Source organism: Hemitrygon akajei, chromosome 27, assembly GCF_048418815.1.
Source record: "Hemitrygon akajei chromosome 27, sHemAka1.3, whole genome shotgun sequence".
In the NCBI taxonomy this organism is placed as follows: domain Eukaryota; kingdom Metazoa; phylum Chordata; class Chondrichthyes; order Myliobatiformes; family Dasyatidae; genus Hemitrygon; species Hemitrygon akajei.
In genome coordinates, this window is record NC_133150.1 from 942,136 (window position 1) to 1,075,706 (window position 133,571).

A 133,571-nucleotide genomic window follows, 5' to 3' on the forward strand; every position below is an offset into this window, starting at 1 on the left:
AAAATCGAGGTACACTACATCCACTGGATCTCCCCCGTCTAACTTCCTGGTTACATCCTCGAAAAACTCCAACAGATTAGTCAAGCATGATTTACCCTTGGTAAATTCATGCTGGCTCGGCCCAATCCTATCACTGCTATCTAGATATGCCACTATTTCATCCTTAATAATGGACTCTAGCATCTTTCCCACCACCGATGTCAGGCTGATAGTTCTCTGTTTTCTCCCTCCCTCCTTTCTTAAAAAGTGGGATAACATTAGCCATTCTCCAATCCTCAGGAACTGATCCTGAATCTAAGGAACATTGGAAAATGATTACCAATGCATCCGCAATTTCCAGGGCCACCTCCTTTAGTACCCTAGGGTGCAGACCATCTGAACCTGGGGATTTGTCAGCCTTCAGTCCCATCAGTCTTCTCACCACCGTTTCCTTCCTAATGTCAATCTGTTTCATTTCCTCTGTTACCCTATGTCCTTGGCCTATCCATACGTCTGGGAGATTGCTTGTGTCTTCCTTAGTGAAAACAGATCTAAAGTACTCATTAAATTCTTCTGCCATTTCTCTGTTTCCCATAACAATTTCACCCAATTCATTCTTCAAGGGCCCAACATTGTTCTTAACTATCTTCTTTCTCTTCACATACCTAAAAAAGCTTTTGCTATCTTCCTTTATATTCCTGGCTAGCTTGCATTCGTACCTCATTTTTTCTCCCTGTATTGTCTTTTTAGTTAAGTTCTGTTGTTCCTTAAAAACTTCCCAATCATCTGTCATCCCACTCACCTTAGCTCTGTCATATTTCCTTTTTTTTTTAATGCTATGCAATCTCTGACTTCCTTTGTCAACCACTGTGGCCCCTTTCCCCCCTTTGAATCCTTCCTTCTCTGGGGGATGAACTGATTTTGCACCTTGTGCATTATTCCCAAGAATAACTGCCATTGCTGTTCCACTGTCTTTTCTGCTAGGCTATCCGTCCAGTCAACTTTGGCCAGCTCCTCCCTCATGGCTCCATAGTTTCCCCTGTTCATCTGCAACACTGACACCTCCGAGCTGCCCTTATCCTTCTCAAATTGCAGATAAAAGCTTATCATATTGTGATCACTACCTCCTAATGGCTCCTTTACTGTGAGATCGCTTATCAAATCCTGTTCATTACATAACACTAAATCCAGAATAGTCTTGTCCCTGGTCGGCTCTCGTACAAGCTGTTACAAGAATGCATCCCGTAGGCACTCTACAAACTCCCTATCCTGTGGTCCAGCACCAACCTGATTCTCCCAGTTCACCTGCATGTTGAAATCCCCCATAACTACTGCGACATTACCTTTGCCACATATGACCTATGACATATGACCATAAGATATAGGAGCAGAAGTAGGCCATTCAGCCCATTCAATCTGCTCCGCTATTCAATCATGAGCTGATCCAATTCTTCCATCCCCACTCCCCTGTTTTTACCCCATACCCTTTGATGCCCTGGCTAATCAAGAACCTGTCTATCTATGCCTTAAATACCTATGTCTGGCCTCCACAGTTGCTTGTCAAAACAAATTCCACATATTTACCACCCTCTGACTAAAGTAATTTCTCTGCATCTAAGTTCTAAAAGGACATCCTTCAATCCTGAAGTCGTGCCCTCTTATCCTAGACTTTGCCATATCTAATCTGTTCAGGCCTTTTAACATTTGGAATGTTTCTATGCAATTCCCCCTCATTCTCCTGAACTCCAGGGAGTACAGCCCCAAGAGCTGCCAGACTTTCCTCATTGGTAACCCTTTCATTCCTGGAATCATTCTCGTCAATCTTCTCTGAACCCTCTCCAATATCAGTATATCCTTTCTAAAATATGGAGCCCAAAACTGCACACAATACTCCAAGTGTGGTCTCACGAGTGCCTTATAGAGCCTCAGCCTCACAACATCACATTCGCCTTCTTCACCACCAACTCAACCTCGAGGTTAACCTTTAGGGTATCCTGCACAAGGACTCCCAAGTCCCTTTGCATCTTTGCATTTTGATTTTTTTCCTATCTAAATAATAGTTTTCCCGTTTATTTCTTGCATCAAAGTGCATGACCATACACTCTCCAACATTGTATTTCATTTGCCACTTCTTTGCCCATTCCTCTAAACTATCGAAGTCTCTGCAGGCTCTCTGTTTCCACAAGACTACCTGGTCCTCCACCTATTTTGTACCATCGGCAAATTTAGCCACAAATCCATTAATACCGTAGTCCATCATAAAACACCAACCCCTGTAGAACTCCATTGGTAACCGGCAGCCAGACAGAAAAGGATCCCTTTATTCCCACTCTCTGTACTCTGTCAATCAGCCAATGCTCCACCCAAGCTGGTAACTTCCCTGTAATTCCACAGGCTCTTATCTTGCTAAGCAGCCTCATGTGCGGCACCTTGTCAAAGACCTTCGGAAAGTCTAAGTACACCACATCTATTGCATCTCCTTTGTCTACCCTGCTTGTAATGTCCTCAAAGAATTGCAGTAGTTTTGTCAGGCAGGATTTTCCTTTCAAGATACCATACTGGCTTTGGCCTATCTTGTCATGTGCCTCCGTACACTGTCATCTCTTTCCTCACACTCAATTCCAACAACTTCCCAACCACTGATGTCAGGTTAACAGGTCTATCCTTTCTGCTGCCTCCCACTCTTCTAAAACATCTGGGCCCTTCAAACAAATCATTCATTTGGATTGTGATAAGCTAAGTACTGATCTGTGCAGTATTGGATCAGTCATATTTCCAGCCTGAGAAAGTTTGGCTTATTTTTGTTCTTGTCTTCTACCAAGTTAGCAATTTTCAGTTCCTGTCAAGATATGATACTTAATTCTAGATGTTGAAACCTGATACACCAACATCCTCTGTGGAAATAGAAATTATTCTATTAGAGAAGACTTGTAGAAACCCTTCTGAATATTCTTAAACACTGCATTTACTAGTTCTCCCTTATCTATTCTACTGTCAGTATACTCCAGTCAAACATGATGTTCCCTTCATAATTCCATATTCCACCACTTTACTTATAACTGACCACAACATTTCGAAACACTCAGAAATTGCAATAAGTCCCATCAAACTATTGTCACGTAAAACTATAACAAGGCTTATTGAGAAAGTAAGGAGGTCGGTGACCACTGGTGTGCCTCAGGGATCTGTTCTGGGACTCCTACTCTTAGTGATTTTTATAAGTGACCTGAATAAGGAAGTGGAGGGATGGGTTAGTAAATTTGCTCATGACACAAAGTTTGGTGGTGTTGTGGATAGTTTGGAGGGCTGTCAGAGGTTACAGCGGGACATTGATAGGTTGAAAAACTGGGCTGAGAAGTGGCAGATGGAGTTCAACCCAGTTTAAGTGTGAGGTGGTTCATTTTGGTAGGTCAAATATGGTGGCAGAATATAGCATTAGGGGCAAAACTCTTGACAGTGTAGAGGATCTGTGGAATCTTGGGGTCTGAGTCCAAAGGACACTCAAAGCGTTGACTCTATGGTTAAGAAGGCATACGGTGCATTGTCCTTTGTCAATCATGGGATTGAGTTTAAGAGCCGAGAGGTCATGATGCAGCTATATAGGACCCTGGTCAGACCCCACTTGGAGTACAATGCTCAATTCTGGTCGCCTCACTACAGGAAGGACATGGAAACCATGGAGGAGATTTACAAGGATGTTACCTGGATTGGGGAGCATGCCTTATGAGAATAGGTTAAGTGAACTCAACCTTGGAGCGATGGAGGAAGTGAGGTGACCTGATAGAGGTGTACAAGGTAATGAGAGGCATTGATCATGTGGATGGTCACAGCCTTTTCCCCGGGCCAAAAATGGCTAGCACAAGAGGGCATAGTTTTAAGGTGCTTGGAAGTAGGTACAGGGGAGATGTCAGGGTTAAGTTTTTTTTAATGCAGAGAGTGGTGAGTGCATGGAATGGGCTGCTGGTGATAGCAGTGGAGGCGGAAACGATAGGGTCTTTTAAGGGACTCCTGGATGGATACATGAAAAATAGAGGGTTATGGGTAAGCCTAGGTAGTTCTAAGGTAACAACATGTTTGGCACAGCTTTGTGGCCCAAAGGACCTGTATTGTGCTATAGGTTATCTATGTTTCTATAAAAGATTATAACTGTTAAGAAAAACTATTAAATTCCCATATAAATGAACACATTTATATAATTACCAAAAATTCCACAAATTTAATTTATCAACAAATATATGATTAGCTTTGATTTTCCCTTTTATATTTGCATCCAAAGACTTTCCATTTGATACCCTGTGCTAGTTCAACACTGGCACAGATCTGCAGGTAGGTTGCCCAGAATTTCTGCAATTCTCATGGCAATTTGTCAACATGTTTTGCACTTCAGTCAGGTTTGATGGTCAAATATAAATCAAAGATTCTCTCACCACTTTTAATATTTGATGCAGCATCCCACTTGTACTTCATTGCTGGATTCATGGAATTCTGTTAATCTGTGTAATCAGTGACATTCTTTATGTAGCGATTGAAATTAATAGCAAGACAGGAAGCTAAATCAGCTTTATTATTATCTCAATCATAATAAGCATTCTTACAACAAGAAAATGTAAAGGATACTACCCTGAAAGTAGAAAATAAATAATTCTGGAACTACACAAGTGAGATAGTATTTGCAGAGGATTGCTAGCTTCACACCCCTGTACAGATTCTGCATGATCATAATGAGTAATTCCAACAACTTTCTGTTTTTATTTTTTTTCTGAACTGACTTCTCTTTTATCTAGTTCTGATATCCCATTTTGCTTCTGTAAAATGAAGTAAATTTTGGCAGGATTTCTCTCTCTATCTCAGGTACATCTGTCATCTGTTGATGACAAGTAATAACTGGAGATAGGTGTTATTTAGCATATTATTAATTGCAATTAGTATTTGAAAGGAATGTCTGTTAATGTCCATCAAATAAAGTATCCTGAAAAATAATCAGTGATGAAGATCATAGGTCAACTGTATGAACAATGTGTACATCAAATTGCAAGCAATGTATGATTTGGCAACATGCAAGAGCTGCTTCTGCTAACTCAGTTTTGCATTTATTTAATTGTGACCCTGAAGAATAGATGCAATCATTTATCTTTACATGATTTACCAACTAAACTGTGGAAGATTAATGTAAATATACTGCATAAAAACATGACTGTCAGATAAGTTTACATGGGCAGTTATTTTGGAATGAATAAAAATCAATATCATGGGCCATTCCCTAACTTGAAAGGGAGAGCTGATGCTGCTTCAGTTAATCTAACAATATACTAAACAAATTTCCAAAGCTTTAAACTTCTTCCTCCCTAATCCATGAAGATCCAAGATCCATGAAGATTTTTCATAGTGGTATATACTGGACACTGCACAGACGGAATTACATTAGCTTCACACTCGATTCTTCTGAAGGTCACAGTCCGAGTTAATCCATTGTTCCATATTAACTATCTCAGAAAAAAAGCGCTTGCAGTAAAACTCCAATTGTCCACCACACTCAGCCCTTTGATGGTGCCAGACTAACCAAATTTCTGAATGTCTATCATTAAGGATCAACACCATCCAGATCATGCCCTCTTCTGGTTGCAGAAAGTACAAAGGCTGAAGACCCACTTTCTGCAGTTCAAGAACAGCTTCTTGAAGTGTCCTGAAATACCCTCATCCTACCTCACTAAATGAACAATTGACAATCTCTTGTACTACCACTGATTTGTGTATGATTGTGTGAAACGAGACAGACAAAAAAAAAAACAGTTCTTTTCTTCACTGTCTTTGATAAATTGTACTCAGTGGCCACTTCATTAGGTATCTCCTGTACCTAATAAAGTGGCCACTGAATGTGTGTTCATGGTCTTGTGCTGCTATAGCCCATCCACTTCAAGGTTCAACGTATTGTGCATTGAAAGATGCTCTACTGCGACCAATATTGTAACGTGTGGTTATTTGAGTTTCTGTTGCCTTTCTGTCATCTTGAACCAGTTTGGCTCCTGTGACCTCTCTCATTAAGAAGGCATTTAAACCCACAGAACTGCTAATCACTGGGTAGATTTTTATTTTTCACACTATTTTCTCTAAACCCTCAAGCAGTGGGTCCCAATCTGGGGTCCACAGACTCCTTGCTTGGTGGTGTTGGTCCATGGCATTAGAAAAGTTGGGAACCCCTACTCGAGACTACTGTGCATGAAAATCACAGGAGATCAGCAGTATCTGAGATACTCAAATCAAATGATCAGATACCATCTCACCATCACTGTATGCTTTTCTGCATAGATTTGCTGGCATGATTGGCTCTTTAGATAATTGCAATAACAAGCAGGTAAATCAGCCACTGAGTGTATGATCTGTGTGTTGGGCTGCCATTGTAAATTTTTCATTGTACCATATCTTTAACTCCAAAAGTAAACTTGACTAAAGTAATAGCAGCATTTTTACAAGTTCAATTTTGTTAAGAAATTGCACTGTATTATAAATTTCCTGGTAAACCTGGTAACCAGGGACTGTAGGAAATGGAAACACACACAGTTCAAGCAGAATGTAGGAAACAGGATGAAAGTGAATTGAATGGAAACACAGTAACTAGACACCTAACAACAAAGGGAATCCGGCAAAAGTCACCCGGTCAGTCAGATGTCAAATCATCAGGACTCTTCACTCGTCAGATTATTGGAGTCTTAATGTAATTAAACTCATGTATGCTGGTTTCACACCAATCAATGCAAGCACAATTTTCAAACAGTAATTACTGAAGAACATGCATAATATGTTACAAGTTCACATCTTGTTTTGGACAACTTGATGTTGAATAACTCATGCTTATCCAATTTCATCAAATTAGGTAACAGGCGTATCACATACTGCCTATAATTCTTCTCACTTCTGGTGACTGGATTTAGCTGTAAATCTGGTGCGGTTAAATTGATTAAGTGGCGCAAGCTGGAAATTTCTATCAAAGATGGTACATTAAGGTACAAAAACCAAAAATTTACACTACTGTTGACGATCAGGCCCACAAACTTAACCAACTTCACCAACTTTCATACTTTTCAGGGTTTTGAAATAGATGAACATTTCTTAGATTCCAAATGGGAGATTACATCATTTCCAAATTGTTACACCTGTTGCAATCTGTCACAATAAGATCTGCCCAAGAAACAAAAAAGTACACTATTTGCTATCAGACCCACACACTTAGCTAACTTTAATACTTTCTGGATTTCAAATGCACATGAATATTTCTGATATTCTGAAGCATTAAAAGTACTATTTAAATTATTTGAGGGAATTAAAATATTTTTAAAATATTTCAAAATATGAAACAAAATTAAACGAAGCAATTAAAATCTTGAAATTATCAGGAATTTAAATGAACGTTGCATTTTCAACTTCCATTTAAATGAATGGAGTCACTGATCGCGATTTATTCCGTGCTATCTACCTGATCATTGCATCCACCAATGTCAGCTTGAGAAAATCCTGGGAAAAAGGTGCCTTCAAATTCAGTAACTTTCATGAGAAAAGCACATATACTGAGAAATAGTGAATCAGAATCAGGCTTAATATCAGCGGCAAATGTCGTGAAATACGTTAACTTTGCAGTATTAGCACAAAGCAAAACAAGATAAATATATTAAAAAAAACAAATAAATCTTGCAAAGTCACTGGTCAGATTTATCAAAATACCTACTGCCTAGTTCCCATCGCCACAATGGATCTTTACAAGTACACTTCTGTTTTGAATCTTAACCGAATGTAACACGGTTACATTCTTTCTGAATGTAACCGTGTTACATTCCTTTCTGTTAAAATAGAGATGATGCTGATGGATACCCGAAATAAACTTTAAACAAAAAAAAAATTGAGAGAAGAATTTTTATTGCAGGGGATTCTCTCCAAACACAAATTGGAACAAAGCAAAACACACCAATAAATACCAAGAAAGATTTATCACCTGTTCACTTAATGATAATTGACAACCTTATTGAGGTAAATGGGAACAATGACTACACCAGTTGTGGCTCATGTAACAGAAAGTCAACAGTGAACACAAAATATCAGCAAACAGCAAATGCAAGTGTAACCAGTGCAAGTGCTTAACGATAACTGATGTCTGGCAGCCTCTGCTAGTGCTGCCATGTCACACCTGAGTGACGTCAGTTGTTGGCGAAAAAAACATCGGTTTTCAGAGCTTTTTGGATCGGATAAGGGATTGTTGACCTGTAATAATAATAATAATACTTAATTAATCTTGAGTGGGAAATTCTTTCATTATAGCAGCAACATTTAAAAACACACAAGTGTGCAGACTTAACTAATAACAAAGGACTAAATAACAATATACGTCGCTGACCGCTTGGATGGTCTTGAACCGGTCATGGTAGCAGCACTGTCTGGGAATTGTGCGTGTAGCCAGGTCCTAGTTAAGCACAAAAACACTGCACTCCCAAAATTCTCTCTGGGTCTCAATCTGTGCATCAAGCTCATTCATCTTATTACCCAAGGACCCTACATCTCCCATGATGATTGCAGGGACAGAAAGTCTACATTACCTCCTCCCAGCCTCAACCTTTGCTCTGGCTCATTCTTCAGTTGATACCAACACTAATGCCTTTATTCTGCTCTCTCTGAACACCCTTCCCTTCTCCCTTATGGCCTTTCTTCCACCTTGTTTCTGAATACCTTTCCTCTCTCTCTCTTATGGTCTTTCATGCTCCTTCTCTCTAGATACCTTCTTCTCTCACTTATCATCTTTTGTCCTCCTTGACGGAGCCATTCACTGACAATGGCTGAGAAGTGAAGCACAAGACCACCGTGTGAACTCCCTGAGCACAGCTGAGAATAAACTTGGATGCTGGAGTAAAGACCTTTCCTTCCTTGATTGACGCTTTACTTACATTGAACAACCTGGGCATCTCCGTGCCGCTGAGTGGGAGGGAGAAGCTGGAGCAGCGACTCATCAGCGAGGTATGGCAGGTGCAGCGGAGGGGGAGAGGAGGGAGCTGTCGGAGACAAACATGAGAGCTTTCCTGACATAAGAAGAGGACGATTTCATTTTTTTCTTTCAAAGAATGAGGTATTATGAACGGTGTCTTCTTTGGACTGATTAATAATTTCTGGGTGTGAGTACTATTTAACTGTCTTTGTCAACATGTACAGCTATTTACCAGTGTAACTGATGTATTTTGATATACAATGCAGTTTCGTAACAAGTTAAATTTTGTTAAGCAGACAGAAAAGGAGAAAGAATTGCCAAGGGTGGGCAACAACTCAACCAGGGGGAAATGTTTTCTCTCTGGTTTGTAACTATGACAGAGAGCACTGTGTGCGTGTTCCCCAGAGAGAAGCAGATGTCATTACTCTCTGCCTAATTACTATCAGGGGCTAGTCTTGTTAAGAGAAAAAGCAGTCATAATAATTTGTTTCATCAGGAATTTTACAAGACTAACTCGGTGTTTGGAAGTCTTGTTTGGTTTTGTGGGTTATATTCTTTTGTAAATAGTTCTCTAGGCACTGGCAGGTCATCGCAAGTTTTTCAGTTATTATACTATAAAAATGCCGTGTTTGGTTGAAGGTGGGGGGGTGGTGATGTAGTAAGAGAGATATTGTATCATGGCCACTTTGAACATATTTAGTTATAATATTAATGGAATCAATCACCCCAATAAAAGGAAAAAAATATTGGCTCAGTTGAAAAAAAACTTAATTGCTCTATTAGAGCTACTATTACAAGAAACAAATTTAGGAGACATGGAACACAAAAAATTTAAGTGATTGAGTAGATCAGGTCTATTATTCATATTGCCCTAATAGTAGAAAGAGGAGTTACAATATTAATTAACAGATCCATTTATTTTGTGTTGGAAACAGGTTAAAGATTAGCTTTGAGCTCGATGAGAGGTGAAGAGTTTACTATCATGAGCATCTATGCACTGAATGAAGATAACCCCACCTTTTTCAAAGTAGCAGTTTTATTACTTGCCAGAGGAAGCTAGAGGTACTGTTACAGGTGGAGGAAGCTTTAATTGTATTCTTAATAGGAGTTTGGATAAATTGCCTGGGAATGGAGAACCCCTGAGCAGGAACTCTAAAGCAGTAAAAATTATGTTGGATGAGCTTGGGCTAGTTGATGGCTGGAGAGCATTGAACCCAGGTGCCAGGGATTTTGGTCATTTATCAAGAGCCCGTGGCTCATATTGAAGAATTGACCTTATTTCCTTCCCAAGGAAGAATCTATATCAGGTGAAGGAATGTGTTATTGAACCATTCCACTGTCAGATCGTGCTCCTGTTAGACTTGTTCTGAAAGTAGGCTCTGAGTGGCACTTCCAATATTGGAGGCTCAATCGATCCCTCCTATAATCAAAAAAAACAATGCATTGATGAATATTTTGTGACAAATGACAATGGAGAGGTTTCCCCCTCGATACTGTGGGAAGATGCAAAAGCTGTGATTAGGGGAAAATGTATTGATTTGGCTGTTCAAATGAAAAAATACAGAAACAAAAAAATATGATCAGTTACAAAATGAACTAAAAAGATTAGAACAAAGGCACAAATTAACACTGAACAAGGATGATTGGAAAAACCTACAAAAGTGTAGGGATGCTTTGAATGAGTTGCTCACATATAAAGCAGAAGGAGCACTTAGATACACAAATCAAGTGTTATGAGATGGGGAACTGGGCTAGCTGTCTGTTAGCATTTCAGTTGAGAAAGACAATTTAACAGAGTTGTACCAAAAATTAGACATCTTTTAACTTTCTCCAAGGTATTGAACCCAAACAATGTAGCAGAGACATTTAGGGCCTTCTATAAAGATCTCTATGATTCTTCGGATCCACCACAAAATAAAGGCAAGCTGGACGAAATTTTCAGAGATATCTGTATAAACAAACTTTCAGAAAGTGAGCCAGAGGCACCTGCTGTTACTCAAACAGGAATACAGGACCCGAGCTGGATGGTTTGTATGAGCTCCGGACAGACTCACAGTGCCAGTTTTAGTGAATTTGTCACAGGGGACATGGAATGGAACCAAGTGCAGGACGCAGACACTGAAGTACTAGGGGCAGGACAGGAATAACTATTGGATAGAACAAGATGGGGAGACCGTGGCGGGCAGAGGTAACGCTGGGGTTCAGGCTGGTGAGGCGGGATTCCAAAGTTCATGGCAAGACAGAGTCCTCCGCCAGGTAACGGCAATCTGGCCTGACCTACCTGACGGAGGCGAGGGGTAGGAAAGGGGCAGAGTCCTCCGGGCGGGTCACATAACTCCTTGGCAGGGCCGCCTCCCAGGCATGGACACAGAGGCCTGGGTAAGACGCGGGAAACCTGGGCAGGTGCGGGGTACCACCCGTCGGAAGCGAGGGGTAGGAAAAGGGGCAGAGTCCCCCGCCAGGCAAGGGCAATCTGGCCTGACCTGCCCGACAGGGGCAAGGGATAGGAAAAGGGGCAGAGTCCCCTGCCAGGCAACGGCAATCTGGCCTGACCTGCCCGACGGGGGCGAGGGGTAGGAAAGGGACTAGGGTCAGGGTGACTCCGAGACTGACTCACAGAACTCATTGATTAGTGGCGAGTACTCCAAGCCGGGGTGAACGGGAACGAAGACTGGGCGAACGGCGCCAGCAGGACAAACATGATGCACGGGTCGGAATAGGGAAGGCAGGGTGATCAGCGCAACACAGGACGACGAGGTCAAAACGAGATAGACAGTCGGACAGCGCGAGCAAGGCAAACCAGACGGAACCGCGGGTCCAGCGCCTACCAGGGAAGAAGAAGAAGAAGAAGAAGGAGGAGGAGGAGGAGGAGGAGGAGGAGGAGGAGGAGGAGGACGATGACGACGACCCACACTAGGCTCAGTCCCAGGACCCCTTATAAACACCTGCCAGCTGAATAGGCAACAGGTGTTCCTCCTTAAGCCAAGAGGATCCTAATTGTCTTAAGGGTGACGGGAGGAACGGCTGCAAGACCCGGAGTCCGCGGACTGGATCAAGACCCGGAATGCGGGCTCCGGACCGGACCATGATAGAATTATGCCGGGGTGGGACCTGTACAGGGTAATGTAATGGGCAACAAATGTCACATGTTGTTCTCATTTGTTTTGAGCTCTGACTCATCAGCTGCTGTCACCCAACCTCATACCTCTCCATCCAGCTATCATTACCCTCTGCCCTCAACCAGATCTACCTATTGCCTGCCAGACTTCGCTACAATCCTTCCCCTCTCCTCTTTGTACTATCTCGATTTCTCATCTAACGTCCTTATAGAGTGCAAGAGTCAAAGTACAGCACAGAAACAGACCCTTTGGCCCAACTAGTCCACGCTGAACCATTTAAACTGCCCACGCCCAGCAACCTGCACCAGGACCATTGCCCTCCATACCCTACATCCATGTACCTATCCAGACTTCCCTTAAATGTTGAAATGAAGCTTGTATGCACCATTTCTGTTGGCAGCTCATTCCACACTCTCACAACCAACTGAGTAAAGTTCCCTGATGTTCACCTTAAACATTTCACCTTTCACCCTTAACCCATGACCTCTAGTTGTAGTCCCACCCGACCTCAGTGGAAAAGGCCTGCTTACATTTATCCTATCTGTCCACTTCATAACCTCTATCAAATCTCCCCTCAATCTGCTATGCTTCAAAGAATAAAGTCCTAACCTATTCAATCTTTCTATATAATTCAGGTCCTCCAGTCCCGGGAACATCCTTTCCAATTTTCTCTGTACTATTACAACCTTGTTTACATCCTGCCTACAGGTAGGTGACTGAAAACGTACATCATACTCATGAATTTGTCTATTGGTTACGAGGCTGAGTGGCTAGCTTGACACTCAACCCAACATGGATGGAAAGCGAGCAAGGAGCTGGCCGGGTTCAAACCTGGGACCACCAGTCTTGAGGTCCGGTGTGGGTGTCACTACAGCACTGGCTGGGTCATAAGGTTGGTTAGATGTGACCTACCACCATGAAGCCATGCTGACTATCCCCAATAAGTTCATGTCAATACAAATACCAATATATCCAGTCCCTTAGAATAACTCCCATTAACTTTCCCACTTCTGATATTGGTTCACCGGCCTCCAATTTCATTGATTATGTTTAGAGCCTTTCTTAAACAGCGGAACAAAATTAGCTATCCTCCAATTCTCCAGTACCTCACCTGTCCCCAAGGATGATGTAAATATCTCAGCTAGAGCCTCCCACAGGGTCCGGGGGAAAACCTTGTTTGGCCCCAGGGATTTATCCAACTTAATTTGCCTCACTGCTGCAAACACCTCCTCCTCTGTAAACTGTATAGGGTTCATGAAATTGATGCCACTTTGCCTCAACTTCCATGGACTCTGTGTCTGTCTCCTGAGTCAATACAGATACAAAAAAAAATCATATAAGATCTCCTCCATCTTTTTTTTTGCCTCCACGAATGGATTACCAGTCTGATCTTCCAGAGGACCAATTTTGTCCCTTGCAATCATTTTGCTCTTAACATATCTGTAGAATTCCTTAGGATTCTCCTTCACTTTGTCCGCAAGTGCAAATTCATGCTTACTTTTAGCCCTCCTGATTTCTTTCTTAAGTGTTCTCTTGCATTTTGTATACTCCATAAGCTCATTTGTTCCTACCTGCCTATACCTACTATGCAGCTTTTTTTTTTCTCAACCAGGGTTCAATATCTCTTGAAACCAAGGTACCCAACACTTGGTATCTTTATCTTTTATTCTAACAGGCATATTCAAGTTTTGTTCTCTAAAAGTTTCACTTTGAAGGCCTCTTACTTCCCAAGAACATCTTTGCCAGAAAGCAGCCTGACCCAACCCTCAGATACCAGATCCTTTCCGATACCATCAAAATTAGCCTTTCTCCAATTTAGAATCTCAACTGACAGACCAGACATCTTTTTCCATATTTATTTTGAAACAAATGACATTAGTCTCTAGATGTAAAATGTACCCCTACACAAATTTCTGTCACCTGACCTGTCTCATTCCCTAATATCAGATCAAGTATCATCAGACACTCTCTCACTGGGAATTCTACGCACTGATGAAGGATACTTTCCTGAACACATTTGACAAACTCTATCCCGTCTTGTCCTTTTACATTATGGGAGTCCCAGTGAATATGTGGAAAGTTAAAATCACCTACTGTAGTGACGTTATGTTTCTTGCAACAGTCTGTGATCACTCTACAGATTTGTTCATGTAAGTCCCTCATATTGATTGGTGATCTGTAATATAGCCTCATGAAGACCATATGACCATAAGATGTAGGAGCAGAATTTGGTCATTCGGCCCATCAAGTGTGCTCTGCCATTTCATCAAGGCTGATCTATTTTTCTCTCAGGCCCAATCTCCTACCCATATCCTTCATTTCTGGACCAATCAAGAATCTATCATCCTCTGTTTAAATATACACAAAGATTTGACCTCCACAGCTGCCTGTGGCAACGAATTCCACAGATTCACCACTCTGTGGCTAAGGACATTCCTCCTCATCTCAGTTCAAAAGGATGCCCTATATTCTGAAGCTGTGTCCTCTCATACTGGACTCTCCAATCATAGGAAACATCCGCTCCACATCCACTCTTTCAAGGCCTGTCACTATCCAATTGGTTCAAACTGGTCACTCCTCATTTTTCAGAATTCCAGTGAATATAGGCACTGAGCCATCATATGCTCTTCATATGACAAGCCATTCAATGCTGAATTAATTTTTGTGAACCTCCTTCGAAACCCTGTCCGGTATCAGCAAAGCCTTGCAAAGATAAGGAGGCCAAAACTGCTTGCAATACTCCAAGTGAGGCCTCACCAATGCTTTATAAGGCTTCAGCATTACATCTTTGCTTTTATATTCCAGTTCTCTTGAAATGAATGCAAACATCACATTTGCCTTCCTCACTACTGATTCAACCTGCATATTAACCTTCAGGGAATTCTGCACAAGAACTCCCAAGTCGCTTTGAACCATAGAACTATAGAACATTACAGCACAGAAACAGGCGCTTTTGGCCCTTCTTGGCTGTGCTGAACCATTTTTCTGCCTAGTCCCACGGACCTGCACCTGGCCCATATCCCTCCATACACCTCTCATCAATGTACCTGTCCAAGTTTTTCTTAAATGTTAAAAGTGAGCCCGCATTTACCACTTCATCTGGCAACTCATTGCACAATCCCACCACTCTCTGTGTGAAGAAGCCCCCTCAATGTTCCCTTTAAACTTTTCCCCTTTCACTCTTAACCCATGTCCTCTTTTTTTTCTCCCCTAGCCTCAGTGGAAAAAGCCTGCTTGCATTCACTCTATCTACACCTATCATAATTTTATATACCTCTATCAAGTCTCCCCTTATTCTTCTATGCTCCAGGGAATAAAGTCCTAACCTATTCAACCTTTCTTGGTAACTCAGTTTCTCAAGTCCCTGCAACATCCTTGTAAACCTTCTCTGCACTCTTTCAACCTTATTAATATCCTTCCTGTAATTCGGTGACCAAAACTGCAAACAATACTCCAAATTCGGCCTCACCAATACAACCTCACCATAACATTCAAACTCTTTGATTTATAAAGGCCAATGTACCAAAAGCTCTCTTTACTCACCAGATATAATCATCTGGTCTGACACCAATAGAGAAGTGGTTATTGGTGAACTCACAGTCCCCTGGGAAGACAACATTGATGAAGCCCAAGAGCGCAAGTTAACCAAGTATGCAGAATTAAGATCAGAGGACAGAGACAGAGGGTGGAAGGTCTCATGCTATCCATTTGAAGTAGGGTGCCGTGGCTTTATTGCGTCCACTTTCCAGAAGTGGCTGCATGACCTTGGCTTTACTAGAAGAGAGATCAAGTCAACCAGCAGGGCTGTAGCTGAGGCAGCAGAGGCAGGATCAGCATGGGTCTGGCCCACCACCTTGAGGGAGTCTTGATCATAAGCGGGCCGAAACTCCTGAATACAGGTGGCAGATCAACTGATGATCCCACTGATGATAGCACAGGACAGTTAACATCTTAGTCCACGTGTATTTTCAATTCTTAATTCTAGCCTATCTACCTGTGATGCCAATTTCAGGGAATTTTGTATCTGTATTCCTAGATCCCTCTGTTCTACTGCACTACTCAGTGCCCTACCATTTACCTTGTATGTTATTTGCACCTCATATTTTTGAATTTTCTCTCACTTTAGAAAATATTCTACCCTTTTATTGCTCCTACTAAAATCCACGACCATACCATTCTCAACACTGTGTTCCATCTGCCTCTTCTTGGCGGATTCTCCTTATCTGTCTAAGTCCTTCTGTAGCCTCTCTACTTCCTCAAAACGACCTACCTCTCCATCTATCTTATTGCTATTTATTTATATTTGCATTTGCACAGTTTGTTGTCTTCTGCACACCAGTTGAACATCCTAGTTCTTTCTTTTTACAATATTTTTATTCAGAAGAAAAAAAGAAAAAATTTACAGAGTGCAACACATAGATACATCTCAACATAACTTGTGTACATTCATATATTGTAATAAAATTGATCAAAATGTTATAGCATAACACATAAAGGTATACCACTCTGTAATCAAAAATTTAAAGATAGGTCATACATCATAAAAGAAATTTTTTTATATATAAAAAAAGTCAACCCCCTACCAACTACCAAAGAAAAAAGCTGATGGATGACAATGGATAATTAGAAAAAAAAAACATACTCACTTAAGAAGAGAAGATAAAAATATACATAAAAGTCTGTGCACTGTTAAACTTCATAAATTGGAAAAATAATTTAGGAAAGGTCCCCAAATATCATAAAATGATTGTTTCAAATTTAAGACTGAGCGGCGGATCTTTTCTAAATTTAAATATGACATAATATCACGTAGCCATTGAAGATGTGTAGGAGGGGTAGACTCCTTTCATTTAAGCAAGATTGCTCTTCTTGCTAATAGAGAGGTAAAAACTAAAACCTGTAGGTTAGGAGTATTTAAAGTTATATCTTCATTTGCAATAATACCAAACAAGGCGGTAAGGGGATTTGGGTCAAACTGGACCCTAAAAAGTTGAGAGAAGGTATGAAATACTTCTCGCCAAAACTTTTCAATTGTAGGGCAAAACCAAAACACATGAATTAAAGAGGCATCAGCAGAGTTGCATTTATTACAAAGTGGAGAAACATTCGGGTAAAAACTGGAGAGCTTCTGTTTAGAAATGTAAGCTCTATGAACCACTTTAAATTGTAGAAGAGAATGATGAGCACAGAAAGATGATTTATTAACCCGTTTAAGAATTTTTTTCCGTCTATCATCAGAAATCTGACAACTTAGGTCATCCTCCCAAGCTTTTTTTATTTTATCTAAAAAGTCTTGTCTAGAATCAATCAACAAGTTATAGATACCATTAACAAAAGGTTTTAAATTTAAAAGATCGTCCAGTAAATTTTTATCAGGACCTATAGGAAAAGTAGTTAATTGGGAACATAAGAAATCTCTAATTTGAAGGTATCTGTAAAAATGTGATTTTGGGAGTGCAAATTTATTTGACAATTGGTCAAATGAAGCAAGAGATCCTGAGATAAACAAGTCCCAAAAACACTTAATACCTAATTCATGCCAATCTTTAAAGACTTTATCAGTCATGGAAGGAATAAAAAAATAATTAAGGAGAATGGGAGATGATAATGAAAAATTCGCTAAACCAAAAAATTTTCTAAATTGAGACCAGATCCTTAAAGTTTGCTTAACAATTATATTATCTGTTGTTTTATTTGCTGAAAAAGAAGAGTATGATCCAAGAAGAGAAACAATAGAGGAATTTTTTACAGAATTAACTTCTAAAGAGACCCATGATGGGCAATCTTTATGATAAATGTAATATGACCAAAAAGTAATATTCCTTATATTGGCAGCCCAATAGTAAAACCTAAAATTGGGTAGGGCTAATCCACCCATCTCTTTATTTCTTTGTAGGTACACTTTACTTAAACAAGCTTGTTCATTATTCCAAATACAAGATGTTAAATTGAATCTAAAGAATTAAAGTAGGTCTTAGGAATAAAAATAGGTAAGGCCTGAAAAAGATATAAAAATTTAGGAAGAACCTTCATTTTAATCGAATTAATTCGGCCAATTAGGGATAAAGAAAGAGGGGACCATTTATAAAGTGTCTTTTTCACATAATTCAATAAGGGGTTTAAGTTTTCTTTGAGTAAATTCTTGAAGTTTTTAGTAATTGTTACACCTAAGTATGTAAATTGACTTGTAACAACTTTGAACGGAAATTTGGCATTTGATGTTCAGCTTATATCCTGAAAAAGAACTAAACTGGGAGATTAAAGAAAGAACGAAAGGTAAAGAAGTTCCGGTGTTAGAGATAAAAAGTAAAATATCATCAGCATATAATGAAATTTTATGAGACATACCTTCCCTTAGTATACGAGAAATGTCCTTAGCTTCTCGAAGTGCTATTGCTAAGGGTTCTATAGCTAAAGCAAAAATTAAAGGACTAAGAGGACATCCTTGTCTAGTTCCCTGCTGTAATTTAAAGGGCTTAGAAATTTGGGAGTTATTAATAACCTGAGCGGTAGGAGACAAGTAGATTAATTTAACCCAACGAATAAAATTAGGCCCAAAATTAAACTTTTCTAAGGTTTATCTCTCAACAGCTGTCGTTCAATTGGGTAAGTCAGCAGAAGATTATACTTGGATTGGATTTCAATATGCTTATTATATATACTTGGATCTAGAGATAGGGCATACTTTTGATCAAGGTCTTTTAATATCGCTGCTAGGTCAGACCTTTCTTTGTCAGCTTTTTTCTTTATATAGGTAGAGTAAGAGATAATTTCTCCATGAATATATGCTTTAAAAGTATCCCAGACTATATTACCAGCAGTATCTCCTTTAAAATTTTCTTTAAAGAAAAAAGTAATATGGTTTTCCAAAAACTTTAGAAAATTTTTATCAGATAACAATGATAAGTTAAAACGCCAACTTTTATTTGGTACAGAGTAAACAGGTAATCTTAAAGCCAGAAGCACAGGTGCATGATCAGACAAAGCAATCTCCTTATAATCACAGGATCGTACCAGTGGAAGCAAGTTTCAATCTATAAAAAAAAATCAATCCGAGAGTATATATGATGAACCTAAGAGAAATATTCCTTTTCTTGGGGGTGTAAAAAACGCCACATGTCAAGAATACCACATTGAGATAAAAAAGATTTAAAAAGTAAGACTGATTTATTAGTGACAGGGGTTTTACTTGAAGAGCGGTCTAATATAGGGTCAAGCCAAAAATTAAAATCTCCACCCATCACTAAGGAATACCGATTCAAATCAGGCAGAAAAGAGAAAAGACGTTCAAAGAACAAGGAGTCATCTGTATTTGGAGCGTATACATTCGCAAATACGATTAGTTTATTCCCAAGACTACCCGAAACAATAACAAAGCCCCCATTTGTATCAGAAATTACATTATGTTGAATAAAGGATACATTCTGATCAAACAGGATAGAGACGCCTCTCGATCTAGATTGAGAGGGTGAGTGAAAATGTATACCCTTCCATCCTTTGAAAGAACGTGAAATATCATCTTTACGAATATAGATAGATAGATAGATAGATAGATAGATACTTTATTCATCCCCATGGGGAAATTCAACTTTTTTTCCAATGTCCCATACACTTGTTGTAGCAGAACTAATTAACTCAGTAAAAAAAAAATATGATATGCATCTAAATCACTATCTCAAAAAGCATTAATAATAGCTTTTAAAAAGTTCTTAAGTCCTGGCGGTTGAATTGTAATGCCTAATGGCATTGGGGAGTATTGACCTCTTCATCCTGTCTGAAGAGCATTGCATCGATAGTAACCTGTCGCTGAAACTGCTTCTCTGTCTCTGGATGGTGCTATGTAGAGGATGTTCAGAGTTTTCCATAATTGACCGTAGCCTACTCAGCGCCCTTCGCTCAGCTACCGATGTTAAACTCTCCAGTACTTTGCCCACGACAGAGCCCGCCTTCCTTACCAGCTTATTAAGACGTGAGGCGTCCCTCTTCTTAATGCTTCCTCCCCAACACGCCACCACAAAGAAGACCTTTCACATTAAAACTGAGTATATTAATAAAAGAATCCATCAAGTATCCTTTAGTAATGTATAAAAGGTAATCACAGACATGTAGATAGTGAATAAGTAAAACAGTGAAAACATCCAATCAGCTTTATAGAAGAACCCATTTCCCCCCTCCCTCCCCCCAAAGAGAGAAATCAGCCAAGGGAGGCTGAAGACTAATTCTAACGTTCCCAACCCAAAACTCCAGTGGCTCCAGAAAATATATATGTATAGCTGCGCTGAATAAACGATTGTAAATATACATATACAAAAAAAATCAAAGTAAATAAGTTTGCTAATTACGATAAAAAAAAACCATGGGAAAATATAAGTATTAGTCTCGGTAAAAAAGGAAAGACAGATAAGGAAACTCAAATATGGAAGATCAATAAGTAAAACAACATATACTCGTGGGTGCAAAAAAAAGTAAAGAAACAAATAGATAATTAAAAAGGGAAGCGGTTTAGATAGCTTCCTACATAACACTGAGAGAATATAACGTATTGTTTAAAAAGAGCTGCGAAAAACAGCAAAAGAGAAAATGGATGCAGTCTGCCTGCGTGTTTTGCATAGTTTGAAAGATAACAAAGCGCCAGTTACTTAGTCAAACAAATGATTAAGATTTTGTAAAACCAAAAAACCTTGTTATCAACAAAACGCCAATTACTTGATTGAACACCTGAAATTAAAACATTTAACATAAAACAACTCAAAGTTGAATTTAAGGATGGAGACTTTGTAAAAGTTTCTTAGCTTCTTCAGGCTTCGTAAACCAAGAAACCTTATTATCAGAAGTAGTAACCTTGAGTTTACACGGATCTCTTGAGAGAAAGGCGACAGCCAAGCTTAAAAAGATCAGACATGACCTCTTTAAAAGCCTGTCTAGCTCTTAGAACTTCCGGTGGATAATCTTGAACGATCCGAAACTGTTGATCACGGATTGTAATATATGTTTCTTCCTTGATTCATGAAGGATCTGTTCTTTAATCTGATAGTCATAAAAGTGAATGATAATAGAGCGAGGTTTGGCAGTATCCCAATTAGGCGGGGTAACTCGGTGAACGCGCTCAAATTTTGGTAGTTCCGATAATATATCAGGGAATAAATCTTTCAGCATTTGAGCACAAAAATCGATAGGTTAATTACCCTCCAGTTTTTCAGGAAGTCCAAGAATTCTGATATTGCACCTTCGGTTCCTGGTCTCCAAGTCTGTAAGTTTCTTCAGTAACGTGTCGTATTTTTTAAGTTGTTCCTTAGAAATTCTCTTGAAACCTTCGATATCCTTCTGCAACACCGGCAGAGATTCTTCGTGTAGCTTTATACGAATTTTGTGGTCATTCACAGTCTGCTGTATACTTCCAAGTTTCCGGTTAAGCGTTTTCAGTTCAGATTTAACCAGGTCGAAGGAATTCTCTAACAAATCAAACTTGGATTCCAAGTCATCCAGTTTATCCAATTTTTCGAGTTTCTCTGACATTTGTTGAATCATTTCAGTCAAAGTCTCTAAAATAGTCTCTTTTTTTGACAGCTTTCTCTGTCATGGTGCTCTCTCTGAGATAGGTTTAAACAGCAAAGTAAGCAAATAATTTCGGAGCACGTAGCTAGTGCAACCTACTCCATTACAGCCACCGGAAGTCCCCCATCTATCCACAACCTTCGCAACAAATCAATTCTCTCACCCAAAGCATTGACACATAACATAAAAAGAAGCAGTCTCAACACATATCCCTGTGGAACCCCACTAGTCAATGGCAGCCAAAAAGAAAAGTCTTCATTTTTCCCCTCTCTTTGCCTCCTGCCTGTCAGCCACTGCTTTATCCATGCTGGCATCTTTTCTGCAATTCCTTGGGCTCTTAACTTGTTAAGCAGCCTCATGTGGGTAACTTGCCAAAGGCCTTCTGAAAATCAACCAATTCTCTTTGTCTACCCTGCTTGTTATTACTTCAAATAATTCCAAAAGATTTTTCAGGCAAAATTTTCCTTTGAGGAAACCATGCTGACTACGGCCTACTTTAGCATGTGCTTCCAAGTACCCCAAAGCTGTATCCTTCACAATTGACTCCAATATCTTCCCAACCACTGAGGTCAAACTAACTGGGCAGTAATTTCCTTTCTACTGCCTGTTTCCCTTCTTGAAGAGTGGAGTAACATTTGTAATTTTCCCATCTTGTGGAACCATTCCAGAATCTATTGATTCTTGAAAGTTCATTACCAATGCCTCCACAATCTCTTCAGACAACTATTTCAGAGACTTGGGGTATACGTCATCCGGTCTAAATTTTTAACCTACCTTCAGACCTTTCAGTTTCTGAAGAAACTTCTCCCTAGTTATGACAACTTAGTGCACTTCTGACCCCTGAGAATCTGGAACTTCCAACATACCGCTAGTGTCTTCCACAGTGAAAACTGATGCAAAAGAATTATTCAGTTCATTTGCCATTTCCTTATCCCCCCCATTACTACCTCTCCAGCATCATTTTCCAGTGGCCCAATAGTCACTCTCGCCTCTCTTTTACACTTTATGTATCTGAAGAAACTTTTGGTATCCTCTTTAATATTATTGGCTAGTTAATTTTCATATTCTATCTTCACCTTCTTAATGACTTTTGTATTTGCCTTCTACTGGTTTTAAAAATATTCCAAATCTTCTCATTTCTCATGAGGGTTTGCTCTATTATATGCCGTCTTTTTGGCTCTCATGTTTGCTTTGAGCTCTCTTGTTAGCCATAGTTGTGTTATCTTGTCTTTAGAATACTTTGTCCTCTTTGGGATGTATATATTCTGTGCCTTTCGAATTGCTTCCATAAATTACAGCCATTGCTGCTCAGCCATCATCCCTGCCACTGTTCTTTTCCAATCAATTTTGGCCAACTCCTCTCTCATGCCGCTGTAATTCCTTTGAATCCAACATAATACTGAATTGTCTGAATATGGCTCCTCCTTCTCAAATTTCAGGATGAATTTGATCATATTATGATCACCGTTCCCTAAGGTTACTTTACCTTAAGCTCTCCACTCAATTCCCGTTCATTGCACAACACACAATACAGAACAGCTAATCTCCAGTGGGGTCAATCATGAGCTGCTCTGAAAAGCCATCTCATAGGCTTCCAAGAAATTCCCCTCTTTGAATCCAGCACCAACCTGATTTTCCCAATCTACATGCATATTCAGATCCCTCATGACTATTGTAACATTGCCTTTTTGGCATGCATTTTCTATCTCCCGTCATAATTTGCAGACCACATCCTTACCACTGCCTGGGGGACAGTATGCAACTCCAGTCAGTGTTTACTTGCTCTCACAGTTCCTCAGCTCTACCCACAACAATTCAACACCTTCCCAACCTATGTCACCTCTTTCTAATGATGTGATTTCATTTTTTACCAATAGAGCCACTCCACCCCCACTACCTCTCGATACAATGTGTCTCCTTGGACATTAAGCTCCCAGGTATAATCTTCTTACAGCCAGAACTCAGTGATACCCACAGCATCTTACATGCCAATCTGTTACTGTGCTACAAATTCATCTACCTTATTCCACATACTGTATGCACTCAAATATAATGCTTCCCATCCCTTTTCAATTTTGCCCATCTTTTACATTGCAACTCATCCTGTTGACTGAAATTTGGTCCTATCATCAGCCTCTCTCTTCAAGGAGTCTCACATTGCCTCAGTTTGTGAACCACCTACCTCAACTACTATCACTCCAGTTCCCATCTCCCTGCCAAAGTAGTTTAAACTCTCCCGAACAACACTGGCCAACCTGCCTGCAAGGATATTGGTCCCACTCCGGTTGAAGTGTAACATAATCCTTTTGTACGTTGTACCTTCCACAGAAATGATTCTAACGATCCATAAATCAGAACACTTGTCCCCTGCACCAGTTCCTCAGCCATGCATTCACCTGCCTAATCGTCCTGTTCTTATCCTTACTGGTGCGTGGCACAGGCAGCAATCCAGAAATTACTACCCTGAAAGTCCTGTTTATGAGCTTGCTTCCGAGCTCCCTAAAATCTCTCTTCAGGACCTCCTCACCTTGTTTACCTATGTCACTGATGCCAAAATATACCAAGACTTCTAGCTGCTCACCCTCATCCTTGAGAATGCTGTGGACCCAATCTGAAACATCCCTAATCCTGGCACCAGGAAGGCAATTGATGTGGTCATACATTTCTCATTTCTCAGTTCCATGGAATATTGAGCTGCCAGTCCTGCCCCTCCTGCAACCAAGTCTCAGTAATGGCTACAATATCATAATTCCATCTGTTGATCCATGTCCTGATCTTATCTGCCTTTCCTACAATACTCATTGCAATGAAATATACACAGCCCAGGACATTAATCACAGTATACTCAAACTTTTGATTCCTGACTGTGTCTTAGGACTTAACAACCTCCTCTATTCCCTGAGTACATACTGGCAATACACACAGCATTGTGGGCCAAATTTGTATATTGTGCTGTAGGTTTTCTATGTTTGTATTGGAACCATTAGGAACATGATCAACATTTAATCTTTCCAAATAGACAGTCAAAATAAAGGCTACAAAAACACGACCGACACAGAAACAGAAAATAGTGGAAATATTCAACAGGTCAGGCACTGCCTGTAAAGACAATAAAAGAATCAGTTCCAGAACATTCCAAAAGTTTATGAAAATTTATCTACCTGAGCATTAACTCTGCTTCTCTCCCGTAGATACTGTCTGACCCCTGCTATACACTTCCACGATTTTACTGTTTTGTTTTAAAGTGCTTCAACACTTAAAGATTAGCTTTATTTGTCACTTACACTTGGAAGCATAGTGAACTATGTCATTTGTGTCAAATCAAATCAGCGAGGGTCCTGCTGGTGGCAGCCCATAAGTGTCAGCATGCTTCGGCCTCAACATAGCATGGCCACAACTTACTAACCCTCACCATACATTTTAGAAATGTGGACAGAAAGTGGAGCACCCAGAGAAAACCCAGACAGTCACGGGGACAATGTGGTAGGAATAGAATACCATTAATATTCACTGATGCTGTAAATCTGGTTCCGTAACTGCTTATTAAATTTTACATTTCCAACATCTGCATTCTTATGCTTTTCTAAAGTACTTCAGGTGCTGGAAAGCTAAAATGAAAAATGCCGAAGCATTCAGCAGGTTGGTAAACTAAAAGGAAGTGTTAATGATTCAGGTCGATGATCCTGGCGGCCCTGTTTAGTGATTCCACTGACACGGATTCTTTATTTCAATTGCCATTCCTAGCTTATTCTCAACACTATTACTACAGTTTTATAACTCTAGAGACATTATAACTCTATGTGGAATACAATTTAGCATAAACCCCATTTCTCAGAAACTAGATTACAAGCTTGTTCATGTGCATGAAAAGTTGCCTATTTTAGCAAACCAGATAGAAACATTTGTTACATTGCAGGAATGACTCCGGGAAGAGTTTCTCTACTATCATAATGGTCTTTCTGTAGAAGCAATGTTTGGGTTATGGTGAGAGATAACGGGTACTTTGGATGGTGACCTGTCTAATGAAGGGAGTGTTTCTTTGTGTTGTGTACCTGACATCCGGGTGAGCTGGGTTTTTTGTTCAGCATGAGATGAAGGGAGAAGATGCCAGAGAGAAGAGGTTGTAGGACTTGACCTGAAGCAGGGTCACGATCGGACGAAGCCCGGGGAGATTGAAGGAGGATCGGCAAAGGGGAAACCATAAGCTCCAACTTGTGCACATTAGACTGTTTCATTAAAATGAGCCCTTTTTTTCTGCTTTTTCTTTATTAACCCTTTAGTCAAATTAATTATAAAGCTAAATTGTTTAATTGTATGCGGTGTACTCTGTTATTTCGTGGTACTTATTTGTAACAGGGTAACAAATCATGCAGCATCCACACAAACAGGGGGTTTCACACGTTTGGCGGGGCCAGAGACTGTCTTCCCTAGACTTGCGCAGCCGACAGAACCAGTGTTTCACATGTCAACAATTCATTGCACGTTACCAACAGTTTACATACAAAAAGCAAAACTAAGGCTTCATCATGTAAACATCACACATAATACATTTGAGTTTAAAAAGGTTATGAAGACACACAGATCAGTTGAGGTCTCTCCCATGACAAATTGATTCCAAAGTTAACCCTGCCTATTCTCCAATACAATGTATTTAGTTCCAGGTGGCTGAGCATTAACATAGCATATTTACTGCAGACCAACTCTGAATTTTGTCAAAATAAGGCTTTATTTGTAGTCAAAAAGGTACACAACTGAAGATGTGTCATAATGGTAGTAACATCATCTAGTGGTCATCTTTAAGAACTACTTCCACCCAAGTCAAGTGCAGTGCAGAAACTTTAGGGATTGTAACATCCTGTCCTATTAATCAAACTGAATATCTGGAATAAACCAGTGACCGCTGCGAAAGGGTAGCTGACATCCAGGGAAATACCTGGTGACGGCCCGGAGAGACTGCTGACAGGAGGGAACAGATCCCATCGGGTTGGCATGGGCTAGCTACTCGAGCCAGCAGGATCCATCGCTAGATAGCGTATTAGATCCACCCATTTATTCCTACGAAAACTTCAAGACAAAGAATACCCCTTGAGTCTGCGAGAGCGGGGCACAAAGTGACTCACTGACAGACTACACAGTAACAGACCTAGGAATGGAAATGACGACAAAACAGACAACTAGCACAACATTTGACAGAGCAGCAGTGCCGGTAGGACACAAACTACAATGCTGCATCTGTGGCTGGACAAAGGTAACATCAGTGAAAGGTCTTAAGATCCACCAGGGCAGGAAAAAGTGCCTGAGGGAGCTCGGCGAGGGGCCTCGCATTGACCATTACCTTCTAAGAGGTAGATTAAATCAGTCAAGTGAAGCTGAGTGACAGGACAAACACCACAGTCCACAGGGTATCAGCACCCCTGGCGAAGCTCAGCCAAGCACAGATCCACCAATGGACAGGAGTCCAGAGCCCAACCAGCCACAGCCAACAGCAGAAAGGAAGATGGAAGGATGGAAGCCCCAAATCTTGTGGCCAAAGCCTGCCAGAAGAATGAGTGGGAGATCATCAACACATACCTAGTCCATCTTCTAGAAGGACTGAAGGGAAGTGTGGAAAGAAAACTGGAGAAGTGGGGAGACACCATATACAGCTATGGGGTAGAGAAATTTGGAGTGAAAAACCAGAGGACACAAAGGGAACCTTCAGTCCAACCTAAATCTAGGAGACAGCAGGAAATCGAAAGACAGGTGAAAGAAAGGAGGCAGCTGAGGAAACAGTGGAGGAAGTCCATAGAAGGGGTAAGGAAAGGACTCACAGTATTACAAGCAGAAATAAAACAGCACTTGACAAATCTGCAAAGAGCAGAATGCTTGAGGAAACAACACAAGAGGAAATTATAGACAACAGCAAGCTTCTACAGAGACCCTTACACATTTGTCAAAAGCCTCTTTGGCAAGAAGAGTGGGGTCCTTAGAGTACCTGTGAGGGAACTGGAGGAGCACCTAAGGAAGACCCACTCTGACAACCAGAGGCATGAGCCAGTCACCATTCTGAATGACATGCCACCAATCCACCCAACTAAGCACCAGATGGACATAAGGCCCACTACATGGAAGGAAGTGGAAAGTAAAGTTAAATGAGCAAGATCAGCATCAGTTCCAGGGCCCAATGGCATCCCTTACACCCCCAACGTCCTGAAATACCTCTGGAATCTAATGAAGATGGCATGGGGGAAAGGAGTTATACCTAAGGCATGGCGAAGGGCAGGAGGGATACTAATTCCTAAAGAGAAGAATTCCTCAACTATCAGTCAGTTCCATCACATAAGTCTCCTGAATGTGGAAGGAAAGATCTTCTTTGGTGTCGTGGCTCAAAGACTCCCAGCCTTTTTGCAGAGCAACCACTTTGTCGACACATCAGTGCAGAAAGCAGGAATACATGATTTCCCAGGATGTCTGGAACACGCAACTGTAGTTTGGCACCAGGCACAAACTGCCAAGAAAGAAAAGAAAGACCTGCATGTGGTCTTCCTAGACCTTGCCATTGCTTTTGGGTCGGTGCCTCACGAGACTCTGTGGGCAGCTTTCAACTTTTTCCAGGTTCCACAGGGCATCATAAAGCTGGTCAAAGCCTACTTCCAGGATCTGCAGTTCTGTGTCACAACACAAGATAACAGCACCACATGGCACCACCTTGAGATAGGTATAATGGCAGGCTGTACTGTCTCTCCTCTGGCATTTACCATGGCAATTGAGCTCATTATCCAAGCATCACAATGTGTGGTCAGAGGGAAACACTTGAAGAATGGGCTGCGTCTTCCTCCGATCAGGGCGTACATTGATGACATGACTACAATAACAACAACACAAGCATGCCTGCTGGATAAACTCCAGTGAAGCATCAAATGGGCATGAATGGAGATCAAACCCAGTAAGTCTCGCAGTATCTCAATTGTCAAAGGCCAGCTCACTGACACAAGGTTTTGTATCAACGCTGAGCCAATACCAACTGTCCTGGAGAAGCCCATCAATAGCCTTGGACATTGGTGCAATGCAGACCTCAGAGACACCGAGCAGGTGGAACAACTAAGGCAGGATACAATCAGTGGCCTCAAGCTAATCAACAACATGGCTCTCCCAGGGAGGTTGAAGCTTTGGTGCTTTCAGTTTGGACTGCTGCCCTGACTTATGTGGCCAATTACCATCCATGAGGTCACTATGTCTCATGCAAATCAGCTGGAGAGGCTGGTGAACTCACATGTGAGGAGGTGGCTTGGGCTACTGAGATGCCTTAGCAGCATAGGACTTTACGGGAATGGAGCCCTTTCTCTGCCAATTTCTAGCCTGGTGGAGGAATATAAATGTGCCAAAGCAAGGCTGAAAATGACACTCAAAAAATCTCAGGACCCAATCGTAAGAGGCGTTGCTCCTGCTCTAGCAGCAGGGAAGAAATGGACCCCAGCCACAGCAGTACTGGACGCAGAAGCCACTCTCTGACACCGGGACATAATGGGCTATGTCCAACAGGGCAGAGGAGGCTTTTGCCTTGGAGTGATGAAACCTACCTGGCAAAAGGCTAGAACACCAGCACCTGGTGGTGGAGGAGGTGCGCCACCAAGAAGCAGCCAGATGCGCCAAAGCAACATCCCAACCCAAGCAAGGCTGCTGGATGAGGTGGGAGGGTGTTGAGAGCAGGAAAATCACATAGAGTGAGCTGTGGAGCATGGAGTCAAACAGATTGAGCTTCATCATCAAAGCAACATATGATGTCCTGCCCTCTCCTACAAACCTAAATCTTTGGCTGGGAGAGGACCGGCCTGTCCTCTGTGCGCAGTTCTGGCATCCCTCAGGCACATCTTGGTTAGTTGCAAGACTAGCCTAATACAAGGCAGATGTACCTGGTGACACAACCAAGTGTTTAGCAGCTAAACTTGAGTGTAAGAGAGTAACCACCAATGCCAGGCCTCTCAATGCCCAGACAACAGTCCCACAACTACCATCCTTCATCCGGGAAGGAGAGAAACCAGGGCTAACCCCTTGCCTCACTACTCATGTCCACTGAGTGCAGCCAGGGATTGGGGAATGCATGTCAATTTAGACCAGAAACTTACCTTCCCATCTGAAATTGCAACGACCAACCTGAGACCTGACCTGGTCCTTTGGTCCAACTCCTGTCATTATCATTGAGCTGACGGTCCCCTGGTAGGATGCTGTGGATGGGGCTTACAAACAGAAAAAGCTACGATATGCCAACCTTACAGTTGAAGCAGAGGAGCGAGGCTGGAACGTAAAAGTGTGCCCAGTTGAGGTGGGGTGCAGGGGCTTTGTAGCCAGTTCCACCATAAGGCTGCTGAGGGAAGGAGGAGTCAGAGGGCAGACCCATAGGAAGGCAATCAAAGCACTTGCTAATGCCGCCGAAATGAGCAGTCACTGGCTGTGGCTGAAAAGAAGGGATGCTGTCTGGGCTGCCAAGTGACCATCTAGATACTAACTATGTGACACTTACCCATGTCTGATCAGCCTGTGGTGGGCCTGCCTCAGCTGAGGGTGTCTTGTGATAAAAGGCCAAAACACCCAGTGATGTTGAGGTACACAACTGAAGATGTGTCATAATGGTAGTAACACTATCTAGTGGTCATCTTTAAGAACTACTTCCACTCAAATCAAGTGCAGTGATCAACTTTAGGGATTATAACATCCAGTCATATTAACCAAATAGGATTTGCTTGTGTACAATTTCCAACAAAGGTTCAAAGGTTCAATTTAATGTCAGAGAAATGTATACAATATACATCCTGAAATGTGTTTTCTTTGCAAAACATTCACGAAAACAGAGAAGTGCCCCAAAGAATGAACAACAGTTAAACCCAACAAAGAACCCTGACGTCCACCCCCCCAGCTCGTAACCAATGACGAGCAACAATCCCCCCTCCCCCCACCAACAAAACAAAAAGTGCACCCGCTACCGAACACATGCGTCAGCTAAGCGATAGCAAAGACACAGACCTTGCAGTTACCCCAAAGACTATCGCAATTCATGCGGCATTCAGCAACCCATAGGTTCTCTCTCTCTCTCCCTAATAAGAGAGAGGGAGGTGTCCCCCATTTGCACAACGAGCAGGAGCCATAACAACAACCCACTGGTTTACAATGTTAAAAAGTCCGTTTCGTCGCTTTTTACGAGCTCTGCGCCCAAAGATTGCAAAGATCTTGGGTCTTCAGGACCATAGCGAAAGATTTTCCAGCCTCCCCGATGACACATGAGTCTCCTGCCATGACATTGACCCTCGATACGCCTGTTTCCAGAGCCCCGAGATCTTAGGCTTCCAAACACTAGGCCGCCTCTCAGGCCTACCCCTTGGCGTGCCGGTCCCGATACCCCGAGGATGAGTCCCATTCCGCAAAGAACCGAAGTCAGCATGTTACTCCAGGTCAGGGTCTTCAAAACTACCCTGAAAGGGAAAAATAGAGATATTAAAGATGGAAATAGAGCTGCTTTCGAAGATGCAAGCAAAGGATTTGCTGTTCAGCGCCATCTTAACTCCACCTCCGTCTGAGTATTTATTTATTTAGAATTGGGTATATTTGATGAAGTTACACTACTAAAATGAGTACCTGTAGTAAATGCACTTTCATTACACTATACCTCTATTACTGTGACGGCTGTATTTGAATGACGAGGGTTGATCTGAGATTCCTGAAGCTGACAGTTTGCTCCGTGCTTCGTGTGCCGAGAGCCAAGATTTGACACGTCTGTCCTCTGGCCAGTAGAACTTGTGTTCAGCAGCTCTTGTAATTATTGGAGGATATTATGGCACTAAAAAAAAGATAACAAATAAATGAACAGAATAACAAAGCAGAAATAGCACTGATATTAGAAACTTAGAACTGTTCTTCCAAATGTAAAGTTTAGTTTCATCAAAAAAGTTGAAGCAGATCACAAAATGATAACAAAACTAGCTGCTATTTGATTTGTCATGTTCAGTGGTGGCTCTACATAACAGCAATCTGATGTTTCCAAATCTCCCATCCTTTATTCCAGTACTCTGGAATGAATGAGCTCCCTGTTGACGATGATCTTGAGCAGCATTTTGTAGACTACATTCAACAACAAGTAGGGTCTCTAATTCCTGATGCTATCCCTGTCCCCTTCTGCTTGTAAAATGAGGGAAACGGAGTCTGAAACCCTGTCAGTCAGACACATAACATTGTACACTTCCAGCAGATCTGGAGTCATCCAGTGCCACTGAACCCAACATAACTCAGCCAGTCAGCCATCACTTCCAGAAGTTTTACTCAGTTGACAGAATAGATGGAGTCAGTCAGTTCCTTCAGGATCAGTGGCAAGTCCAGACACTCCTGCTTGCTGTCAACCAAGACCTCCATGTTAGAGGACAAAGCACTCAAATATTCTACATATGACCACAAGATTTTGGAGCAGATATAGGGCATTTTGTCTAGAGTCTGCACCACCATTTAATCATGGCTGATCCATTTCTTTCTCAGCCCCAATCTCCTGCCTTCTCCCCAGTTCCCTTCATGCCCAGACTATCCAAGGATCTCTCAAGCATTGCCCTTCCATGTTCATACATCATTCACGCTCTTGTCCTCTATTTGGTGCAACCTCTCCTATTTCAAGTCACTTATGACACAGAATGAGGCACAGTACAAGGCCATTCAGCCCACAATGGTGCAAATCAAAAACATCCAGACACTAATCCCTTCTGCCTGCACAAAGTCCATACCCTTCCATCTTCCTTCCATCCACGTGTCTATCCAATCATCTCTTTCAAGCCTCTAACGTATTTGCCTCTACCACCAGATCAAGCAGTGCATGCTAGATATCCATGACTCTGAGTAAAAAACTTACCCCTCACACCCCACTTAAATGAGGATCTCACCTTCAATGCATGCCCTCTGGTATTAGACATTTCAACCCTGGGAAAGAGATACTCCCTGTCCTCTCTATCTATGCTTCTCATTACCTTATCAATCTCTATCAGATCCCCCATCAGCCTCCGGCGCTCCACAGAAAACAACCCAAGTTTATTTATCCTCTCATGATAGCAAATTCCCTCTAAACCAGTAATCATCCTGGTCAACCTCTTCTGCACCCTTTCCAAAGACTCAAAATCCTTCCTTTTGTGGGGCGACCAGAACAGTATGCAATACTCCAGAATTAGCCTAACCAGAATTTTATAAAGTTACAACATAACCTCATGACTTTTCAACCCAGTGACTCCAGTAATAAATGGAAATATTTCATGAGACTTCATAACCATCTTACCGACCTATGTAGCCAAGTTCAAGGAACTATGAACATGGACCCAAGATCTCTCTGCTCAGCAACACTTAATGATCTTGCCCTGAACAGTAGGCTCTCTGTTTGCATTTGCCCCACCAAGGTGCAACACCTCACATTTATCTGGGTTAAATTCCATCTGCCATTTCTCTGTCCATATTTGCAACTGGTCTATATTATGCAATATTCTTTTGATAATGTTCTACATTATCCATGACTCCACCTGTCTTGGTATCATCCGCAAACGTACTAGCCAACTACAATTTTATCCAGGTCATTTACATACATCAAAAACAGCAGAGGTCCCAACACAGATCCCTGCAGAACTCCACTAATTACAGGCCTCCAGTTCAACCACTACCCTCCATCTTCTATGTGCAAACCAGTTGTGAATCCAAAGAGCCAATTTGCCGCAACTCCATGTATCTTAATCTTCTGGATTAGCCTCCCATGAGGAACTTTGTTAAATACCATTCTAAACTCCATGTACACCACATCCACTCATCAAACCCTCTTGTCACCTTGTTAAAAAACTCAGTCAACTTGATAAGACATGACCTGCCCTGCCCTGTACACAGCCATGCTGGCTCTCCCGAACTAAGGGTTTCCAAATGCTTACATTTCCTATCACTGAGAATATTCTCCTCCTTTTTTCGTAATTACTATGAGTTTGGGAGGTTATTTTATATGGATTATCATCTATTTGAATGTATACTTAACCTATTAATTATGTCCTCTCAAACTCTCTGTATTCCTGTTTCATTTATGTTTGTTTAAAATTAATAAAAAGATTTTAAAAAGAAAGAGAATATTCTCCAGCAAGTTCCCAACAACTGACCCAAGAGTCACCAGTCTATAGTTCCCAGGATCTTCCCTTGTTCCATTCTTAAATAGAGGAATCTCCAGTCCTCTGGGACCTCACATGTGGCTAGAAGGGACATGAAGATACAGGTTAAGGACTCCAGCAATCTCATCCTTTGCCTCCTTCAAGAACCTGGTGAAAAGCCCATCAGACCCTGGAGACATTTCCACCTTTATACTCATTTGGAGGAACAACACTTCCTTCTCCTTGACCTCTAAACACCCTAACGTACTGATACACTCAGCACTGATCTCCTGGTCCTCCATATCGTTTTCCTTGGTAAATACTGAAGCAAAGTACTCATTAAGTCACTCTTTTCTTTTTCAATCCTTTTATTAGTATCAAAATAATGGATACAACATAATATTGCTACACAATTATTGGGATTATATGTTAATGGCTAACATATATAAATATATATTCATTTAATACAAAGATAATAAACCTCCCAAAATTGTTCAAGTACAAATGTAGTATACATAGAAGAAAGGATTAACATATCCAAAAAGAATAAAAAGAAAATATATATACCCCAAAAAAATACTAATCTAAAAAATACTAACCAAAAACTAAGAAAAAGAACATGGGCTGTTTGTAACATCAAAAAAGAGAGAACCATTAGTGTCATTAACTCCGAACCTCTCTGCATATATTAAAACAAGAGAATAGGTTTGGAAAAAGGTCAAATCACATCATAAGTGTTGAATAAAAGGCCTCCAAGTCTTTTCAAATTTAATGGATAGATCGTATATAACACTTCTGATTTTTTCTAAGTTTAAACATAACATAGTTTGAGAGAACCAGTGAAATATGGTGAGAGGATTAATCTCTTTCCAATTCAGCAAAATAGATCTTTTAGCCATTAATGTAAGAAATGCATCATCCGACATGCTGAAGAGGTTAAATAATGTGGTTCTATCATTGGTAAACCAAAAATTGCAGTAATAGGATGACGTTGTAAATCAATATTCAATACAGTTGAAATAATATCAAAGATATCTTCCCAATATTTTTTCAAAGAAGAACATGACCAAAACATATGAGTTAAAGAGGCAGTCTCAGAATGACATCTATCACACACTGGACTTATATGAGAATAATTTCGAGCTAATTCATCATTAGACATATGGGCCCTATGCACTACTTTAAACTGTATCAACGAATGTTTAGCACATATAGAGGATGAGTTAATTAATTGAAGAATTTTTTCCCATTTTTCTCATTAAGTCTCTCACTCACATTCCCCGCATCCAAGCAAATGTCCCCCCCCCCCCTTTATCCTTGAGCCTGCTAGATTTTCCTCAAAGAAGACCACAACCTCAATTACCCAGAGAGCTACAGTTTGTTGGCTAGGGTCGGAGCTTTATGCTTTGGCTTTTGGTAGGATCGTCCATGCCAGACAATTCAAAGAGCAGAGGCCAGACTAAGAATGGTCCACTGGTCCTCCAGGGTTAGGATTGCAGCTCAGGTCTAACACCCTGACTGGTAAAAATAAATTATTGTGGAAACAGCAATGAAGAATCCTCCAACTGAGTGTGAAGGTATCCGAGTCTCAACCAGGGACTTGCAATACTGCCAGTAGTGAAAACCGAGAGGAAGCTCCTGATATGATGATGGAAACTGTGAGCACCCCAGATATGAAGGACATTCATTGCGGCCCTAAACATCAGTGATATAATGGGCAAATGAGAAGAGACTAGATTTCTGAGTTCCCCTTTAAGCTAGAATATTCTATTTGCTTTTTCTCCTGTTCCTGTCTTATTTTCCTTTTCATTTCTACAGTTTAAAACATAGAACAATGCAGCACAGTACAGGCCCTTTGGCCCACAATGTTGTACCGACCCTTAAACCCTGCCTCCCATATAACCCCCCACCTTAAATTCCTCCATATACCTGTCTAGTAGTCTCTTAAACTTCACTAGTGTATTTGCCTCCACGCACCACGCACCAACCACTCTCTGAGTAAAAAACCTTCCTCTAATATCCCCCTTGAACTTTCCTCCCCTTACCTTAAAGCCATGTCCCCTTGTACTGAGCAGTGGTGCCCTGGGGAAGAGGCGCCGGCTGTCCACTCTATCTATTCCTCTTAATATCTTGTATACCCCTATCATGTCTCCTCTCATCCTCCTTCTCTCCAGACAGTAAAGCCTTAGCTCCGTTAATCTCTGATCATAATGCATACTCTCTAAACCAGGCAGCATTCTGGTAAATTTCCTCTGTACCCCTTCCAATGCTTCCACATCCTTCCTATAGTGAGGCGACCAGAAATGGACACAGTACTCCGAGTGTGGCCTAACCAGAGTTTTATAGAGCTGCATTATTACCCCGCGACTCTTAAACTCTATCCCTCAACTTATGAAGGCTAACACTCCATAAGCTTCCTTAACTACCCTATCTACCTGTGAGGCAACTTTCAGGGATCTGTGGACATGTACCCCCAGATTCCTCTGTGTTAGGGTCCGGTCCGGAGCCCACCTTCCGGGTTTTGCTCCGGTCCGCAGACACCGGACTCCGGGCCTTGCAGCCAGCCCTCCTGTCACCCAGAGCCATTGGATCATCTTGGCTTAAGGAGGTACACCTGTTGCCTATTAGGGGGCAGGTGTTTATAAGGGGCTCAGGGACTGAGCCTAGTGGGGGGGGGGGGAGAGGAGGGGAGAGGAGGGGGGGGGAGAGGAGGGGAGAGGAGGGGGGGGAGAGGAGGGGAGAGGAGGGGGGGGGGAGAGGAGGGGAGAGGAGGGGAGGGGAGAGGAGGGGGGGGGGAGGGAGGGGGGAGGGGGGGGAGGGGGGGAGGGGGGGGGGGAGGGAGGGGGGAGGGGGGGGGGAGGGAGGGGGGAGGGGGGGGGGGGAGGGGGGGGGGAGAGGAGGGGGGAAGGGGGAAGGGGGGGTTGAGCTGTCCTGCTCTGAAGCTGGTTTAACCTGCTCCGTGCTTGGTCCGCCGGCCGGCTCCGAATCCTGCTCTGCCCTGGTCCGCCGGCCTGCTCGGAATCCTGTTCTGTCCGGTTGGTCTTGTTCCCCTGCTTCTCTCGTGTGTGCTGGTCCCGCAGTTCCGCCTTATTTGCCTTGCCCGCGCTATCACACTGTCGGTTGCCTTTCCCAATTTACCGGTGTATCACGGTACTCCTGCTGCTCACCCTGGACCCAGCTCCCTTCTGTTCCCTCGCCTCCGTCAGGTAAGCCAGGCTGTCGCCGTTACCCCTCAGGTGGTTCTGTCCCTTGCCTCCGTCGGATAAGCCAAGCCTTCTGCCGTTGCCCGGCGGAGGGACTCCTTTCCCTTCCTACCCCTCACCTCAGATGGGTTGTGCCCCGCACCTGCCCAGGTGTCCGCGCCTTGCCCAGGCCTCCATGCTTCTGCCTGAGAGGCGGCCCTGCCCAGGAGTTATGCGCCCGCCCCAGGGGGCTCTTCTGCCTGCCTGAACTCTGGGATCCTGCTGCTCTGCCTCACCGGAACTCTGGGATCCTGCTCTGCCTGCCTCACCTGAACTCTGGGATCCAGCCCCACCTGCATTACCCCTTGCATGCCATGGCAACCCCATCCTGTCCTACCCCTAGTACTTCAGTGCCTGCGTCCTGCATTTGGATCCATTCCATGTCCGCTCCTGACACTCTGCTCCTCCACACTCCCAAGTATCCTGCCATTTACTTTGTCCTCTGCCTTGGAGTTTGTCCTTCCAAAGTGTACCATCTCACACTTCTCCCGGTTGAACTCCATCTGCCACTTCTCAGCCCACTTCTGCATCCTATCAATGTCTCTCTGCAATCTTCGACAATCCTCAACACTATCCACAACACCACCAATCTTTGTGTCGTCTGCAAAGTTGCCAACCCACCCTTCTACCCCGACATTGTCGTGGTTACTTGAAATGACCTGGAGACACAGACAATTCTTCAAGAAAATTAAACCTTTATTTGCAAACAAAGGCTGAGGCAATCAATGAACTTGTCACCGAAAGCCCACCGAGCTCCGGTGTACAGCATTCTTTATAGTAATTTCTTATCTCAGTTACATTTCGGTTTTATTAGCATATCCAATCAATTTTTAGTTGCATATCATCTATATATGAATTAATTAATCGCTCTTGCCTAGCCACCATTATATGTCACCCGTTCGCATTGGGGCCTTATTCGTGGCCAAGATTATGTTTTCCAGACAACCTCCCTCACATTACATTCCTGCTCGCAGCATCCTGTCCGCCACCGTTATCTCGTACTAAACAAAGGCTGAGTGTAATACATGGGGTACATTTCAGCTAATAGTGCTGCTAACTAAACAGGTGTCCTGTAAGTATGCAGCTAAGAGAGTACAAAGTATCTACTGTAAACAACACATAGCAAAATGTGTCTAGTAAAATAATACATATTAATATTCAGTACCTAGAAGTGATTACATAGTATAGTAAATAGCTAATACATAGCGATTATATTTCAGGTATATATAGTGGTTATGTTTCAGGTATATTTCTCAATAACATCCAGGTGGTTAATAAAAATCACGAAAAGTAGAGGTCCCAGAACCAATCCTTGTGGGACACCACCAGTCACAACCCTCCAATCCAAATGTACTTCTTCCACCATGACCCTCTGCTTTCTACAGGCAAGCCAATTCCAAATCCACCTGGCCAAACTTCCCTGGATCCCATGCCTTCTGACTTTCTGAATAATCTCACCAGTGCCTTTACAGACAGACAGACTTTATTGATCCCGAGGGAAATTGGGTTTCGTTACAGCCATGCCAACCAAGAATAGTGTAGAAATATAGCAATATAAAACAATAAATAATTAAATATTAATAAGTTAATCATGCCAAGTGGAATTAAGTACAGGACCAGCCTATTGGCACAGGGTGTCTGACACTCCAAGGGAGGAGTTGTAAAGTTTGATGGCCACAGGCAGGAATGACTTCCTGTGACGCTCAGTATTACATCTCGGTGGAATGAGTCTCTGGCTGAATGTACTCCTATGCCTAACCAGTACATTATGGACTGGATGGGAATCATTGTCCAAGATGGCATGCAACTTGGACAGCATCCTCTTTTCAGACACCACTGTCAGAGTCCAGTTCCACCCCCACAACATCACTGACATTACGAATGAGTTTGTTGATTCTGTTGGTGTCTGCTACCCTCAGCCTGCTGCCCCAGCACACAACAGCAAACATGATACCACTGGCCACCACAGCCTCGTAGAACATCCTCAGCATCGTTCGGCAGATGTTAAAGCACCTCAGTTTCCTTAGGAAATAGAGATGGTTCTGACCCTTCTTGTAGACAGCCTCAATGTTCTTTGACCAGTCCAGTTCATTGTCAATTCATATCCCCAGGTATTTGTAATCCTCCACCATGTCCACACTGACCCCTTGGATGGAAACAGGGGTCACCAGTGCCTTAGCCCTCCTCAGGTCCACCACCAGCTCCTTAATCTTTTTCACATTAAGCTGCAGATGATTCTGCTCACACCATGTGACAAAGTTTCCCACCGTCGCCCTGTACTCAGCCTCATCCCCTTTGCTGATGCATCCAACTAAGGCAGAGTAATCAGAAAACTTCTGAAGATGGCAAGACTGTGTGCAGTAGTTGAAGTCCGAGGTGTAGATGGTGAAGAGAAAGGGAGACAAGACAGTCCTCCGGTACTTCCTGAGAAAGCTGAAGAAATTTGGCCTGTCCCCTAAAACCCTCACTAATTTTTATGGGTGCACCGTAGAAAGCATTCTTCTAGGGTGCATCACAACCTGGTATGGAAGTTGTCCTGTCCAAGACCAGAAGAAGCTGCAGAAGATCATGAACATAGCCCAGCACATCACACAAACCAATCTTCCATCCTTGGACTCACTTTACACCGCATGCTGTCGGAGCAGTGCTGCCAAGATAATCAAGGACAAGACCCACCCACCCAACACACTTTTTGTCCCACTTCCCTCTGGAAGGTGGTACAGGAGCATGAAGGTTCGTACGGCCAGATTTGGGAACAGCTGAACAGATCCTGACCAGGATCTGGGCTGTACCTTCCAAATATCTGGACCTGACTTGCACTACCTTACTTTCCCTTTTCTATTTTCTAATTATGATTTATAATTTAAATTTTTATTATATTTACTTCTATTTGTACTTCAGGGAGCGCAAAGCGCAGAAACAAACATCACTGTGATGATTGTACGCTCTAGTATCAATTGTTTGGTGACAATAAAGTAAAGTAAGTAAAGCTTACCATGTGGTACTTTGTCAAATGCCTTACTAAAATCCATTGTACTCTCCTCATCTATATGCCTGGTCACCTCCTCAAAGAACTCTATCAGGCTTGTTAGGCACGATCTGCCCTTCACAAAGCCATGCTGACTGTCCCTAATCAGACCATGATTCTCTAAATGCCTATAGATTCTATCTCTAAGAATCTTTTCCAACAGCTTTCCCACCACAGATCTTTAATTATCCCTGGTCTATAATTACCCAGAATAATTACTGGTCTATAATTATCCCTACTACCTTTTTTTTTGAACAAGGGGACAACATTCGCCACCCTCTAATCCTCCGGTAGCATTCCCATGGACAGCAAGGACATAAAGATCCAAGCCAGAGGCTCAGCAATCTCTTCCTTCGCCTCGTGGAGCAGCCTGGGGAATATTCCATCAGGCCCCGGCAACTTATCTGTCCTAATGTATTTTAACAACTCCAACACCTCTTTTCCCTTAATATCAAGATGCTCAAGAACATCAACCTGATGAAGGGTCTCGGCCCGAAACGTTAGCTACTCTTTTCTCACGGATGCTGCCTGACCTGCTGAGTTCTTCCAGCGTTGTGTATGTATTCTTTGATCCACAGCATCTGCAGTTGTATTTTTGTGTTTCAACCTCACTCATATTGTCTTCACCATCATCAAGTTCCCTCACATTGGTAAATACCGAAGAGAAGTTATTGTGTACAGTTCTGGTCACCAAATTATAGGAAAAATGTCAACAAAATAGAGAGAGTACAGAGGAGACTTACTAGAATGTTACCCGGGTTTCAGCACCCAAGTTACAGAGAAAGGTTGAACAAGATAGGTCTTTATTCTTTAGAGCGTAGAAGGTTGAGGGGGATAGATAGAGTTGACATGGATAGGCTTTTTCCATTGAGAGTAGGGGAGATTCAAACAAGAGGACATGAGTTGAGAGTTAAGGGGCAGAAGTTTAGGGGTAACACGAGGGGGAACTTCTTTACTCAGAGAGTGGTAGCTGTGTGGAAGGAGCCTCCAGTAGAAGTAGTAGAGGCAGGTTCGATTTTGTCATTTAAAAAAAAACAATTGGATAGGTATATGGACACGAAAGGAATGGAGGGTTATGGGCTGAGTGCAGGAGGTGGGACTAGGTGAGAGTAAGCATTCCGCACGAACTAGAAGGGCCGAGATGGCCTGTTTCCATGTTGTAATTGTTATATGGTTAAGTATTCATTGAGGACCTCGCTCACTTCCACAGCCTCCAGGCACATCTTCTCACCTTTATCTCTAATTGGTCCTACCTTCACTCCTGTCAACCTTTTGTTCATAATTGAAGAATGCCAATTCGCCATTTTGCAGCACATGGAGTAAGTCGCATTCCCAGCGGCTCCACTTTTTTTTTTAATACTTTATATCCCACTGACAGATCCCTTTTAAGTTTGATGATCTATTACTTCTACTGAAGGATTTTTGATTTAATTACAATGGCCGAAAAAAAAAGTCATTCTGGTATTGAACTGAGAAGCTGCAAGATTTCTCCTGAAACGGAGCAAACTGAACAAACCAAGAAAGCAGAGGAACCTGTTACTTTAGCAGAAATATTTCCTTCAATACAGGACATGAAGTCGGAATTCAGGTTGCTTAACACTAAGATTGATAAGCTGATGGACTCCAATGGGAAGCTTGAAAAATCTATCTCTACGGTTCAAGATTCTCTGAAAAATTTGGACTTTCAACTTCAGACACTTAAGCAGACTACAATTCAAATTGAGAATGAACATGATCTATTCAAGCAAACTATTAATGATCAAGGAATGAAGATATCTTCGATGGAAAAGAAAATCAATGAAATTACCTCGGAACTATCTAAAACGAAGAAAAAATGGTTGATTTAGATAGTAGAGGGTGTTGGAGGAATTTGCATATTCTGCGACTGCCTGAAAATACTGAAGCTGGCGATCTGTTAAAATATTTCTCAGATATATTGTACTCACTTTTTAGTGAGACCCTGGAAGCTAGCCCTTTAATTGACAAGAGTCCATAGAATTACATTTTCTCGGCATTCTTCTGAATTACATCCTCGAACAATTGTACTTTGTCTGCATTATTATACAACCAAAGAAGCCATATTTCGAGAAGCCCGAGAAAAGCAAAAGATAATCTTTAAATCGACAGAGATTCGTATAGTTGAAGATTATCCCCCGAGATCTTTGCTGAAAGAAGGAAATACTGAGAAGTCATGAGTGAAATGTATAAATTAAATTTATACCCCTCCTCTCGTTATCCAGCATGGCTGATAATTTTTCCTGAAAGGTCTCAGTCACTGAAAATCTACTCTCCGCACGAGGGACGGGAGTACATTAAAAGTCTTAAAGTTAAGCCGATTACTGAATAAAATCTTAAAGTTAACCCGATTACTCAATAGGTAATCTTGTTAATTCTGAAGTATCTTGTTGTATGAGATGTTTATGGATCTTCTGAGTTCAGTTTATTCTATGATAGGCCTATCAACTGTGTGGATATTCCTCACATTTGCAAAAGAAGAGTCCAAATGATCTAACATAAATAAGAAATGGTGATTTTTAAATTCACACTAAATCTGTTGTACATTGTAATTATATTTCTCCTTTTACCAATGGGCAACTCTGGATAAATTGCCTGAAGTAGATCAAAGTGATGAAGCAATCAGAAAGCATGGGATATATACATCCCAAAGAAGAAGTAGTATTATAAAGGCAAGATGACACAGCTGTGGCTAACAAGAGAAGTCAAAGCCAACACCAAAGCCAAAGAGAGGCTATATAATAGAGTAAAAATTAGTGGGAGGCAAAAAGTGGGTACAAAGGAGGCCTTTCCGGTTGGCTGCTGGTGACTAGTGGGGCTCTACAGGGGTCTGTATTGGAACCGATTCTTTTATGTTAAATGTCATTGATTTGGATGATGGAATTGATAGCTTCGTTGCAAAGTTTGCAGACAATACAAAGATAGGTGGAGGGGCAATTAGTTTACCAGAAGTAGAGAGGCTACAGAAGGACTCAGACAGATTACAAGAATGGGTAAAGTAGCAGCAGATAGAATACAGTGTCAGGAAGTTTGGTATACTGATGCAAGTTGGTACAAGAACAACTTGATTATTTTCTAATTGGAGAATAAATACAAAAATCCCTGAAGGTTAATTTGCAGATTGAGTCTGTGGTGAGGAAGGCAAATGCAATTTTAGCGTTCATTTCAAGAGGACCAGAATATAAAAGGAAGGCTGTAATTCTGACACTTTATAAAGCACTGGTGAGACATTACCTGGAGTATTGTGAGCAGTTCTGAACACATAATCTGAGAAAGGATATGCTGAAACTGGCGAAGGTTCAATCAATGTTCACAAAATTGATGAGGCAGCATCTATGGGAAGAAGTACAGTGGATGTTTCGGTCCGAGACCCTTTGACAGGACTAACTGAAAGAAGAGACAGTAAGAGATATGAAAGTGGGAGGGGGATGGGGAGATCTGAAATGATAGGAGAAGACAGGAGAGGGAGGGATGAAGCTAAGAGCTGGAAAGTTGATTGGCAAAATAATTCCCATTCTGATATGTACATCCATGGCCCCCTCTGCTGTCAAGATGAAGCCACACTCAGGTTGGAGGAACACCTTATATTCTGTCTAGGTAGCCTCCAACCTGATGGCATGAACATTGATTTCTTTAACTTCTGTTAATGCCTCTCCTCCCTTTTTTACCCCATTCTTCCTTTTTTCTTTCTTTATCTATCCCTTTTTTCTTCTTTTCTCTCTCTCTGTCCCCCTTACAATCACTCCTTGCCTGCTCTCCATCTCCCTCTGGTGCTCCCCTCCCCCTTTCTCTCTCCCTAGGCCTCCCGTCTCATGATTCTCTCCCTTCTCCAGCTGTGTATCCCTTTTGCCAATCAACTTTCCAGCTCTTAGCTTCATTCCTCCCCCTCTTGTCTTCTCCTATCATTTTGGATCTCCCCTTCCCCCTCCCACTTTCAAATCTCTTACCATCTCTTCTTTCAGTTAGTCCTGATGAAGGGTCTCAGCCCGAAACATCATCTGTACTTCTTCCTATAGATGCTGCCTGGCCTGTTGCGTTCCACCAGCATTTTGTGTGTGTTGGTTGAATTTCCAGCATTTGCAGACTTCCTCGTGTTCACAAAAATGATTCCAAGTTTGAAAGGTTGGTTGTATGAGGAATGCTGATGGCTGGTGGAGTATTTGCTCACATGGTGTGAGTGAAGCATCTAGTGCAGTAGTGTAGTAGTGCTTGCAGTTAGTGCATGTTGCATGCTGTATGCCACATAGTGCTCTCTTCTTGCTACTCTCTGCTTACAGCTATTGCCACTGGCTAACCTTCTCAAAGGAGGGTGAAAAGTGGAGCCGAGTGTGTAAGCCTCCTCCTGCCAGTACAAAGCCTCTCCACCACCAAGACTCCTCCTCGGGGCCACACGCGGAACCTGGGTATCTTACAGTCCCAGGCTAAACTACGGGGGATCTCCGAGCAGCAGTGGGCCCTAGAGACGTGGTGTGCAGGCCCACCACTGTGTGGATACTCCCTGGCGCCCATCAACCACTGTCCCAGCTATGGGTAAATAGCCCCAGTGCCTTGTGGCAAGTCTGTTGAGACAAGGCTAAGGGAGCACACCCTGACAGAAAAGCAAAGCGCTGGCAGCACGCAATAGGCGGGCCTTAACAGACCAAGGACCCGGCAGCCTCCTGCAGCCAAGATGTGGGACTGGTTGTCCTGGGTTCACCCCTGCCACCTTTGTTCACCCTTACCTCATCATGGTGAACATAGTGTTACTGGGGATGGTGCACCCCCTGTGGCACTTTAATATCTTCCTTGCGCAGGTCTCCACCTCTGATCATGTTGAACTACTACCACATATACATGTCCCACTTGCAATAAAACTTGTGAGTCCAGGATAGGACTGTATAATCATCAAAGATCTCACCATTAAAGGAGTGGACGTCGTCATCAGATTCCAATGGACAACCAAAGAGGAGGAGTTCTGGGCCTGTATTCATTGGAATTCAAATGAATGAAGGGTGACCTCATTGAAACCTATCAAATGGTGAAAGGCTGAAACAGCGTGGATGTGGAGAGCATGTTTCAGACGGTGGGCTTCTCAGCTTAGTACATATCATCCCTGGACTCAATGCATGGAAGCCTGTAACCTGCTAAAGTGCAGTTCTCCTATGGAACTGACACACCAGCAGTTGCACCTTCCAGATACCGGTGGGTTTTTTACTGCAGTCAATTGAAACTCCTTGACTGCACACAGGTGATCTCCATTTATCTAATTCTGTGACTTCTTAAACCAATTGGCTGCACCACTGATGATTTGGTGTGTTCAAAACTTAAGCAATAAATTATTTAGTGTTTTATATTTGTAATTAAATCAGATCACTTCGGAGACAAATCCACTGTGATTCAATGTTGTCAAACAATAAAACACAAAAACTTCCAGAGAGGGTGAATACATTTTATAGGCACTGTAGGAGCAGACTAAGGCCATTAGGCCTATCGAGTTTGCTCCACCATTTCATCACAGCTGATCAATTTTTCCTCTCAGCCGCAATTACCAGCCTTCGCCCATATCCCTTCATGCCCTGACCAATCAAGAATCTATCTACCTCTGTCTTTAATATACCTAAACACTTGGCCTCCAAAGCTGCCTTTGGCAAGGAATTCTATAGATTCACTACTCTCTGGCTAAAGAAATACCTCCTCATCACCATTCTAAAATGACGCCCCTCTATTCTGAGGTTGTGTACCAGTTGTTTTAAGTAATTTGCATGTCCAAAAGGATACAAACAATTACAACTACATAAACACATTGATGAAGACTTGACACATTGGTATATACTGTATACTCTCTACAGATGGAATCTTAGTAGTTTCAGACTCTACCTATAGATTCTTCCAGAGGTCACAGTCATAGTTACTCCATTGCTCCATATTAACAAACTCAAAAAGAAAGCACTTGCAGTAAAACTCAAGTTGTCCACCGCACTCGACCCTTTGGTGGTGCCAGACTAACTGAACTTCTGCATGTCATTATCAAGTATCATCATGATGCAGATCATGCCCTCTTCTTAATGCAGGAAGTACAGAAACCTGAAATCTCACATCCCAAGATTCAGGAACAGCTACTTTCCTACAACCATTAGTTGCTTGAACTTTCTTATTTCAACAATTGAACAATTGACAATCTCTTGCACTACAATTGATGTGTGTCTGATTGTGTGAAACAGGACATGTAAAATAAATCACAGTCGCTTTCTTCACTATCTGTATAAATTACACTCAGTCGCCACTGAATGTCTGTTCATGGCCTTTTGCTCCTGTAGCGCTTCCACTTCCAGGTTCAACTTATTGTGCATTCAGAGATGCTCTTCTGCAAACCACCATTGTAATGGATTCTAGAGTATACCCAAAATAAACTTCAACAAAAAAGAATTGAGAGAAGAAGTTTTTCTGCAGGGATTTATCTCCAAACACAAAATGGAAAATATAGAACACAACAAAACACATCAATAAATACCAATAAAGATTTATTGATGATTGACAACCTTTTTGAATTAAATGGGGATCAATGGCTCCACCAGTTGTGGATCATGTAAAACTGATCGAGATGCTACAAAGAGTAACTGGCTTCTCAGCATAGTCCACATCATCCCTGGACTCAGTGCCTGCAAGCCTGCAACCTTCTCAAGTACAGTTGTCTTAAGGAGCTACTGCTTACCTCTCAACGTGATACAGCTCAAAGGTTTAGAGATTTCAGTGGAAATAACCTCCTCACATTATTTTCTGCATGTTTGGGCATTAATATGATGCTATTAAGCAGAAATTATTGCAGATCCATACAAAAACTGCACCTCACCCACGTTTCTGTCTGAACTCCATTAATCATTTAAATGAAGATTATAGGTACTGAAGAACCCATGTTCAGATACAAAGTTGGAAGACATTACTTACTAAGGAGAACAGTAGCCTCACATCCAGACTGACAATTGAATTTCTTGACAAGTCCAAAGACCGTTCTTTTGAAATTCAGAAAAGCATCGCCGAGAGACACAATTTTCACATGGTAGGATCACTTCATTTCATCTATGGACAGAGCAAATAAGTTAAATGCATCCTTCCTTTATTCCTTTACAAACAACATACTTCTGAAATACAATGTGCATTTGTTCTTCCATGACTGTGTAAACATCACAATTGCAATGTGTATAATAAAATATTGAAGAGGATCATTAAATGTACTCTCATATGTTGTCTTGAGAAAATATAGCTTGCAGAATGTTGCTGGAAAAAATAAAAGGCATCCACGGACAATGTTCATTTGCAAATTAACTACCAATCAACTGTCAAGGAAAAGATATCTCTTATACTGAAAATGATGGCAGGTCATGACTTCCACCCAGACCGACTCTGTGGTCTGGGTGGAAGTCAGAAATAAGAAGGGATCAATCAAGGGAGTAGTCTACAGGCCCCCAAATAGCCCTTGGGACACCGAGGAGCAGATAAGCAGGCAGATTTTAGAATGGTGCAGGAAATACAGGGTAGCACTTATGGGTGAGATTTCAACTTCCCTCATATTGAGTGGCACCTCCTGAGTGCAAGGGGGATAGATGGGGCTGAATTTGTCAGGTGTGTTCAAGAAGGATTCCTGACACAGTATGTGGACCGGCCAACGAGAGGAGAGGCTATACTGGATCTAGTTCTGGGTAATGAATCTGGTCAGGTGACAGACCTCTTGGTGGGGGAGCATTTTGGTGAGAGTGACCACAACTCCCTTAGCTTTAGATTAGCTATGGAAAAGGATAAAATCAGACGAAATGGTAAAGTGCTTAACTGGGGAAGGGCTAACTTTGAAAGGATGAGGCAGGAACTAGCGAGAGTAAATTGGAAACAGATGTTCAAAGGGGAAAGCACAGAAGTAATGTGGGAGAAGTTTAGGGAACCACTTGAGCTGGGTTCAGGATAGGTTTGTCCCACTGAGGCAAGGAAAAAAATGGTAGAAAAAGGGAACCGTGGCTGATGAAACACGTGAGGCAACTCGTCAAGAGGAAAAAGGAAGCATATGTTAGATACAAGAAGCAGGAAGTAGGACAGGCTCATGAGAAATATAGGGTAGCCAGGAAGGAGCTAAAGAAAGGACTTAGGAGAGCTCTAAGGGGGCATGAGAAGGCCTTGGCATGTAGGATTAAGGAGAACCCCAAGGCATTCTATACGTATGTGAAAAACAGGAGGATGACAAGAACGAAGGTGGGACCGCTAAAGGATAAAGAGGGAAACATGTGCCTGGAGGCAGAGGAGGTTGGGGAGGTCCTAAATGAATACTTTGCTTCAGTATTCACAAGTGAAAAGGATCTTGATCAGGATGAGGTCGAAGTAGATCCAGCCTGTGTGCTGGACAATGTGGAGATTAAGGAAGAAGTGCTGGATCTTCTTAAAAACATTAAGATTGATAAATTCCCAGGACCGGATATGATACACCCCAGGTTGTTGTGGGAATTGAGAGAAGAAGTCGCAGGAGCATTAGCTATCATCTTTGAATCCTTTTTGGCTATAGGGGAAGTGCCGGAGGACTGGAGAATGGCAAATGTAGTTCCCTTGTTTAAAAAAGGTAATAGGGAGAAACCTGGGAACTATAGACCGGTGAGTCTTATGTCAGTGGTCTGCAAACTACTGGAAAGGATTCTTAAGGACAGGATCTACGAGCATTTAGAGAAGTACAGTCAACTCATGGATAGTCAACATGGCTTTGTGAAGGGAAGATCGTGCCTCACGAACCTGATTGAGTTTTTTGAACATAGAACATAGAATAGTACAGCACATTACAGGCCCTTCAGCCCACAATGTTGTGCTGACCCTCAAACCCTGCCTCACATATAACCCCCCACCTTAAATTCCTCCATATACTTGTCTAGTAGTCTCTTAAACTTCACTAGTGTGCCTGCCTCCACCACCGACTTAGGCAGTGCATTCCACGCAGCAACCACTCTGAGTCAAAAACCTTCCTCTAATATCCCCCTTGAACTTCCCTCCCCTTAACTTAAAGCCATGTCATCTTGTACTGAGCAGTGGTGCCCTGGGGAAGAGGCGCTGGCTGTCCACTCTGTCTATTCCTCTTAATATCTTGTATACCTCAATCATGTCTCCTCTCATCCTCCTTCTCTCCAAAGAGTAAAGCCCTAGCTCCCTTAATCTCTGATCATAATCCATACTCTCTAAACCAGGCAGCATCCTGGTAAATCTCCTCTGTACCCTTTCCAATGCTTCCACATCCTTCCTATAGTGAGGCGACCAGAACTGGACACAGTACTCCAAGTGTGGCCTAACTAGAGTTTTATAGAGCTGCATCATTACATCACATCTCTTAAACTCTATCCCTTGACTTATGAAAGCTAACACCCCATAAGTTTTCTTAACTACCCTATCTACCTGTGATGCAACTTTCAGGGATCTGTGGACATGTAACCCCAGATCTCTCTGCTCCTCCACACTACCAAGTATCCTGCCATTTACTTTGTACTCTGCCTTGGAGTTTGTCCTTCCAAAGTGTACCACCTTACACTTCTCCGGGTTGAACTCCATCTGCCACTTCTCAGCCCACTTCTGCAGCCTGTCAATGTCTCTCTGTAATCTTCGACAATCCTCTACACTATCTACAACACCACCAACCTTTGTGTCATCTGCAAACTTGCCAACCCACCCTTCTACCCCCACATCAAGGTCGTTAATAAAAATCACGAAAAGTAGAGGTCCCAGAACAGATCCTTGTGGGACACCACTAATCACAACCCTCCAATCTGAATGTACTCCCTCCACCACAACCCTCTGCCTTCTGCAGGCAAGCCAATTCTGAATCCACCTGGCCAAACTTCCCTGGATCCCATGCCTTCTGACTTTCTGAATAAGCCTACCGTGTGGAACCTTGTCAAATGCCTTACTAAAATACATGTAGATCACATCCACTGCACTACCCTCATCTATATGCTTGGTCACCTCCTCAAAGAACTCTATCAGGCTTGTTAGGCACGATCTGCCCTTCACAAAGCCATGCTGACTGTCCCTGATCAGACCATGATTCTCTAAATGCCCATAGATCCTATCTCTAAGAATCTTTTCCAACAACTTTCCCACCACAGACATAAGGCTCACTGGTCTATAATTACCCGGACTATCCCTACTACCTTTTTTGAACAAGGGGACAACATTCGCCTCCCTCCAATCCTCCGGTACCAATCCTGTGGACAACGAGGACATAAAGATCCTAGCCTGAGGCTCAGCAATCTCTTCCCTCGCCTCGTGGAGCAGTCTGGGGAATATTCCATCAGGCCCCGGGGACTTATCCGTCCTAACGTATTTTAACAACTCCAACACCTCCTCTCCCTTAATATCAACATGTTCCAGAACATCAACCTCACTCATATCGTCCTCACTGTCATCAAGTTCCCTCTCATTGGTGAATACCGAACAGAAGTATTCATTGAGGACCTCGCTCACTTCCACAATCGCCAGGCACATCTTCCCACTTTTATCTCTAATCGGTCCTACCTTCACTCCTGTCATCCTTTTGTTCTTCACATAATTGAAGAATGCCTTGGGGTTTTCCTTTACCCTACTCGCCAAGGCCTTCTCATGACCCCTTCTTGCTCTTCTCAGCCCCTTCTTAAGCTCCTTTCTTGCTACCCTATATTCCTCAATAGACCCATCTGATCCCTGCTTCCTAAACCTCATGTATGCTGCCTTCTTCCACCTGACTAGATTTTTCACTTCACTTGTCACCCATGGTACCTTCACCCTACCATTCTTTAGCTTCCTCACCGGGACAAATTTATCCCTAACATCCTGCAAGATATCCCTAAACATTGACCACTTTTGTTACCTCTTTTTGAAGAGGTAACAAAAGAAATTGATGACGGTAGGGCAGTGGATGTGGTCTACATGGACTTTAGCAAGGCAGTTGACAAGGTCCCTCATGAGAGACTCATCCAGAAAGTCATGAGGCATGAGATAAGTGGAAGCTTGGCTCTTTGGATAAAAAATTGGCTTAAAGGAAGAAAGGTAGTTGTGGAAGGAAAGTATTCTGCCTGGAGGTCGGTAACTAGTGGAGTGCCGCAGGGATCTGTTCTGAGACACCTGCTATTTGTGAATTTTATAAATGACCTGGATGTAGAGGTGGAAGGATGGGTGAGTAAGTTTGCGGATGACACGAAGATTGGAGGAGTTGTGGATGGAGCTGTAGGTTGTCAAAGGTTACAAGAGGATACAGACAGGCTGCAGAGTTGGGCATAAAAATGGCAGATGGAGTTCAATCTGGATAAGTGTGAGTTGATGCATTTTGGAAGGACAAACCAGAAGACTGAGTACAGGATTAATGGTCAGTTACTTAAGAGTGTGGATGAACAAAGGGACCTTGGGGTTCAAATCTATATATCCCTTAAGGTCGCTGCACAGGTTGATAGGATAGTTAAGGCGGCCTTTGGGGTGCTAGGCTTCATTAACAGGGGGATTGAGTTCAAGAGTAGAGAGGTCATGTTGCAACTCTACAAATCTCTGATGAGACTGCACTTAGAGTATTGTGTTCAATTCTGGTCACCTCATTATAGGAAGGATGTGGAAGCTATGGAGAGGGTGCAGAGGAGATTTACCAGGATTTTGCCCGGTTTGGAGAACAAGTCACATGAAGCAAGGTTAGCAGAGCTGGGACTTTTCTCTTTGGAGCGTAGAAGAATGAGAGGGGACTTGGATAGAGGTCTACAAGATTATGAGAGGCATAGATAGGTTGGATAGTCAGTAACTGTTTCCCGGGCACCAATAGCAAACACCAGAGGGCATATGTACAAAATTAAGGGAGGGAAGTTTAGGGGAGACATCAGGGGTAAGTTTTTACACAGAGGGTTGTGAGTGCCTGGAATGACTTGACAGGGATGGTGGTGGAGGCTAAAACATTAGGGGTATTTAAGAGCCTCTTGGACAGGCACATGAATGAAAGAAAAATAGAGGGTTATGGGGTAGTGTGGGTTTAGTATTTTTTTTAAGGATTATATGGGTCGGCACAACATGTAGGGCTGAAGGGCCTGTACTGTGCAGTAACCATATAACCATATAACAATCACAGCACGGAAACAGGCCATTCCGGCCCTCCTAGTCCGTGTTCTAGTGTTCTATGGTTCTATGGTCATGCAGTGATGTGCTACTTTCCATCACTGTCAACATTTTTAAATACAAAGTCATGAAAGAAATCAAAGGGCAAGTTATCTGACTTCTTTATACATAAACATGAGTAAAGTCACTGGTATACGAGGGGACACGAGTGAATCTGCAGATGCTGGAAATAAATAAGAAAAAATAAAAAACACAAAATGCTGGCAGAACTCAGCAGGCCAGACAGCATCTATGGGAGGAGGTAATAATGATGTTTCGGGCCAAAACCCTTCATCAGGAGTGAAGTAACATGGGGTGATTGATAAGTTCGTAGCCTAAGGTAGAAGGGGTCAATTTTAGAAAACCTAGCACATTTATTTTTCCTACATTTACGCACTTAGTCCAGCGGTCGTGGAGCATACGGATCCCTTCTTTGTAGAAGTCGGCGTCTTGGACCTCCAGAAGTAATCTACAGGATGGGGTTATTAATAAGTTTGTGGCCTAAGGGAGAAGGAGAAGAGTTATTAACTTCAAACTTTCTACATTTTCACTCAAGGAGTTGAACTGCACGTGTATGTAATAAGAGCTGTACAACTCATCTCCTTCTACCTTAGGTCACGAACTTATCAATCACCCCTGCTGTTGACCGGTTCTACAAAGAAGGGATCTGTATGTGCCACAACCGTTGGACTAAGTGTGTACACGTAGGAGGAGACTATGGTGAAAAATAAATGTGCTAAGTTTTTTAAAATTGACTCATTCTACCTTAGGCCATGAACTTACCAATCACCCCTCGTATTTCATCAGCAAAATAAACGTAATTAGAAGTGAAAAGTGTGTGGAACCCAAAGGTAGTATTTTGAGAAGCTCAAAAGTAACTTTCTATTCGACATTGATATAATACACTGCAGGAACTATCAGGAGTATCAGAAGTAATGACAACACACTTAAGTGTGCAGACTTAACTAATAATAAAGTACCGAATAATAATATACCTCTCTGACAGCTCGGACGGTCTTGAACTGGTCATGGAAGCACGACTGTCAGGGAATTGTCCGTGTATCCAGGTCCCAGTTAAACATAAAAACACTGCACTCCCGGCATTCCGTCTGGGTCTCAATCCGTGCACCAAGCTCATCCAGCTTATTACCCAAGGACCCCACGTCTCCCTTGATGATTGCGGGGACAGAAGGTCTACATTTCCTCCTCCCAGCCTTAATCTTCGCTCCAGTTCATTCTTCAATTGATACCAACACCACTGCCTTTATTCTCCTCTCTCTGAACACTCTTCCTCTCTCCTTTATGGCTCTTCTTCCATATTGTTTCTGAATACCCTTCCAACATCACTGTTTGTCTTTCGTCCTCCTTGTCTCAAAACACCTTCTCTCACTTATCATTTTTGTCCTCCTTGACGAAGCCATTCACTGACAACGGCTGAGAAGTGAAGCACGAGACCACCATGTGAACTCCCTGGGCAAATCGTGGAGAATAAGCCCTGTGAGGTCTTTCCTTGGCCAAGGATGGCACACACAGCGGCTGGGTCTTTTGCATATTTGCTAAGTCTCTGTTATAGTTATCTCACCAATAATGCAAAAGTTATATTTATATACAGCAAAACAATTTTTTAAACAGGGACAGCCCCATGCTGAAGAAAGACCAGTGGGAGCGTGTATTAATACAAATATTTATATTTTAAATTAACTCCATTGTCTATGAACAGAAAAATACCCGTAACTTATATTTTTCCCATTTGTATCACTGGGTGAAAATATTTACCTTAATCAGCCACAGTGATAAGCTGCATTGAATCTCAGCCATCCTCTTGTGATCGCCACCGTCCACAATTTCAAAAGCCAAAGTATCCTTGAGCTTCTGTTCCAATGTCTCCAGTGTCATGGGAAAACCTAGTTTGAAACGGGGTCCAGAATAGACCCTATGAACTGTGCTGCTATTGAGAGAGAGCGGCATCCAGCGCAATGAGAGAGAGAGAGAGAGACAGAAACTGCTAGAAAGATTGATGTTATGGTTTCTCTACCAGCTTATTTACCTTTCCCCAAGGTCACTTGCCTGCTTGTTAAAGTTCCTACAGAGAGAGGAGAACGGAGCAGGTTGATGGACAGCTGGTGTCCAACATGTGGAGATAAAAACCAGGTCCGCTGTTACACGGAGAGACACACACCACGAGACACACAGGTTCGGACACTGAACGAGCTTTGTTGTACCCACAAGAAGGTGGGGTTTTGGAGGATCGATTTGGGGAAATCAATCAGTGGCTCACAGTGTGAAAAGGTGCAACTGGTGGGGAATTATTTGTGTGTCCACCCTTGCCTGGGTGATAATTCCACCACTGAAGAATGGACATACGTATCATGGTCATAGTCAGTGACCACAACAGGACTTCGGAAGACAACGGGAAGATCGACAGCACCAGCTCACCTATCACCTCTCTCTCTCTCTCTCTCCCTCCCCAACGCTACTCAACTACATACCACAAAATGAACTGAACTCTTCATCATCGTAAGACTCTATCCATTTACCCCTAGGTTTGAAAAAGCCTAGTTTTGTTTCTATATATATACACACACACACACACACATATACATATCATTGCTAACCTGTTCCAATATATTTGCATTTATATTACTGTATAATAAACATTTAGTTTATAGCAATACCAGACTTCAACAATGTGTTTTCCATTTCTGCTGGTTCTTTAACCCAGTCACAGGGTACGTGACACCAGGAACTCAAGATCATTCTGCAGCTCTTTGCTACCCCCAGCTAGGCAGGAAATTGTGCTTTGCTTGAACACTTAATTCTGATGAATTGAATATTCAAGGATCAATCATCCAAAAAATAACAGAGTCTTTCCTTTGTCATTACTCTGGGAATGTGGAGACTGGATTACCATCCAGGATGGAGTTTGCAATGCACCGGATGCAAGGGGCTGTAAAAGGTTTTAGACTCAGCCAGTTCCATCATGGCCACAGTCCCCTCACCAGCAAGGATATCTTCAAGAGGCGCTGCCTCAAGAAGGCCCATCCAGAACATCTACTTCACATTTCTACCTTTGATAAGGACGTATTGGAGCCTGAAGACCGAAACTCAACATTTTAGAAACTGCCAGATTTCTGAATGGGGAAAATGCTGGCACCATCAGAATCCAGGAACATGTCTGACCAGAGTTCACATCTCTAATTTCATTTCCTCTGAAATGATTTGCTGGATTCTCGCCATTTCAATCACCCTACCCATTGATCCACACTGGCTCCTGAAACTCTAACTTGACCTTTTAAAAATTTTAATATCTGTCATCAAACTCTCCCTCACTATGATTGACCATTAGGTTCAGCATACAACCTAAAGGCTCCATGGGCTCCCACCCACACTTCATTACATCTGCGACACACACATCCTTTCCACAACCTTTCATGACGGTACCGTCTGCCTCTGAGCAGAGTTCCCAAACTGTGTGTGTGTGTGTGTGTGTGTGTGTGTGTGTGTGTGTGTGTGTGTGTGTGTGTGTGTGTGTGTGTGTGTATATATATATATATATAAATAAAAAGAGCAGGGACCTCTGATGATTCATTGAGATCATTGTTAATCTATGACTTACCCACCAGGACCTCATATCCTTTAATACTTAGGAATCTGAGGTTGAACTTGACACTTGTGGACTGTATTTTTGTTTGTGCAAGTGTTTTCTAACTATTCCACAGCAAGACCTGGTTCTATTTTTAGAGATCCTCACCTTTGGACTCCTCTACTTTGATAGAGAGATTTTCTTTCCAACTACCCTCTCAGCTTCCCATAACATATTGTCCTCTTTAACCAAGTAATCACAACCCCTTTTGTGTAGCTAGAAACCTACTACAAGGAATATATTTGAACTACTGGTGAACCAACATCAACTGAAAATCAACTATAAATTCAGTTCCAGAAGGTCACAAAGGACTTTCAAAGTGACATCTGAAATACAGACTGTAAAGTGAGGAAACTGAGAAAAGTGGTTTCTTTTTCAAACAAGATTTGCCAATGACATAATTTCTCTGATACATTATCTCCAAAAAGGCTCTGCAGTGTGACCTGCTGGCCTGGAGACTTAAAGCTTCTCCAGATACTGATAATTATGGAGCTCTTTCCAAAGGAAGTAACTTCCTTCAGAAAAATTGGAAACAAAGGACTAATTGAGTGAAATGAGGTACATTCTCAAAGGCAATGAATTTAGTACTGAACAGACAATCACAGGAGAGCAGTCTGCATCAATTGTCTGACAGTGATAGGATTCTTTTGTATTATAAATAGAGATATTTGGGGGACAAAAGCCTTTGCTACTTCCAAAGGACTCCATTCAGGTTTGGTGACCTGTGCAGACAGAGGAGGTAGGCCCCATTGGTGGATGACCAGGCTGAATTGTCTCCTGGACCTGTGGTGGTTCAGTCCGAAGTCCATGGTCTGGTCCATGGAATCTGGACTCCGGGTTTTCCAGCGGGTCCTTGCTGCGGTTGGACTTAACCAGAAACACCTGAGGCTAATATTGGAACTGGGAATATAAATGGCCCTGGCATTGAGTGTGGTTGGGGGGTTGTCTTGTCAAGAGACTTATGGCACAGATGGCTGGTGGAAGGCTAGAACGGGCTAATGCCATCCTTGGGGCTGTGTTGGAGAACCATGGCTTCTGGGAGCCTTGCTGGTAGTAGTTGGAGCGGTCATTGCGGTAGGGATTCAGCTGTTTCCCGGGCCAGCTGGGTGGCCGTCAGCCACTCCGAGCTAGGTGGGGATCCGGTTGTTTCCGCAGCCAGCCAAGGCTACTCGGAGCTACCCCGGTGCAGAGATGGAACTGTCTGTCGTTCTTTAGTATTTGTCTCTTCCTGTCCTTGCCTCTGTGGGGTAAATCAGACTGTTCTGCCGTTGCCCTGCGGGGGGAATCTGTCTTGTCTTGGCCTTTGTCGGTAGGTCAGGCCGTTCTGCCGTTACCTGACAGATGGTCCTGCCCCACCTTGGTGTGGAGTTATAGATGAGTCCCGGCTTGTCGGAGGATAAGTCCCAGCTCCATGTTGATGTAAAGTTCCTAGTCTGCCCCTAGCTCCAGCCTCAGAGTTCCCCAAGCTCCACGACCCCAAGCCTCACGCCTCGACCCAAGCCGCAAGATCCCAAGTCCCTAGCCAAGCCTCGTAACATCCTTGCCTGGATTTGGGGGTCCGAGCCCAAGGCAAGACCCAGGTTCTGGGTCCTTGTCCAGTCTCGGGCTCAGAGTCCACCCCAGGCTCCTTGTTCCCAGTCCCTCTTCCTGGTCCTGCTTTCCTTGCCTCGACTGCATCCCGTCCCATCCTTGGGTTCCGTCTAGTCCTGTTTCCGGGACTCCAAAGTCTGTGTCCTGCAGTTGGGTCCTGATTCAACACCCGACTTATGACAGAACCAAAGTTGCCTTTTATCAGAGTCGGATATGAAGCTGCCAAAAAGTTAAATATTAAATTTTGAAATCACTCTGATTTTCAGAGTACAGAGACAGAGTACAGTGTTCAGCATTTATTGCTGAATGCAGAATTTCTTATTGTATAATCCTATATAATGCAATCCTACTTTGATTTCTTATAATGGCTTTGTTAAATTAATTAAATTGTTTTATACTAGTTGCAGTGTCACTTGATTTTACTTTGCCTTTAAAGAATGCTGGAATATGCTGTTCCGAAAGTTAGCTTGTTTCTCTTTTCCTGGCTGGGTCAGGCTCAACACAGACAAGGACAAGGCTAATCATTTAGTTCTGGTGATCTTATGTCATAATACTGTGCACATGGACACCAACTGAATAGGTAGAAAGTTGAAAGAGGTCCTCCACAGTGAGTTGGAAAAAAGCTTGACTCTCAACTGCCAGACATATATGGAGTTCTGCTAATGTCAATTTCAATAAAGCAAATTGGTTCTAAGGTGATTGATGAATTCGGGAACACTATTTGCATGACGTGGGACAACACGTGGGACAACAATTGTGAAAACCATTTTAAATCTGTTCTTTCTTCAGCCAATAAGCTGACCATATATAACACAAGGCATCTTTGGAATAAATGTCTTCCATTATAGCTGAGCTACTTGCAACGTGTATTATCACAAATTTACTGACATTTTCATACAAAGTCTTTCATCTAACCAACAGTAAAGCAACCTCTACAGACCTAATTTCCATTGTATTTGCTGCATTACTGCTTTTCAAAATGCATCACCAAAAATACACTCCTAATAGAAGCATAGAAAACCTACAGCACAATACAGGCCCTTTGGCCCACAAAGTTGTGCTGAACATGTCTCTACCTTAAAAATTACTAGGCTTACCTATAACCCTCTATTTTACTAAGCTCCATTTTAAGTCTCTTAAAAGACCCTATCGTATCTGCCTCCACCACCGTGCCGGCCCATTCCAAGCACTCACCGTGCTGACTACTCCTAATCATATTATGCCTCCCTAATTGTTCATAAATCCTGCCTCTCAGAATCTTTTCCATCAATTTACCAACCATTGAAGTAAGACTCACTGGCCTATAATTTCCTGAGCTATCTCTACTCCGATTCTTGAATAAAAGAACAACATTCGCAACCCTCCAATCCTCCGGAATCTCTCCTGTCCCCATTGATGATGCAAAGATCATCACCAGAGGCTCAACAATCTCCTCCCTCACCTCCCACAGTAGCCTGGGGTACATCTCATCCAGTCCTGGTAACTTATCCAACTTGATGCTTTTCTAAAGCTCCAGCACATCCTCTTTCTTAATATCTACATGCTCAAGCTTTTCAGTCTGCTGAAAGTCATCACTAGTGATGACATCCATAGTGAATACTGAAGCTAAGTATTCATCTTCTTCTTGACTAGATTTATTACAGCCTTTGTACACCACGGTTTCTGGACCCTACCATAACTTCCCTGTCTCAATGGAATGTACCTATACAGAACTCCACAGAAATATCCCCTGAATATTTGCCATATTTCTTCTGCACTTTTCCCTGAGAACACCTGTTTCCAACTTAAGCATCCAATTTCCTGCTAATAGCCTCACAATTCCCCTTACTCCAATTAAATGCTTTTCTAACTTGTCTGTTCCTATCCCTCTCCAATGCTATTGTAAAGGAGACAGAATTATGATCACTATCTCCAAAATGCTCTCCCACTAAGAGATCTGACACCTGACCAGGTTCATTTCCCAATACTAAATCAAGTACAGCCTCTCCTCTTGTAGGCTTATCTACATATTGTGTCAAGAAACCTTCCTGAACACACCTAACAAACTCCACCCCATCTAAACCCCTTGTTCTAGGGAGATGCCAATCGATATTAGGGAAATTAAAATCTGTCATCACGACAACTCTGTTATTATTACACCTTTCCAGGATTTGTTTCCCTATCTGCTCCTTGATATCCCTGTTACTATGGGGTGGCCTATAAAAAACACCCTGTATTGACCCCTTCCTGTTCCTAACCTCCACCCATAGAGACTCCATAGACAATCTTTCCATGGTGTCCACCTTCTCTGCAGCCATGACACTATCTCCACCTCTTTTGCCTCCCTCCCTGTCCTTTCTGAAACATCTAAAACCCAGCATTTGAAGTAACCATTCCTGTTCTTGAGCCATCCAAGTCTCTGCAATGGCCACCACATCATATCTCCAAGTACTGATCCACACTCTAAGCTCATCTGCTTTGTTCACAACACTCCTTGCGTTAAATTAGACACATCTCAAACCTTCGGTCTGAGTGTGTCACTTCTCTATCACCTGCCTATCCTCCCTCTCGCACTGTCTACAAGCTTTCTCTATTTGTGAGCCAACCTCCCCTTCTCCAGTCTCTTCAGTTTGGTTCCCACCCCCCCCCCAACAATTCTAGCTTAAACTCCCCCCAGTAGTCTTAGCAAACCTCCCCACCAGGATATTGGTCCCCCTGGGATTCAAGTGCAACCCATCCTTTTTGTACAGGTGACATCTGTCCCAAAAGAGGTCCCAATGATCCAGAAATCCGAATCCCTACCTTTTGTTCCAATCCCTCAGCCACGCATTTATCCTCTACCTCATCCTATTCCTATTCTCACTGACACATGGCACAGGCAGTAATCCCGAGATTACTACCTTTGTGGTCCTGATTCTCAACTTCCTTCCTAACTCCCTGCAGTCTTTTTTCAGGACCTCTTTCTTTTTCCTACCTATGTCATTGGTACCAATATGTACCACCACCTCTGGCTGTTCTCCCTCCCACTGCAGAATATCTTGGACACGATCCAAATCATCCTGGACCCTGGCACCTGGGAGGCAAACTACCATCCAAGTTTCTTTCCTGTGTCCACAGAATCACCTGTCTGACCCCCTAACTATAGAGACCCCTATCACTACTGCTGAGAAAAGTGGAAAAATATACTTTGCGAAACACCAACATTCAGATACATGCAAAATATTAAAAAATGCAGAAAGCATTGCAACATGTCAGGAACAAGAATGTGCTAATTTGTAACCCTGAATAATATTTCTGCTTGGGAATTGCTGCGATAACACCAATGATGGCTGAAACCTTGAGCTTACAAATGTTGGACAATATCTACATCATCTGTTTTACAGAATAATTAATATTCAGTAAATAAACATCTCACATGTAAACACACACAGGCACAAAGACCAGTGTAACATTGCTCATTTGACAGAGACTTCCACTTCCATTGACGGAGGAGTCAAGAACTAGAGACACTGAATAAGTTGAAAGTGGCTCATGGAAGGGGTGCATGTGTGTGATGTCAGTCCATCTGCAAGTTGCTGGGATAAGGGGACATGAGAAGCATCAACAGGCAGGTGAGGGAGGTATTGACTGCCAGAGAAGAAATATGACAGCACGTGCAAAATTTGAATTTGCCACCGTTTGTCAGAGTTAGATGCAGAGAAACAGGCACAACTTTTCTGTGCGGGCAAGTTACCTAATTTCCCTGCAACTAGATCCATTTGCCTGCCTTTGACCGTTATCCCTCTTAAGCCTTTCCTATCTATGTATCATCCTAACTATCATTTAAATGTTGTGATTGTACCCGTCTTTATCATGTCCTCTGGCAGATCATTCCACTCAACACTCTCCGTACAGGAAAAAGTTACTCCGCAGGCTCCTTTAAAATCTTACCCCTCCTTCAGTTCTCAAGTTAGTTAACTCAACCTCTTTTTGTGCGCGCCACTTCCTGTTACAGTTCAAGGTTGTACACAGTTCAAGGTTTTATGTCTAAAACTAAATTATCTCACATTTACCCAGATGTTAATCCCTACTGCGACAAACGCAAAAGGGGCGAGGCTTCCCTTATTCACATGTACTGGACATGTCCTAGCTTGGAAAAATACTGGAAAGATGTTTTCCAAACTCTATGCCAAATACTTAATTACAATCTGGAATCTAAGCCTTTTTAAATCAAAGCAAGAGGCTGAGAGTGAAGGAGTAAAGGCATCTCGGAGAGAAGTCATTTTTTTTACTATTCAGAGAAAAGCGGCTAGACTGCACAGGCGCATGACGTAGAGCAGGTGTCACCAACCGTTTTTGCACCGCGGACCAGTTTAATATTGACAATATCCTTGCGGACTGGCCGACCGGTGGTGGGGGGGAGGGGGTGTTAATCACTACCGGAATATAGGTGATAAGTCACATACAAGTGGCTAATCCACTCAATTTCGTTTTTAAAAGGGTTTATCTAACAAATTTAATATTAAACACACAGTGCATATTTTCCTTACGTGAACATAGTGATAAGTCGATTATAACTCATTTATAAGTCAATATCATAACATTTTAAGTAACATTTGGATATTAAACACACAGCACATATTTTCCTCAAATGAACATATAAAATCATTGCAACACACCAGTGAGAGGACAAGGTAAGGGCCGAAGGTCCCCATACCGGGGCTGCGGTGGTCGCAGTCCAGAGAGCGGCCGACAAAAGTTTGGCTCGAGGGATGACTTTCAGTAGATCACAGTGAGGTAGCTGCTCTGCTACTTATGAAACATTGAGCCTGAAGTAGGTCGTCTGTGAATATTTTAGTGCTGGGTTCCCCACGAACATTTGGTGTGCTAAACAGGTTTAGAGGCAGCGCCCATTTGTCCGCGCTCCAAGCCAGTACCAACGGCACTTCGAGGCAGCCGGTTACCCGAGGCCAACCAGCAATCTCTGGTGCGAGGGTATCACTGCGTTTTGGGTGACTGATGACCTCGCGTGTGTTCAAGTTCAACAGTGGGCGTGACAGGGAATGAGGAAAGGTGCAGCTGACTCATTTTGTTTCCTCGTGGCCCAGTAGCACATGCTTTGTTGGGGACCACTGACGTAGAGCACCAAAAGTTTTAAAAGGAGAGGAATTTTTCAATGGTTTTTTAAATTGAAGCAAGAGGCTGAGAGTGAAGGGGTAAAAGTATCTTGGACAGAAGTCTTTTTTTAATGCTTGGGGAAAAGAGGCTAGACTGTGCAGGCGCATGACATAGTGTGCCAAAGGTTTAAAAAAAAAGACCGCCAGTGGGCGGCAGAGTGACAGGGAGCATAGTGGGACGGCTTTGGATCAACAGGCTTTGGCGTGAACAGGCAGAGGAGAGGGTAGGTTACGGTAAGTTTTATTTTGTTCGTTTAGAGTAGAGAGAATGCCAGGTAGGATGTTGGAATGCTCCTCTTGCAGGATGTGGGAAGTCAGGGAGACCTCCAGTCTCCCTGACAACGACACCTGCAAGAGGTGCATCCAGCTGCAGCTCCTAACAAACCATGTTAGGGAACTGGAGCAGGAGCTGGATGACCTCTGGATAATTTGGGAGAATGAGGAGCTTATAGATAGTAATTTCAGGGAGGTAGCTACGCCAAAGGAGCTGGGCACAGGTAATTGGGTTACCGTCAGGCGAAGGAAAGGGAAAGGGCAGGCAGAGCAGGGTTCCTCTGTGGCCATTCCCCTCAACAAGTATACCGATTTGGACACTGTTGGAGGGATGGCTTACCTAGGACAAGCTGCGGCAGCCGGATCTCTGGCACTGAGTCTGGTTCTGCAGTGCAGGAGGGAGGGTGGAAGAAGAAGAGAGCGGTAGTGATAGGGGACTCTATAGTCAGGGGTACAGACAGTTGGTTCTGTGGTTGTGACAGAGACTCCCAGATGGTTTGTTGCCTCCAAGGTGCCAGGGTCAGGAATGTCTCTGATCACATGCACAGAATTCTGAAGTGGGAGGGTGAGCAGCCAGATGTCATGGTACACATCGGTACCAATGACGTAGGAAGAAAGAGTGAGGAGGTCCTGGAGAGTGAGTATAGAGAGCTTGGTAGGAAGTTAAAAAGCAGGACCTCGAGGGTAGTAATCTCAGGCCTGCTACCTGTGCCAAGTGCCAGTGAGCATAAGAATAGGATGCTCTGGAGGATGAACACATGACCGAGGAACTGGTGTAGGGGGCAGGGTTTCAGATTTCAGAATCATTGGGATTTCTTCTGGGACAGGTGGGACCTGTACAAGAGAGACGGGTTACACCTGAACTATAGGGGGACAAATATCCTTGCAGGGAGGTTTGTTAGTGCTACTGGGGAGGGTTTAAACTAGATTTGCAGGGGGATGGGAACCAGAGTTCCAGACCGGGTTGAAAGTAAAGAAGGGTTGTATGTGGTGGTATTAATCTTCTGAGGTGTGTCTATTTCAATGTGAGGAGTACTGTGAGGAAGGCTGACGAGCTGAGGGTGTGGATTGACATGTGGAATTATGACATCGTAGCCATTAGTGAAACTTGGCTAAAGGAGCACTGCTGTAACATTTTCCCTGACTGGCAATGCCACCCCTCCACCCTTAACCCCTCTGCCTCTATCAGGTCTGAAACAGGAACTCTGGAACATTAAGCTGCCAGTCCTGCCCCTCCATGTGCACAGAATTATGAGATAAGATCATCCAAAAGTATACAGTTAGCCTTCTCCCTGTCTGTGTTGGTCTTGAGTCCATCCAGGAAAAGAAAAATGAGCTAATCATTGGATCAGCACATTTCAGGACTCTTTAAAAGTTTGGTAAAATCAAGTGACACTGCAACATTATGATCCAAGATGGCGGCGCGACGCAGCTTGCAGCGGCCACTCCGGAGCTGATTATCAGTTATTTGTGAAGTGGGGTGCTATGCACAATCATAATCGATTGAAAACAGACATGGGAGCACAGAGGAACATCTGGAAATCTCCAGGAGGATCTTCTTCATTGCTGCTGCTGTGAGGTCTGGGACTCTGCTGGGAAGAACAGGCCCCCAGTCCTCGGGGTCGCGTTGCCAATGGCCGTTGGCGGGGCCGTCTTAATACGCTCGGCAGAGGATGGTGCTCGGAGAAGCTGTGCCGGAGGGGATGGTTGTCGGCTCGGAGGTTCGATGGACTCGGAGTCCGCTGCGGTCAGGTCGCTTTTGTCTGCGAGGCTGGTTTCGATGGAGCTTTCATTGTCTGCTGTATCTGCGAGGCTGAGTTGGGCAGCGCCGTGGAAGTCTATAGCGGGGATATTCCCTTCTGCCGCCGGCGTGGGATGGCGAGTCTGTCGGGACCCTGGGGACTTGTGGAAATTGTGTGGTGATTTCTTTTGAACTTATAGTCCTTTAATATCTTTGGACTATTTTTATTGTGCCCATGGTCTGTTTTTTTATGCTATTGTTTGCACTGTTGTAACCATATGTTGTAACTATGTGGTTTTGTGCAGGTCTTGTAGCTTTAGTTTTTGGTCTTGTTTGTCTGGTGGATTTGGAGCTCCTTTCCGGGGAACGTGCTAAGACGGTAGCGCGATATTAATATGCAGCAGCCTCTCCGGACTCTGGATTGGGGATTGCCAAATGTTATGTGGATTTTCTGGTGTAGTCTGCTTTTGTGATATCATTCTGGAGGAACATTGTCTCATTTTTTAACTGCATTGCATTTGTGGTTTCTAAATGACAATGAACTGAATCTGAATCTGAACATATATAAAAATGTAATTAATAAATCAAAGCCATTATCAGATATTAAAGATTACATCATAAGATTATACAAATATTACAATATTCTGCAATAAATGCTGAATACCAATATAATGTACTCTGACAAGCTCAAGGCAGATTTCAAAATTCAACTAATTTGCAACTTAAGATTCAACTCTGCTTAAAGACGAACACGAAAAAGTCTGAAGATGCTATATATCCAAATCAACACACATTAAATACTGGAGGAGCTCAGCAAGCCAGGCAGCATCTATGCAAAAGAGGAAACAGTTGATGTTTAGGGTCAAGTCACTTCATTAGGATTGGGAAAAAAAAGATGAGAAGTTAGTGAAAGAAGGTGGGGGATGGGAGGAGGAAGTACAAGGTGGTGAAACCAGGAAAAGGGAGGGGGTTAAGTAAAGAGCTGGGAACATGACTGGTGAAAGAGATAAAGAGCTGAAGGAGGAGGAATCTGATAGAAGAGGGCAGAAACCATGGAGGAAAAGGAAGGAGGAGGAGAACCACCAGAGGGTGATGATGAGCAGGTAAGGAAATAAGGTGAGAGGGAAACAGGAATGGGGAATAATTAAGGGGGTGGGGTACTAATTACCTTAAGTTTGAAAAATGGATGTTCATGCTATCATGTTGGAGGCTACCCAGATGGAATATAAGGTGTTGCTCCTCCTGAGTGTGGACTCATTGTGGCAGTAGAGGAAGCCATGGACTGACATGTCGGAATGGGAATGGGAAGTAGAATTGCAATGAGTAGTAACTAGATCAGGCTTTCTCTGGTGGACGGAGTGTAGGTGCTCGGTGAAGCGGTCTCCCAACCACTGATCTCCCTCCTGGTACGTGTCCTTGTAAGCAGAACAAGTTTCAAACTTGACCCTTCATCTCCTCCCTCACCATTTAGGGCCCCAAACAGTCCTTCCAGGTGAGGCAATACTTCACCTGTGAGTGCACTGGGGTCAGCTACTGTATCCAGTGCTCCCAGTATGCCCTCCTGTATATAGAACATAGAATACTACAGCACAGTACAGGCCCTTTGGCCCACAATGTTGTGCTGACCCTTAAAACCTGCCTCCCATATATCCCCCCACCTTAAGTTCCTCCATATATCGCTGAGACCCGATGTACATTGGGAGACCGCTTCGCCGAGCACCTTCACTCTGTCTGTCGTCAGCAAGCGCATGCAGAACTTAATTGTCCCGACAACAAGAGGGTTCCTACCTCACAGCTGCAGTGATCATGTCATGGTCTGTAGAACAGGCATCAGAGGAACAGAAACAAGAAGGAAGAAAGACCAGTGAGAGATGAAGAATTTCTAATATACATCAAAAGAATTAAGAGAATTGCACAGGAAATTAGTCAAGGAAAACTAGCACAACAGAATCAGAGCACCCATACCCACTTCCATTCCTTTTCAAGTGCTGTATCCCTTGATGGGAGGTAGGAATAGGTGCAAGGGAATTGAGTTTACCGAGGAGCCAACAAGGCGGTATCGGTGTCAGGAGTAAAATCCCCTGGCACTCATAATGGCATAATGTCCAATTCAGCCGCAGACGACTGCAGGTCCTCCTTTGGAGCCATTCAGAGCCCAGCAGGACCATAGTGTTCACAGACCTCTGATGTCCCGATGCACTGGTACTTCCTGGTGTTCGAACCAAAGCAAGCATGGTAAAAGCACAGAACCAGTGTTTGTTTTGCAGTCATAGACGTGCGTATTTTGGTGGCCCTGCTGACTGGGCTTATTGAGGCAGGAAATGGAAGGGAAATTATGCATCTCTGCCTGGCTGACTGTAGACTATCAGCTATTTTAGCAAGCTCCCTGTCATCATTCACAGGTGTATTAGCGAGGGCTATGCAAACTTGATCAGGTATTTGCTGTGTGAAGAGTTTTTAAAAAATAAAACAAGAATGTTGATTTCCCAGGAGAGAAAGCGTGTTGTACATTAATTCTAAAGCCCCAGGCAAGAAGTGCAACTGTTTGCCGTGCTCAGACACTGATAGTCCAAATGTTGTAATGGTGAATCTTCAGTTTGCTATACTTATCATGTTCAGGAGGGTCTTCAGGCAGACTCACCATTCTCGCTGCAGTGGAATTACTGAATTACGCTACTATGTAGTATATCTGGTGTAGTCTGCGGAGATTGCTCGCAGTGCAAATTGAGCATTGCCTTGTTCAAATCAATCAACACCATTTTGCTCCCGAAGCTCCGGCAGTTTCAAAGCCACTGTGTTGTCCAACATGTTGAATATCCCTGAGGCACAGCAATCATAATTGCATCTCATCTCACCCACCTGATTCCATCGCCCATCTTCTGCGATCCTGGGGGCACAAGTTTTAGGTGAGTGGGGAAGAGATTCATCAGGGACTTACTTGGCTTGCTTTTAATCAAAGGACAGATTTTTATCAAGATGAATGCTCTTATAGAAACCTAAAACTATTTATGGTACCCTTCATTCACTCACTTTTGAAACTGACAAAGATACCAAAGGTACAAGTGCTTGATTAGATTACATTTATTTAACTGGTTGATCTCTTACTTATTTTGTTAAAATGATTCTAAGTGAAATACTGAAAAATGCTGAAAAGACATGTTTCAATAACAAATCACCTGACCGTTGGGTCCAGGCAGATCTTACTGGTCAATGCAAATAAAACAGACTAATTAGCTTTCAGAAGGTAATATCTAAGTTGCTTTAACAAATTCATTTAACTAATTAAAAATGCAGTAGATTGAAAACATGAAACAACATTTGACAGAGTTTTAAGTACAGCTGATCTGTGGCACACGTTGTATGTGAGAACTTGCTGAGATCCATCCATGAAACTGGAACAGCTTAGAAACAATATATGTGGGAGGGATTTGGGCAGAGGGGTAGGAATGCAACTCAGATGCATATGGAATCCCTGGATAATAGCCTATATAATAGTCTCTAGGGGTGTGAACAAGGTCCAGAGGGAAAGGTGACAATCTAATCGTAGATGGCACTCAGCAGGTGACAGTGAAAGAGACAGTAGTTGGGGGCAGAGTTATAATGGTGAGGAGTGTTGTGTGCCCACTGTCTGAAATGAGCCTGTTGAGTATTTAGTTGGGAAGCCCTGTTGCAGCTGCAGAAAACTCGGGTGAAGTTACATTTGGTGTTTTGAGTGTAGCTCATAGCATTTGGCAGGGTGATGGGAACCACAATGATAGGGTTAAAGATGATCGAGTTAGTTTACAAACAGAGGCAGTGTGGAGTCAAAGTGCTAGCAATGGGATTCCAATGATAGAGCAAAATCACAGTCTACAGTTTTGATGTGGTCCACAACTGACAATGGGAGACAGAAAATGCAGGCGCCAGTTTCCTTTGATTTGGACAATCCACGTCAGAGGTGTGTAAGAAGATCTACTTTTTAAATCAGGAGGGTGATTGAGATTTTAAAGGCAGAATTTCATGACAGTTTCTCTGGAACAGGGTAAGGAGATCCTGAAGAGAGATTTCATGGAGCTAAGTAGAAAGCTGTATAGTTTTCTGCTTTGCAAACAAAAGCTACACTCCTAAAGGTTGAGAAAATAGCAAAAATATGAAATCTACTTTGCAAAACAACAAAACTTCCAAATGTCAACTGTAAGTTTTCTGTACTTTGTGCCATTTTCTATAATAGACAACAATGTATTGTTGAGAGAGAGTACAGAGGAGATTTACTAGAATGTTACCTGGGTTTCAGCACTAAGTTACAGAGAAAGGTTGAACAAGTTAGGTCTTTATTATTTGGAGCGTAGAAAGTTGAGGGGGGACTTGATAGAGGTATTTAAAATTATGAGGGAGATAGATAAAGTTGACGGGGATAGGCTTTTTCCATTGAGAGTAGGGGAACAACATAGAACATAGAATAGTACAGCACATTACAGGCCCTTCGGCCCACAATGTTGTGCCGACCCTCAAACCCTGCCTCCCATATAACCCCCCCCCACCTTAAATTCTTCCATATACCTGTTTAGTAGTCTCTTAAATTTCACTAGTGTATCTGCCTCCACCACTGACTCAGGCAGTGCATTCCATGCACCAACCACTCTCTGAGAGAAAAACCTTCCTCTAATATCCCCCTTGAACTTCCCTTCCCTTACCTTAAAGCCATTTCCTCTTGTATTGAGCAGTGGTGCCCTGGGGAAGAGGTGCTGGCTGTCTATTCCTCTTAATATCTTGTGCACCTCTATCATGTCTCCTCTCATCCTCCTTCTCTCCAAAGAGTAAAGCCCTAGCTCCCTTAATCTCTGATCATAATCCATACTCTCTAAACCAGGCAGCATCCTGGTAAATCTCCTCTGTACCCTTTCCAATGCATCCACATCCTTCCTATAGTGAGGCGACCAGAACTGGACACAGTACTCCAAGTGTGGCCTAACTAGGGTTTTATAAAGCTGCATCATTACATCACGTCTCTTAAACTCTATCCCTTGACTTATGAAAGCTAACACCCCATAAGCTTTCTTAACTACCCTATCTACCTGTGATGCAACTTTCAGGGATCTGTGGACATGTAACCCCAGATCTCTCTGCTCCTCCACACTACCAAGTATCCTGCCATTTACTTTGTACTCTGCCTTGGAGTTTGTCCTTCCAAAGTGTACCACCTTACACTTCTCCGGGTTGAACTCCATCTGCCACTTCTCAGCCCACTTCTGCAGCCTGTCAATGTCTCTCTGTAATCTTCGACAATCCTCTACACTATCTACAACACCACCAACCTTTGTGTCATCTGCAAACTTGCCAACCCACCCTTCTACCCCCACATCCAGGTCGTTAATAAAAATCACGAAAAGTAGAGGTCCCAGAACAGATCCTTGTGGGACACCACTAGTCACAACCCTCCAATCTGAATGTACTCCCTCCACCACAACCCTCTGCCTTCTGCAGGCAAGCCAATTCTGAATCCACCTGGCCAAACTTCCCTGGATCCCATGCCTTCTGACTTTCTGAATAAGCCTACCGTGTGGAACCTTGTCAAATGCCTTACTAAAATACATGTAGATCACATCCACTGCACTACCCTCATCTATATGCTTGGTCACCTCCTCAAAGAACTCTATCAGGCTTGTTAGGCATGATCTGCCCTTCACAAAGCCATGCTGACTGTCCCTGATCAGACCATGATTCTCTAAATGCCCATAGATCCTATCTCTAAGAATCTTTTCCAACAACTTTCCCACCACAGATGTGAGGCTCACTGGTCTATTAATTACCTGGACTATCCCTACTACCTTTGTTGAACAAGGGGACAACATTCGCCTCTCTTCAATCCTCTGGTACCATTCCCGTGGACAGCGAGGACATAAAGATCCTAGCCAGAGGTTCAGCAATCTCTTCCCTTGCCTCATGGAGCAGCCTGGGGAATATTCCGTCAGGCCCCGGGGACTTATCCGTCCTAATGTATTTTAACAACTCCAACACCTCCTCTCCCTCAATATCAACATGCTCCAGAACATCAACCTCATTCATATTGTCCTCACCGTCATCAAGTTCCCTCTCATTGGTGAATACCGAAGAGAAGTATTAATTCAGGACCTCGCTCACTTCCACAGCCTCCAGGCACATCTTCCGACTTTTATCTCTAATCGGTCCTACCTTCACTCCTGTCATCCTTTTGTTCTTCACATAACTGAAGAATGCCTTGGGGTTTTCCTTTACCCTACTCGCCAAGGCCTTCTCATGCCCCCCTTCTTGCTCTTCTCAGCCCCTTCTTAAGCTCCTTTCTTGCTACCCGATATTCCTCAATAGACACATCTGATCCTTGCTTCCTAAACCTCATGTATGCTGCCTTCTTCCACCTGACTAGATTCTCCACTTCACTTGTCACCCATGGTTCCTTCACCCTACCATTCTTTATCTTCCTCACTGGGACAATTTTATCCCTAACATCCTGCAAATGATCCTTAAACATCAACCACATGTCCATAGTACATTTCCCTGCAAAAACATCATCCCAGTTCACACCCGCAAGTTCAAGCCTTATAGCCTCATAATTTGCCCTTCTGCAATTAAAAATTTTCCTGTCCTCTCTGATTCTATCTTTTTCCATGATAATGCTAAAGGTCAGGGAGCGGTGATCACTGTCCCCCAGATGCTCACCCACTGACAGATCTGTGACCTGACCCGGTTTGTTACCTAATACTAGATCTAGAATGGCATTCCCCCTAGTCGGACTGTCAACGTACTGTGACAGGAATCCATCCTGGACACACTTAACAAACTCTGCCCCATCTAAACCCTTGGAACTAATCAAGTGCCAATCAATATTAGGGAAGTTAAAGTCACCCATGATAACAACCCTGTTATTTTTGCACCTTTCCAAAATCTGCCTCCCAATCTGCTCCTCGGTATCTCTGCTGCTACCAGGGGGCCTATAGAATACCCCCAGTAGAGTAACTGCTCCCTTCCTGTTCCTGACTTCCACCCATACTGACTCAAAAGAGGATCCTGCTACATTACCCACCCCTTCTGCAGCTGTAATAGTATCCCTGACCAGTAATGCCACCCCTCCTCCCCTTCCCCCCCCTCTCTATCCCTTTTAAAGCACTGAAATCCAGGAATATTGAGAATCCATTCCTGCCCTGGTGCCAGCCAAGTCTCCGTAATGGCCACTACATCATAATTCCATGTATGTATCCAAGCTCTCAGTTCATCACCTTTGTTCCTGATGCTTCTTGCATTGAAGTACACACACTTTAGCCCTTCTACCTTACTACCTTTATAAACCTTATTCTGCTGCTCTTTCCTCAAAGCCTCTCTATATGTTAGGTCTGGTTTTACTCCATGCACTTCTTTCACTGCTCTATCGCTCCAGGTCCCATCCCCCTTGCAAATTAGTTTAAACCCTCCCGAACCATGCTAGTAAACCTGCCAGCAAGGATATTGCTCCCCATCAAGTTCAGGTGCAACCCATCCAATCTGTACAGGTCCCACCTTCCCCAGAAGAGATCTCAATGGTCCAAAAATCTAAAACCCTGCCCCCTGCACCAACTCCTCAGCCACGCATTCAACTGCCATCTCCTCCAATCCTTACTATCACTATCACGTAGGACTGGCAGCAATCCTGAGAACGCCACCCTTGAGGTCCTGTTCTTCAGCCTTCTGCCTAGTTCCTGAAATTCACACTTCAGGACCTCATCCCTCTTCCTGCCTATGTCGTTGGTCCCAACATGTATCACAACTTCTGGTTGCTTTCCCTCTCGTACCAGGATGTCATGCACCCGGTCAGAGACATCCTGGATCCTGGCACCTGGGAGGCAACAAACCATGCGGGTGACCTTCTCACGTCCACAAAATCTCCTGTCTACTCCCCTGACTATTGAGTCTCCAATGACGACAGCTCTCCTCTTCTCCGTCCCATCCTTCTGCACCACAGGGTCAGACTCAGTGCCAGAGGCCCTGCCATCGTGGCTCACACCTGGTCGGTCATCCTCACCAACGGCATCCAGGACGGTAAACTTATTATTCAGGGGAATGGCTACAGGGGTGCTCTGCACTACCTGTCTACTCTCCTTCGCTTTCCCCCCTCGGACTGTCACCCATCGACTTACATCCGGCAGCCTAGGTGTGACTACCTCCCTGTAGCTCTCATCTATAACTGCCTCATTCTCCCTTATGAATCGAAGGTCATCCAGCTGCTGCTCCAGATTCCTCACACGGTCTTCCAGATCACCCAGCCACAAGCACTTCTGGCAGATGTGACTGTGCGGGAGAGGGGAGTTCCCCCAAGACTGCCACATCTCACAGGAGAGGCATATCACTGTCTCAGCAGGCATTGTAAAGACTAACTGGGAACAAGCTCGTCCTCCACCTCTTCTTGTTGAAGCCTCTCAAGTCAAAGCCTTAAATCTCCACTCCTTCACTGGCCGCTCCACTTGAGCTACCCCCCTATTTATTTGTTTGAGCTTTTCAAACTGCTTGGTCACCTGACCTCGATTGCCCAATCAGCTGCTTTCTGCTGAGCTATTCAAATCTTGATTGACTTGATTGCACAGTCCAACTGCCAAAACTGCCAGAATCTCTCGAGTCAAAGCCTCAAATCTTCACTCCTTCACTGGCCCACTCCCTCACTGGCCGCTTTCCAGTGATTCAAACAAGAGGACATGAGTTGAGAGTTGAGGGGCAAAAGTTTAGGGGTAACACGAGGGGGAACTTCTTTACTCAGAGTGGTAGCTGTGTGGAACGAGCTTCCAGTAGAAGTGGTAGAGGCAGGTTCGATTTTGTCATTTAAAAAAAATGGATAGGTATATGGACAGGAAAGAAATGGAGGGTTATGGGCTGAGTTTAGGTAGGTGGGAATAGGTGAGAGTAGGCGTTCGGCATGGACTAGAAGGGCCGAGTTGGCCTGTTTCCGTGCTGTAATTGTTATATGGTTATATGGTATCCAGAGTTCAGACATTAGTAAACAAGTGCCACACGAGCACCTACACCTCCTCCCTCACGACCATTCAGGGTCCCAAACAGTCCTTCCAGGTGAGGCGACAATTTTCCTGTGAGTCTGTTTGAGTCATCTACTGTATCCAGTGCTCCCGGTGTAGCCTCCTGCATATTGTTGATACCTGACTTAGTTTAGGAGACTGCTTCCATCGAGCACTCTCGCTACATCTGCCTCAAAAAGTGGGATTTCCCACTGTCTATCCATTTCAATTCTACTTCCCATTCCAAACCTGTCAGTCCATGGCCTCCTCTCCTGTCACAATGAGGCTACACTCAGGTTGGAGGACTAACACCTTATATTCTATCTGGATAGCCTCCAACTGGATAGTATAAACATTCATTTTTTGAACATCCAGTAATTGCCCCCTCTCCCTCACCATAGCCTCTTGTTTCCCTCTCACACTTTCTCTTCTTACATCCCCATCACCTCCCTCTGGTACGCCTCCCCTTCCCTTACTTCTATAGTCTTCTCTTGCAATTGACTGCAACTTTGCCCTATCATCAGCCACTTCTTGCTAGCAGGTTCAGGTTAAATTCATTCCTTTTGTATAGCTCATACCTTCCCAGAAACAATCCTAATGATTAATAAATCTGAACCCCTGTCCCCTGCACCAGTTCCTCAGCAAATGCCACAAACATTAGCCATGTAAAGGTAGTTTTTTTTTTCAGAATCATAGAGATCTGCAGCACAGAAACAAGCCCTTTGGCCCATCTAGTCATTGCTGAAACCATTTAAACTACCTACTCCCAACGATCTACACCGGGACCATACCCCGCCATATTTCACTGTTGGTTAGATTAAAGACCTCATGAGAAAATCACAGTAAATATGTGGTAACACATGAAATTGCAAGTAACTGCTATAATGCTGGAATTTTATTCCAAAGAAACCTTGTGTTATACAAAGTCAGGTTATAGCAGAACAAAGCACAGATTTAAACTGTTTTCCCCAATTGTGAATACATTGTAACCAACTCAGTCCCACATAGGGAATGGCCCACAAAATTGTTTTTTATTCATTCTGAAATAAGCATGCCCATGTAAAATTAGCTGACAGTCATGTTTTTATGCAGTATATTTACATTAACCTTTGACAGTTTAGTTGGTAAATCATGTAGAGATAAGTGATCTCATCTATTCTTCAGGGTCACAATTAAATAAATGCAAAAGGATCCAACTGAATTAACTGAAGCAGTGCTTGCATGTTGCCAAATCATACATTGCTTGCAATTGATGTACTCTTTGTTTGCATAGTTGACCTATGAGTTTCATCACTGATTATTTTTCAGCATACTTTATTTGATGAACTTATTAACAGACTTTCCTTTCAAATACTAATTGCAATTAATAAAAATGTTAATTAACACCTCTCTCCAATTATTACTTGTCATCAACAGATGACTGACATGTCTGAGATAGAAAGAGAAATCCTGCCAAATTTTACTTTATTGCACAGAAGCAATATGGGAGATCAGAACTAGATAAGAGAGGTGAGTTCAGGAAATAGTTCTTAACTTTCAAGGTACTATCCTTTGCATTTTCTTGTTGTAAAAATGCTTATTATGTTTGAGATTATAATAAAGCTGATTTATTTCCTGTCTTGCTATTAATTTCAATCACCACATAAAGACCTTCACTTACGACACAGATGAACAGGATTCCATGAATCCAGCAATGAAGTATAAGTGGGATGCTGCATCAAATATTAAAAGTGGTGAGAGAATCTTTAATTCATCTTTGACCATTAAACCTGGTCTTGTTGTACAATCAATTCAATTTTTGTGATTTACTTGGGCAATTTGTTGAGAAATAAGGGCAGTTTCTTGCTGTCACTTCCCAGCATAAAAGCCAACTCACAAATGTGGAGGTCCAAAACATTTTACTAATTTCCACAAGACAGTGGTACAGGAATTGCTGGAAATACTGGGCAACCTACCTGCAGATCTGTGCCAGTGTTAAACAGGCACATTGTATCAAATGGAAAGTCTTTGGCTGCAAATATAAAAGATGAATTTAATATTTTGTTAATAATTTAATAATTTGTGGAATAATTTTCTTTAGTTATGTAAATGTATTAATTTTTATGGGAATTTAATAGCTTTTTTTAATAGTTATTACTTTTTATGTGACTTATTGCAATTTCTAAGTGTTTCAAAACATCAGGGTCAGTTGTAAATGAAGTGGTGGAATTTGTGGAATATAGAATTGTGAAAGAAACATCATGTTTGACTGGAGTATACTGGCAGTAGAAAAGATAAGGGAGAACCAGCAAGTGCAGTGTTTAAGAATATTCAGAAGGGTTTTTACAAGTCTTCTCTAACAGAAGAATTTCTATTTCCACAGAGGATGTTGGTGTATCAGGTTTCAGCATGTAGGATTAAGTATCATATCTTGACAGGAACTGAAAATTGCTAACCTGGTAGATAAGACTGATAAGATACTGTACAGATCAGTACTTTAGTCTTAGCTTATCACAATCCAAATCAATGATTCGTTTGAAGGGACCAGATGTTTAAGAAGGGTGGGAGGTAGCAGAAAGGAATCCATCAGTGGTTGGGAAGTTGTTGGAATTGATTGTTAGGGATGAGATTACAGAGTACCTGGAGGCACAGGACAAGATAGGCCAAAGCCAGCATAGTTTCCTGAAAGGAAAATCCTGCCTGACAAACTTACTGCAATCCTTTGAGGAAATTACAAGCAGGTAGTAACAAGGAGATGTAGTAGACGTGGTGTACTTGGATTTTCAGAAGGCCTTTTACAAGGTGCCACACATGAGGCTGCTGAGCAAGATAAGAGCCAATGGAATTACAGGGAAGTTACTGGCATGGGTAGAGCATTAGCTGGTCAGCAGAAAACAGAGAGTGAGAATAAAGGGATCCTATTCTGGCTGGCTGCCGGTTACCAGTGGTCGGTGTTTGGACCGCTGCTTTTTATGATGTATGTCAATGATTTGGACTATGGTATTAAGGGATTTGTGGCTAAATTTGCCAATGATACAAAAGTAGGTGGAGGAGCAAGTACTGTTGAGGAAACAGTGAGGTTGCAGAGAGACTTAGATAGTTTAGGGGAATGGGAAAAGAAGTGGCAGATGAAATACAATGTTGGGAAGTGTATGGTCATGCACTTTGGTGGAAGAAATAAACCGGAAGAATATTATTTAGATGGAGAGAGAATTCAAAATGCAGAGATGCAAAGGGACTTGGGAGTCCTTGTGCAGGATACCATAAAGGTTAACCTCCAGGTTGAGTCGGTGGTGAAGAAGGCAAATGCAATGTTGGCATTAATTTCTAGAGGTATAGAATATAAGAGCAGTGATGTGATGTTGAGGCACTCGGAAGACCACACTTGGAGTATTGTGTGCAGTTTTGGGCTCCTTATTTTAGAAAGGATACACTGACATTGGAGAGGGTTCAGAAAAGATTCACAAGAATGATTCCAGAAATTAAAGGGTTACCGTATGCGGAACGACTGGCAGCTCTTGGGCTATATCCCTGGAGTTCAGCAGAATTAGAGGGGATCTCATAGAAACATTCTGAATGTTAAAAGGCCTGAACAGATTAGATATGGCAAAATTATTTCCCATGATAGGGGAGTCTTGTGTTAGACACTGAAGCAGGTCGATAGTTCACAACCTTTATTGTGAACAGTGTTAAAAGGGAAAATAAACAATAAAGGCTAGGCCAAACAGGGCCATTAACTGAAACTCTCAAATGGGAAAACGAAGCCTACACTACGGCTGAAAAGAACATCTAAACATTAAACGAATACCGCTAGTGTTCAAAGTCAGTTGACTCAAAGGTCCAATTTCTCAGGGAAGTTCTGTCCAAGTCTCGACTAGCACTACAACAACAAGTATGGAGTTAAATACTATCACAATTAAATAAAAATTAGCTGACATGTGCAAATTCACAAGCGCAATTGCTGTATTTACTGTGCTGCCGAATCCATGGTTGTGACAGGGCTCCCCCCCACCTTCAGGCACAGCCCCTGAGTCTGCTGGAAATCCCGGATCAGCGATGACCTTGGCCGGGATCCAAGTACGTTCTTCTGGGGCATACCCTTCCCAGTCCAGAAGGTACTGGACCTTACCACGTACCCGGTGAGATGCCACGAGGCGCTGCACAGTATAGACAAGGGAACCATTAACCAGGTGGGGAGGAGGGGGAGGTGGGTGACTGGGGCCAGGGGAGAGGTAGTAACTGGCTTGATCTGGGAAACATGGAATACTGGGTGGATCTTTAGTGATGCTGGTAGACGCAATCTATAGGACACCTTGTTGACAGCCTTTTCACTATAAACGGTCCCATGTAGCACGATGCCAATTTCTGGTTCTCGACTTTCAGGGGCAGATCCCTTGATGCCAACCAGACCTCCTCTCCTGGCTTGAATGGCCTTATCTGTTGACAGAGTCGATCGGCTTCTGGCCACGCAGCAGGGAAGCCCTGGCTTGGCTCCTGGTGTGCTTGTAGCGCTGGATCAGCTGTTCAGCAGCAGGAACTCCTACATTGATCTCCTGATCAGGAAAGAGTGGGAGCTGGAATCCCTTCTGGCATTCAAAGGGAGACATACTGGTGGAGGAGGACTGGAGGTTATTATGGGCGATATCTGCCCAAACCAATTGTGAGCTCCAGGATGTGGGGTTGGAAGAAGATTTACTAGAATGTTACCTGGGTTTCAGCACCTAAGTTACAGGGAAAGGTTGAACTAGTTAGGTCTTTATTCTTTGGAGCATAGAAGGTTGAGGGGGGACTTGATAGAGGTATTTAAAATTATGAGGGGGATAGATAGAGTTGACGTGGATAGGCTTTTTCCATTGAGAGTAGGGGAGATTCAAACAAGAGGACACGAGTTGAGAGTCAGGGGGCAAAAGTTTAAGGGTAACACGAGGGGGAATTTCTTTACTCAGAGAGTGGTAGCTGTGTGGAAAGAGCTTCCAGTAGAAGTGGAAGGCAGGTTCGGTATTGTCATTTAAAGTAAAATTGGATAGGTAAATGGACAGGAAAGGAATGGAGGGTTATGGGCTGAGTGCGGGTCAGTGGGACTAGGTGAGAGTAAGCGTTCGGCATGGACTAGAAGGGCCGAGATAGCCTGTTTCTGTGCTGTAATTGTTATATGGTTAAAGAGTATACATGATTGTTCAGTCAACATCAGACACAGACTTATACAGTTTAAAACAATACATAGACTCCATTATTCCAAAGAAAGGTTGTACAGCTTCTATCCTGATGTTTCACCAATTTGTAATAGATGTAAATCTGAGAACAGTAACTTGTCACATTCATTCTGGTCATGTTGTAAGCTTTATGCATACTGGAAAAGTATTTTTCACTGTTTCTCTGAGGCTTATGGGAAGCGGTGGGAACCAGACCTGCTCATAGCCATCCTTGGAGCAACAAGCTCCCTATCTTCAGTAAGTAAGTATGAAAAAAATGGCTGTATTGTTTGGAATGGTGATTGCCAAGAAGTTAATCCTGCAAATGTGGAAAATGGACTCTGTGCCTACGTACGATCTGTGGCTGAGAGAACTGGCAAATACTTTACATTTGGAGAGACTGAGACTATATAATGAGGACAGAGGGGACATCTTTGAAAGGATATGGGGCCCTGTATTGGACTTTCTTACAGGGTGAGGACTGAGGTTTTTTGGTGCGGTGCACCTCTGCTGTGAATGTTTACTTTTGCCTTTATATTATTCTCCCTTTTGCTGCTCAATATTTAATTTGATTTTGTTAAGGTTGTGGATTTTGTGGATGTGCTTTTTTTTGTTGTTTGTAGAAAAATATTTAATAAGAAGAAGGAAAAAAAAGATTCCATGAATCCTGCAAAGTTGTACAAGTGGGATGCTGCATCAAATATTAAAAGTGGTAAGAGAATATTTGACCATCAAACCTGATTGCCTCTCATCTTGCTACATAATCAATTCACTTTTTGCTATTTACTTGGGTGGGTGAATTTGTTGAGAGATAAGGGCAGTTTCTTATTGTCACTTCTCAGCATAAAAGCCAACTCAGAAATGTGGAAGTCCAAAACATGTTTACTAACTGACATCTCACTGTCATTTCTCACTGACATCTTCAACATCTCCCTCCCTGAGCAGCACCGCCATTCCAATGTGCTTCAAGGCCACCAAGTCCCCGTGCCGAAGAAGTCTTCAGTGTCCTGCCTAAATGACTACCGTCCCAATGCACTTACATCCATCATCATGAAGTGTTTTGAGAGGCTCGTCATGAGGCATATCAAGACCCTGCTGCCCCCCTCGCTGGACCCCTGCAGTTTGTGTACCGTCCCAACCGCTCAACAGATGGCGCCATTGCCACCAACCTCCCACCTGGCTCTTGTAATGTATTATGTGAGTATTCGTAGGTCAGAGTGCAGGTTTTGTACAATGGAAGTCTGGTGAATAAACGTGTGTGTTTAATACTGCGGTGTCCGAGTCACATTAACGCTACATGGTGTCAGAAGAAAGCGAAAAGGAAGAGAAGACACGTAAAAAGATGTCACAGTTACAGCCACCGTCGAGTTTAAGCCTACGAGGTAATATTACTGAGAATTGGAAGGTATGGCTCCAGCAGTTTGAGCTGTTTTGCACCGCTAGTGGCGTAGATGACAAGATGGAGAAAGTGCAATGTGCTACGTTTCTACATGTGGCAGGAGCAGAGGCAATAAAGGTTTGCAACACGTTTGTCTTCCAAGAGGGTGAGCGAGATAAAATTGAAGTGTTGAAGAAAAAGTTTCAAGATTACTGCGAGCCGAGAAAAAACCTATCGTACATTCGACACATTTTTTACGAGGGCTCAAGGACCGACAGAGACTATAGACGCCTACGTAACAGATTTGAAGAACAAGGCAAAAAACTGAGTTCGGACAACTGCATGATTCTTGAATACGCGACAGGATTGTATGCGGCATGCGAGATGATCATGTGAGAGGCAGGCTGTTGAGAGAGGCGGAGCTTACATTGGAAAAAGTGATTGATATGTGCCGTGCTAGCGAGATCACGTCGAGTCAGGTTAAAATGCTTAATGAAGAGACTGACGTATACAAAATAAAAGCTGTGAAAACTGACAAGAGTAGGACAAAGCCAGCTCCACAGGATAGTCAAAAGGAAGTTAACTGCAACAGATGTGTTTATAAACATGGGTACAGAAAATGTCCAGCCTTTGGTAAGACATGCAAATTATGCAGAAAGAAAAATCACTTTGCAAAGATGTGCAAATCACAGGAGCAAGCAAGGAAAATGCATGCTGTGGAACAGAGTGAGTGCAACAGTGACATGTTCATTGGAACAATTGAAGTGGAACAGGAGGTATGCATCAAGAATATTGATAATGCAGAGATGGATGTTGAAGATGAATGGACTCAAGATCTGACAATAAACAGGAGGAATGTGACATTTAAGCTTGACACTGGGGTGAAGTACAATGTACTTAAGGCACAAACTAACGGAGATGGGAGTAGACTCTCACATGGTGGATTGGATAGTGGACTACTTGACAGATAGACCTCAGTATGTGCGGTTGGGAGACTGTAGGTCTGACACGGTGGTCAGCAGTACAGGAGCGCCACAGGGAACCGTACTCTCTCCGGTCCTGTTCACCCTGTACACATCAGACTTCCAATATAACTCGGAGTCCTGCCATGTGCAGAAGTTCGCTGATGACACGGCCATAGTGGGGTGTGTCAGGAATGGACAGGAGGAGGAGTATAGGAAACTGATACAGGACTTTGTGATATGGTGCAACTCAAACTAACTGCGTCTCAATATCACCAAGACCAAGGAGATGGTGGTGGACTTTAGGAGATCTAGGCCTCATATGGAGCCAGTGATCATTAATGGAGAATGTGTGGAGCAGGTTAAGACCTACAAATATCTGGGAGTACAGTTAGACGAGAAGCTAGACTGGATTGCCAACACAGATGCCTTGTGCAGGAAGGCACAGAGTCGACTGTACTTCCTTAGAAGGTTGGCGTCATTCAATGTCTGTAGTGAGATGCTGAAGATGTTCAGTTGTGGAGAGCGCTCTCTTCTTTGTGGTGACGTGTTGGGGAGGAAGCATTAAGAAGAGGGACGCCTCACGTCTTAATAAGCTGGTAAGGAAGGCGGGCTCTGTCGTGGGCAAAGTACTGGAGAGTTTTAACATCAGTAGCTGAGCGAAGGGCGCTGAGTAGGCTACGGTCAATTATGGAAAACTCTGAACATCCTCTACATAGCACCATCCAGAGACAGAGAAGCAGTTTCAGCGACAGGTTACTATCGATGCAATGCTCCTCAGACAGGATGAAGAGGTCAATACTCCCCAATGCCATTAGGCTTTACAATTCAACCGCCAGGACTTAAGAACCTTTTAAAAGCTATTATTAATGCTTTTTGAGATAGTGATTTAGATGCATATCATATTTTTTACTGAGTTAAGTATTGTATGTAACTAGTTTTGCTACAACAAGTGTATGGGACATTGGAAAAAAAGTTGAATTTCCCCATGGGGATGAATAAAGTATCTATCTATCTATCTATCGTCAACAGAAGCATTCAACTCACTGGACATCAGAGGAAAACTTGGAAAATCCACCTGCAAGCTTGTTGGATATTTTGGCCACAAGACAGCATCATTGGGAAAGAAAACACTCACCTGTGTGTATAAAGGACAAAAACACAAGATAGAGTGTGAGATTGTGCAACAGCATGTTTCGGCAATACTAGGCAGAGCAACATGCATAGAGCTAGGCCTGGTGAAGCGAATCTATGGTGTTGAGAAAGAAAATGACTTTCTCAAAGACTTTGCTGACTTGTTTTCTGGACTAGGATGTTTACCAGGGAAACACCATATCCAGATTGATCCAACTGTTGCACCAGTCATGCATGCTCCGAGGAAGGTTCCAGTAGCTCTCAGGGATCGAGTAGTGGAGGAGCTACACGGAATGGAACAGATGGGAGTCATAACAAGAGAAATAGAAACGACCGACTGGGTGAATAGTATGGTGACAGTGGTCACAGAGAAAAAGATTAGGATTTGCATGGATCCACAAGATCTCAACCAAGCCATCAAAAGAGAGCACTATCCGTTGCTCACGGTTGAAGAGGTTGTCTCCCGCATGCCTAATGCAAAATACTTTTCAGTATTGGATGCAAATCAAGGTTTCTGGCAGATCAAGCTGGATGAAGAAAGTTCCAAATCATGCACTTTCAACACGCCCATAGGGAGATATCGTTTCCTGCATCTACCCTTTGGGATTTCTTCTGCATCAGAGGTATTCCAGAGGTCAGTGGCACAAATGATTGAAGGCCTGGATGGAGTGGTCAGTATCATTGATGATTTGCTGATATGGGATGACACCATTGAGGAGCATGATCAGAGATTGAGCTTCTGGAGAAAGCACGTGAGTACAACCTAAAACTGAACAAAAGTAAATGTAGGATCAGAACTACAGAGATCAAATACATAGGTCACATACTCAGCGCTGATGGGCTAAAACCAGATAATGAAAAGGTCAGGGCTGTGGTACAGCTACCACCACCTGAAGACAAGCAAGGACTTTTGAGGTTCTTTGGCATGATACAGTATCTTGCCAAATTCATTCCCAACTTATCGGAGGTCAGTGCTCCACTTCGAAAGCTACTCGAGAGCAATACTGAATGTCATTGGGAAGATGAACAAAAGAAAAGTTTTGACACATTGAAGCAGTTGGTTACCAATGCACCAGCACTCAAGTTCTATGATGTCAATAAACCGGTGACGATGTCTGTGGATGCCAGTTCGGAAGGAATAGGAGCTGTTATACTGCAGGATGGGAGGCCTTACAGACTGTCAATGCCGATATGCTCAAATCGAGAAGGAATTACTTGCCATAGTTTATGGGTGTGAGAAGTTCCACCAGTATGTATATGGCAAAGAAATCCAGGTTGAGAGTGATCACAAACCACTTGAGACCATCTTCAAAAAGCCACTTCACCAAGCTCCGATGAGGCTGCAAAGGATGCTTCTCAGGCTACAGAGGTACACTCTCACAGTCACCTATAAGCCAGGAAAGGAACTGCACATCGCTGATGCTTTGAGCCGTGCTTACCTCAAAGGGCAAAAGGAAGAGTTGCTAGGAAGAGAGCTGGAGGTCAACTGGGTTACACCTCAGCTACCTATTTCTGAGGAGAAGTTGAACATGTTCAGGAAAGCGACTGCAGAAGATCCTGAAATGCAAATGCTAAGAGACATTACAATGAATGGATGGCCAACAGAAAGAAAAGATGTTCCAAAAGAAATACAGAAATGCTGGACATTTAAAGAGGAAATTAGCTATGCATCAGGACTAATGTTCAAAGCGGCAAAACTCATAGTACCAAATCAAATGAGACAGGAAATGCTCAACAGAATTCATGGGTCACACCTGGGGATAGTGAAATGTAAAGCAAGAGCAAGGGACATTCTCTATTGGCCAGGTATGTCAACTCAGATAGAGGACATTGTGTCTCAGTGTGCTGTTTGTAATGAAAATAAAAACAGCAATCCAAGAGAGCCTTTGCTTCCCCATCCACTACAGGAAGACCATGGGAAAAGCTTGGCACAGATCTCTTTCGCTACAATGGTGCAGAATATCTGCTTTGTGTGGACTACTATTCAAAATATCCGGAAATCACCAAGTTAAGTGACACATCCAGTCAAGGTGTCATTACCGCAATGAAGTCGACATTTGCAAGACATGGTATTCCAGATATTGTTGTCAGTGACAATGATCCACAATATGCCAGTGGTGAGTTTACAGAGTTTTCAGAAAGCTGGGAATTTCTTTTTTCTTTTTTTTTAAATTTTTTAATTAGTTTTTCAAAACATTTTACAAATTAAAAACCCAAATCCCAATGAGGAGCATTAATACAGTGCAAAATTAAGCATACAATATGCTACAAAGGAAGAGAATTTAACAAAAAAGCACCTAAATTAAAGACAAGTAAGCTTAGTGTCCTCCCCAAGCCCCACAACACAAGAAAAAACCAACTCCAGACCGACCACAACACAACATAGAGAGTATAAGTCAGGACAGTCAAACTCCCAGACTGTGAATACACTTAGCAACAGAGGATAATAATGCCTACTACCAGAAAAAAAAGGGAGCTGAAAGCAAGGGACCGAAAAGAAGAAAAAAAAAAGAAAAAAAAACCCTAGTCAAGAGGAAGGTTATGAAAGTACTCGATAAAAGGTCCCCAGACCTTATGGAACTTTAGATCCGAATTAAGAACTGAATAATGAATTTTTTCGAGGTCCAAGCAGGCCATAATGTCGTTAAGCCATTGCGCATGAGTGGGCGGGGCAACATCTTTCCATCTAAGGAGGATCAAGCGTCTAGTCAGGAGAGAGGCAAAGGATAGTATTCGGCATTTGGTCGGACCCAGACATAAATCTGTCTCGCTCCAAAAACCAAACAGAGCAATTAAGGGGTTTGGTTCTAGGTGCTGATTCAGAATACACGATAATGTAGTGAAGACATCTTTCCAGAATTTCTCCAAGCTAGGACAGAACCAGTACATATGGATGAGAGAGGCCACGCCCCTCTTGCATTTATCACAGAGCGGACTAATGCCAGGGTAGAATCGAGATAGTTTAGATTTAGACATATGGGCTCTATGAACAATCTTAAACTGTAAAAGGCAATGGCGAGCACAAAGAGAGTTAACCGATTTGAGAACTGAGTCCCAGCTCTCCTCAGATAAGGAGATATTTAAATCCTGCTCCCAGGCCATTTTAATTTTATCCACAGGGGCCCGTCATAAGGCTGCTAGTTTATCTCGGATAATTGATATTAAACCTTTACCTAGTGGATTAATGGAAAGAAATAAGTCCATAGCATTTTTTGCAGGCATTTTAGGAAAGTTAGGAATTAAAGGAGCAATAAAGTGTCGGATTTGGAGATATCTGAAAAAATGAGCGTTAGGCAGGTTGAACTTAACAGAGAGCTGCTGAAAAGAAGCGAAGCGATTATCAATGAAAAGATCTTCAAAATGTCTAATGCCCTTCCTATACCAAACATGGAATGCTGAATCGTACGTAGTAGGTAAAAAAAGGTGATTATGTGCGACAGGGCTGGAAACGGAAAACCCCTGGAAACCATAGCATTTCCTGAACTGAGCCCATATACGCAAAGTGTGTCTAACAAGAGGATTAGCTATTGATCTGGGCAGACTACTAGGGAGTGCAGAGCCAAGAAGTGCAGAGATAGATAATTCTTTAGTGGAGCTCAACTCCATTGCCACCCAGTTAGGGCACTCGGGTTGGCCGTGGAAGAAAGACCAGAAGGCAGCACAACGTATATTAGCTGCCCAATAATATAAGCGAAAGTTAGGTAAAGCCATGCCACCCTCTTTTTTAGATTTTTGGAGGTGGATTTTATTAATTCTAGAGCGCTTATTCTGCCACAGATATGACAAAATAATAGAGTCTAAGGAATCAAAAAAAATTTAGAAATAAAAATTGGGATAGATTGAAATAAGTATAAAAATTTGGGGAGAACATACATTTTAACAACATTAATACGACCTACCAAAGACATAGATAGAGGTGACCATTGTACCAGACTCTGTTTTATAGCATATGAAAGATTGACAAAGTTTTCACGAAAGAGATCTTTAAACTTCCTTGTGACTGTAATTCCAAGATAAGTAAATTGATTATGGACTACTTTAAAAGGGAGATCACGAAATGTTAGTTCTTGTGCTTCTTTATTAATTGGGAAAAGTTCACTCTTATGTAAATTAAGTTTATAGCCAGAGATCTGGCTAAACTGGTCAAGAAGTGAAAACATTAGAGGTAAGGATGTAGACGGATTTGAGAGAAAGAATAATAAGTCATCAGCATAGAGAGAAACTTTATGCTTAACACCCCCTCTCCAAATCCCGGTCAATTCAGGACAGTTTCGAAATGCTATCACCAGAGGTTCTATAGCCAAATCAAAGAGAACGGGACTTAAGGGGCATCCCTGACGGGTGCCACGTTTGAGATTAAATATTTGGGATTTCTGAAAATTAGTTAAAACAGAAGCAGTAGGACACAGGTACAGCAATTGGATCCAAGAGATGAAACTTTGGCTGAGGTCAAATTTTTCTAAGACTGCAAAAAGGTAGTTCCACTCTATACGATCAAATGCTTTCTCCGCATCGAGGGAAATAACACATTCAGGAATCCCAGTTGGAGCTGAGTATAAGATATTAAATAGACGCCGAATGTTAAAAAAAGGGAGACAGTTTTTAATAAAGCCTGTTTGGTCATCAGAGATAATGGAGGGAATAATGGTTTCTAATCTATGAGCCAAAACTTTAGCTAAGATCTTTACATCAACATTGAGCAGAGAGATCGGCCTGTACGAGGAACACTCTGTTGGGTCTTTGCCCTTTTTTAAAAGAAGAATAATAGATGCCTCATTGAAAGAGGGTGGCAATTTGCCGTAATTAAACGAGTCAGATAATACTGAAAGTAACTGAGGAGAAAGAAGTGAAGAGAATGATTTATAAAATTCTACAGGGAACCCATTAGGTCCCGCAGATTTCCCTGAGGACAGTGCAGAAATTGCAAAAGATATTTCTTCTGATGATATAGGCGCATTGAGTTTGGCTTTGAAATCAGATGAAAGTGAGGGGATATTCAGATTCTGTAAAAATTGATCAACAGAGATATTGTCATTCAGAGAGTCAGAGGAATAAAGCCGAGAATAAAAAATTTTAAATGCGTCATTAATTTCTAAATGATCCGATGTAAAGTCTCCGTTCAAAGCTGGGAATTTCAACATGTTACTTCCAGTCTTGGGCACGCTCAGTCAAATGGACAAGCAGAGAGATCTGTACAAACTGTGAAGAACATGCTCAAGAAGACACACAGCAGCAACGGTGACCCGTACATTGCTCTGCTTGAATACCGCAACACACCGATTGAGGGTGTAGGGTTCTCTCCTGCACAGCTGTTGATGGGACGTCGTCTGAAGTCCAAGCTGCCAACATCCACACTCTACTGACTCCTGAAAGTAATGCTCAAGTATATGACAAGCTAAAGTACAAGCAAATAAAGCAAAAGAGCTACTATGACAGATATACAAGACAGTTAGTTACCAGATCTGCATATAGGTGAAAATGTCAGAATACAGAGAGGAGACACTTGGCAGCCAGCTGTGGTTGTGAACAGGCATCAGCAACCAAGATCCTTCATAGTTCGCACGCCGGATGGAAGAGTCTACAGGAGGAACAGGAAGTATCTGCTGAAGACAGGTGAGAGGGTGTTTCCACGTACTGATACACAGGACATTTCCACGGATACAGACATGGAAACAAACGACATCAAGAGTGAGGGGCGTGATGAAACCCCATGACGCAATGACGGTGAAAGTTCGGCGCAGACAGACCGAGGTGGAAATGTAGACACAGAGGTTACTCGAGAGACTGACTCTGAAGGACAAGCACAGTCACAGTTCTATCGCACAAGGTCTGGGAGACAAGTCAAAATTCCAGCTAGATACAGAGACTAGATCTACCTACAGTCTCGCACAGTTTGAGACAAAATCACACATGTTATAAGTTCCAAGGTGTGAAATAAAAGGTTTATTAGTCTATGTTAGTAAAAGAAAATATACTGCTGTTAGTATTAGATAGATAGATAGATAGATACTTTATTCATCCCCATGGGGAAATTCCAACTTCTTTCCAATGTCCCATACACTTCTTGTAGCAAAACTAATTACATACAATACTTAACTCAGTAAAAAAACATGATATGCATCTAAATCACTATCTCAAAAGCATTAATAATAGCTTTTAAAAAGTTCTTAAGTCCTGGCGGTAGAATTGTAAAGCCTAATGGCATTGGGGAGTATTGACCTCTTAATCCTGTCTGAGGAGCATTGCATCGATAGTAACCTGTCGCTGAAACTGCTTCTCTGTCTCTGGATGGTGCTATGTAGAGGATGTTCAGAGTTATCCATAATTGACCGTAGCCTACTCAGCGCCCTTCGCTCAGCTACCGATGTTAAACTCTCCAGTACTTTGCCCACGACAGAGCCCGCCTTCCTTACCAGCTTATTAAGACGTGAGGCGTCCCTCTTCTTAATGCTTCCTCCCCAACACGCCACCACAAAGAAGAGGGCGCTCTCCACAACTGACCTATAGAACATCTTCAGCATCTCACCACAGACATTGAATGACGCCAACCTTCTTAGGAAGTACAGTCGCCTCTGTGCCTTCCTGCACAAGGCATCTGTGTTGGCAGTCCAGTCTAGCTTCTCGTCTAACTGTACTCCCAGATACTTGTAGGTCTTAACCTGCTCCACACATTCTCCATTAATGATCACTGGCTCCATATGAGGCCTAGATCTCCTAAAGTCCACCACCATCTCCTTGGTCTTGGTGATATTGAGACGCAGGTAGTTTGAGTTGCACCATATCACAAAGTCCTGTATCAGTTTCCTATACTCCTCCTGTCCATTCCTGACACACCCCACTATGGCCGTGTCATCAGCGAACTTCTGCACATGGCAGGACTCCGAGTTATATTGGAAGTCTGATGTGTACAGGGTGAACAGGACCGGAGAGAGTACGGTTCCCTGTGGCGCCCCTGTGCTGCTGACCTACAGGGACCGTAGGACCGTGTCAGACCTACAGTCTCCCAACCGCACATACTGAGGTCTATCTGTCAAGTAGTCCACTAACCAATCCACCATGTGAGAGTCTACTCCCATCTCCGTTAGTTTGTGCCTTAAGATCTTGGGCATTATCTTAAGATATTGTAAGATACAATGTAGAATACAGTATAAGAAGTTAAGATTTTTATTAGTTTATGTCATGGCTTTTGTAATGTTAGAAAGTCATACCTAGAGGCATTGTTTTGGTAATTCACAGTATTGTAAAAAAAAAATTTGAGAAGGGGGATGTAATGTATTATGTGAGTATTCGTAGGTCAGAGTGCGTATGACGTCAGAACGCGGGTTTTGTAAAATGGAAGTCTGGTGAATAATTGTGTGTGTTTAATACTGCGGTGTCTGAGTCACATTAACGCTACAGCCCTAACCCACCTGGACAAAAAGAGACACATACGTTTGGATGCTGTTCATAGACTTCAGTTCAGCATTCAACACAATCATCCCTCAGAAACTGATTGAAAAGCTGAGCCTACTGGGCCTGAACACCTCCCTCTGCAAATGGATCCTAGACTTCCTGACTGAGAGACTTCAGTCAGTCCGGATCGGGAGCAGCATCTCCAACATCATCACACTGAGCACAGGGGCTCCCCAGGGTTGCGTGCTCAGTCCACTGCAGTTCACTCTGCTGACTCACGACTGTGCTGCAACACACAGCTCGAACCATATCATCAAGTTCACCGATGACACGACCGTGGTGGGTCTCATCAGCAAGAATGATGAGTCAGCTTACAGAGAGGAGGTGCAGCGGCTAACGGACTGGTGCAGAGCCAACAACCTGTCTCTTAATATGAACAAAACAAAAGAGATGGTTGTTGACTTCAGGAGGGCATGGAGCGACCACTCCCCGCTGAATATCGACGGCTCCTCGGTAGAGATCGTAAAGAGCACCAAATTTCTTGGTGTTCACCTGACGGAGAATCTCACCTGGTCCCTCAACATCAGCTCCATAGCAAAGAAAGCCCAGCAGCGTCTCTACTTTCTGCGAAGGCTGAGGAAAGTCAATCTCCCACCACTCCATCCTCATCACATTCTACAGGGGTTGTATTGAGAGCATCCTGAGCAGCTGCATCACTGCCTGGTTTGGAAATTACACCATCTCGGATCGCAAGATCCTGCAGCGGATAGTGAGATCAGCCGAGAAGATCATCGGGGTCTCTCTTCCCGCCATCACGGACATTTACACTACACGCTGCATCCGCAAAGGAAACAGCATTATAAAGGACCACATGCACCCCTTATACAATCTCTTCTTCCTCCTGCTGTCTGGGAAAAGGCTCCGAAGCATTCGGGCTCTCACGACCAGACTATGTAACAGTTTCTTCCCCCAAGCTATCAGACTCCTCAATACCCGAAGCCTGCACTGACTCCTTGCCCTATTGTCCAGTTTATTATTTATTGTAATGCCTGCACTGTTTTTGTGCACTTTATGCAGTCCTGTGTAGGTCTGTAGTCTAGTGTAGCTTTCTCTGTGTTTTTTTTATGTAGTTCAGTCTAGTTTTTGTGCTGTGTCATGTAACACCATGGTCCTGAAAAACGTTGTCTCATTTTTACTATGTACTGTACCAGCAGTTATGGTCGAAATGACAATAAAAGTGACTTGACTTGACTAATTTCCAGAAGACAGTGGTACAGGAATTGCTAGAAATTCTGGGCAACCTACCTGCAGATCTGTGCGAGTGTTAAACGAGCATAGGGTATCAAATGGAAAGTCTTTGGCTGCAAATATAAAAGGTAAGCTCAAGGTGAATTGTATATTTGTTAATGATCTGAATTTGTGGAATTTTTTGATAATTATGTAAATGTGTTCATTTTTCTGAGAACTTAATAAATAGGTTTTTTTAACAGTTATAATCTTTTATGGGACAAATTGCAATTTGAGTGTTTCAAAACATCAGGGTCAGTTATAAGAAAAGTGGTGGAATTTGTGGAATATGGAATTATGAAAGGAACATCATGTTTGGCTGGAGTATACGGGCAGTAGAACTAATAAGGGAGAATCAGCAAGTGCAGTGTTTAAGAATATTCAGAAGGGATTCTACAAGTCTTCTCTAACAGAAGAATTTCTATTTCCACAGAGGATGTTGGTGTATCAGGTTTCAGCATGTAGGATTAAGTATCATATCTTGACAGGAACTGAAAATTGCTAACCTGGTAGTAGACAAGAACAAAATTAAACCAAACTTTCTCAGGGTGGAAATATGATTGATAAGATACTGCACAGAAAAGTTCTTTAGTCTTAGCTCATCACAATCTAAATCAATGATTTGTTTGAATGGACCAGATGTCATATTTCCAAATTTGCTGATGGTACAAAATTAGGTGGGACAATGAGTTGGCAGGAGGATGTAAAGAAGCTTCAAATGACATAGACAAGCTGACTGAGTGAGCAAGAACAAATGGAAAAGCATCAAAAATGTGAAGTTACCCATAATGGTGAGAAATTGTGTAATGTTGATGGTATGCGAAATCTGGAGCCCATGTACAAAAGGCAATGAAATCCCATGTGCAGAAACAGCAAGCAACTGAGACAAAAGATGTTAATATTTATTGTGAAAGGATTTCAGAACAGGAGTAATTATAACTTGCTGTAGTTATATACGACATTGTTAGAATATAATGTACATCTTTAGTCTCCTTACTGAAAAATAAATATACTTGCCCTTGAGGGATGAGGTGATTCACTAGACTGCTTGCAGGAATGATGTTTTTTTTTCCTGTATGTGGAGTAATTGTATTGACTGTATTCGGTAAAATGGCCTGGATAAAACAGACAACATAATCTAAGGCCCAGTCACCCAAGACATTCTCTCTTCTATCCCCTCCCATTGGGGAGAAGATACAAAAGCCTGAAAACACACAGTCACCAGGCTCAAGGGAAACTTCTATCCCACTGTGGAATGGTTCTCTACATAATAAGATGGACCAGTGACCTCAGAATCCATTTCCTTTTGGCCAAATCATGAAAGCGGGCAACAAATCATACTTGTGACTGTAAAAGAAAAATAGTTCTGAAAGTATAATGTAATTGTCATTATAATCTGTGCGGCAAGTTGTTTATTCAAGTTTAATTCAGCAGCATTTATTGTGATGCAGCAATTTTTAAGCATAAACTGTAATTTGGCATTGGACAGCTTATTACAAGTTATTTATTCTAATCTTCAATCAACACTATTTCAGTGATCACAAATGAACCATTGTACAACAACAACAAAATACACATCGTTGTGATGATTTTATGGCAATATGTTATCCAATTCTCACTTGTTCATTATTTCGTAATTTATTTTAAAAACTGCCACATTACTTCCAAAAATGATGCACATAATCCCTCATTTTCTTAAAAATGTGGGATACTTGAAAAGTGAGGGGAATTAATATAGCAAAAATCTGTGGGAAGTAAGAGGATTGGGAAGCTTTTTAAGGCCAAATGACAATTAAACAAGCCATAAAGGTGAAAATTGATGAAGTAGGAAGGTAGTAGTAGGCAACTGTGGATCCCAGGGTATCATGGGTTTAGGCCTCTGGTGCACTTTGTCCTCTCCAGGGTGCAAGCCTGGGCGGGAAGATTTGAAGAACCAGCTGTTGCCCATGCAGCAGGTTTCGCATCTCCACGTCACTGATGTAGTCCAAGGGAAGGGCAAGCGCCGATACAGAGGTTGCCAGAGTGAAGTTATAAACAACATTGAACTGCTTTAGGGAACTGGCACCAGATCTCTTCCTTGGGGGTCACTCCTGAAGCCTTTCCCTAGGGTGGGTATGGCTGCAAGGCAGCGGATGTTTAAAATCACGAGTTTCCTTCTCCCAGGCGGGCTGCCATCCAAGGCTGATGAGCCCCACCTGCCCGAAGTATGAAGGTAAGCTAGTCAATAATCTGAAAGAGAATACCAGAAGTTTTTTTCCCCCCAGATGTATGAAGAGTGAAAAAGATTTAATACTGCTTATTGGACAACTGGAAAAGAAATGCTGGTGTGGTACTTTTCTGCTTCACTGTCAGGGAGCAGAAGTGACTGTAGATGCACTTATTAAGGATAAGGTGCTTGGGGTGCTGAAAGATCTGAAGATACCTCAGGGTTCTGAAAGATGCAGTTAAACAGATTGTGGATTTGTTAATAATGATCTTTCAAGAATTACATGATTCTGGAGGACTAGAAAATTGCAAATATCACTGCACTCTCCAAGAAAGGTCAGAGGCAGAAAAAGGGAAATTATGGACCAGTTAGACTGAATTGAGTGATTAGATAGGTGTTGGAGTCCATATCATGGATGAAATTTCCGTGTACTTAAAGGCGATTGACAAAATAGACCAAACTTAACATGGTATCCTCAAGTGGAAATTTTGCTTGACAATTTTTTTTTGGAATTGTTTGAGGAAATAACAAGCAGGATAGAGAAAGGAGTGAATTTTCTTTACTTGGATTTTCAAAAAGCCTTTGACAAGGTGTCACACAAGAGGCAGCATAACAAGTTCAGAGCCCACGATATGTCAAGAAAGGTATGAGCATGGATAGAGGATCCGCTGACTGGCAGGCGGCAAAGAGTTGGTAAAAAGGAGAGAAGTTTGGTTATCTGCCCCTGACTAGTGGTGATCCACAAGGCTTGGTATTGGGACTGCTTCTTCTCATGTTATATCCCAATGAAGAAATTGCTGGCTTTATGTCCAAGTTTGGCGATGATGTGAGGATAGGTGGAGGTACAGTTCGTGTTGAGGAAGCATGGAGTCAACTGAAGGATTTAGACAGATTTAGAGAATGGGCAAAGAAGGGGAGATAGAATACAATGTCGGGAAGTGTATGGTCATACACTTTAGTCAAAGGGCAAAAGGTGCAGCCTATTTTCTCAGTGGGGAGAAAATTGAAAATTTAGACTTGCAAAGGGAGTCTCAAGTTCTTGTGCAGGATTTTCTACAGGTTCACTTACAGGTTTAATCGGTAATGAAGGCAGGGAATTGCAATGTTAGCATTCATTTTGAGGAGAATATTAGAATAAGGTTTTAATGGGAAGCTTTATAAGGTATTGGTCATACCACTGACTTTGGAGAGGGTTTGGAGGAGGTTCACTGGAATGATCCCAGGAAGGAAAGAGTTCATGTATGAGGAGAGTTTGGTGGCTCTGGACTGTACTCACTCAAGTTTAGAAGGATGAGGGGAGAGCTCATTGAAACCTGTTGAATATTAAAAGGCCTGCAGTAGACAGTGAATGTTTCCTATAGTGGGTGAGTCTAGGACCAGAGGGCACAGCCTCAGGATATTGGGCCATTCAGAACAGAGACGAGGAGGAATTTCTTTAGCCAGAAGGTAGTGTATCTATGGAATTCATTGCCAAAGATGGCTGCGGAGACCAAGTAAGGCAGAGGCTGATAGGTTCTTTATTTGTCAGGGCATAAAAGGAGAAAAGAGTTGAGGAGGATAATAAATCCGCCATGATGTAATGGTAGAACAGACTCAGTGGGCTGAATGCTGTATTTCTGATCCCATGTCTTGTGATGTTTCTTGTCTCTAATCACTGATTTAATTGATAAATCATGCCACTTCATGTTTTATGCATGAGCATTGATACTAAGTTAATAGAACATGTGACTTTTCTCAGTCCTTACCAGATCACTTTTTGCATTATCCAAGTATGTGTTTGTTTAAATCACCTTTTCTGAGACGGTGTTTGTATAATTCCTTTGAATGCTCCTCCAACTCGAACAGGGTTACTGAGACTACTTCTCTTCAGGTCCCTTGAGCCATTGACATGGCAAGTTTAAATAATTTGATAAGCTTGAAGTGATAGTAAAGTGAGCTTTTTGTACATTGGCCTTTATAAATCAAAGTATTGAGTATAAGAGTGAGGTTGTATAAGGCATTGGTGAGGCCAAATTTGGAGTATTGTGTGCAGCTTTTGTCACCGAATTACAAGAAGGATATTAATAATTTTGAAAGAGCGCAGAGAAGGATGTTGCCGGGACTTGAGAAACTGAGTTACAGAGAAAGGTCGAATAGGTTAGGACTTTATTCCCTGGAGCGTAGAAGAATGAGGGGAGACTTGATAGATGTATATAAATTTATGATGGGTATAGACAGAATGAATTCAAGCAGGCTTTTTCCACTGAGGCCAGGGGAGAAAAAAACCCCAGAGGAAATGGGTTAAGGGTGAAGGGGGAAAAGTTTAAAGGGAACATGGGGGGGGGGCTTCTTCACACAGAGTGTGGTGGGAGTGTGGAATGAGCTGCCAGATGAAGTTGTAAATGCGGGCTCACTTTTAACATTTAAGAAAAACTTGGACAGGTACATTGATGAGAGGTGTATGGAGGGATATGGGCCAGGTGCATGTCAGTAGGACTAGGCAGAAAAATGGTTCGGCACAGCCAAGAAGGGCCAAAAGGCCTGTTTCTGTGCTGCAATGTTCTATGGTTCTATGATTCTATCATTTTGTAATTTTCTTTTAATACCCTCAACTTTGAAGGAGTGGTTTGCATTTTGTGACTGTCAGTTGATGAATGACTATCCAGAATCTGTTTGTACTCGTCTACCAATATCTGCTCCTTGTTTTTGTCATCATAAGGAGAACAAATGATGAGTTGAGCAAGATGTTCTCAGACACTACAGTATGGTCATTCATTAATGAAACCTGCCTTTTCAGCATTTACCAGTAGTTCTTATAGAATGGTTTCAACAAAGTAAGACAGCAACCAGTGAAGTAAATGTGATCTCATCAAGCATCTAGAACTTCTGTACCTTTGTCACTTTCAAAATTGAGTGAAGGAATTTTCATGGATATCCATCACTGTCTACTTTGACAAATACATTGAGAAAGGCAAGGTCAAGTCCAAGATGGACTGGGTAGTGTTTGAGTATGACTGAAACCAGCCCTGTCTCACACAACCCTGAAGAAGAACAGGGACAAGGATTCCGCTGATAAAACCCAAAGCCCTCTGCAATCAACAATGGCTTCCCTTCTAAGTGTTCCTGCATCACTTTTACAATATCTGCAAAAGCTCATTTCTGCACCATTCAATGGAGCAGTCAAACATCAAAGCCAACTGTATACATTTAAACCTTAAGTACTCAGCAAAATTGGCTCTCGCTTCTTGTTAGCCATTTCATTTGCTTCACAATCCTGTTCCAATAGCTCAGTATACATGAGGCAATTTCCCGTGGGATCATCAAACTCGTTCAATAGTTCCGATGTAGACAGACATTTCCGATTGTTTAACGATTACTATCAGCTGGTACTCACGCTTTCTGAAACCTGCATTCTCCCGTTTTGTGCGTTTAAAAAAACACGTTCGTCTCTTCCCTTCCGACGACCGTCTCTGCACCTGTTGGGCTGCGCTAAGCTGTTTTATTAACTTCCAACTTCTCGCTCCACTTTTACAGGTCAGCAGCCGTCTCGGCTTAATTTTAAAACACCTCGTCGCCAATGTTATGTTTTGCAAATTCAAAACAGTAAATTATTTCAAACAAAATCCGGAGCGAACTTCGCCTTTGAATTTTAACGAGTCGCTCGTCACGTGGTAGCGCGATTACGTCAAGTTAACGGTTTTTAAATACTTTACCCCTAGTTAATTATTTAACAGAACAAAAATGCTTAATCAACGGCATACTTACAAGATATCGGATATATTATTGAAATTGAAAGACACCACACCGCCCCTGGAAGAGCTCCTCGCTGGTGAGGAGACTGCCGCCATGATGGAATTGGCCGAGTGTAAAAGCCTCTACAGCCCCTTGTATCCGGTGGATTGGAGACTCCATCTCAGACTGGAATCCAGTCTCCACATTCCCACCATCAGAACAAATCAACCACACTATCTTATTGTTTTGGGTGATTCACTCCCAAATAGTTTTTCATCAAAAGAAAGCAAGAACTGGCTGACAGTAGTAAAGTGTATCAGAATGATTTTCAGTTCCTGGTGGCTTTGGAACCAAAAATTTCTGGAATACTCTGGCTTTTGAAATTGTGAAGTTCAGAGTTCACAAGGGGGTGGCTAAGGTTCAATGCAGCTCATCATTGCTGCTGATTAAGGTCATTATTTTCACCCAGCCATACAAATAGAAAAACTAAAAGTTAAGGGGATTAATTTTATTCGCAGACAACAGAGTAAATTTGAAATATACATTTATTAATGCACGCCCTCACTGGTTGCCTTCAACGCGGGGCTGTTCCTGCCACAACTACGTGTAAACATTGTTTCGCTGTTTATGAAATATCACGTTTTCCATTAATGGCGTCATAACTATACAAATTTGCAAATTTGCAAAAGCCTGGCCACTGAGTGCGTCGTCCTTTCCCAAGGAAAGAGGTCGCGGATTTCCTTGCCCCAATTTGCGCGGGCATTCACACGGTGGTCACGTGGTTCTGTTCTCCGCCATCGTCAGCGAGCGCATGCGCAACTTCGTTGTCCCGGTGAGAGAGGCAAAGTGTTTGGAGACCAGGAGGAAGGAGGAGGATCAGTGAAAGAGGAAGGGCGTTCAGAGACAGGAGAATGACGGCAGATCAGGTGGTAGCAACTGAAGAATGGCTCAGGGACAAGGCACAGCTGAGTAACGTCAGATCAGGTGAGAGGCTGGGGGGCTGTGGGTGCGGGTCTCAGCCTGGGCTCCAATGCTGGGGTGGCTAGTGGCCTAGATAAGACAGCAGCTATCACATCTTCATGAGCAGTTAGTGTTATACTTGTGGTGGAGAGCACTCAGTAATCGGGGACACACACACAAACACTCTCTCACTGTCTGTATCTCTTTCTCTCTCTCCCTCGCCCCCTCCCTCCCTCCTTTGACATGTTGCTTTCATTGTGATGACTGTGGGCACTTCAGTAACTCCCCACCCCCAGTATATTCTTCTAATCAGTTGGTTTTTTGGTGACTTCTCGACATACACTGGAGAATGTTCCATTTCTTTAGTAATTGGGATGTGTAAACGTGTATATGTTGTATCTATACTGTTTATAATGAAGATACTTATGTTGATTTTGTAATATGCTTGTAAGTACGTTGTGGGGTGTATCATATTCTGAATTGTGTTGTCTTAAGGTAACTGTGGGGAATTAGAGATGGGATGTGCTGGTGCCCAGAGGAACATGGTGGATCACTGTCGGTAGCAGCTGGACAGGGAGTGTGAGAGAGAACCAGGAGTTAACACTGGACCAAGTATGGAGCTGTTGTCACATTTCCTCACTGAGTAAACACTCCAACCATTTCTTTCTTTGGGTCAAAACCATGTACATAACATCTCTGCTGTGGCCGTATCCCACAATGGGCCTTCCAACTGATGTCCCATAGCATCTTGAAGGGCAGGTGACATTTTATAAAGTAGAGATGGCTGGTCCCTGGTAGGATGTTTGACTTGACTCCAAATCAGGAGCACTGTTCCCTTGAGCTGCCGCGCGATTTCTGATATGCTCCTCTGGACTCTCACAAAATGTTGGAGAAACTCAGCAGGCCAGGCAGCATCTCTAGTAAAGTGTAAACAGTCGACATTTCGGCCGAGACCCTTCATAAGGACTGGGAAAAAAAGATGAGACATTAAAGCTAGAAGTTGGGGGAATGGGAGGATGGAGAACAAGGTGATAGGTGAAACCAGGACAGAGGTGGAGGGGTGAAATAAGGAGCTGGGAAGATATGAGGTGAAAAAGATAAAGGAGAAGGAGGAATCTGACAGGAGAGGGTAGAAGACCATGGAAGAAATTTAAGAGTGATAGGCAGGGAAGGAGGTGAGGTGAGAGAAAGAAACAGGAATGGGAATGGTGAAGGGGGTAATTACCAGAAGTTCTGTGGGAGGAGACTCAGAGCTGATGTTTTAGTTTGGTGACCTGATGTCGGATTGTGCATTTCAAGTGTAAATGGTTTCTGCTTCCATTGATGCTGCCTGGCCTGATCTTTTCAGCCCTTAGGGTATTTTATGATTTTAGTTCAGACAAGCATATGCAGTTTTTGAGAATTTGCATCACGAGCTTTTATCTATTGTTGAGTTGTGAGGTTCAATTGAACCTGGAATTTCATTGCACTTTGATGTATATGACAGTAATGTAACTTAATGTTTTAAATTTTTACATCTTCTACCTGTACACCTGATATTTGCTGCAATGTTTTATCTCCAGTGCCTAAAAGAAAATGAGTTTTGAGCCTCTTGCATTTCTACCTTTGGAATCCACACACTTTTCACTTCACAAAAATGCTTTTATTTTGCTGATAAAATAGAACTTTACGAATGTTTATGTATGAAGAAGTCACTTAACATGACAATTGATTACTGACTTTCAATGTCAGTTGTGTTGGTGCAAACATAGGTAATCAGGTTGAGAGAGAACTTAAACAGAACATCTTTATTGAAGATAATATTTCTGTATAGTACATAATATTACAGTTAATGTATCAGAATCATACCAGGTACCAAGCCAGTCCTTGGGAGTATATTGTATGTGCATACTCTGCACTATATGCCTCTGAAATGGAAATAAGCCGATATAATCCACTCTACTGAACTTTTATACACTTAACACACAAAATGCTGGAGGAACTCAGCAGGCCAGGCAGCATTTAGTTATTTGGGGTTTGTAGTCCTGCGCATTGCGCTACTAAAGAAACACACGGAGGCAGAGAGAGATGAACTCAGAATGCCTTTACTGATTCAAAATTGCCAGCTTAAATCTCCCCTCCCATGGGCCCCTGCAACCCACGGGGCGGACATGACGTCAGACTGTCCCTGGAAGGTCTGCCCCTAGTGGGTAGATCCAAATGCGCTACCGCGTGTCTGCCCGTGGCTCCCGAAGGCTGTTTGAGTCCCGCGTGTGCGTTTGAGTTTGAGTCAAATGTGAGGATTTGACTCAGTTGGAGTATCAAACTCAAACTCCAACTCCAGTTTGAGTCCCGCCACACCACCCCCCCCAGAAATGTCCATCGGGGGAGTGGAGCCCCGGGTCTGTGTGGCTTGCTTGGGTGACCGGCCTTGCCGGCGCGGTGCGGGTACCCTCACTAGTTGCTCAATGTCCAAGTGCGCCGGTTTGAGGTGGTCCACTGTAAAAGTCTCTTCCCGGCCACCCACCTCCATGCCGTACGTGGTTCCGTTGTGCTGGATCATCTTGAAGGGTCCCTCATACGTCTGCATGCCCCTGCGAATAAAAACATACTCACAGTCTCGGAGGTCTTTAGGGGTGAAGGATGACATGGGACCATGCCTGGAGATCGGTTCCGGTGCCAGGGTCCCTACCTTGTCCCGCAGCCTCGTTAGCACCGCTGCTGGAGTTTCTTCCGAACCTCGGGCCTCTGGTATGAAATTGCTTGGAACCGTCAGGGGGGCGCTGCAGACCAATTCCACTGAGGAGGTGTCCAGGTTCTCCTTGGGGGCTGTGCGGATGCCCAGAAGGACCCAGGGAAGTTCATCTGTCTAGTTGGGGCCCCTGAGGTGCGCCATCAGGGCCGACTTGAGATGCCGGTGGAATCTCTCTACCAAACCGTTGGACTGGGGATGGTACACTGTGGTGTGATGCAGCTGGGTGCCCAGGAGCTGTGCCAGTGTTGTCCACAAACCAGACGTGAACTGCGCCCCTCTGTCGGAGATGATGTCCGTTGGGAGGCCGAACCTGATGATCCAGTTTGCAATGAGCGTCCTGGCGCAGGAGTCAGTGTACGTGTCTGCCAGCGATATGGCTTCCGGTCATCTGGTGAACCTGTCTACCATGGTAAAGATATACCTGGTGCCCCGGGAGACTGGCAGGGGGCCGACGATGTCCATGTTGTGTTGGAACCTCCTGTGCATTGGCTGGAACTGCTGGAGGGGAGCCTTCACGTGTCGCTGGACTTTGGTGGTCTGGCAGTGTACGCAGGTCCTGGCCCAGTGTCCAACCTGTTAGCGCAAACCGTGCCAGACGAATCTGTCCGCTACCAGCTTGATGGACGCCAGGATAGACGGGTGGGCCAGGTTGTGCAGCGTGTCGAACACCTGGTGCCTCCATGCTGCTGGTACCACCGGTCGGGGTTTGCCAGTCGACACGTCGCACAGGAATCGATCCGCTGCTGGGCTGATGGAGACATCCTCCAACTGGAGCCCTGAAATGGTGGTGTGGTAAGCTGGGATCTCGGTGTCCAACCATTGTGCTTCCACCAGTGCTGTGTAGTCTATTCCTGAGGACAGTAGGCCTACAGAGTGGTGGCAGGGGCGAGATAGTGTGTCAGCGATGATGTTGTTCTTCCCTGCGATGTGGCGGACGTCCGTAGTGAATTCTGAAATAAAGGACAGGTAGGTGCCTCTGCTGCCGAGCCAATCATGGGTCCAATACCTTGGCCAGTGCGAAGGTGAGGGGCTTGTGGTCCGTATACACGGTGAACTCCCTTCCCTCGAGGAAATGCCGGACAGCCAGGTAGAGCACAAGCAACTGTCTGTCGAAAGCGCTGTACTTCACCTCTGGTGGCCGTAGGTGGCAGCTGAAGAAAGCGAGTGGTCGCCACTGGTCCTCGATGAGCTGCTCCAGGACTCCACCGACTACTGTGTCGGAAGCGTCGAATGTGAATGCATGGGTACATCGACTCTCAGGTGCACTAGGAGGGCCACCTTTGCCAGCGCCTCCTGGGCCTGCTTGAACACCACCGTGGACTCCGCATCCCATGCTGCTTCTTTGGCCTTGCCGGCCATCAGGCTGAACAAGGGTCTCATGATTTATGCCACCGCCGGAACGAACTGATGATAAAAGTTGACCATCCCTACGAACCCCTGCAGGCCCTTGACCATGCTGGGCTTGGGGAACTGGTGGATGGCCTGGACCTTGTCTGCTAGGGGAACTGCGCCATGTCAGTTGACTCTGTGGCCCAAGAAGTCGAACTCTGTCAGCCCGAACAGGCAGTTCGCCAGATTGATTGCCAGTCCATGGTCGCTCAGGCATTGTCAGAGCTGGCACAAATGTGCCACGTGCTCTTGGTGCGAATTGCTGGCCACCAGGATATCGTCCAAGTAAATGAAAGCAAAAACCAGGCTGCGTCCCGCCGAGTCCATGGGCCTTTGGAAAGTTTGGGCTGCATTCTTGAGACCGAAAGGCATCCTCAAGAATTCGAACCAGCTGAATGAGGTGATGAGGGCTGTCTTGGGCACATTGTTGCTGTGCACTGGGATCTGATGGTATCCCCTGACCAGGTCAATTTTCGAGAATTGAAAAAGACCAGGTTGCTCTGTGCAGGTTCGCCGTGAAGTTCTAGATATAACCATATAACAACTACAGCACGAAAACAGGCCATCTCAGCCCTTCTAGTCCATGCCGAATGCTTAGTCTCACCTAGTCCCACTTGCCCGCACTCAGCCCATTACCCTCCATTCCTTTCCTGTCCATATACCTATCCAATTTTACTTTAAATGACAATACCGAACCTGCCTCTACCACTTCTTCTGGGTTCCACACAGCTACCACTCTCTGAGTAAAGAAATTCCCCCTCGTGGTACCCTTAAACTTATGCCGCCTAACTCTCAACTCATGTCCTCTTGTTTGAATCTCCCCTACTCTCAGTGGAAAAAGTCTATCCACGTCAACTCCATCCATCCCCCTCATAATTTTAAATACTTCTATCAAGTACCCCCTCAACCTTCTACGCTCCAAAGAATAAAGACCTAATTTGTTCAACCTTTCCCTGTAACTTAGGTGCTGAAACCCAGGTAACATTCTAGGAAATCTTCTCTGTACTCTCTCTATTTTGTTGACATCTTTCCTATAATTCGGTGACCAGAACTGTACACAATACTCCAAATTCAGCCTTACCAATGCCTTGTACAATTTTAACATTACATCCCAACTCCTATACTCAATGCTCTGATTTATAAAGGCCAGCATACCAAAAGCATTCTTCACCACACTGTCCACATGAAATTCCACCTTCAGGGAACTATGCACCATTATTTCTAGATCACTCTGTTCTACTGCATTCTTCAATGCCCTACCATTTACCATGTATGTCCTATTTTGATTAGTCCTACCAAAATGTAGCACCTCACACTTATCAGCATTAAACTCCATGTGCCATCTTTCAGCCCACTCTTCTAGCTGGCCTAAATATCTCCACAAGCTTTGAAAACCTACTTCATTATCCACAACGCCACCTATCTTAGTATCATCTGCATACTTACTAATCCAATTTACCACCCCATCATCCAGATCATTCATGTATATGACAAACATCATTGGATCCAGTACAGATCCCTGAGGCACACCACTAGTCACTGGCCTCCCTCCTGACAAACGGTTATCCGCCACTACTCTCTGGCATCTCCCATGCAGCCACTGTTGAATCCATTTTACTACTTCAATATTAATACCTAACGATTGAACCATCATAACTAACCTTCCATGCGGAACCTTGTCAAAGGCCTTACTGAAGTCCATATAGACAACATCCACTGATTTACCCTCATCAACTTTCCCCGTAACCTCTTCAAAAAATTCAATAAGATTTGTCAAACATGACCTTCCACGCACAAATCCATGCTGACTGTTCCTAATCAGACCCTGTCTATCCAGATAATTATATATACCATCTCTAAGAATACTTTACATTAATTTACCCAGCACTGACGTCAAACTGACAGGCCTATAATTGCTAGGTTTACTCTTAGAACCCTTTTTAACAATGGAACCACATGAGCAATACACCAATTCTCTGGCACCATCCCTGTTTCTAATGACATTTGAAATATTTCTGTCAGAGCCCCTGCTATTTCTGCACTAGCTTCCCTCAAGGTCCCAGGGAATATCCTGTCAGGACCCGGAGATTTATCCACTTTAATATTCCTTATAAGCGTCAGTACTTCCTCCTCTTTAATCGTCATAGCTTCCATAACTTCCCTACTTGTTTCCCTTGCATTACACAATTCAATATCCTTCTCCTTAGTGAATACCGAAGAAAAGAAATTGTTCAAAATCTCCCCCATCTCTTTTGGCTCCACACATAGCTGTCCACTCTGATTCTCTAAGGGACCAATTTTATCCCTCACTATCTTTTTGCTATTAATATAACTGTAGAAGCACTTTGGATTTATTTTCACCTTACTTGCCAAAGCAACCTCGTATCTTCTTTTAGCTTTTCTAATTTCTTTCTTTAGATTCTTCTTACATTCTTTATATTCCTTGACAACCTCATTTACTCCATGCTGCCTATATTTATTGCAGGTATCTCCCTTTTTCCTAACCAAGTTTCCAATATCCCTTGAAAACCATGACTCTTTCAAACTTTTAACCTTTCCTTTCAACCTAACAGGAGCATAAAGATTCTGTACCCTTAAAATTTCACCTTTAAATGACCTCCATTTCTCTACTACATCCTTCCCATAAAACAAATTGTCCCAATCCGCTCCTTCTAAATCCTTTCGCATCTCCTCAAAGTTAGCCTTTCTCCAATCAAAAATCTCAACCCTGGGTCCAGTCCTATCCTTCTCCATAATTATATTGAAACTATTGGCAATGTGATCATTGGACCCGAAGTGCTCCCCAACACATACCTTCATCACCTGACCTATTTCATTCCCTAACATAAGATCCAACACTGCCTCTTCTGTAGTTGGTACCTCTATGTATTGCTGCAAAAAACTATCCTGCACACATTTTACAATCTCCAAACCATCCATCCCTTTTACAGTATGGGCTTCCCAGTCTATGTGTGGAAAATTAAAATCTCCCACAATCACAACCCTCTGCTTACTACAAATATCTGCTATCTCCTTACAAATTTGCTCCTCCAGTTCTCGCTGCCCATTAGATGGTCTATAATACACTCCTATAAGTGTAACTACACCTTTCGCATTCCTCAATTCCATCCAAATAGCCTCCCTAGACAAGCCCTCTAATCTATCCTGCCAGAGCACCGCTGTACTATTTTCTCTGACAAGCAACGCAACACCTCCCACTCTTGTCCCTCCGATTCTATCACACCTGAAACAACGAAATCCAGTAATATTTAGTTGCCAATCACACCCCTCCTGCAACCATGTTTCACTAATAGCTACATCATATTTCCAGGTATCAATTCATGCTCTAAGCTCATCCACCTTTCTTACAATGCTCCTAGCATTAAAATAAATTCATTTAAGAAATTCTCCACCTCTTCCTCTCTATTTATCTGTAACAGTATAAAGAACTTTACTGTCTTTTTCTTCCTTTTCCCATACTTCTGTTCCTACAATGTGATTCCCCTCCCCACTCATATCTAGTTTAAATCCACTGGAGCCTCTCTAGCAAACCTACCCACAAGAATATTTGTCCCCCTCCTGTTTAGATGTAAATTGTCCCGCTGGAACAGGTTCCACCTTCCGTGAAAAACTGCCCAATTATCTATAAATCTGAAGCCCTCTCTCCTGCACCATGTCTTCAGCCACGTGTTGATCTGCACTATCTTACTATCTCTAAACCCACCTGCACGTGGCACTGGTAGCAATCCTGAGATTGCTATCCTGGAGGTCCTGTCCTTTAACTTGGCACCTAGCTCCCGAAACTCACCTTTCAGGACCTCCTCCCTCTTCCTACGCACGTCATTGGTCCCTACATGGACCACGACATCTGGCTGCTCACCCTCCCTCTTGAGATGTGGGGTACCGGGTATCTGTTGGCGGTTGTGGCGTTGTTGAGCCAGAGTTGAGCCTGCGGAGTTGGGCGCCATGTGCAGCGGAGATACCCATGGGCTGTCTGAGCAGCGTACGATTCCCATCTCTTCCATCTGATGGAACTCCTCCTTGGCGAGGTGGAGCTTGTCGGATGGGAGCCTGCGAGCTCAGTCATGCAGCGGCGGTCCTTGAGTGGGGATGTGGTGCTGCTCGCCGTGCTTGGTGTCGGCTGTGGAGAAGTGCAGGGTGACTATGGAGGGGAATTCCGCCAACACTGGCGAATTCGTTCCCCGAGAGGGTCACGGAATCCAGGTGGAGGGCCGGTAGCTTGGCTTCTCCGAGCTGGAAAGTCTGGAGCGTCTTGGCATGGATCAAACGCTGGCCTTTTAGGTCGACCAGGAGGCAGTTGGCTCGTAGGAAATCTGCCCCTAGTAGTGGCTGTGACACCGCTGCCAATGTGAAAGTCCAAGTGAAACGGCTGGACCAGAAATGCAGTGAGATAGTACGTCAAAATACTGGTGCCATTTGCAGCGGTGAGTTCAGAGCCTGGGACCGCGTTATGAGTGTTCATGTTCGAGGGGGGTAGTACGCTGACTTCGGCCCCGGTGTCTACCAGGAAGCGCCGCCGGGCATGTTGGTCCCAGAGGTACAGGAGGCTGTCTCAGTGGCCAGCCGTCGTAGCCATCAGCGATGGCTGGCCCCAGTGTTTCCCGGAAAAGCACATGGTGGACGGCAGTGGCGTGCGCCTGAGCCCCATCTTTGGTGATAGAAACACCATTGTTCCGAACTTTCGTCTTTTTCCCCCGTGGGTCTTGATGGCTTCAGTTGCGGGGCCTGGGCTTTGGGGCGCGCGATCGTGGCTAGGCCAATGGAGGCTGCTCCATGTTGCTTGCTCTGCCAAAGGACGTCTGCTTTAGCCGCGACCCTGTGTGGATCGTAGAAATCCTCACTCGCGAGGAGGAAGCGAATGTCCTGTGGCATTTGCTTGAGGAACAACTGTTCAAATAAAAGGCACAGCTTATGGCCGTCCATGAGCGCCAGCATATCATTCATGAGCTCGGATGGCATGCGGTCGCCCAGGGGTAGAAACCGTGTGGCCCGTTAGTGGCAAGGGAGTCCAAAGGTACGGATCAGGAGCACCTTAAGCTTAGTGTACCTGGCCTCCGTTGGTGGCTGGCATAGGAAGTCGATGATCCGGCCTGCCGTCTCCTGGTCGAGCATGCTGACCACGTAGTAGTACTGCGTGGTGTCGGCTGTAATGACTCTGATTTTGAACTGGGCCTCAGCCTGCTCGAACCAAATGTGGGGCTGAGTGGCCCGGAAAGTCAGGAGCTTCAGAGAGACCGCGCTGTGCGAGTTGCTGGAACTCATGGCTGGGCGCTGAGTCACCGGCTCCAGATGCTGTCTGGAACGTTAGGGTCACCAATGTAGTCGCGCGCAATGCGCTACTAAAGAAACACACGGAGGCAGAGAGAGCTGAACTCAGAATGCCTTTACTGATTCAAAATCGCGCACTTAAATCTCCCCTGCCATGGGTGTCAGACTGTCCCCAGAAGGTCCGCCCTGAGCGGGTAGTTCCAAATGCGCTACCGTGTGTCTGCCCGTGGCTCCCGATGGCGGTTTGAGTCCCACGTGTGCGCGCCGCCACAGGGTATACATTACAGTATATTGTTGCACAGGGACGTTTCTGAATTGACAGGCTAGCCACCTGCATGTTTACAATGGAACAGTAGATAACTGTCCTGTAACAGAGTGAAGGTAAACTTGGATAAAGAAAGAGAGGAAAATCTGTTTCTTTACCAGGATAAATTAGTCTTTAAAAGAATGCAATTTATTTAAAGGAATATTCCAACTTGTTGGTCAAAACTTGAAGATGGACAATGCCATAGTGATATTTATGTTGTCCATATATAAATTGGTGTAACCATATAACAATTACAGCACGGAAACAGGCCATCTCGGCCCTTCTAGTCCATGCAGAACGCTTACTCTCACCTAGTCCCACCGACTTGCACTCAGCCGATAACCCTCCATTCCTTTCCGATCCATATACCTACCCAATTTTACTTTAAATAACAGTACCGAACCTGCTTCTACCACTTCTACTGGAAGCTCATTCCACACAGCTACCACTCTGAGTAAAGAAATTCCCCCTCGTGTTACCCTTAAACTTTTGCCCCCAACTCTCAACTCATGTCCTCTTGTTTGAATCTCCCCTACTCTCAATAGAAAAAGCCTATCCACGTCAACTCTATCTATCCCCCCATAATTTTAAATGCCTCTATCAAGTCCCCCCTCAACCTTCTACGCTCCAAAGAATAAAGACCTAACTTGTTCAACCTTAGATAGATTAGATTAGATTATGAGGACACTCAGTCCTTGTTGATTGTCATTTGGAAATGCATGCATGCATTAAGAAATGATACAATGTTCCTCCAGAGTGAAATCACAAAAAAAAGACAAACCAAAGACTCACACTGACAAAACCACATAATTATAACATAGTTACAGCAGTGCAAAGCAATATCATAATTTGATAAAAGCAGACCATGGGCACGATTAAAAAAAAAAGTCTCAAGTCCCGATCGACTCCAATAGTCCCCGATATCAGGCACCAGAAAGGGAGAAACTCTCCCTGCCATAAACTTCCAGGCACTGACAACTTATGCCTTGGAAGCACCCGACCACAGCAGACTCTGAGACCGTCCGAAAACTTCGAGCCTCCAACCAGCCCCTCCGATACAGCCTCCCGAGCGCCATCCTCTGTCTTCGACCTCGTCCCAGCCGCCGAAACAAGCAAAGCCGAGGTCTCGGAGGCCTTCTCCTCCGGAGATTCCGTGCTGCACAGTAGCAGTGGCAGTGAAGCGGGCATTTCAGAAGTTTCTCCAGATGTTCCTCCAAGCTCTCACGTCTGTCTCCATCAAATCAGAATTGTGCACGGATCCCTACTTAACAGATAACAGATATCATTCTCCAGAGAGGCCGAGCGCGCTGCCTTTCTCTGTAACTTAGGTGCTGAAACCCAGGTAACATTGTAGTAACTGTAAATTTACTAAATGTACTAAATTTAAAAGTACATTAATTGCTTTAACTACAAGATCCCAGTGTGTCTTTCTGTGTTCATGATTTATTCACTAGGAGTTGGACTTTCAAAAAAAAAAGCCTTTGGATGGATATCATAAATAAATGCTCCTCCCCTCCATCATCCTCAACATGAGTGCCCCCCAGGGCTGTGTTGTGGCCACACTGTATATTCTACACGTGAAAACATACGAGTAATTACATTGTCAAGTTTGCCGATGTCATAACCGTGGTGAGGCTCTTCACCAACAATGATAATATGGCCAAGAAAGGGGAGGTGGAAGAAGCTGAGGCCTGGTGTCTGGCAAATAATCTCTTCCTCAATGTCCACAAGAGTAAGGAGACTGTTATGTGGAAAGCTAGAAGTGCAACGTGGAAACTCACAGGGAAATTAAGGGCATAGCTCATATTTTATAATTCTGCTAGTGGAGTGTCGCCAATCATTGCATGACCAGCCATCATTTTCTGTATAAGAGAGATTTTTTTCCTTGACAGTTGATTGGTAGTTAATTTGCAAATTAACAGCTTGGATTTTGTCATGGCTGTCTTTTATTTTTCCCTACAAAAAAATTCTGCATGTTATATTTTCTCTAGGCAATCTTTGGAAATACATTTCATGATCATCTTCAATGTTGTAAGAAAGTAAATTGCAATTGTGATGTTTACACAGGCATAGAAGAAACAAATACAGATTGCATTTCAGAAATATGTCATTGGTGAAGGAGTGAAGGAGCGATGCATTTAAATTATTTGCCTTCTCCTTAGATGAGGTGGAGACCCTGTCACTGCATGGATCCTACCATGAGAAAATTGTCACTCTTGGTGATTCATTGTTGAATTTCAAAAGACTGAAGTCATTAGACTTGTCAAGAAATGCAATTGTCAGTCTGGAGGTAAGTGTCCTCTTCTCCTTGGTAAGTAATGTCTTCCAACTTTGCATCTGAACATGGGTTCTTCAGTCTTTATTATCTTAATTTAAATGATTTATGGAGTTCAGACAGAAAGATGGGTGAGGTGGGTGAAGTGCAGTTTTATATGGATTTGCAATCATTTCTGCTTAATAACATCATATTAATGACCAAAACATTCAGAAAATAATTTACGGAAGTTATTTTCAGTGAAATCTCTGAACCTTTGATGGGCTGTATCATGTTGATAGCTAACCAGCAGTTCCAAAAGAGAACTGCACTTTGGCAAGTTGCAGGCTTCCAGGTATTGAGTCCAGGGATGATATGTACTGTGCTGAGAAGCCAGTCACTCTTTGTAGCATATGGATCAGTTTTACATGAGCCACACTGGTGTAGACACTGTTTCCATTTACCTAAATAAGGTTGTCAGTCATCATTAAGTGAGCAGATGATAAATCTTTATTGGTATTTCGTGCTGTGTTTTATTGTGTTCTATCTTTTCCAATTTGTGTTTGGAGAGAAACTCCTGCAATCTAGCAGCATCATTTTTCTTTTAAGAAAGAGGGTTTAGGGTTTATTTTGAGTTGAGATTAAAAATGGAAGTGTAGCTTCAAAGATCTAGACACTAGGTGAGAAATATTTGCATTAGGTATTTTTGCCTCAAGGGTATTAGCCTCTCTACTATCCAAGATGTTTTCAAAAGATGGTGTCTCAGAAAGACACTGTCCAATATTAATGACCTCCCATCAGCCAGGACATGCCCTCTTCTGATTATTACCATCAGGAAGGAGGTACAGAAGCCTAAATGCACACACTCAGCGATTCAAGAGCTGCTTCTGCCGCTACCCGAGTTCTGAATGGATATTGAACCCATGAACGCTACCTCACTTTATTTATTTTCTTTTGCACCATTTTTAATTTACCTATTTAAGATAGTTGTATACTAATTGTAATCGATTTATTTGTTTTTCTATATTTATCTCGTATTGCTTTCCACTGCTACTGCTAAGTTAACAAATTTCACAACATTTGCCACTGATATTAAACCTGATTCTGATTCACTATTTCTCAGTACATGTGTCTTTCTCATGAAAGTTACTGTACTTGAAGGCACATTTTTCCTTAGATTTTCCCAAGCTGGCATTGGTGGATGTGATGATCAGGTAGGTACCATGGAATAAATTGCAATCAGTGACTCCATTCATTTAAATGGAAATGAAAGGCTGTAAGAAGACCTTTCTGAGTGCACTTAAATACCCTAATATAATTTTAAGCATTTCCACTATTTTATTTCATTTTCTTTCATAATTTGAAACCTTTTATTAAGTGCAATTGTGAACAATATCCAGATCAGAAATGCTGATCAGGTCAACTAGTTCCCAAAGAGAACTTTGATAGGCCAATCAGATGGTTCACTGCTGCTCAGCAATAGAACATAAAAAATCATATGCACAATTAAGAAACATTAAAAAATAGTAGAAATACAGGAGTGATGATGATCATGATGAAGTCTACTGGAGAGAAATATTTATATACACATGCTATCCTCCATAATTCAGAGAGATTGAAGGATAAGGTTACAGGATGACAAAACATGACAGGAGCACTTGGAATTAAAAATTGATCCCTACCGGGAGAAAACAGCTCCTGATCCTTCCGCACTGTTCTTCAGCAGTTTACGGACTAAGTCCAGCCGGAATATAACTCACAAGTGCTCTTGAAAGTCGGGTATTAACCCTACCTGCCAACAACCAAGCATTACAATCCTGGTCCCCTTCATGATAGCTTATGAAGATATTGAGAGTTTGAAATATATTAATCCCTCAATGAATGTTCATAGTGTTTTGAAATCTTTGCGATATCACAAATATTCATCTGTTTTCAAAATCCTGAAATATATGAAAATTGGATAATTTGGTTCAGTTTCTGTGCCTGATAGACAGCTGTTGTGCACATTTTGCTTTCTCAGACAAAACTTATTGTAACAGTTCTTACAATTAAAGCTGATTGCATCCCCAGTTTCAGTCCATTGACGCTGACTGATTAGTAACATAATTTGTTATCACAGTTGGTTTTAAAATGTTTTTTGGGGAAAAATTAGAATGTGCAGTATTAAATTCAAAAGTGTCAGTTGTTTCATAAATAACTAAGTCTTTCCTTGTGTAGGGTTTGGAGTGTTTACAGGAACTGGAAAAATTAAGCCTATATTTTAATAACATTCAGACATTGGAAGAAATTTCTAGCTTGCGCCATCTGATCCATTTAACTGAGCTAGATTTACGGCTAAATCCAGTTACAAGCACTGTGGAGAATTATAGACAGTATGTAATTCGCCTCTTACCAAATTTGCTGAATTTGGGTAAGCATGAGTTATTTAATATCAAATTGCCTGATAAAAGATGTGAATTTGTAACATATTGTGCATGTTCTTCAGTAATTACTGTTTGAAATTGTGCTGGCATTGTTTGGTGTGAAACCAGCATACCTGGGTTTAATTACATTAAAACTCCAATAATCTGAAGAGTGAAGAGACCTGATGATTTGACATCTGGCTCACCGGGTCACGTTTGCTGGAAATTTTTTATTACTGGAAGGAGAAATCAATATCTATGGTATCATATTGGAGGCTAACCAGACAGAAGTGTTAGTCCGCCACCCTGAGGGTGGCCTCATCTTCGCACAAGAGGAAGCCATGGAGTAACATGTTGGAATCAGGAATCAGAATTAAAATGCTTTGCCACTGTGAAATACCACTTTCCATGACAAAGCAGCCCTCCAGTTTCCGATTGGACTCACCAATACAGAGGAGGCCACATTGGGAGTACCAGGCACTATAGATGACTCCAGTATATTCACTGGTTAAATATTGCCTCACCTGGAAGGACTGTTGGGGACCCTGAATGTAGGGGAAGGGGGTACGTGAACAGAGAGGTGTAGCACTTAGGAGATCAGTGGGGAGGGATGAATGAACAAGGAAATCACAGAGTACATGATCCTTGTGAAAAATCGTGGGTGGGAGGTTAGTAAAATACCTTTAGTGGAAGCATGCGTTTGGAGAGATGGTAGTTGTGGAGAGTGACGTGTTGGATCCGGAGGATCATCGGGTGGTGAGGCGGGGACAAGAGGAACTCTGTTCCTGTTAAGGTGGAGAAGGGGAGAATTGTCGAGTTTAAAGAGAATTGTGTGGAAAAACAAAAAATATCCAGTGCACAGAGACGTCTTGTAAATGAGAGAGGTCTGACCAGGATTGCCCAATAAGTTCACGATGACAGAAATGCAACAGGAACTCAAGTAACAACACGTTACAATAGTGGTATGCAGAAGAGCATCTCTGAATGCACAATAAGTTGAAACTGGAACTGGATGTGCTACAGCAGCAAATGGCCATAGACAGATGTTCAGTTGTAACTGAGTGTAATTTATACAGATAGTGAAGAAAAGGACTGTGATTTATTTCACATGTCCTGTTTCACACACATCAATAGCAGTGCAAGAGATTGCCAATTGTTCAAATGCTGAGGTAGGATTAGGGTATTGCTGGACACTTCAAGCAGCCAATGGTTGTTGGGGAGTCGCTATTACCGAACCTTGGGATTTCAGGTTTCTGCATTTCCAGTGGCAAGAAGAGGGCATAATCTGCATGGTGGTCACACTTTCTAACTGAAACGGTTCAGTTAGTCTGGTACCACCAAAGGGCCAAGTGTGGTGGACAACTGAAGTTTTACTGGAAGTGCTTTCTTTTTGAGTTTGTTAATATGGGAACAATGGAGTAACCATGACTGTGACCTCTGGAAGAATCTATGGGTAGAGTCTGTAGCTACTGAGATTCCATCTGTCCAGAGAATACAGTATTTACCAATGTGCCAGGTCTTCATCCATGTATTGATGCAGCCATAATTGTTTGTATCCTTTTGGATATGCAGAATGCTTAAAACAACTGATGCACAGTCTGCACAATGTTTGTTTTTTTAGATTTATTTTCTAAATCTCCCTCCAAATGACATTTAAATGCATTGTCTGTTTTTATGTGGATATACAATAGATAAAGTTGCATTGGAGAATGGGGTGTGAATGGGTAAGAAGAAGTCATTTAAAGCTATGGAAATCTATACAATATATTCGATCAGCTTAAGCAAATTCAGTTCTGCATTGTCTTTTTCAAATCAGGGAGTAACCCTTAATATTGTTTCTTTATATTCCAAAAGAAGCATGCCTGTGTAAAATTATCTTGAGTCATTTTACTCTCATGTTTTATATGGTATCTGCTTGATATGCTGAATGAGGAGTGGGAGAAACTTTTCTAATCTTTCTACAATATATTTAAATTATTCTTCCACAGGTTAGCCTGTAAATCATATGTCGATAAGTGATCTCGTTCATTCTTTAAGGTCAAAGTTAAATAACTGCCCAACATCGTGCTGAATTAACCTGTGCAGCTCTTGCATATTGCCAAATCATACACAGCTGATAATTTGCTGATGTACGAATTGTTAGTCTGGTAGGTCGATATGTTGCATCGCTAATAATTCCTCAGATTATTTTATTTGATGGACTAATTGACAGTCAGTCCTTTCAAGTGCTGATGTGTTGCGTTTTTGTTAATTGCAATATCTCAGTAATGATTTGTCATCAACAGATCTCAGACCTGTCCATGCAACTGAGAGAAATGCTACCCAATTTGACTTCATTTCACAGGAACAATATGAGACATCAGAAGTAGATAAAAGGGAGGAGAGGTCAGGAAATTGTTCTGTTCGTATAATATACATTAATCAAAGAATGTAGCTGGATAAGGTATTTTTATTAACGTTCTCTGTTTTTATTTAATATTTCAACCTTTATGAATCAGAGAAGTTGTATTTCAATCCACTGATAGTTGTTTGATAATGACATTGGTGAAGGATTAATTATAGAGAAGTGTGAAGGAAGGAATCCTCTGCCAATGCCATCTAAACTGTGCTGTTGTGGAGTTTTCTATTTTTTATTTCATCCCTTGTATTTTGCTTTTGTATGAAAGTTTATTACATTTGATATTATAATGAAGCCTATTTATCTTCCTGTCTCACTATTAATTTCAGTCAGCAGATGAAGAAGGTGTTCAGTTATGACACAGATGAGCAGAATTACATGAATCGAGCACAGATGTGCAAGTGGGATGGAGCAGCTAATATTCAAAGTGGTAAGTGATGTGATTCACATTTGACCATCAAACCTGACTGCCTCAGATCTTGCTATATAATGAATTCACTTTTTGTGGATTACTTGGGATAATTTGTTGTGAAATATGAGCAATTCCCGTATGGAGGTTACTCAGAATACAATAGTCCACCACCCTGAGTGTGGCCTCATCTTGGCACAAGAGGACGCCATGGAGCAACACGTTGGAATGGGATATGAATCAGAATTAAAATGCTTTGCCACTGTGAAATACCATTCTCAGCAGATGGAGCAGAGGTGCATGACGAAGCTGTCCCCCATTTCCGACGAGTCTCACCAATATAGAGGAGGCTGCATCAGGAGTACTAGGCACAAAAGAGGACTCCAGCATATTCACTGGTTAAATATTACCTCATCTGGAAAGACTGTTTGGGACCCTGAAGGAGGAAAAGGGAGTATGTGAACAGGGGAGGTGTAGAAATTTGGAGATCATTGGGGAGGGATGAATGAACAAGGAAATCGCGGAGTACGTGATCCCTGTGAAAAATTGGAGGTGGAAAGTGGGTAAAATACTTTTTGTGGTAGCCTGCTTTTGGAGAGACGTTAGTTGTGGAGTGTGACGTGTTGGACACGGACGATCAGAGTGTGGTATGTGAGGACAAGAGAAATTACATCACTATTAAGGTGAAGAGGGGGAGAGATGTTGAGAGAACAGAGAATTGTGTGGAAAAACAAAAAATATCCAGTGAGCAAGAGGTCAGTGCGCAAAATCGTCTTGTAAATGAGATAGGACCGAGGAGGATACCCCAACTAGTTCAACCTGACAGAAGTGCAACAGAAGATCAAGTAACAACACATTACAATAGTGGTATGCAGAAGAGCATCTCTGAATGCACAATCAGTTGAAATGTGCAGTGGACGTGTTACAGCAGCAAAAGGCCATAAACAGACATTCAGTGGTGACTGAGTGTAACTTACACAGACAGTGAAGAAAATGACTGTGATTTATTTTACGTGTCATGTTTCACACAATCAGACACATCAATGGGTGTACAAGAGAATGTCAATTGTTCAATTGCTGAGGTAGGATTAGGGTATTGCAGGACAGTTCAAGCAGCTATTCCTGAACCTTGGGATGTGGGATTTCTGGTTTCTGTATTTCCAGCAGCAAGAAGAGGGCATAATCTGCATGGTGGTCGCACTGGAGAAAAGGGCCGAGTGTGGTGGACAACTGGAGTTTTACTGGAAGTGCTTTCTTTTTGAGTTTGTTAATATGGGAACAGTGGAGTAACCCTGACTGTGACCTCTGGAAGAATCTATGGGTAGAGTCTGTAGCTACTGAGATTCCATCTGTCCAGAGAATACAGTGTTTACCAGTGTGCCAGGTCTTCATCCATGTATTGATGCAGCCATAATTGTTTGTATCCTTTTGGATATGCAGAATGCTTAAAACAACTGATGCACAGTCTGCACAATGTTTGTTTCTTTGGATTTATTTTCTAAATCTCCCTCCAAATGACATTTAAATGCATTGTCTGATTTTTATGTGGATATGCAATAGATAAGGTTGCATTAGAGAATGGGGTGTGAATGGGTAAGAAGTCCTTTTAACCTCTGGAAATCTGTTCAATATATTGTTCGATCAGCTTGAGCAATTTCAGTTCTGCATCGTCTTTTTCAAATTGGAGTCACACTTAATATTGTTTCTTTATATTCCAAAAGAAGCATGCCTGTGTAAAATTATCTTGAGTCATTTTACTCTCATGTTTTATATGGTATCTGCTTGATATGCTGAATGAGGAGTGGGAGAAACTTTACTAAACTTTCTACAGTATATTTAAATTATTCTTCCACAGGTTAGCCTGTAAATCATATGTCGATAAGTGATCTTGTTCAATCTTTAAGGTCAAAGTTAAATAACTGCCCAACATCGTGCTGAATTAACCTGTGCAGCTCTTGCATATTGCCAAATCATACACAGCTGATAATTTGCTGATGTACGAATTGTTAGTCTAGTAGGTCGATATGTTGTATCGCTAATAATTCCTCAGAATATTTTATTTGATACACTAATTGACAGTCAGTCCTTTCAAGTGCTGATGTGTTGCATTTATGTTAATTGCAATATCTCAATAATTGTTTGTCATCAACAGATCTCAGACCTGTCCATGCAACTGAGAGAAATGCTACCAAATTTGACTTCATTTCACAGGAACAATATGAGACATCAGAAGTAGATAAAAGGGAGGAGAGGTCAGGAAATAGTTCTGTTTGTGTAATATACAATAATCAAAGATTGTAGCTTGATTTAGCTGGATAAGGTATTTTTAATGTTCTCTGTTTTTATTTAATATTTTAACCTTTATGAATCAGAGAAGTTGTATTTCAATCCACTGATAGTTGTTTGATAGTGACATTGGTGAAGGATTAATTGTAGAGAAGTGTGAAGCAAGGAATCCTCCGCCAATGCCATCTAAACTGTGCTGTTGCTGAGTTTTCTATTTTTTATTTCATCCCTTGTATTTTGCTTTTGTATGAAAGTTTATTACATTTGATATTATAATGAAGCCTATTTATCTTCCTGTCTCGCTGTTAATTTCAGTCAGCAGATGAAGACGGTCTTCAGTTATGATACAGATCAGCAGAATTACGTGAATCAAGCACAAATGTACAAGTGGGGTGGAGCATCTTATAATCAAAGTGGTAAGTGATGTGATTCACATTTGGCTATCAAACCTGACTGCCTCAGATCTTGCTGGATAATGAATTCACTTTTTGTGAATTACTTGGGCGATATTTTTTTTAGAAATATGGGCTGCTACTTACTGCTTCTTCCCAGCATAAATGCCAGCTGACAAATACGGAAGTCTAAAGCAGGGTGACTAATTTCCACTGGAAACTGGAACAGAAACGTGCTTGAAATTCTGGACACTCATTTGGGAGATGTATGCCAGTGTTAGACAAGCACAGGGTATCATATGGAAGTTTTTATGGCTGCCAAGAACGGAAAGCACATTGAATTGTTCATTGTATTACTAATTTGATTTGAGGAAATCAATTTATTTATTTAAATATGTTAATTTTGAGTCAACTGTATTCAGTAAAGATGCCTGGATAAAGTAGATAACATAAGATGGTGGCATGTTTGGAAAGCAGCAGCCTCTCAGGGCCAAACAACCAAAACTGATTTGATTTGATTTGATGCCCACCCACCATGGACATTTTCTCTTCTACTTCCTCTGATAGGACAGAAGGTGCAGAAACTGGATAGTATATAGTCACTAGGCTCAAGGATAGCTTCTATCCCATGTTGAATGGCCCCTAGTACAATATGACAGGCTCTCGACCTCACAATCTACTTAATTTTGGCCTTGTACCTTATTGCCACCCTGCACTGCACTGTCTCTGTAACTGTAATATTTTATTCTGTATTCTATTATTGTTTAATTCCTTCATTTATTTTCAATCTTCTGATGTAATGAAATTATTTGTCAGGATAGCTTGAAAAACAAATTTTTCTGGGTACAATAATAAAGCAATAGTCTTCTGTGGATGGCTGGATGCAGAGATGCGAGCGATCCCATCTTGCTGAGGAGTCTAGAATCAGGGGTTAGAATCTCAAAATTAAGGATAAAGCATTTCAGACCAGATGAGAAAAGAATTCTTCACATGAAGAAGGATGAATTGTTGGAATTGTCTATCTGAGAGAACCCTGGTGTCTCACGCCTTGGTTCATTCAAAATTGATAGATTTTTAGATATCGAGGAAATGCGAATAAAGCAGGAAAATAGTTACTAGGTCGAAGAGGAGGCTTGAAGTACCAAATGACTGATTCCAGCTCCCATTTCTTAAAATTTCCATTCACAACTTTGACAGTCAAAGGTTTTCTAAGGTGTTTCTTAGGCAGACTTTTTGTTTTGTAGTCCTTGTGACTAGATGATGTTGGCATGGTGCCTTGCAGGTCCTTGCTGAATACCATGTGGACTCTCAACACAGCAATTTATCCATATCGATGACAGATTGTAACTTAACAAAATTGCAGGCAACAAATCATATTTGTTAGATTCTGAGCTATTCACTGTAAATTGAATATAGCACTCAAAGTATAATGTTGTGGCGACCCACTTTCTGCGCAGGCGAACCGGCTCACAAATAGCCAGCGCGCGGGGGGAGATTTTGGTAATGGACCTCTGATGTCATTTCCGCCCCGAGAGGGCGGGTGCTAGGAATTAAATGCCAGCGCCACGAAGTTTGAATAAACTAGTCTCAAAATGACTTACCGACTGCGTGTCGTTATTTCAGCGCTGTGTGTAGCACATCGCTACATTGGTGACCCCGACGGTCCAAACGGGATTTGGACCAAATATGACCAACACTTCATCTGTTCACGCAGTTTTGCTAAAACTGCCGACTTTCTGGACGCTGTGACCACGCATGTGGTTTAGCCAAGCAGAAGCCCAGTTCCAGATTCAGCAGATATCTTCTGATTCCACGCGTTACTGTCACGTGGTGAGCGCCCTTGACCAGGAGACGGCTGCCCAGGTTGCGGATTTCATACAGTTGCCCCCGGAAGAAGGCAAATATGAAGCATTCAAAGCACTGCTCATTGGGACCTTTGGCCTCTCATGGCATGAGCGGGGTGCCCGCCTGCTTCACCTGGATGGTTTGGGAGACAGACTGCCGTCAGCAATGATGAACAAGATGCTGGCCCTGGCTGACGGACACAAGCCCTGCCTCATGTTCGAGCAAGCAATCCTAGAGCAACTGCCTGAGGACATACATCTGCTGCTGGCCGACGCAGATTTCAGCAACCCCCGGAAGGTGGCAGCCCGGGCAGACGTGCTGTGGCCACGCGCCCAACAGCAGACCAGACCAGGCCCGGCAGGGGGGCGCACACAACACAGAGGCAGGAGTGAGGAGGCCAGTGAACAGTGGTGTTTCTACCACCAGCGGTGGGGCACAAAAGCCTGCCATTGTCGCCTGCCCTGCAAGGGCCAGGGCCAGGGCCAGCTGCCATTAATGACTATGGCGGCTGGCCACCAGGACAGCTTCTTGTACGTCTGGGACAAACAGTTGGGATGCCGCTTCTTGGTTGACACCAGAGCGGAAATCAGCGTCTTGCCCCCGACAGGGTACGACACCCACAACAGGAAGCCAGGACCCACCCTGAGGGCCGCAAACGGCAGCACGATACGGACCTACGGCACCCGCACAGCGCCCAAAGAGGATCTGCATGCCTCGTCGGCCGAGTTGGTGTATGACGCACCCCTGGCCATCCCAGGAGAGTTCATACCAGCCCCAAGGGGGCAAGAGGAAGAACCCGCAACAGTCCTGGACAGACTACGCGAGAGGCTCGGCAACCTGGCCCCCGTACTGACTTCACAGCACAGACGGACCCCGGACAATGTACCCAAAGACCTGCAGAACTGTAAGTTTGTGTTTGTACGAAGGGGCGGACACTGGGCACCGCTACAGCGGCTGTACGAGGGGCCGTTCAAGGTGATCAACAACAGCGGGTCCACGTACATACTGGACGTTGGAGGAAAAGAGGAGGTTTTCACGGTGGACTGACTCAAACCAGCCCATGTGGACTTGGCGCAGCCGGTCGAGGTTCAGACACTGCGGCGCAGAGGCAGACCTCCCAAACAGAGGCTGATCCAGACTGTGGACATTGGAGGGTGTATCCCTGGTTCTGGGGGGTGGTTGTGTGGCAACCCAATTTCTGCGCAGGAGAACCGGCTCACAAATAGCCAGCGCGCGGGGGGAGACTTTGGTAATGCACCTCTGACGTCACTTCCGCCCGGAGTGGGTGGGCGCTGGGGATTAAATGCCAGTGCCGCGAAGTTTGAATAAACTAGTTTCGAAACGACTTACCGACTGTGTGTCGTTATTTCAGAGCTGTGTATAGCCCATCGCTACAATGTAATTATTATAATCTGTATGTTACATAGGTTACATGTCTTGGTACATATTGGCACCAATGACAGGTGTTGACAAGGTGAGGAGTTCATGAAGAGAGATTATGGGGATTGAAGTAGAAATCTAAAAAGAGGACCTCCAGCATAGTAATACGCCAGTGAGCAGAAGAATACAATGCGAGGCTGAGGAATTGCTGCTGGGGGCGAGGCTTCAGATTTTTGCATCATTGGGATCACTTCTGGCAAAATTTCGACATGTACAATAGGCATGGGTTACACCTGAACCCAAGAGGGACCAATATCCTGTGGGTAGGTTTGCTAGAATTGTTCGGGAGGGTTTAAATTAATTTGGCACAGGGATGGTAACTGGAATGGTAGTGCTGAGAAAGAGATAGTTGATTTACAAACAGAGGCAGTGTGTAGTGAGACTCCTTGCTAGATGGAGCTAATGACAAGGCAAAATTGCTGTTAGCAGGATAAGATGCAATGTAATAGGCAGCCAAAATTGGAAAGGGTGATGAATACAGGACTGAAGGTGTTATATTTGACTGCATGCTGTATGCGGAATAAGGTGGATGAACTTGTAGCATTGTTACAGATTGGCATGTATGACATCACTGAGTTCTGGCTGAAAGAAGATTATAGCTGGAGCTTAACATATAACTATATAACAATTAAAGCATGGAAACGGGCCATCTCGGCCCTTCTAGACCGTGCCAAACGCTGACTCTCACCTAGTCCCACCGACCTGCACTCAGCCCATAACCCTCCATTCCTTTCCTGTCCATAAATCTATCCAATTTTTTTTTAAATGACAATATCGAACCTGTCTCTACCACTTCCACTGGAAGCTCGTTCCACACAGCTACCACTCTCTGAGTAAAGAAGTTCCCCCCCATGTTACCCCTAAACTTCTGCCTCTTGTCCTCTTGTGGGAATCTCCCCTACTCTCAATGGAAAAAGCCTATCCACGTCAACTCTAACTGTCCCCCTCGTAATCTTAAATACCTCTGTCAAGTACCCCCTTCAACCTTCTACGCTCCAAAGAATAAAGACCTAACTTGTTCAACCTTTCTCTGTAACTTAGGTGCTGAAACCCTGATAACATTCCAGTAGATTTCCTCTGTACTCTCTCTATTTTGTTGACATCTTTCCTATAATTCGGTGACCAGAACTGTACACAATACTCCAAATTCGGCCTTACCAATGCCTTGTACAATTTTAATATTACATCCCAACTCCTATACTCAATGCTCTGATTTATAAAGGCCAGCATACCAAAAGCATTCTTCACCACACTATCCACATGAAATTCCACCTTCAGGGAACTATGCACCATTATTTCTAGATCACTCTGTTCTACTGCATTCTTCAATGCCCTACCATTTACCATGTATGTCCTATTTTGATTAGTCCTACCAAAATGTAGCACCTCACACTTATCAGCATTAAACTCCATGTGCCATCTTTCAGCCCACTCTTCTAGCTGGCCTAAATATCTCCACAAGCTTTGAAAACCTACTTCATTATCCACAACACCACCTATCTTAGTATCATCTGCATACTTACTAATCCAATTTACCACCCCATCATCCAGATCATTAATGTATATGACAAACACCATTGGACCCAGTACAGATCCCTGAGTGACACCACTAGTCACTGGCCTCCCACCTGACAAATGGTTATCCGCCACTACTCTCTGGCATCTCCCATGCAGCCACTGTTGAATCCATTTTATTACTTCAATATTAATACCTAACGATTGAACCATCATAACTAACCTTCCATGCGGAACCTTGTCAAAGGCCTTACTGAAGTCCATATAGACAACATCCATTGATTTACCCTCATCAACTTCCCTAGTAACCCCTTCAAAAAATTCAATAACATTTGTCAAACGTGATGTTCCACGCACAGATCCATGTTCACTGTTCCTAATCAGACCCTGTCTATCCAGATAATTATATATACCATTTCTAAGAATACTTTCCATTAATTTACCCAGCACTGATGTCAAACTTACAGGCTGATAATTGCTAGGTTTACTCTTGGAACCCTTTTTAAACAATGGAACCACATGAGCAATGCACCAATACTCCGGCACCATCCCTGTTTCTAATGACATTTGAAATATTTCTGTCAGAGCCCCTGTTATTTCTACACTAACTTCCCTTTAAGGTCCTAGGGAATATCCTGTCAGGACCTGGAGACTTATCCACTTTTATATTCTTTAAACGCGCCTGTACTTCCTCTTCTTTAATCATCATTCCATAACTACCCTACTTGTTTTCCTTACCTTACACAATTCAATATCCTTCTCCTTAGTGAATACTGAAGAAAAGAAATTGTTCAAAATCTCCCCCCATCTCTTTTGGCTCCATACATAGCTGTCAACTCTGATTCTCTAAGGGACCAATTTTATCCCTCACTATCTTTTTGCTATTAATATAACTGTAGAAAGCCTTTGGATATATTTTCACCTTACTTGCCAAAGCAACCTCATATCTTCTTTTAGCTTTTCTAATGTCTTTCTTAAGATCCTTTTTACATTCTGTATATTCCTCGAGCACCTGACTTTAGTCCATGCTGTTTATATTTATTGTAGATCTCTCTCTTTTTCCGAACCAAGTTTCCAATATTTCTTGAAAACTATGGCTCTCTCAAACTTTTAACCTTTCCATTCAACCTAATAGGAACATAAAGATTCTATACCTTCAAAATGTCACCTTTAAGTGACCTCCATTTCTCTATTACATCCTTCCCATAAAACAAATTGTCCCAATCCACTCCTTCTAAATCCTTTTGCATCTCCTCAAAGTTAGCCTTTCTCCAATCAAAAATCTCAACCCTGGGACCTAACCTGTCCTTCTCCATAATTGTATTGAAACTAATGGCATTGTGATCACTGGACCCGAAGTGCTCCCCAACGCGTACCTCTGTCACCTGACCTATCTCATTCCCTAACAGGAGACCCAACACTGCTCCTTCTGTAGTTGGTACCTCTATGTATTGCTGCAAAAAACTATCCTGCACACATTTTACAAACTCCAAACCATCCAACCCTTTTGCAGTATGGGCTTCCCAGTCTATGTGTGGAAAATTAAAATCTCCCACATTCACAATCTTGTGCTTACTACAAATATCTGCTATCTCCTTACAAATTTGATCCTCCAATTCTCGCTCTCCATTAGGTGGTCTATAATACACCCCTGTAAGTGTTAATACACCTTTCCCATTCCTCAATTCCACCCAAATTGCCTCCCTAGACAAACCCTCTAATCTATCCTGCCAAAGCACTGCTGTAATGTTTTCTCTGACAAGCAATGCAACACCTCAACCTCTTGCCCCTCCGATTCTATCACACCTGAAGCAACGAAATCCAGGAATATTTAGTTGCCACTCATACCTCTCCTGCAACCATGTTTCACTAATAGCTACAACATCATATTTCCAGGTATCAATCCATGCTTTAAGCTCATCCACCTTTCTTACAATGCTCGTAGTATTAAAATAAATGCATTTAAGAAATTCTCCACCTCTTCCTCTCTGTTTACCTCTAACGGTGCAAACAACATTACTATCTTCTTTTTCTTCTGTCTCCCCTACATCTTCTGTCTGGGTGCTACCCTTCTCTATCACCTGCCTATCTTCCCTCACAGACTGTCTACAAGCTTTCTCTATTTGTGAACTAACTTCCTCTCTCCTAGTCTCTTCAATTTGATTCCCACCCCCCCAGCCATTTTAGTTTAAAGTCTCCCCAGTAGCCTTAGCAAATCTCTCTGCCAGGGTATTGGTCCCCCTAGGATTCAAGTGCAACCTGTCCTTTTTGTACAGGTCACACCTGCCTCAAAAGAGGTCCCAATGATCCAGAAACCTGAATCCCTGCCCCTTGCTCCAATCCCTCAGCCACGCATTTATCCTCCACCTCATTCCATTCCTACTCTCACTGTCGCGTGACACAGGCAGTAATTCCAAGATTACTACCTTTGCGGTCCTTCTTCTCAACTCCCTTCCTAACTCCCTATATTCTCCTTTCAGGACCTCTTCCCTTTTCCTACCTATGTCATTGGGACCTATATATACCACACCCTCTGGCTCCTCACCCTCCCACTTCAGGATATCTTGGACGCGATCAGAAACATCCTGGACCCTGGCACCGGGAGGCAAACTACCATCCGGGTCTGCTGACTGCATCCACAGAATCGCCTATCTGACCCCCTAACTATCGAGTCCCCTATTACTACTGCCTTCCTTTTCCTTTCCCTACCCTTCTGAGCTACAGGGCCGGACTCTGTGCCGGAGGCATGGCCACTGTTGCTTCCCCCAGGTAGGCTGTTCCCCCCCCAACAGTACTCAAACTAGAGTACTTATTATCAAGGGGTACAGCCACTGGGGTACTCTCTAGTACCTGACTCTTCCCCTTCCCTCTCCTAACCATGACCCACGTCTGCCTCCCGTGGCCCTGGTGTGACCAATTGCCTGTAACTCCTCTCTATCAACTCCTCACTCTCCCTGACCAGACTAAGGTCATCGAGCTGCAGCTCCAGTTCCCTAACACAGTCCCTTAAGAGCTGCAGCTCGGCACATCTGGCACAAATATGGATGTCCGGGAGTCTAGGAGACTCCAGGACCTCCCACATCCGACACTGAAAACAACAAGTAATTCCCCCTTTCCTCACATAACAGGAAAAACTGAAAACTAAACCTACCTTGCCTCACCCATTTCCGCCTAAGCCTGTTGAGCCAAAGTCCTTAAGCCTTCACTCTGCTCCCGGCTTTGTGTTTCTTTTAAATCTTCCGAGCTTCACTGCCCGATGTCACACGCCTGCGCAGTCCTGCCTCTCTTAACCTGGATGAGAAGAAAAAATCAAAATGCAGCACTCCCGTTCTGATTCTCAGACTTCCTTCTACTCAAGGATACACATTGTATTTGACAAGGTCCCTCATGAGAAACTCATCCTGAAAGTCATGAGGCATGGGATAAGTGGATCCTTGGCTGTTTGGATAAAAAATTGGCTTAAAGGAAGAAAGCAGAGGGTAGTTGTGGAAGGAAAGTATTCTGCCTGGAGGTCAGTGACTAGTGGAGTGCCGCAGGGATCTGTTCTGTGACCCCTGCAATTTGTGATTTTTATAAATGACCTGGATGTAGAGGCGGAAGGATGGGTGAGTAAGTTTGCGGATGACACGAAGATTGGAGGAGTTGTGGATGGAGCTGCAGGTTGTCGAAGGTTACAAGAGGATATAGACAGGCTGCAGATTTGGGCAGAAAAATGGCAGATGGAGTTCGATCCGGATAAGTGTGAGTTGATGCATTTTGGAAGGACAAACCAGAAGACTGAGTGCAGGATTAATGGTCAGTTACTTAAGAGTGTGGATGAACAAAGGGACCTTGGGGTTCAAATCCATACATCCCTCAAGGTCGCTGCGCAGGTTGATAGGGTAGTTAAGAAGGCCTATGGGATGCTAGGCTTCATTGGCAGGGGGATTGAGTTCAAGAGTAGAGAGGTCATGTTGCAACTCTACAAATCTCTGGTGAGACTGCACTTAGAGTATTGTGTTCAATTCTGGTCACCTCATTATAGGAAGGATGTGGAAGCTATGGAGAGGGTGCAGAGGAGATTTACCAGGATGTTGCCCGGTTTGGAGAACAAGTCATATGAAGCAAGGTTAGCAGAGCTGGGACTTTTTTCTTTGGATCATAGAATGAGAGGGGACTTGATAGAGGTCTACAAGATTATGAGAGGCATAGATAGGGTGGAGAGTCAATACCTGTTTCCCAGGGCACCAATAGCAAACACCAGAGGGCATATGTTCAAAATTAAGGGAGGGAAGTTTAGGGGAGACATCAGGGGTAAGTTTTAACACAGAGGGTTGTGAGTGCCTGGAATGACTTGGCAAGGATGGTGGTGGAGGCTAAAACATTAGGGGTATTTAAGAGCCTCTTGGACAGACAGGCACATGAATGAAAGAAAAATAGAGTGTTACGGGGTATTGTGGGTTTAGTACTTTTCTTTTAAGGATTATATGGGTCGGCACAACATGTAGGGCTGAAGGGCCTGTACTGTGCTGTAATTTCTATGGTTCTGTGGAAAGGATTGACAGGAAGGCAGAGGCTGTGGCATGGCTCTGTTGGTAAAACTGAAATCAAATCATGAGGAAGAGGTGACGATGGGTCAAAAAGTGTTTAATTGTTGGTGGTAGAGCGAAGGAAGTGCAAGGGTGAAAAGACCCTGATAGGAGTTATACACAGACCACCAACTAGTAGTCAGGATACGGTCTATAAATTAAAATGGGAGATAGAAAATGCATGCCAATAGGGCAAATCACAATAATCCTGAGAGATTTCTTTATGGAGGCAGACTGGGAAGATCAGGCTGGTGCGGGATCCCAAGAGGGGGAAATTTCTCGAATGTCTCAGAGAAGCAAGAGGCGGAGAGGGAAGAAGTAAAGGCATCTCGGAGAGAAGCCGTTTTTTAAAAACTGATTGGGGTAAAGAGGCTAGACTGCACAGGCGCGTGACATAGCACGCCAAAGATTTTTTTAAAAGACCACCATATACAGCGGCCATCGTCGGAGTGGACTGAGGCAGAGTAGGACAGCTTCGGCTCAACAGGCAGAGGCAAGGTTTGAAAGAGGCACGACTGCGCATGCGCGTGAAAGTTGGCCTCTGAGATCAGCAGGAGAATTTTTAAAGTGAGCAGAGGCTGAGGACGAGCTTCACTCCAAGTGAAGTAAGGCTGGGTAAGCTCCTTTAATTAATTTAATTAGGAGTAGGTAATGGAGGCAACAGTTAGGACAGATGAGTGCTCCGTTTGCAGCATGTGGGAAGTCAGGGCGAGCACAGTTGTCCCTGATGACTACATCTGCAAAAGGTGCATCCAGCTGCAGCTCCTCACAAACCGTGTTAGGGAAATAGAGCTGGAGCTGGATGAACTTCGGATCATTCGAGAGGCAGAAATAAACAGGAGTTTCAGGGAGATAGTCACCCCTAAGAGTCAGGAGACAGGTAGCTGGGTGACTGTCAGGAGAGGGAAGGGGAATAGACAGACAGACCCCTGTGGCTGTTCCCATGAATAATAAGTATACCGTTTTGGATACTGTTGGTGGGGATGACCTACCAGGGACAAGTTGCAGTGATTGTGTCTCTGGCACCAAGTCTGGACCCTCAGCTAAGTAGGGAAAGAGGGAAAAGAGGAGAGCAGTAGTGATAGGGGATTCGATAGTTAGGGGGACAGATAAGAGGTTCTGTGGAAGAGATTGAGAATCCCGGATGGTCTGTTGCCTCCCTGGTGCCAGGGTCCGCAATATCTCGGATCGAGTTCTCAGTATTCTCAAGAGGGAGGGTGAGTAGCCGGATGTCGTGGTCCACGTAGGGACCAATGATGTGCGTAGGAAGAGTGAGGAGGTCCTGAAAGGTGAGTTTAGGGAGTTAGGCGCCAAGTTAAAGGACAGGACCTCCAGGATAGCAATCTCAGGATTACTACCAGTGCCACGTGCAGGCGGGTTTAGAAGTAGTAAGATAGCACAGATCAACACATGGCTGAAGAGGTGATGAAGGAGGGAGGGCTTCAGATTTATAGATAATTGGGCAGATTTTCAGGGAAAGTGGGACCTGTTCCGGCGGGATGGTTTACATCTGAACTGGAGGGGGACAAATATTCTTGCAGATAGGTTTGCTAGAGAGGCTCCAGTGTATTTAAACTAGATACAGTGGGGGAGGGGAACCAGAGTGTAGGAACAGATGTATGGGAGAAGGAAGAAAAAGAAGATAGTAAAGTTGTTTGCACCGTTAGAAATAAACAGAGAGTAAGAGGTGGAGAATTTCTTAAATGCATTTATTTTAATGCTAGGAGCATTTTAAGAAAGGTGGATGAGCTTAGAGCATGGATTGATACCTGGAAATATGATGTTGTAGCTATTAGTGAAACATGGTTGCAGGAGAGGTGTGATTGGCAACTAAATATTCCTGGATTTTGTTGCTTTAGGTGTGATAGAATTGGAGGGACAAGAGGGGAAGGTGTTGCATTGCTATTCAAAGAAAATATTACAGCAGTGCTCTGGCAGGATAGATTAGAGTATTCATCTAGGGAGGCTATTTGCATGGAATTAAGGAATGGAAAAGGTGTAGTAACACTTATAGGGGTGTATTATAGACCACCTAATTGTTTAAATCAGCAGTCTGGTCCTCTACATTCTGTTGGGAAGTATGTTTGCAATTATTCCATTGTGGTATTGAGAGTAACATTTTCAGATGGAAAAATAAAGAAATAAATGGATTCTCACAGGTTTTGTTATGGCAGAGAAAATTTGAATATCCAGCAAATAAAAGCAAATAATCTCACCAAATTCAAGAATGGGGTAACTGAGAGCTACAATGTTTATGAACATAAACTGAATATTCTATTGTAAATGTGGAATGATAAAATTACCTGTTTATGCCAAAATACTGATCATATCCTATTTTTCATTTTCTTAAACTGTCCAGATGTGAAAACAACTACCAAATACAGGAGCTGTAGAAGTATCGATGAGGATGACAGTACCAGCATTCGCAGATCAGGAATGCTTTCTGCTAGCCAAATATCGCATAATGGAACATCAACTGTTCACCGCCTTGTTGATCGACAACAATTATTATCACCCAGCAACTCTTTAACATCCCTTCGTACAACTTGTTTAAAGAGAAGCTTTACTGATAGAAAGGTAACAAACACGGTTCATTTAACTAAGTTAATTTTTTCCAGTGTCTAGTATTGGGAGACTGATGTGGTATTGTGAATATGGGAAATATTTTGCAAATATTAGTTGATTGTATTCTTAATCATACCCCACCACCTTGATCGAACCTACATGGGACACATCGCACCGCGAATTCACAACAATTTGGAGGTGTTGCCTCTGGAAGATAACCGGCACCCCAGGTAAAACTGATTTTACTGATTTATGTTTCCAGCAAAACTGCAAAGGTGAGCTTAGGCAAAAAATTGATTGGCTGATTTTCATTGGCACATTTTGACATCATGACAATTTCTTTTAATTCCCTTTTGTGAAAACAGGAAATATTGGAATTTCACAGAACAGGCTTAAAAGAGTACATGTTATCATTTTGTTTTCAGTTCTTCAGAACCCATAACTAAGCTTGGTCAGTTTTCAGCCATGAATTTTATGTATCAGTTTGTTACTTTATATTGATATTGAATATATTGTACTTAATGTTTGCTGTTGGGTAAAATTTATATTTTGTGAGCATGTAAGCAGAGTCAAAATTATGTTTGGTGTTAGAACTAGGGAAAGGGGTGTTTTAGTACACCTATGCTCGTTACATGCATCTTCAGACAATGCGGATTCACAGTTATGTGAGGAACCTATTTCTACCAACTTCTCCATATATGCATCCAGAACTCAGTTATGTGAGGAGCACTGCTTTCCCGCCAATACAAGTCATGTGCGCACGCCCCACAGTCTCACTCCCGCCAGTTTAGCGTTGGTTTTGATAACGTGTGGATGTGCAATCTTGAGCTCTTAAACTTTTGTTGTTTTTACCTATACTGCAGTGATTTTGTGCTTGAAATATTTAACTATGCCTCCTATGTCAAGTCCTGGATAGATATACTTTGCTTAGGTCTTCCAATGCCAAAGGAGACTGTAAAATGAAACCTCTCTTAGTTTACCATTCACTAAACTTTACGTTACTTTACTTTATTGTCACCAAAGAATTGATACTAGAGCATACAATCATCACAATGATATTTGTTTCTGCTCTCCGTGCTCCCTGAAGTACAAATCGAAGTAAATATAATAAAAATTTAAATTAGAAATCATAATTAGAAAATAGAAAAGGGAAAGTAAGGTAGTGCAAGTCAGGTCCAGATATTTGGAAGGTACGGCCCAGATCCGGGTCAGGATTTGTTCAGCAGTCTTATCACAGTTGGAAAGAAGCTGTTCCCAAATCTGGCCATATGAATCTTCATGCTCCTGAATCTTCTCCCGGAGGGAAGTGGGACAAGAAGTGTGTTGGCTGGGTATGTCTTGTCCTTGATTATCCTGGCAGCACTGCACCGACAGCGTGTGGTGTAAAGCGAGTCCAAGGATGGAAGATTGGTTTGTATGATGTGCTGAGCTATGTTCACGATCTTCTGCAGCTTCTTCCGGTCTTGGACAGGACAACTTACATACCAGGTTGTGATGCACTCTAGAAGAATGCTTTCTACAGTGCACCTATAAAAATTAGTGAGGGTTTTCAGGGACAGACCAAATTTCTTCAGCTTTCTCAGGAAGTAAAGGCACTGGTGGGCCTTCTTGGCATTGGACTCTGCTTGGTTAGACCATGTCAGGTCATTTGTAATATTCACCCCAAGGAACTTAAAGCTTTTGACCTGTTCCACCTGCGCACCACCGATGTAGAGTGGGGTTGTGCGGTCCACTACGCCTTCTGAAGTCAACAACCAATTCCTTCATCTTGCTGACGTTGAGGGATAGGTTATTGTCTTCGCACTGTTACGTATTCAGGCAACAATAAATATATATGAGTTAGGCAAGGGTTTTCATAACAAATAACACCTTTATTAAACACTGAAAACCAACCCCCCAAAAGTAAACAAACATTAACTTAAACGGAACTCAGCTGCTGTGCGGCAGATTCACAGATCTTAATAGCGTTGCAGATCAAACAGTCTTTAAAGCGGTATTGAAAAAAAACAGTTCTTTAAAGCGGTATGCCGAAAGAAAACAGTTCTTTAAAGCGGTATGCCGAAAGAAAACAGTTCTTTAAAGCAGTATGCCGAAAGTTCAAAAGCTCACAGTCCATTTAAAAGGAGAGACTTTTTAAGGCAATTTAAATTCTCTTCCACGTCGTTGTCCTTCGATTCCCCGGCGTCGAACTTTCCCACGAAGAATTTTATAAAATATAACGGCTTAAAAGTACTGACCTTCTTTCCACACTATTCTCAATCTTCCGCTATCCCAGCGGAGATTAACACGAGAACAGTCAACGAAATCCTTCCGAATGAGGATCAAATAAGGTCGTAACCAATCCACCGTCGAAAATCGATTCTCCTTGATTTTTATCTTCCAAACTTTTATCTTCACTCTCCACCAGCAAAGAAACCGCTGGCAATGACCTTTTAAACTTTAGGCATTATATAAAACTTCATTTTTCAACTAAACTGCGTCATCACATTAAATCACGCAGGGACATGAAGTCATCTTGGCAAATCCCGCCACGAACTGCCCCACCTGACAGGGTGGGTCTTCCTTTTATACCCTGTAAAAAAAAAAAAAAACCTGTCACATGACCTCTACTGGCGGGAAAATGATGTCACTCCACCATCACAAGACCATTACCTCAAGTCCAGTATAACTTCAACCCCAGTCACGTGACAAGGGTACCACTGTCACGTGTCACGGGTACGTAACACCTCCCTCCAAAAAAAAACATTTTTGGTCTGACAAGAACAAAAATTTTAACAATTACTTACAAGAAAAACAAATGTATAAATTATAACATACACAATGTACAATACAGTAGGAGTGTTACAATTTTAAAAAAACCACTCCAAAAAAAATTACATTGTACATTCAACATCAAGATAGACAATCAGCAACCACATTATCTTTACCTTTAATATGAGTTATCACAATATTGTACTCTTGTAACATCAAACTCCAATTTAACAATCTTCTGTTTTTGTTTTTCATCTTACTCAGAAAAACTAATGGATTATGATCAGTGTAAACAATAAGTGATTTTTGAGTTGTACCAACATATACCTCAAAATATTCCAAAGCTAAAACAAGAGATAACAATTCTTTCTCTATTGTTGAATAGTTTCTTTGATGCTTATTAAATTTCTTAGAAAAGTAAGCTACTGGATGATCAACCTCATCACCCTCATTCCTTTGCATCAATACTGCTCCCGCAGCTTCATCACTAGCATCTACAGCCAATGAAAAAGGTTTTTCAAAGTCAGGTGCCTTAAGCACAGGTTGTTGACATATCATTGTTTTCAATTTTTCAAATGCTTCCTGACAAAGCACTGTCCACACAAACTTCACATTCTTCTGTAGAAGGTTAGTTAATGGAAGGGCAACATTAGCAAAATTCTTACAAAATTTTCGATAATATCCTACCATTCCCAAAAATCTTCTGAGAGTTTTTTTCCCCGTCGGAGTGGGAATCTCTAAAATTGCCTGAACTTTTGCCTGAACAGGAGCTACCTTACCTTGACCCACAACATAACCAAGGTAAGTCACAGTGGCATGTCCAAATTCACTCTTGGCTAAATTAATAGTCAAGTTAGCTTTTGAAAGCTTTTCAAACAATTTCTCCACCGCAATTATGTGTGCTTCCCAAGTATCATTTCCTGTCACTAAGTCATCAATATAAGCATCAGTATCTTTCAATCCCTGAATCACAGAGTTAATCATCCTCTGGAAAGTACCTGGGGCATTCTTCATCCCAAATGGAAGAACATTATACTCATATAACCCAGATGGAGTTACAAATGCAGAAATCTCTCTACCTCTGTCCGTTAATGGAACACACCAATACCCTTTCAATAAATCAATCTTTGTAAGGAACTTTGCTTTTCCAACTTTATCTACACAATCATCTACTCTAGGAATTGGATATGCATCTGTTTTCGTTACAGCATTCACCTTCCTATAGTCCGTACAAAACCTAATACTACCATCAGGTTTTGGCACCATAACACATGGCGAACTCCAATTCGAGTTAGAATGTCTAATAATATCATTCTCTAAC

General features: G+C 42.9%; 1 long non-coding RNA gene across 3 annotated transcripts; it reads right to left on the reverse strand.

The window, feature by feature from the left end:
• Positions 1-30,572: 30,572 nt before the first annotated feature.
• LOC140717079 (uncharacterized) lies at positions 30,573-97,051 on the reverse strand. 3 transcript variants are annotated; one of them, XR_012096440.1, is made up of 5 exons: positions 96,780-97,051; positions 52,528-52,631; positions 46,950-47,081; positions 31,259-31,429; positions 30,573-31,064 (listed from the first exon to the last, which is right to left on the reverse strand). It is a non-coding gene; the product is annotated as an uncharacterized lncRNA (long non-coding RNA). The 3 variants fall into 3 exon arrangements; XR_012096441.1 differs by lacking the exons at positions 52,528-52,631; positions 96,780-97,051 and adding an exon at positions 96,409-96,672; XR_012096442.1 differs by lacking the exons at positions 52,528-52,631; positions 96,780-97,051 and adding an exon at positions 53,907-54,611.
• Positions 97,052-133,571: the final 36,520 nt, after the last annotated feature.